Source organism: Epinephelus fuscoguttatus, linkage group LG10 (genome assembly GCF_011397635.1).
Source record: "Epinephelus fuscoguttatus linkage group LG10, E.fuscoguttatus.final_Chr_v1".
Taxonomy (NCBI): domain Eukaryota; kingdom Metazoa; phylum Chordata; class Actinopteri; order Perciformes; family Serranidae; genus Epinephelus; species Epinephelus fuscoguttatus.
In genome coordinates, this window is record NC_064761.1 from 39,785,413 (window position 1) to 39,928,432 (window position 143,020).

The 143,020-nt window shown below is 41.7% G+C and overlaps 8 protein-coding genes across 16 annotated transcripts in view; 5 read left to right on the top strand and 3 right to left on the bottom strand.

Annotated features, from left to right (window-relative positions):
• ndnf (neuron-derived neurotrophic factor) overlaps window positions 1–5,578 on the bottom strand; it is a 13,674-nt gene extending 8,096 nt beyond the window's left edge. Inside the window, exon 1 of the mRNA XM_049588802.1 lies at window positions 5,146–5,578. The gene's annotated coding sequence lies outside the window, so the exon portion shown is untranslated. The remainder of the gene's footprint in view (window positions 1–5,145) is intronic.
• Window positions 5,579–31,708: 26,130 nt separating this feature from the next.
• On the top strand, window positions 31,709–52,018 carry cpeb2 (cytoplasmic polyadenylation element binding protein 2). Of its 3 annotated transcripts, XM_049587482.1 has the most exons (11): window positions 31,709–33,087; window positions 35,644–35,913; window positions 42,208–42,298; window positions 45,094–45,144; window positions 47,558–47,581; window positions 48,798–48,971; window positions 49,068–49,157; window positions 50,301–50,419; window positions 50,530–50,644; window positions 50,829–51,010; window positions 51,299–52,018. In XM_049587482.1, the coding sequence occupies exons 1-11, from the start codon at window positions 32,155–32,157 to the stop codon at window positions 51,524–51,526; spliced, it is 2,277 nt and encodes a 758-aa protein (XP_049443439.1). In that variant the 5' UTR covers window positions 31,709–32,154; the 3' UTR covers window positions 51,527–52,018. The 3 variants fall into 3 exon arrangements, with proteins under 3 accessions (XP_049443439.1, XP_049443440.1, XP_049443441.1); XM_049587483.1 differs by lacking the exon at window positions 45,094–45,144; XM_049587484.1 differs by lacking the exons at window positions 45,094–45,144; window positions 47,558–47,581.
• An 8,992-nt stretch (window positions 52,019–61,010) lies between these two features.
• On the top strand, window positions 61,011–66,237 carry LOC125895654 (complement C1q tumor necrosis factor-related protein 7). Its single transcript, XM_049587681.1, has 3 exons — window positions 61,011–61,239; window positions 63,248–63,484; window positions 65,385–66,237. The coding sequence occupies exons 1-3, from the start codon at window positions 61,218–61,220 to the stop codon at window positions 66,011–66,013; spliced, it is 888 nt and encodes a 295-aa protein (XP_049443638.1). The 5' UTR covers window positions 61,011–61,217; the 3' UTR covers window positions 66,014–66,237.
• A 3,103-nt stretch (window positions 66,238–69,340) lies between these two features.
• On the top strand, window positions 69,341–77,465 carry si:dkey-75a21.2 (uncharacterized protein LOC794385 homolog). 4 transcript variants are annotated; one of them, XM_049587771.1, is made up of 9 exons: window positions 69,341–69,637; window positions 69,851–69,888; window positions 70,551–70,641; window positions 73,201–73,401; window positions 74,592–74,728; window positions 74,835–75,101; window positions 75,193–75,401; window positions 75,518–76,018; window positions 77,329–77,465. In XM_049587771.1, exons 1-8 carry the CDS (start codon window positions 69,362–69,364, stop codon window positions 76,000–76,002), a joined length of 1,704 nt encoding a protein of 567 aa, XP_049443728.1. In that variant the 5' UTR covers window positions 69,341–69,361; the 3' UTR covers window positions 76,003–76,018; window positions 77,329–77,465. The 4 variants fall into 4 exon arrangements, with proteins under 4 accessions (XP_049443728.1, XP_049443727.1, XP_049443729.1 ...); XM_049587770.1 differs by having other exon boundaries at window positions 75,518–77,461; XM_049587772.1 differs by lacking the exon at window positions 75,518–76,018 and having other exon boundaries at window positions 77,329–77,456.
• Window positions 77,466–78,519: 1,054 nt separating this feature from the next.
• On the bottom strand, window positions 78,520–80,362 carry LOC125895709 (uncharacterized). The gene is made up of 3 exons (XM_049587774.1): window positions 79,735–80,362; window positions 79,422–79,560; window positions 78,520–79,280 (listed from the first exon to the last, which is right to left on the bottom strand). The coding sequence occupies exons 1-3, from the start codon at window positions 80,349–80,351 to the stop codon at window positions 78,525–78,527; spliced, it is 1,512 nt and encodes a 503-aa protein (XP_049443731.1). The 5' UTR covers window positions 80,352–80,362; the 3' UTR covers window positions 78,520–78,524.
• A 593-nt stretch (window positions 80,363–80,955) lies between these two features.
• Window positions 80,956–102,415, top strand: cc2d2a (coiled-coil and C2 domain containing 2A; the record flags this gene model as incomplete). The annotated part of the gene is made up of 38 exons (XM_049587120.1): window positions 80,956–80,996; window positions 81,129–81,210; window positions 81,434–81,487; window positions 81,690–81,770; window positions 81,876–82,023; window positions 82,339–82,430; window positions 82,590–82,691; window positions 82,782–82,862; window positions 82,945–83,154; window positions 83,283–83,439; window positions 83,541–83,677; window positions 83,774–83,905; window positions 87,378–87,587; window positions 87,727–87,833; window positions 87,944–88,084; window positions 88,313–88,469; window positions 90,668–90,939; window positions 91,205–91,382; window positions 91,530–91,683; window positions 91,854–92,001; window positions 92,667–92,805; window positions 93,234–93,437; window positions 93,532–93,624; window positions 93,724–93,815; window positions 94,910–95,077; window positions 95,206–95,263; window positions 95,368–95,477; window positions 96,403–96,499; window positions 96,580–96,678; window positions 96,774–96,950; window positions 97,841–98,044; window positions 98,151–98,240; window positions 98,324–98,437; window positions 100,873–101,007; window positions 101,096–101,218; window positions 101,302–101,360; window positions 101,444–101,621; window positions 101,811–102,415. Coding segments are annotated over 38 exons (5,010 nt in total), but the record flags the coding sequence as incomplete, so codon positions are not given.
• A 1,203-nt stretch (window positions 102,416–103,618) lies between these two features.
• On the bottom strand, window positions 103,619–111,871 carry fbxl5 (F-box and leucine-rich repeat protein 5). Its single transcript, XM_049588007.1, has 11 exons — window positions 111,715–111,871; window positions 110,102–110,317; window positions 109,200–109,295; window positions 108,788–108,983; window positions 108,065–108,250; window positions 107,797–107,922; window positions 107,134–107,288; window positions 106,964–107,046; window positions 106,123–106,854; window positions 105,380–105,528; window positions 103,619–104,713 (listed from the first exon to the last, which is right to left on the bottom strand). Exons 1-11 carry the CDS (start codon window positions 111,796–111,798, stop codon window positions 104,637–104,639), a joined length of 2,100 nt encoding a protein of 699 aa, XP_049443964.1. The 5' UTR covers window positions 111,799–111,871; the 3' UTR covers window positions 103,619–104,636.
• A 2,536-nt stretch (window positions 111,872–114,407) lies between these two features.
• On the top strand, window positions 114,408–142,090 carry nek1 (NIMA-related kinase 1). Of its 4 annotated transcripts, none has more exons than XM_049588347.1 (36): window positions 114,408–114,464; window positions 114,866–115,023; window positions 115,129–115,225; window positions 115,349–115,446; window positions 115,836–115,919; window positions 116,020–116,087; window positions 116,178–116,264; window positions 116,706–116,760; window positions 117,065–117,265; window positions 117,367–117,439; window positions 119,206–119,357; window positions 119,618–119,683; window positions 119,995–120,054; window positions 120,137–120,184; window positions 120,324–120,404; window positions 122,155–122,333; window positions 122,417–122,536; window positions 122,622–122,724; window positions 125,345–125,431; window positions 126,012–126,095; window positions 126,206–126,283; window positions 128,429–128,524; window positions 128,625–128,840; window positions 128,929–128,982; window positions 130,070–130,310; window positions 131,579–131,704; window positions 132,273–132,449; window positions 132,612–132,815; window positions 132,917–133,022; window positions 133,576–133,652; window positions 133,745–133,962; window positions 134,516–134,673; window positions 135,354–135,751; window positions 138,108–138,241; window positions 138,347–138,479; window positions 141,204–142,090. In XM_049588347.1, exons 2-36 carry the CDS (start codon window positions 114,907–114,909, stop codon window positions 141,215–141,217), a joined length of 4,290 nt encoding a protein of 1,429 aa, XP_049444304.1. In that variant the 5' UTR covers window positions 114,408–114,464; window positions 114,866–114,906; the 3' UTR covers window positions 141,218–142,090. The 4 variants fall into 4 exon arrangements, with proteins under 4 accessions (XP_049444304.1, XP_049444305.1, XP_049444303.1 ...); XM_049588348.1 differs by having other exon boundaries at window positions 114,875–115,023; XM_049588346.1 differs by lacking the exon at window positions 114,408–114,464 and adding an exon at window positions 114,525–114,613.
• The last annotated feature ends 930 nt before the right edge of the window (window positions 142,091–143,020 follow it).

A 143,020-nucleotide genomic window follows, 5' to 3' on the forward strand; every position in this document is an offset into this window, starting at 1 on the left:
CACAGAGAGGAAGAGGGATTAGATTTAAATACAGACGTGTGAGGGAAAAGACATGGCTACAAACTCCAGGGAACCGCACTATTTCATAAAACGCTTAATATAAAAATCCCCAAATCCATGTCATTTAACTTTTATTGACGCTAATATAAAAATGTTTAGTGGTGCAGTCCACAGATGGAGCTGTGGTTCAGGACGAGGTGCAGCTTGACCGTGGCTGAGAGCCTCTCACGTATCCCCTGTCTATTGATTTTGCCCCATTGATTGCAGCTGATGGGAACGCCAAATCCCTGGTGATTTAATCAGCGTAATGATGGCAGATTAGCCAGATACTTTACTGCCATTTACTGCAAGCGAGATGGTGTCCTTTTAATGACCCCTCTCCCTCCCCCTTTCTCCACTCACCCTCCCTTGTCTATCTCTTCTCCTTGATCACAGTTTTTTCATCAACAAATAATCTCTTTCTCTTTCACACTTGTACACACAGTCGTTTAACTTTACTCTCTGTCTTCTCTCCTCGCCCGTTTCCTCCCTATGCAGAGGCAGATAAGTAAAACCAGAGGGCTCAGGCCTGGACGACTACAAACTTCATTTCTGCATTATCGTCCTCTAAAAACACGAGCAGGGGAAAAAGCCCTTGACAGCTCCTGTCAGTGTCTCCGTCTCTGCTGTTGTCTGAGCCCAGCCTCCCGTCGGCTCGCCAAACTTCAGAGAGCAAAAGCAAAGCCGCCTAAGTGGTACTTTGAGGTTTGACTCACACAGAGAGAGGAGATCCTTATCGCCTCAGCTTGTCTCATTCCACTTCAGAAGTGTGTCACTTGGAACAAAGACATGTCTATTAATACTCAAGACAGCGCTGAGGTGGTATGTACAGAGCTGCTCAGAGCTGTCTTTCATTCCAACATCCCCAAACACCACACAGACACAGCGAGGGCCTCATCCCTGGCCGGCTCTGTCCACCACACTGATGTCATTACACATAATGTCTGCTATCACTCATACAGTAAGGGTTTTATCACCACTGTCATTAGCACATTTGATGTGTGCTTTCAATGTGCTCCTCACATGTGACACTACTGATTTAAACCCTATGACTGAACCTTTTACTTGTGCCACATGCGCCGAACCACTCAGTCTGTACTCACAATATATACTGCAGAGAGATGACATCTGAATATTAGAGCAGCAGTGTTGGGGTCACTGCGGTTACATGGACCAGCGCAGAGTCAACATGGTCACACAAGCTGCGCTGGATCTACTTTTACATGCGGGCCTGCACCATTCTCATGCCACAGAGTTTCCCTACCAAAATAACACATAAAAAAAGCTGCATCTGGAACAAATAAAGTCTAATGTTTAATTAGAACGGGGAAGAATGTATGATCGCAATTTGAGGAGCGGATAATTTTAAGGCAAAGTCACCCGCAATCGTGTCAACTTTGTTTTGCTGTTGCTTTTTATCTGTTTATTTATACATTTATAGTTTTTTGTTTCACTTTTAGTGGAATTTGCTAAGCATTGCGGGTGGAAAACATCCTGCATATCCTAATTGGCAAGCTGTGGAATCTGTGTAATAGGATTAAAGGACAAATGCAGCTTGCAATGGTTTCACCAACAGAGGAAGTAGTGATGATCTTCATTCCCATGGCTGTCTTTGACACATCTACAGTCGGCCCAGTTGCCAGAAGAAAATGTTGGCACTGTGTGTTTCTGTACACCATGAATATGTTTCATTTCATTTCATTTCATGCTTCATATCAGTGTAAAGTGATGGAGAGTATGAGCTGACTTTGACATTGGGAGGTAGAGAGGAAGATGGATGGCTTAACACCTTGGTGAGATGCCTGCCAAGCTGCAAACCACTGCAGAACACAGCTCAAGACCAGCAAAACCAGTTGTGTTTTAGCGAGTGTTTCCAGCAGCTCTTTAGTCACCAAATGTGGGTGTTTTGTAGCCACTCGTCACTGTTTTTCCACCAGGGATAGTGCCATGAAAAGCATATGTTTTTAACTGAGACATTGCTGCATTTCCTGCCAGGATAGCGCCACGAAAGCATACATTTTCAACCACGATATCACTGCATTTCGTGCTGGGTAGTGCCACAAATAGTGGTTGTTTTTACCCAGATATTGCTCAGTTCCTGCCAGGACAGTGCCCTGACGAGATAGTGCCACAAAAAAACAGATTTTATTACAGAGACATTGCTCCTTTTCCTGCTGGGATTGTGCCCCCGCAACTGAATATATTAAGCTAAATCATGATGTTTTCCTAACTATAACCAAGTGTTTTTTATGCCCAAACCTAACCACACATTGTTGTTGAAATGTGAAGTTTCAGCATATCAACAGCACAAAAATGTACAAATGTTCCAGCATTTTCTCTGCCGATTAGGCTGCTACAATCTTATGAAGCAAGAACACAAAAATGGCCCCACACCCTGTCTTCATTCCTGTGTGATGTGAGGAATGGCATCCCTTCATTTGAATTACTTCTATAACAGCTTTGACCCCTGCTCTAATTTGGGGTCATTACAAGCAAATCGTGTACAAAGCCAAAACAAAATGTTCACACTTAGTCTTTACATCTCCCAGATGGACGCAATATTTTCTGGGACATCAATCAAAGGCGAAATCATGCACAATCTACTCATGATTAAAGCGGAAAAAAATAACAACTTTCATCCACCTGATCAAGTCTGTGTGTGAGTGTATTTCCACACTGAATATAGGCACACTGTTTCCATGTATGGCGGTGGAGCAGAACACATGCGTGCATCCCAGCATCATATGTGTGCATGCACGTATGTGCTCGTGCATGTGTGCACCAAACTGCTCCTGACCTCCCCTTTCTCCCCTCACTTTGTTTAACCGGTCCCTCTCCCTCTCTCCTCCCCTCCAGCTCCTTGTCAAGACGGATAAGCCTCCTGCCTGCTGCCACATGGAGCTCATTAACAGAACGGGAGGGAATAAAAGACAGTTTAATTTCAACACAAATAAAGAGACATTTCGGATTCCACCCAACAAGACGCCTGGCAGCGGCTCGCAGGACCCGAAGCCTCTGTGTGTTTTCGTTAAGGAAGTCTGAAGGCAGATTTATGGTGGGTCCTCAGCAGCGAGCTCCATCACTGCTGTCACTTCAGGGCCAATGTGGGGATGGGAGTGAGTGGAGTATATGGGGGGCTAGAAGCCAAGGATGGAACCACACAGGACCTGGACCTGTTCTATAGGCAGGCCAAACCAAAGCAGGTCTGGTACTCTTGGACAGCTAAACAGCTCATTAATGAATTGGTAGAGACTGTGGTGAGGGCTCCGATCCAAGAATGGAGATTTTTATCTGGTGTGTGTATGTCCATACGTGTGTGTCCAAACCATTGCATTCCTCCACTCTCTGTGTATAAGTCTAAATCATCGCTCGGGACCTGTCTCCTCGCCATCCACAACATCACTCACAGTTTGAGTTTCTGAACTATCCACATCATCAGAACCACGAAAGCTGGCACAATAGCATAATGGAAAGGAGAGCCCAGTTTCCCTTTTCCTCGTCGCCCTCCCCTCCTCCACCCCTCTCTTTATAGTCCATCTCTGGAGCTTGCATTTAGCACTGCATCCTGGAATGTGTCTACGAGGAGGGTCAGGTCGCAGGGCCGCTTTCTGCCTTTAAAAAAACCATTCAGATAGAATTGAGGAGTGGAAGGGGGGAGTGGTGGTGGTGGTGGTGGCTCTGACTGATGTGCTGGCATTGTGGCTGCAGAGGGTGATTAAAGATTACAAGAGAAAATGCCCCCATGGGAAAGTCATCCACCCACTGCCCATCATCCCAAGGCATGCACACATACATGCACGGGGGCCTGGCTGCGTCGTGGGAAATGAGTCAATCATGATCCGTTATGTTGTGCTTCACAGAAAGCCCTGTTCAGCAGCGACGTGTGAGCCGCCCTGCCTCCTGCTTGTGTCCATCTGAGGGAGCATAATGAGGGGCTTTGCAAAGTGAATGTGCCCGGGGACTGGGAGCAGAGTGTGTGTGTGAGAGAGAGTGTGTGTGTGTGTGTGGATATGATGAATAATTTAACAAGGAAATAAAAAACTTTGCGTCCTTAATCTTCCACCAGTGACTCTGGATGTGTGACAGCGCGGAGGAGACTGTATATATACACACACACACACCGCAGCCTGTCACTTCTCTGGACGCGAACGGCTATAGCAACACTGGCGGAATTCTTTCAGCCGGAGAGTTTTCATATGCAAATCACGGTTTAGTTACGGTATGCGACGCAGACCTTCCCATTTTAAGACTTTTTTTGTTCATGATTCATTCTCCTGAGAAAGTAGAAGGGAGGCAGTGTGGCTTCACCCTGCTACTAAATACAGTTATTCAAATCCCCGCTCCGGGTATGTCTCTCATTAAACACCGACTGAGAGGAAAAACACGGCTCTCACATGCACCGGATGGGAAGAGGAAAACTCCCAACACGAGCTAAAGTGCCATTAATCTGCCTTCGTTCATTTTTATCAAAACAACTGATAATATATTTCAGTTGGATGAAAAATGATCCTGAATAAGCGCGCCTCTCACATGGGCTCTTACAGGTGCGTAAAAGCACAAATATGTATCCAAATTGCACTTTGCAACTCAAAGCGTGGATGGAGAGCACCACGCACATTGCGCACAGGCCGTTAGAAATACTGCTTGTATTAATAAATCGCCGTATTGGGTGCCGTGTCACCCCTGGGAGCATGGGAACCGATCGGGAGGCACAAAAGCAAGCCTCTAAAGTTCATCACGCTCCTCATCAGCACCGTGCATTTCCGTGCGCTGTCACATCTACAGCCCAAACCAGAAATTTAACTCAGATTAAAAAAGCATGCGAGTTCGGGCTTGATTGAAATGTGTTTGAAACTTTTTAACTTCCCGGAGTTGTAAACCGCAAAAACCTCTTCCCCTCTCTTTCTCTCTCTGGCAGCCGTTTCAAAGGCACCACTTTACTCGGGGAGTCCGGGCTCTGAATTTATATGCAGCTTTTCTGCGCGTTAGAAAATAAGAGCTGTAGGAAAGTTTAAGATAAAGGAAGAGGAAGTTAATTTCCTAGAAGCTCAGGATCAGACGCACCGCTAAAATCATGCGTAAAAATACAATCTTTACATGTCTTACCTTTCAGAATATGAAACGGCGAAGTTATCTGACGGATGGCGCTTCTTGCTCTCTCTCTCTCTCTGATATCACCAAGATTTAAAAAAGAAAAAAGTGCCTTAAAACTAAAGCGAATTAAAAGAAAAATCAAAACACAAGTTGTCCTCTACAGTGTCCAGTAGTTCCCTCAGTTTTCACTTCTATTGTTGGTGCCTATCAATCGGATTAGGCGACTGCTCTGGTGCGTGTTTGCAGTTTTCTTGCGGATTTAACTGGTCTCTAGTGGGCAGGAGTGTGTGTGAGAGTGTGTGTGAGTGGGTATCCTGAGTGCTGGCAGTGCGTCCCTCCCCTGCCGCGCTGCTGCTATTGAAACCTCCACTGGATTGGAGGCAAAACTGGTGCGAACTTCTTCCCTGCGCTCCCTGTAGGAAGACTCCAAGACACAGAACCAGCCCACTCACAAAAAAAATAAAGCAAACAGGGACCAGACAGCTTCACTGGCCCTCAGACTCTAACCACTGACTGTAGAAGGAGGAATCTGGCAGACACAGCACCTGGATTCTTCACAGTTTGTATTCACAAAGTCAAATAACTTTACTTTAAATCGCATTAGGAGCACACTGAGCTCGGTGCTGCTGATAAAAACAGACAGTCAGATGTCACCAGAGCATAAATCTGAAGACAGGGGGTTTCCCCCCTCTTACTTTTTATTTCCTAACTGTTTACTCTGATGCTCCCTGGAAATTATTACTTTGGGCAGTAGCGCCTTGTAGAAGTCACGCAACCCTCGGGGCTGCAGTGTGTAGGCAAGTTTTATCATGGGCCTGATACCTGGGCGTGCACGGCATGAGCATGATACACTTCCTCTGCAGAGCAACTTTGATGATGGCGACAAAACCTTTCAGTGAAGTGGCACACAGGCATTCACCAGTGCTGATCACCTGTGGAAATTCCCTGTGAGACACAAGCGTTGTTGTGTGCTCCCGGCTTAAAGCCCAGGAAAGCAAATATTTGTCCAAGATAAGCGCCACTGACTGTCTCCGAACTGAATGGCCCCAAATTTATGGCTTGATGGGGGTCCATGTCTGATGAGCAGGCAATCTAGATTTAGAGGATGCTGCCGTTTCCTGCTGCTTCCTCCCCACGAGGACCGTCTTTCATGTCATGCTGATGCAGATTTTCACGCATGAACGGCTGCAGGTTGCAGCTTCCTGCAGGACCTGGATACATGACATCTTAATCTGCGAGTTTAACCTGTCTCGTCATCAATTTACCTCAAAAATGATGCATTCACGACGACACAGAAAAATTAGAGATATTAAACATCTGAATATAAACATCTGAATAATGTGACACCACTTACAAAATGATTCATGGTGTTTGTAAGAGCAGAAAAATTAGACCTAGGAAAAAAGACAAACATAAAGTTCTATATTTCAGGGTCTGTTTTTCTACGGAAAAATATTTGAACATAAAACATCTGTAAATGTATAAACCTGAGATTGGCCATTCATTATCAGTAATAGATCTGTTGGCTGCAGCTGCTGGGAGAGAGGGGCTGGACAAAGTGTTGGTACAACAGCGTCATCTAGCGGCGGCAGCAGCAAGGCCTCAGAGAACACAGTTTGCAGTGTTCAATGTTTTCTTTATTTTATTTTTCATACAGCCAGGCAGTAATTATAATATTTTGGGAGGGATACATCCACTCCAATATTAAGATATGTTTAAAATGCCCCCAGTATACTGATTAACATTTAAAGGAAAAAATGCCATGCTTCAACAGGCAAACATGCACCACCATCTGAAATAATCATTAGCAAATCTATCATGATTCATATCATTCTAATATTAGTGTGTGCCACAGTTTTGCATCAATGTCAAACACTCAACAGTCTCTTTTTATGGGCGTTTTATGGGGTATTTATCCAAAGACAGTGTATTACATACAGTAGATTTCAGTTGGGACGCCACCAGCAGAGGTGTAAACATAGACAGTGCAGGCATTGCGATTCCATTGGTGCAGAGGCCCGTGGAGAGGGCCTATACACCTCACGTACCCTCCAGCAATGTGTTGAGCGGAGAATGGGCCATTATGAAAGACCTGTGTTCAAAGATGAACTCTCATTAAACTAAAAATGTATACATGTATATATATGCCCTTGAAAAAGCCAAAACCATCGTCCTTTTTTTTTGTAAAATAGTCAGTTGCATCTCTTACAAAATTATATGCTCATTCTACATAATAAACTATTCCATCCATCCATCAGTTTTCATAACCACTTATCCTCTTGAGGGTCGCGGGGGGCTGGAGCCTATCCCAGCTGACGTTGGGTGAGAGGCAGGGTACACCCTGGACAGGTCACCAGACTATCACAGGGCTGACACATAGAGACAGACAACCATTCACACTCACATTCACACCTACGGACAATTTAGAGTCACCAATTAACCTGCATGTCTTTGGACTGTGGGAGGAAGCTGGAGCACCTGGAGGAAACCCACGCTGACACAGGGAGAACATGCAGACTCCGCACAGAGGGGCTGCCTCCTAGGATCGAACCAGGAACCCTCTGTGCTAACCACCACACCACCGTGCCACCCTAAAAATACACTATTAAAATAATTAAATTGAATGATCATTAATTCTTATTTTCTTTGGTATTTTTTCATATATCGATATGAGATGATAATTGCTTTAAAATGTATGTTGATGTGGTCCAGTATCTTGTCTCTATTTGACCATGTGACATGATGATATGCGCTGTTAGCATACACCAGGACCCATCGTAACTACATTACGCCACTGGCCACCAGTTTGGAGAATCAGCACAGAGACATGGACGCTAAGCAATTGACTGCTGTAGAAAGGTCAGCAACAATACGTATTTTAGCCACCTAAACAAAATCAAAGTCAGTTTAAATGTATGCTATATTTAGAATATTTTCACTGCCTTACCTTAATGTCAGACAGTGATTTCCAACTGGAAAATTAAGCCGTTAGATCGCTCTTTTCAAAGCCAGACTCCATTGAGAAAAACAGTGATTTAACATTGCTGAACAAAGGAGCTGCTGGTCTACTGCTGCCTCAATCAGTTAGTTTATTTGTGTTATTGTGTGACTTTGGCATTTAAAAGAGTTAGTTTGGATTCACCAAAGTCACACAATAACACAAACTAACTCACTGATTGAAGGCAGCAGTAGACCAGCAGCTCCCATATTCAGTGATGTTAAATCACTGTTTATCTCAATGGAGTCTGGCGACTTTGACAAGAGCATAGATGGTGAACTGAAGCTGATAACCACTTTCCCGTTGGAACGAGCTGTTTGATGCAGTCGCAGCAGTAAAAATACACTCAATGTAGTATACATTTGAACTGATATTGATTGTTTTAGGCGGGATTTTTTTAGGTGTCTTATATATACGTTTAGTCGCAGACTCCTATCCACTGCAATACATTGCTGAGCTCCCATGGTGCTACTCCTGCCTGCTTCTTCAAAATGTGGGCATACTGACTGATATCTGCTGTATGAAATATACTGTCTTGGATTCAACCCCACTTCAAAACATCCAAACTGTCCAAAAAATGGAAAACGAGAATGTAATATGAATATTATGTGAGGTATATCACTGTGGATTTTTATAGTTTGTGTAAACTGTTAGCATGTCATAAAAATGTCATGACATGATGTCATAAAAAAGTCTAACAGCTGGGTCACAGAAGGTGTTGACTGAAGATGGTCCCCCAGTGTTAAACAGGTGGTTAGAGCCCTGACATACAGGTTTGAGTCAGAAAAGAGATCAACTAGACTTTAAATGAGGCACAAAATACATTTTGCCGTCAGTATCAGTTAGATTGCACATCAACTTTTAATTTTATATCATTTTTTTCTATCATATAGAGACAGGAAGTATATGTATTTGTGACATGTAACCTACACACAGGTGCATGTGTGTATGTGTGTGTGTTGGGTTTGGGGTTATTGATGCCTGGGCTCATGATTAGTGCCGCTGTGACTTCCACATCCTTGGGATTAAAATAGATGCCAAATTGAATCTTCTATTAGCCACACCACCAAGCTGTGAAAACGAATCCACTCTGGGGACATGTATACTCACAATAACCCAGACACACACACACACACACACACACATGCACTGACCTAGCTATATGCCAGGATCTTGAAAATGTATCCACACCAGGGACAGTTTAGTACAGATGGAGGGAGGAGGGGGATAAGGAGGTGGGAAACGCTCCTGTAACGTTAATCCCTCTGCACTATTTCAGCTTCTCTGCAGAGACGAGAAAAATGCAATTTTAACAGATTTACTGGAGGAATTTCACACAAAACGCACATTTTTGACCTTTATTCTTTTTGAGAGCGCCAACAGAGCCGCCTCTTTGCGAGCGACGCCCTGTTTCACACTTACACAGTTACATACTGCTGGTTCACATCTGGTGGTTTCTACTGAGCAGAGTCACTGGAGCATTCCTGGAGTTACCTGCCTTGCTCAGTGGCATCCTGATATTCAAACCTTTGGCTCAAAAGCTAATTTGCATGTTTTTACTGGAACTACTTTCTTCTTAAAGGGACAGTTCACCACAAAATCAAAAGCACATCTTTTTAATCTTACCTGCAGTGCTATTTATCAGTGTTGATTATTTTGGTGTGAGCAGCCGAGTGTTGGAGATATCGACTGTAGAGATGTCTGCCTTCTCTCTAATATAATGGAACTAGATGGCACTTGTCTTGTGGTGCTCAAAGCGCCAACAATTACATTTGCAAAACTCAAAATCAATGTCTCTTTTCAGAAGTCATGACCCGGTTACTCAAGATAATCCACAGACCTTGCTGTGAGCAGTTTCATGTAGGAACTATTTTCTTTCTACTGAACTACACCTTCCAACTGTATTACTGTGCAGAAGGAAGCGTGCATCTACGCATGGACGTGAGGCTCATGCTTGTGACAGCATGAGATATAGATATTAATGATGTCCTTCCCAGCTGAGCTGTAATGTTAGCTAGCTCAGTGGTGCTAGGCGAGCTAGCAGATGCATGCGTCTGTCTGTGTGGTGATACAGTTGGCGGGTGTAGTTCGGTAGAAAGAAAATAGTTCCTACATGAAACTGCTCACAACAAGGTCTGTGGATTATCTTGAGTGACTGGGTCATGATTTCTGGAAAGAGACATTGTTGATGAGTTTTTAAATGTATTTTTTTTGGCACTTTGAGCACCACAAGCTGAATGCCATCTAAGATAAGATAAGATAAGATACACCTTTATTGATCCCACAATTAAGAAATTCCAGTGTTACAGCAGTCAAGGGGAAAGAGTCAGATTAAAGATTTCAATATTTAAAAACTTAAAAAAAACTAGGCATGCAAAAAAAAGTACAAAAAATACAAGAAACAACAATAAATAATAATAATAATAATGAGCAGTGGATAAAAAGTGAGCAATGGATTAAAGTGAAAGTGAATATTGTATGTGCAAATAAACAACAACAACATTGTTAGTTCCATTGTATTCGAGAGATATCTACGGCCGATATCTCCAACACTCAGCAACTCACACCAAAACACTTTAGATTGATAAATAGCGCTACAGATAAGAGGAAAAATATGTATTTTCATTTTGGGGTGAACTGTCCCTTTAAGTGGCGCTGCTAAGTGGCAAGTTTACATCTGACAACAGGTTTTTTTTAATGCTTTGTATTTTTAGAATAAGTCCTGTTATGCTTTCAGAGAGCCTGTTAAAATGCATGGTACTGAAATGTCCTTTTTTTCATTGTAACTATTTATTTAACATAAACTCATTAGAAATAGTAGTCTTGATCATTTGTAAATTTAATTCATAATTCATTAAATAATCATGCACCATGCATTAGTTAAAGGAACACTTCACCCAGAACATGATCATAACTACATGTCTGTGCCTGAGCCTGCAGAAGTGTTTTAAATAGTAAGGTTTGAGCAAAAAAACATGTATTTGATCAGCGCTGAACATACGGCTGTATAAATGAGGCCTGGATTATCCTGCACCAGTTGTGTGAGAGTTTGTAAACGGCTGCTTTGATATAGTTTAGCTGTTGTTAAATGCAGTTCCCTTTTACTTAAGCTCATCAGGAATGTTTGCCCTTTTGTATTGGTTATTCACAATTGAGGCATGTGAGAAAAACAACATTTTCTTCATGAATTCAAGGTAACACGGGTGAGTAAGTATCAAATGAGTATTCCTACATTATATCTGGTTTGTACCTTTACTATAAAGTGTTACCATGATTTTATATGCTGAGAACACCACGATTGTATATGGGTGGCTGCACATTTGTAAAAGACAGAAACTTCAAAACCTGACCAAATAAAACCAAAAATATCCTCATTGCTCCAGATAAGAGAAACATTTTTCTCTTTCTCAGCTCCAGCCGTAAGTAAGAAAAATGCTTTTAGTAATTTGGGTGAACCAACATTTTATCTAAGTTAGTTTATGTGGATTTAACCCAGTGAACTCTCCAGCTGTGATTAATGATTCATTATCAGTGTGAAACGTGGAGATTGTGGCTCTGACTTGTTTGCTTTTCGGATATCAAGTCACCCATTTCACTGGCTTTGTTTTCTATTCTGATTGTATGCATGTAACATTGTCTCTAATCAAAGTGTCAGCAGCTGCACTTCCAGCTAAATCAGATCAGCCATTTGTTATCAAAAATGATTAATTATCTTCACGAATTTATGAGAAAATCTGTAATATTTTGTGGCTTCGAGATGTTTGTGGGTCAGACTGAGAGTCATTATGCTGCAGCCTCAGTCTGTTTGCTTTGGGGGATAACTCTGTCACTGACTGTGGCCTCATCTAACCAATCTCTTTACACTTCCCCACCAGCTCAGGTAATCCATTAACGCAGGGAGGACAGAAAGTAATATGTTATTGGACTGAAATGCGTTCATATGACGTTAAGTGGAGCCTGGGAGGTGTAATCTGCATCACTCACCTCACATCCATTTAACGTTGTCTGAGAGGCTTTCCGTCACAGCTGCAGAGAGGAGGATGAGGTCTGCCTTTTAGCGCTCTAATACTGAGTTCATCATTAACTCGGCAGAACTAAGAGTGTACTCAAGGCAAACATTAGCCCTGTGAACATTTCTCCTCTTCATTTTGTACCCTGTTGTCTCTTCTTGGAGGGAAAACTATGTGTGACCTCTGACCTATACAGATGTTACACTTCTGCCATGTTTTCTAACGCATAAAGTCAAAATGTGCACACTGGGTGACGCTGAAGGCATCATCCTACAGCAGAGTGGGAGGAGAGACTGAAGGTTACAGTTCAAGGGAAAGAATGAGGGAGGGAAGGATGGTGACGGGAAGCCAGGCTGTGTTAAGGACATCCTGTGTGAGTTTTACCCCGTCGTGTACCCACCTGGCCTTCAACAGATGCCTCTGTCAGCTAATACAAAATAAACCTGTGAGTGCAGATAAGGCCTGCCTGAAGGGTTTGTTACATGAAACCATTTCGAAGGCTTTTGTTGAGTTTGTGTGGCAGAGAGATCCATTATGCTGCAGAGATAAACACAGATGAACATACAGAGCATTTGGGTGATACGAGTGGTTTGGCATTTCTAAAATTAGTCCATAGGCCTCACTCATTCACTCGTCCTCTCCTTTTCTTCAAAAGCTCTTTTGGCTCTCGATAGAAGAAGAAAAAAAGACTAAAAGCCACAATTGAAACCAGATGAAAGAGGACACAAGTGAAGAGCACATGTCGTGTCAGCGTCTAACTTCCTCTCATTATCCAATAAGAGAGCAGCAGTGTCAGCGTCCAACTTCATCCTATTATCCAGTGAGGGGAGCGGCATGTCAGCGGTGCCCCGAAATACTCAGGGGACGGGGAGACGTAAACAAAGAGCAAAGTTTAGATTCACAATCGCACTCACAGAGGCAGATTCAAACAGGAGTCCGTCCCGAGCCTTTTTAGTGAAACTCTAGAGCGCAGCAGCTCCAGGCGTGGTATGCCGATTGTAAACACAGCCGTGAGGAGGCAGACACAAGTGGAGGAGGATCTGCTCTCCCCACTCTGCTTTCTGTCTATAGGACAAACGAGCAGCGGCATTACATCATCTGCAACACATTACATTTCACACGTGTGTTATCAAACAGACATTTAATGTGATAATCTTTAAGATTTTCATTGAATAAAAGCCCAAATGTGATGCTGTTTATGGCTGTCATTTTTTCTGCATTAGCCACTCAATGTATTTACATTCTGTCATTACTTTTCTATAAAGTAGTCTTCAGCGTTAGTGGCGGAGTCCGCCATTCCCGCCCTGGATTCAAATCACCTATATATGCGTACATGTGAGTTTGTTTCAACCTGGTCACACTCCCAGTTCGTCAAAAACAGACGCTTGGTCAATGACCTTTGGCATCAGCAGTATGAGACATACAGGGCAGCGGCATTTTCTGATGCTGTCCACAACTGCTGTAGTATAAGGAGCAAGAACGTTCCCATAGGGTGGGTGAGAGGGGAGGTTGAAGGGTCAAACAAACTCCGGACTTTCATTCTGTAGACGGCTGTTTGTGTCCTGTGTGACACCAAGAGTCCATCAAATTATTTCAGTAACAATGTAGTGTGCTAGTGACGAAAGTCATGTGATGTATGTTACATGTGACATCATCATCATCAAACCATTGGGCTAGAAGGAAACAAATACATACTAGCAGTTGCAATGAAGTGATGAACTCATGAAGCGTCTGCATGAAACAAGTTCGTAGTGAGAATATGTTGTTTGTTTGGTTGCATACAACAACATAAACATCATTTGCTCCTCTGTTGTATTTCTCACAGTGTAGCTGCTTCAGGAGCATCGGGTGTAGTGTTAAACTGCACTTGCTGTCACCATGGTAACTACAGGTGTTGCTTAATTAACCAAGACTGAAATCTTTAGAATGAGAACGCTAAACATAATAAATAAGCCACAAACATATAACAATATCACCTCCTATTGCAGTGACACTCGCAGCTTTATCTCAGAGGTTTGTCCTGTAGTGAGACAAAGAGGTGAGCTCCAGGGTACAACAGCTGCACCCATGAAGCATGCACGGTTCATTCTGCACATGACAGTGTAACAAATGGCCCCACTACGTGCTCATCCACCTTGGACACTAAGAACATGTTTATTCTTTGGCAGAGGCAACACAGCTATGTCTTAATCCACGAGCTGTGCTAAAAACAAAACACATGTTTGACACATGCATGCTTTGTAATCTCAGATTTGAATGTGGATTTCAGTTTGTTTCCTGGACAAAATACATTGAGGAAATCATTTCGAAAGAGACATGATCGACACTAATAAAATCTTCGAGGTTTGGTGTCGAATATTGATGAAAAGCTTTGGTGCTGTGTAAACTACACATCTGGAGGACTGCTGTACTTTACATGCAAACAAATAAATATATAAAATAATCGCACAAAAAACTATTTTGTGTTTACATTTGAGGTGCAGAGACAGTCATATAATATTTCCACATTTAAGAAGGGGCGTAGTACGGAAGCCCTGAGAGACAAGTGAGAAATAAAATTCTGGTGATAAATTTTCTAAGACTTTTTAAAGATGTTTTTTTTTCTCGTGTGACTTAACAGGTGAAAAAAGGTTTTGCCAAGATAGTCTTTCTCATAGACTGTATTAAAAAGACAGACAACATGTCAGCCCCCAAAAGTGAAGTCAGAACATCTCAATCGCCCCCTGGTGGCTGTTTGCAGCATACGTCATGGAGCCTGCCCCCTTTATGTTAGCAAATGGGACACGAGACGAGCTAAAAACTCGAAGTACACATCACGTAATTTTTTCCCAAAGCTGGTTACTACCTGGTTAGGTAGTTCTTATCACGCTGATGTGTGATCAAGTGTTTGTTTTTCTTATAAGTTCGGTTTTAATTCAGTATTTGATGCTATAAAAAGGAGGTTTGATGTCACGATAGACCAGTGTGTGTGTCACTTGGTGTGCTCGTGACTGTTCAAACAGGTGTATGGGTGGCAGCTCGATACAGCGGCGATTGCTAGTTCACAGGCTCTGGCTCCAATACAACGTCACCAGTGCAAGATTTTTGAACTGTAGGAGTAAGTGGAGATGAGTCGTCCATCATTATATAAAATTTATGGTCTTTCTACATTCCTTAAAAAATCTATGAAACAGGTCGGGGGGGGGGGGGAAGTTTTGCCATGATAATTTTTCTGAGCTAGTTTTTATTCACCTGTGAAAACAAGATCCTTCGAGTGTTTGTTGTTGTAATACTCATTTCAGCCACAAGAAGCTGAAGTGCAATCCATTGCTTCGTGTTTTAAATAGGACTAAAGCAGGATTTATACTTCTGTGTCGAAGCAACAGTGTAATTGGACCTAGAGCCTATGTTGTAGCCTACGCTGTAGCCTGCTGTGCACCTTCCCAGAAATGTAACTACACATCATGGCAATGCAGACCTGTCTGTTTTTGTAAGATGAAACCATTTCCCTCAGTGGAAACGAAGCTATAGCTATAGCCATAACGTCCATTACTGCACAGGATTCAGATACAAATGCAGGTGCGAAAATTAGGTTCATAGGGTTAGGGTTAGGGACATAGAGTAAATAGTTATGAATGCATGTTTTGCATTTCAAGTTTACTGAGATAATCAGTTAAACAAAAGATGACGTATTGATGCTATGAAGCCTGTGTTTCTCATTTTCCTGTCACAGTTTCAAAGACCGGATTTACTGTGATGCTTTATAGCCCTGCAAAAAACAGACTGGAAACTTGCATTAAATGTAAATCCTGAATCCCAAAAGGGGATACAAATATAGCATAAATGTTATATAATAAAATGCTGAGACGTCAGCTTGCACTTTTTAACACTCCATAATGTTAAGCAAATATTGACGATGCATAGGGTCTATAAATGGAAGAACAACAGTGTCTCACAGATTTAGAGTTTGTAATCACACAGGGAGAGAATGTTGCAATCATCACTGAGACTTGAGAAAGCCCAGCGAGGTGCTCAGACTTTATTAGATTTGTTCTGTGGTTGTCAGGGGGAATTTCTACAAAAATACTGAACTGTCTGTTGAGGAGGATTTTCAGTCGGTCCCAAAAGAGACTTTACAGGAAAAGACCATAAAATCCTTTCAGAGAACATTCCAGCAACAATATCACAGTCTACTGGAGCAAGCCAAGTTTATAGCTCTGATATGAAATGTTGGAGATGAGCGAATTTACCCAGCACACACACTCACCCACTCACTCACACACACACACACACACACACACACACACACACACACACACACACACAGTCCTGGAAAAATATTCATGGACGTGAAAACCTATTTCACTGCACTGAAAACATAGATATTAAATGCATTATAAAATAGATGTTTCATCGACTTTATTATGGGCACATGAGAGTCAGAGTGGTATCAGAGAGGTTCCAAGAATTCAGTCCCTCAATCCCAAGTGTCTGTTAATGCAATAGCTGTGACCTGTGAAGCATTAGGAATGGAAACACTGCCCCCTCCTGGCCAGAGATACACACTGCAGCCATTTCCTTAGGAGTATAAAAAAAAGCAGCATTCAGTCTTTCATATCCAAGTTAGCTTCGCAGCACATTGCTCTGGTAGAAGGTGTCAGTACTTTCTTACCTCACTGTTGGCAGTGTTTGATGTGTGTAACAATGGAGGGTCTTGCTTTGACAGCTTTGCTTCTTTTAGATATGTTCTCTATTGATTTTGCAAATATATATTGACTTCAGAAAAATTTGAGCAGCCTACATGTAAAGTCCAAATAGATAAAGGCCTAACATCATGGACATTAAATAAATATATGCACACAGCTTCTGATACATAAAGGTATAAAGATAATATACAAATATAAACTTTCAAATACATAAATTGATTTTAACTGCATGGCAACTTCATAAAACTCCATTTTAAATAACCTTTGCACCTTTTTAATTTTAATTATTATTTATTATTATTTTATTTTTCTATTTTGATTTTAAAATTTAATTATTTATTTTTTATTTTTAAATTGTAAATCATTTAGAATTAATTTGACCTTTTATGTCATTTTTCTTCTTTACTCTTTTAATGTAACTCTGGATCCCTTATTATATTATATATATATAATATATATATTTATGTGCTGCACAAATAAAGCTGCCTTGCCTAATATAACCCAACTAGTCCATACCCATTGAGTACAGCATACCATGACTTAGTCATACCAAAAATTAGAAAACAAACAAACATTGGTCCACAGGGGGAGCCACAGTGATCGGTCACATTTTATCCATTTTTAAGCATTTTTCTGTTGTTATAGCGCCACCCAGTTGCCAATTAGAGATAAATTTCTCCAGTCACCTTGAGGCGTCCTGTTCTACATATCTACCAAGTTTAGTAAAAATCCATATGGCGGTTAGGCCTAGATAAGAAATGAGCTCTCTAGCGCCCCCATTTTGTTTAATGGGGTCAATAATGGAGGGGTCCCCTCAGATTATGTGTGGTCATATGCCTACAAAGTTGCGTGGTGATGGGTGAAACCCTTGAGATGTTCTACACCTTTATGTGATGAGCCACGCCCTCCACAATATTCATTGCCTTATAGAAGCTCAGTTTTAGTAAGTTTTCCAACTTTTGCCAAGAGGGAACTTTAGATATTGGTCCCTAGATTATGTTCACCCAGTTTCATGCAGATCGCTCAAACTCCCTAGGAAGAGATCCATTTGAAGAGTTTTTCAAAAAATTCAAAATGGCGGAAAATCTATAAAAGCAGAAGTTGAGGCAAATGTGTTCCTCATGAGGAGAGGCATCTCTGTGCAAAGTTTCATGTCTCTACGACATACGGGGCATGAGATATGCCCATTCAAAGTTTGACATTTCAATCGGTTGCTATAGCGCCCCCCTTTGGCCAATTGATGTAATATTGCTTCATTGGCATCCTCCCATGACCCTCTACCACTGTGCCAAATTTCACATGGATTGACCAAGTCAGTGAGGAGAAAAACATGGAACACACATACACACACACACAGAGTTTTTGTTATTATATAGTAAGATACAACACACCCACCCAAAATAGTCTGTTTAAAGCAAAGTTTGAGAGTTTTGATTTATGTTATTTTTCTCCTCAGTCAATGGGCACAGGTTGCCTGAAAGTCACAGTGGAAACTTTCTTTAAAAGTTGGCAAACCAATACAGAACACTTTTACATAAAGCAGCAGCAGAGCCAAACATTATAAACATTCAGTGCTGAGCGCAACAAACTCCCGAGGGGGGATTTGTTTTCCCATTTACAGCAGCTATATGCAGTGTTTTTAAGCCATTTCAGATAATAGACTGACTACAAATCTGTGTATCATTTGGGAAAACATGATCGTTGCCATGGAACAAAATCATCCTGTAGAGCCTTCATCTTCGTTTGCATGTAATTGTTCTCCAACTGTCTTCATTTTGAAACCATATCACAAAAACAAGTTGAGCATGAATAACTTTCACTCCTGACAGCTACAAAAAGGCAAAAGTTGTCTGGTGTTAATGGAGTGACGCCTGCGAGCTGGTTCAGGCAGTCAGCTTGAGCTGCACTGATTCATACACAAATGTCATGCTGCTGCTGCTCACTCTGTGAGCCCCACCTCTACCCCAGCATCCACCTGCAGGCTCCAGCTAAGGAGGGAAAATATTTATCTGTCACTCTCCAGTATCTCATGTAAACATATCCGCAGGGAGCGATGAGGCCGGAGTCAAGACGCCAAACTCTAACTATGTTCTACTGTTGAAATAAACATTTAAAACATGAGTAGTCTGACTGAGTTCACAGAAAGGATGACTGTCTGGCACATCAGCTACATTTGAATCCACGGCATAATAATCTGGGCTGCTCTAATTGCAAATCAGGGATCCATAACAATGTCAAGTTAATATGGTCTTCAATACTCAGAGGAACATTTACATTTCTTTTGTGAACAGCATGTGGGGTTTTAGAGAAAACATTTGGGGCTGGAGTCCCCAGAGCCACCCCTCGTTTCCGCTCCTGATGTTCCAAGGAACTTGGATACCTCGGAAAGAGTCGACTTGACCCCTTCAAAATGTTCGGAAACATCTCACATAAACAATCCAGCATAATAATGTTTTGTGTTTTAAGTTGCTTATACTGTGTGTAATCCCAGTGTTATTAAACTAATGATTGTGACCATATGCTCCGTGAGTTTAATGTGAAAGGTATAATTACACACCGGAGACATTTGGTACGCACAATGTTTTTATTTCCCTTTGTTTTCTCAACAGAATAATTATGTTTATAGTGTTACGATGGCAACGTGCAGACGCATAATGTGATGATTTTTTAGTTGTAAAATTTCTTTGATGAGCTCAGTAAATTAAGAGATATTTACATGTTCTAAGCTCGTCCCAATACACAGCACTAATACTCCCATACTGACTAAAGGTTGTAAGTTGTTATTCCTCCTGTCCTGTTTGTACAGTCTGAACCCACAATAGAGTTATAGTAAAACAACAAGGGATTTTCATACTGAAGATACTGCAACTCTGAAAGATAGTGACTGATTCACACTGCTGAAGCCTCATGAACGATTACTGTGGGTTTATTCCCAATCACTTCCATTGGAATTGCGTTAAGAGAGGATCTGTTCACAGCCAGTATAGACATGAAAAATGATGACAGCAACCAAGAGTTACTTCAACGTGCATTTGAGAAGAAGAAGAAGAAGAAATGCATTATTAATCCCTGAGGGGAAATTCAATTTTTTCACTCTGTTGTCATTTACACACAGGCCCAAAACACACACACATGCACAAACAGGACCTATACATGCATTAAATGGAGGGATGTCAGAGTGAGGGGGCTGCCCGGAGCAGCTGGGGATTCAGTGACTTGGTCACTGTGACGACCCCTCCCTCTTTGGTGGTTGTTCCTGTGATGTCCTTTTATCTGCTCTCCTGCAGGAGGCACGCCGGCCTGCGCAGGTGTGGCTGGAGGATGAGTCACACCTGAATCCAGTTTCCTGATTAAGTCACTAGAGGGCTGGATTTATCAGTTCCAGTCTCTCTCTCTGCTCCTGGCTAACAGGGTTTTGGGGTTGTTTTGTTATGTTAGTTAGGGTCCGGGCAGCTAAGCTGCCAGGACACTATTGTAATCCTAGGTATTCTTCTTCTTTCTGCTTCTGAGGAAATCATACTTCCCATGGGTGAAAACTCACCAAACTTTGCACAAAGGTCCAGTCTCATGCCAGATATCCTCAGCTGTAAACTCAAGCCAATAGTCCTGATGGTGGCGCTACAGCAAGTGTCTAAAGTTCAAAACTTTGAAAATTCATAACAAATCAACCATACGTGCTACAACTTCACAACTTTCATCAAACTGTAGCCCCAATACTGAAGAAACTTTTGTACATTTAAACCTATTAAAAATTATAAAGTTCATCACTCTGTTATTTTCAAAAACTGTAAAACTTCTTAAACCTATCTCCTCCCACAATTTTTGCTCAATTGACACCAAACTTGCTACAGAGCATCTTCAGACTGTCCTACAAAAACTATGTTTCTCAGATTTTTGATTTATCAAAAATTGAGCCTACAGTCAAAATGTTCAATGTTCAATGTTCATGAAAAAATGAAAAAATTCTAGAGTCATGGTAGATGATGTGTGGCAAATTTCAGAATTTTATCTCAAAAACTGAATTTTTGACAGCATTTTGAATTTTGCTCTAATGTGAACAATTGGAGTCAATGTAAAAATGGCAATTTTAAACATCAGTTTTTCACTTATGGAGCAAATCAATCATTGTTACAAACAAATTACCAACATCTCCATGCTGTCTAGATGCAATATGTGTATTTTCAGATGTTTGTTTCGATAACTGAATTTTTTACAGTGGTTTGAAATCTGCTTTTCCATGCATGGACGGCTACTAAACCTGTACGTCTGACTTAGTCAGTCTGTGAAGCTACACATGAATTGTCACTGACTAATTAGCTCAGAGAGACAGAAATTGATTCTTAGTCTCAAAGGTTGCGAGTTCAAGCCTCAGCTGATGCAAAAGGCAGATTGTGTTGCTAAATGTCCTCCAATTCTTCTGCTTGTTGCTCAGAATTGCCTAAAAATGCCCAGACCCGACCCATCGCTGTGCAGCAGCTATAATTTGATTTGCTTTCCCTCACACTCACCTACACCACACATTCATTCCACCCAAGCACTCCCTACATCATCCCGTGGAGTCTTGGACGAGCCCCCATTTTGTCATGAACCGGCTCCAAGCTCAGACAAACAACGGAAACCACACAAGTAATTCTGTTTAAAGTAAAATAAATGTACTAAACCAATTTTAAACAATACAAAAAAAATAAGGTGAAAAGTGCAAATCAGTATTATCAGTGATGTCATTGGGTGGTCACAGTCAGGGGCACTTCGGCAGTGCCCAGGAGGTGACTTGGCACCTCTCCTGCTACCACTTCCAACACTCCATACTTGGTCCAGACAGGGCCTTAGCCAACAATCCTTCAGTCCCCAGCCAAAGTCAGTACTGCTTTGAAACACATTTGACAACGTGAGCCCATCCTTTAACTTCACATTTTACTACCACAGCAGTGGGTGCAATTGATGCAACTGTCTTATAATCTTTCAAATACAAGTTATAATGCAGCATTTAGCTTCAGCAGTCTGTAAACACCTTCTTCTTCAATTTGTCAGATCAATATATTGTTGAAACAAAACCACATAACAAGGAAAAAGTAAATGTAGTCGCAACATTTTTTTCTCCATAGACCTTTTTTTTTTAAACAAAATAGATAAGTTGCAGGTTACTAATTTTGATATGTAAATCCCTATTATGTTGCGATGGCAGCAGTTGTTTCAACAGGACAAAAAGTGCAGTTTGTGCCTATGAAAGAAAAACCTAAATCTAATCAGCCAAGACGTGCTCACCTGACAAGGCTTTCATTACTGCAACACTGAGGTCGTTTTCACTCGCTTTATCCAGGCATCTTAAACAAACCCCTCCATAAACCTGCTCAGGACGCCATCTGGACCAGCTGCCTGTCTCCATTCACCTTCCTCAACCTCCTCTGAGCCTTCAATGGATAAACTGTCAAGCTGAGCTGCAGACGAGTCAACAAAGCCAGAGGAGGGTCGGCCGGGGGAAGGGACTGTTTACTACACAGCAGATAAAGCCTGTTGGGTCTGTTTGTTCTTCTACTGTCACCTGGACGGAGGGTAGTCGAGGTCGATCAGGTCGATCTGAAAATTTTTAAATATGGAGTTTTAGTGAATTTGTTATTATGGAAGAAAATGTCATGTTTGCACAGAGCAGATTAAATCATGGTTGGAAAAGAGATCTCCTTTGTATAGATAAAAAATAAATTCGGTATAAGGTGTCCATAATGTGTGGGACAACAGAGAGCAGGCTGGTCAGTAGTGTGACATGTGTTACCGTTTACCTGAATGTAACAGCAAAGAAAACAGTCGATTCCAATTTAAACTCTCTTGTAAATTTGATTTACTCTAATAATAATAACCTCAAGTTGTATAAAACAACATCTGCTTCTTTTTCTGATAATTGAAATGGATTTCTTCAAAGCATGAATTTTAACGAATCCATCTGGTTTGATCCAGTGCTATTTTCAGTTGCATTGCTCTTTTGCAGGAAGTTGCTGCTCCTCAAAAAGTTGCGCAGCACAACCACTTTCTAACGTGTAACACTTTGATATAACTGGATATATAGGCTTTTGAGGAGTAGTCACAACACAGTGTGGCAGTTAGATTTGCTTAAAGAGAGAGTTCACCTTCAAATCAAAAGTACACATTTTTCCTCTTACCCATAGCACTATTTATCAGTCTAAATTGTTTTGGTGTGAGTTGCAGAGTGCTGGAGATATCAGCCGTAGAGATGTCTGCCTTCTCTCCAGTGTAATGGAACTAGACGGCACTCAGCTTGTGGTGCTCAAAGCGCCAAAAAAGTACATCTGAATAAACTCAACAGCAATGTCTCTTTCCAGAAATCATGACCTGGTTACTCAAGATAATCCACAGACCTTGTTGTGAGCAGATTCATGTAGGAACTATTTTCTTTCTACCCTACTACACCCACCAGTTTTATTATTGTGCAGAAGGAAGCATGCATCTACTCCTGGACGAGAGGCTTGTGCCTGTGACAGCGCAAGTCTTAAACATTAATGGTGTCCTCCTGTAACGTTAGCTAGCTCAATGAGTGCTAGGTGAGCTAGCAGTAGATTCACGCTTCCTTCTGCACGGTGATACAGTTGGTGCCTGTAGTTTGGCACAAAGAAAATAGCTCCTATAAAACTGCTCAAAACAAGGTCTGTGGATTATCTTGAGTAACCAGGTCATGATTTCTGGAAAGAGACATTACTGTTGAGTTTTTCAGATGTATATTTTTGGCCCTTCAAGCACATAAAGCCGAGTGCCATCTAGTTCCATTATATTAGAAAGAAGACAGACATCTCTACGGCTGATATCTCCAACACTCTGCAACTCACACCAAAACAATCTAGATTAATAATTAGTACTGCAGGTAATAGGAAAAATATGTATTTTTGATTTGCCGATGAACTGCCCGTTAAAGCTCAAATATAACGTGACTCTTTAAAACTCAAACTGTTGCTTGAAGCCTGTTTATGCCATCGCTGCATTCATCAAAGAACAGAGATGAGGGGACAAAATGCACCTTGTATTCTCAACATGTCAGCCAGGTGCCATTCTCACCACTGAGTGGCAGTGCTGTGCAGACTGTGCTAGATTAACCAGCACTGCAGCTCAGATGAGGAAGATGTAGTGTTGTCCTGTGGGTGGGAAAGAGGTGGAGTGAAGAGTACCACAGATGTCTGGCTTACACCTGTCCTCACATACTCTGTGCTGGTAGCATTTACAGTGAAAGGATGCTTAGAGGAATGCAGGTTTGTCTGTATCAACAAGGTACAACAATCCCACAAGATACACAGCCAATAAGAAAAAAACAAAAGAGGTTCTGAGAATATATTTTGGCCTCTGCGTTCTTCCTCTTTTGCTCAACACACAGACTGTTTACCTGCAGGCAACCAAAGCTCGCTCAAATGTCGTTGGTAAATACTGCTCAGACCACACGCACAACCCAGAATGCCTTTCTTACCAAAATGGTGTCCTGTTGCCTACATATTCTGCAAACATATGCAGATATCTGTTCATAGAGATTAGACTTATTAGGATGTATATCACTGTCAGTATAGACCTAAGACTACAGTTACACTAGCACAGCTGCGCTTTGACTTAAATGCTAACATCAGTATGCTAACATGCCCACAATTATAATGTAATGGGAGCACATTCAGACAAGAATGTTCCTGTAAAGAATAAAAATACCAGTGAAAACCTAAAAAAAAGCAGAAATCTGAGTTCATAAAGCTGCTGCCATTTTTGTCCTCTGTTTAAACACACAAACCATCTGTTAGAGGGACTGCCCATGAGACCACTTTATAAATACACAGTGCGCCGCTTGATTTTGTTAACAGCAAAAAAAATGTAATGGCATGTATTAATATTTGTTTTGTATATACGTAGGATTGAAGGTTATGAATTTGCACTACGTTTTATAGGCATATGAGCAGTGGGGAACAAGGGAGGGAGGGTGGAGGGAAGAGGCCACCCTGAAACAGTTTTTGGCCTCTCCATGGAAATAACTGGAGGTGGATGTTCCTGTCATTAAAAGGCTGTGGCACACTCATTTTTTAAGCTATTGCAAATATAGTGGTATCTTGTGTAACTAGACAACTTAAGGCATCCATTTGTACCAAGCATTTCAGCATAGCTTCTTTGTAAGGGTAATAAATAATGCTGCGAAGTTAGGCTTAATTTTGGCGAGGGAGTAGTTAGTATGGCCATTTTCACAGGGTTATATCTGATATCTGAATGAAAATGGGACCAATGGATAGCCACAAGTCTCCCCTAAACTTGCGTAGGCTTGTTGGCAGTAAATGTTTTGTTCCTTACAGTCAATGTGCTCCTTCAGACTTAAGCTGTATATCTGTCTTTTAATGGAAGGGGATAACCAGACTATTGGACACAGGGGCGTAAATATAGACAGTGAAGGCAGTGCGGTTGCACTGGGGCCCATGGGGTGGAGGGGCCCAACTGCCACCTGGAAATACGCCCGTGTTCAAAGAAGAACTCACATTAAAACAAAAATGGTGCTATTTTCCAAACATGCCCTGAATAAGGCAAACCCATCTCCATCATGGTTTTCTGGTTTTGTAAAACAGTGTCAATCTTTAACAAATTATAAACTTATTCTACATAAACTATTTAAAAAACTATAATTTACCAATAAAAAACTATCAAGTTCAACTAATAATTTCCTGTTTTCTTTTGTAGATTTGTCTTATACGGATATGTAATGATGATTGCTGTGTAATATGTATGTTAATGTGACCAATATGAAGTATGTGCAAGTGGATGTAACATAAAAGCGGCAGTAAGACACACTGTTGCTAAAATATATATATACACCTAAAACTGTGTGTGTGTGTGTGTGCTTCATAACTCGTAACTAGGGCATAATAGGGCCGCTCATAATAGCGTGCACTGCGGCCCATTGTCACTACCTTTCGCCACTGATTTGACGGGATGAGAGAGTACACCACTATTTGTGTCTGCGTCCGTATCTGTTGAATCAACTAAATCATCTGTATCTGTACTCGGCCTTTGAGAAAAGTATTTACAGAGCAGCCTCAGAATTGAGCTTCAAATTATTTGTTTGTTTTTTTTTATTTATCACAAGAATAATACATTAAACTTAGCTACCCAAGGGTAATCATAAGGGTTTTGGTGTTCCAACCCGAGATTTTCAGATGAAGAATTTCTGGGGGCATCACTGCTTGAGGTACAAGAAGAATCAAAGCGTAACACATAATAAGATTAAATGAGCTATTATTTAGTTATCAGTTTCAGTGAAGGAGGAATATAGACAGAGAAGATAGAGATCATCGGCCTGTTTTCATCATCATTCGTGTTTTTCCTACACCTGCTGGCTTCCCACGGGGCATCTGGATCGTTGACCTCTGACCCCCAGCTGCAGCTCTGTGCTGGGGACACTTGAGATGCCCTCTGGTGTATGTATGGAACACACATACAGATGCACACACACAAACAGAGGCAGACACCTAATCACATTACCTGCCATAATGCAATACACTGACGGACAGGTGCTCTCATAAACTGAATTAGGAAACGCCATGCGTCTGTGTGTGTGTGTGTGTGTGTGTGTGTGTGTGTGTGACTAGGCGGGCTTCCTCTTTGTTTCCCCTTTAAACAGTAATACAGGCATCCCCATATGTCTGGGACCCCTGTTGTTGCCCGACATTATGGTCTGTGTGTGTGTGTGCCACTCATGTATTTGTGTGTAAATAAACGGCCTATGGAGAGCAGAAGGCTGCAGGCTGTTATCTGTTCATGTGAATGTTTGCTGTTACAACAGAGCCCTGGCTTCTGTGCAACAACCAAAGGAAATTTACTCTGACATTAAGATAATGCCATCTCTCTCCCACACACACACACACACACACACACACACAGGCAGAAGCTAAGAGAGTAGACAGATGTGATGTGGACACAATCATTGGAGAGCACTCGTGGGAATATTGGGAATAGGATTAGAGCACTAGTCAGGAGAGCTCTGAGACAAAGAAAACGGGATAAGGTTGATCAGATATGATGACAGATATTGTAAATTGAGCAGAGGATTGATCTTTTGAGTTACCTATAGCACTGTAAGGTCATATACAGCCCAGTCTGATGAGGATAGTCACACCCTTCTGCACTTCTAATATGTGTAAAGCATGACAGATGTGCCCGCCTGGTCTCAGTCCTCCAGCCCTGGAGTAACCAACCACCTAATCAGTCCCGCAAGCCTTCTGCAGTGGGCCATAAAATGCAAATATGTGCCACTCGGATACTGACCTACTGCTCATTCAGTCTCACAGAATAATACCAATCATAGGTGGGAGGGCCCTTTCGATTGATTCTGAAGGAATAGTGGCTCAAAGTGGGAATAGCAGGTGTGACCAGTAAGGACAAGGCCCAGTTTAGATAATCTTATCCAGGCATCTACTGTCACACTGTATGTGGATCTGTCAGTTTGTGATCTAACTTAGATGTAACATCATTAGCGACACCTCTGGCTGCGTGGCTGTGTTTGTGTATGTGCGCATATGTGTGAGTGAGATGGCTGTTTGCAGAAGCTTTATCAGTCAGCAACACAAAGAGCTATTCAGTGCCCAGAGAGACAACAACAAAGGGACAATTTACTGCAACAAAGACACCTCCGTCCTGGAGGCCACGCCGGGTGCAAATCTGAACAAAAACCCTCCCATGAGCTGGCATTAAAACTGCAGCCTGCCATGCAGAATCATAACCTCAGGTGGAACAAGCCTTGTTGTCCTGAGTCTAGATGAATAGGGGAACAGTGACAAGTTAAAGGGCCAGTTCAACCAAACTATAAAAAAGTACATTTTTGCCAACCATGAAAATGTTAAATTCCCATGTTTCATATATATCAACATTTCTAAAGTGATGTAATATATAAGCTGGCTTTGTCATCTGGAGGTGGAGGGGATGGTGGATGGTGTGACACCTAGGCAAGACCCCTGCCAAGCTGCAGACCATTGTTCCAGACTGACAAACAGCAAAACCGATTGTGATTTATTGAGTCAGTGCTGTTTCCAGCTTTTTTTTAGGCACAATAAGCAGCTGTTTCTGAGCAAGACATGGCTGCTTTTCCTGCCTGGATAGTGGCACGAGAGGCGATTGTTTTTCACCAAGACATATCTGCTTTTTAGCGACCCATCACTGTCATTCTTGCAGCTTTTTTAATGATCCATCGCTGTTTTTCCAGCAGTTTTCAGGCACAATAAGCAGTTGTTTTTTACTAAAACATTGCTGCTTTTCATGATGAGATAGTGGTCCAAAAAGCAATTGTTTTTACCAAGACTTCGCTGTGTTTCCCCCAAACAGGGTATTTTAAGCCAAAAAATGATCTTTTCCCAAATATAACCAAGTGTTTTTGTGCCTAAACCTAACCTCCTGTTAACCACAGCATTGTATCTGCTACATAATAACATGCAAATGTTATGTATCTGCAGTTTGCAGAAACTTACAATGCCAACTTTACTTGCAACTTGATTATTTGGTTGTTGTAGTCAGCAAACCTGATCATTTAACTGCATTGTGAACAGTTTTCTTAAAGACTATTTCTACAGTGCAAAATAGTTCCACGAAGTAGGTTCTCTTCATTATCCAGAGTAATCTGGGCAAATAAATGTTGCTTTTTTATTTATTTTATCAATTTATAACTTCATTACATTGAGGTGGAGGCAGGCATCTCAGAGACAGATATCGGAAAACCTAAAGAACTTAAAACAAACTGGTCTGCAAAGGTAGGTGCCACTATGTAAATAAGGAAATATATTTTTTGTCATGTGGGTGAACTGAGCCTTTAATAATAAGGAAGCACAAGTGGATGGACTGTGCAAATCGGATTTAAATCTTGTGTTTTTTACCGAGAAAGTAAATCCACCTCTGCTCGATGACACCACTGAAATACAAAGCGTTGACTGGCACACTACAGGACACATACTTCCTGTACGCTGAGATAGGATTATAAGAGATGGAACACATCCCAACGATCCCAGAATAGAGTCATCACCGTTGATGGATAGGTCTGTCAAACAGGATGAGCTGATCAATGCTCTCCGCCCAGCCCTTCAAACATACAGAGTGACAGCCCTGAGTCAAACAGAGTAATCAGCCACACAAAAGGGAATGCAGATTACTTGTTGCTATGACGACTGCAGCTGCGGTGTGACAGCCATCCACACTGACAGAGACCTAAATAGAGCTAGCTTTACAAACACAGTGACATGTGATAGTGGGCCAGGTGCTTCCTAATAACCAACAGTAGCAACCAGTAACCTGGTTAAAGTGAAAGTGTTCGTGCTTTATTCTTCACACTTTATATGATGCATCCACATGCATGATCACATATGTTCATTTGTTCTGATATGTTTGTGTCTGCACGTTTATATTTGCATGCACAGACAACACAGCAAAATCTAAAGGTGACTACAAATGTGCAGAACTATACTTAAGTCAGACATTTGGATTGACACATTCTGTATGTGGCAGGGCAGCTGGGAGTCAGAGAATAGACCCCTTCCTCTCCCTTTAACACCACCCCCGCCTCCACCCCACCCACCCTGGTTCACCCCCTCCCCCAGCCCATCATCATCAGACACCAGCAGCTGGCAGCCTGCCCCATTTAGCTCCCTCCAGCACTTACTGGGCCTGGCTAATCACTGGTGCTCAGCACCATCCGTGGCCACCACACCTGCCCCCTCGCTGGTGGGACTGTCCCATCTGGGACCTTACGATGGGGAATATCTGCGGGGGTGTCTTCTTACTTCCCAGAACTGCACAAGGTGCTGAGAAAAGGGAGAAATCAAGACATCAGTGAGCGGAGTCAAACTGATGAGGCTAATGTGTTACAACGATGGGAATGTAACATTCTCATCTCTATAACTTTTGTACACGCAGGAAATGCTTTCAGGAATGTAACAATGTGTGTGCTCCAAACCCTTCCTGTGTACACACTTGGCAGACGCCCAGCAATCATAAAAACAAACTTTATAACGTTTAGTCTAAAAATATTCCCTGAGTTTTAGGAGAGGTTATGAATTGCTTTTGTGATCAGGTGCTTCTGACTGAAATAAAAGCATTGTATAGGTGACAATGCAGGGTGGAGAGCTGTGTGTAGTTTGTGCTTAGATAAGCTCTCATCATTAGCAGCCACCAGATGGTAAGTTGATCATGCACATTGCTTTGCTTCTCTGGTATCTGTCTTCCTCATTAGAACCACATTAACACACAGTGACTGCGATGATTTATTCAGCTCCAATCATGAGAAAGAGAAATGATCCTTGTCTGTTTATGTTATACAACAAATAATCCCTTCTGTTCACACCAAAGGCTCCGGGATAATACACCAAAATATGAATGCAGCTTTAACTCTTTTTGTACAAACAAACTGAAGTGTTACTCATCTGCATCTCCCCCAGCTGATACTTGTTTTGTACTTGAATAAAAGTCATCTGCTGTTCATCTGCTGACGGGAAGAGTGACCCTCTGTTGTTTCTCTCTTTAGTCCTCAAACAGAAATGAGCACAGTCAAACACACACATACACTCACTCTTTCCCATACACACGAAAATGTAATTTGCCAGTAGCCATATAGTGCTGCTGGTGGTGGGGGCCATTTATGAGGCAGATCATATGGTAGGGTTGCTTGTCAGCTTTGAGTTCAGAAACAGACGATGAAGATTCATCTCCCTTGACACGCGCTGACATAGAAAACTATATTTAGCTGTTGGCGTCCGTGCGTAAAGTGACGCTGGCGCAGACGCACGCACAATGGTTGTGGACTGAATACTGATGGGCACAAGACGCAGCAAGCTGTGCCACACCGTGTAGTCTAGTAAGTTTTAATGAAGACGTGTCAGCGGAGACTTTCTCATTCAAAAGCGAGCAGATGACGTGATTAACATAATGTGACATGGCACATTCTGGAGTTTCATTCATCCTGATCTTGTAGGACTTTAATTGGCTTTGAGTAGGAAGAAGTCCCTGATTAATACAGAGTCTGTTCGAGGTTGAATGGGAAATAAAATCAGTTGATTCCAAATAAATCAGACATTATTTATTTATGCCTTAGAGGGAAATTGAGACATTACAGTCGCTTTGTATTTAACAGTACAAAAATATATGTTTATAATGTTTATAATAAGTATGGAAAGTGTGTGAAAATATACAAAATATGTCCATTATGCTCCAGTGTATAAAACTTGTATGCGGTGTTTTTAGAAATATAAAAATATGTGTCTTATCCTCAGTATGTAAAGTATGTAAAAGTATATGAAGTATGTGCATTGTGCTGTAATGTTTAACACCAGTATGTAAAATATTTAACATTGCAAAAATTATGTGTATTATGCTATGGAAAGTATGTGAAAATGTATAAAACTAGTATGTAGGCTAGTCTTTAGAAAATATATCTGTTATGCTTCAATTTACATTTATAGAGAGAAATAAGAATAAGAAATGTACACAGTGTGTGTGTCATATATGATATACATTCAAGAGTAGTGTAAGCAAGACAAAATTAAATCCTTACCATATAAACATGACAAAACTATGACATCGTTTCAGCCCACATGATAGCCCAGCACTCACATTATATTATAGGGCAACCACGGTGTCATTATAAACTCATTAATGAGAAACAGACTCACTGTAACTCTCTTCAGGAATATTAATGACATATTTGTCTGTGATTAAGCCCACAGTGTCCCTCAGCCCACTGTAGGCTACTTCCCGGGGCTCGGTGAGGGTGTAGGCCTACTGCACTTTATGAATAATGAAAAAAATGACGTAAACAATGCGGTCCTCTTTGCAGCTCGGGCTCGAGGCTGGAGGCGGGCGCACCGAGGCGTGATGCGGTCGTGACGTAGTTTCAGTCGGGGATCTTTAATCCTCTGCCGCAGCAGCGCAGCCGGTAACCAGAGGAGGGGGGAGCACGGTCGGACGGGAATGGACCGCACAGGCTAGGCTAGCCTACAGTGAGGCCGACATATCTCGGTCTTTAGATACATGATAATATCACCGAGTCAAAACGAGAGTAGGACCAGAACGAGCCGAGTTTTAGCGAAGGCCAGACCCCCTCCTCTCTGTGTCTGCCTTCAGCCTACAGCCTATTCATAGATCCTATCAAACAGACCTCATTCACAAACGGGGGTTTAGGTATATTTTCATTTAAAAGCCGAATTCGGTGTCGTTTAGCCGGCTGCCGGATCCTGCGCCTCGTCCTGCCGGTTTCCTGCGCTCCGGTTCGCCCTTCAGCAGCGTCTCCGCGTCCCCGCTGTTCCTGTCAGCTGCTGCGCATCAGCAAAACATGCAGGATGAGCCTGTGGGGGTGACAACCACGCAACTACCCCCGTCAACCGAGGAAAAGGACAGCGAGAGAAGCACGGTCAGCAAATCCGGGCACCGAACCGACAACCAGGACAGCCAGCCGAGCTCCGTGACGCCGGATTATAACCATCTGAACCAGAAGAGAGCTTTCCCCGATTTCGATCGAGATCATTTTTGCCCTACGCAGTCTCTGTGTGACCTTCAGCACAGCCGAAAAATACATCAGCAGTTAAGTCAGCACACTGAGTTTAGCCCCACAGAGTCGCCCCCACCCCAGAGACATTTCAGTCACCTGCCGCAGAGGCAGCCCGGGCACAACGCTGCTGACCCCTGCGGCTCTCCAGTGGAAGAGGCTCAAGCCGATGCTGCGTCGCCATCGCCCACTTCTGTAAATCCACACAAGATCCAAATGGACTCCCCCATCGCCCACCATATAAATAACGGCAATGGCAGCAGCAGCAGCACCGGCAACATGTTGTCCGGAGGTCTCAGCGCCGCTTTCCCGAACCTCCCCACCCAGGAGATGCAGAGCGCCAGCGTAGGCTCGTCTTCACCCTCGATACCTGGGTTCGGCACCCCGTGGTCCGTGCAGACCAGCTCCTCGCCCCCTCCCGCACCCAACTCCATCAACCCCATCCACGCCAACGCCATTAACCAGATGCCCAACACGGACTCTGACAACAGCTTCTACCCAGGTATCCCCTCCTCCATCAACCCGGCCTTCTTCCAGAGTTTTTCGCCAGTGTCAGCTAATCCGTGCGCCGGGATTAATGTGCAGGGCTTCAGCGGTCCTTTCTCGCCCCAGATAAACGTCCCTCAGCAGGCGCAGAGTCGCAGGTCCCCGGTCAGTCCCCAGATGCATCCCCAGCAGGGCGCCTTCCTGCAGCAGAGGAACAACTACAACCAACATCAGGTGAGCTGGTACAGGACATCAATCACATGAAGGTGACACAGCATGGAGGCAGCTCTCCTGTCTTATTTCTCCCACTGCTGTTACATTTGATGAGCAAACATTAGGCCTCAGGCCCACAGCAGCTCCATTTTACTTAGCACATGTGAACATGATGTCAGGTTGGGCTCTGAGGGCCACCACCAGGGTCTCCTCAGGTTAGGGAGCATCTTGTGACACCGTAAAGCGTTGTGTGTGTACATTAGCAGTCTTTGAAGCACAAGTAGTCTTTTTGTTACTCATAAAGCATTTGTCATGTCCTCTGCAAGGGCTGAAGTCACTACTCTTGAGGCAAAGGAAGGGAGGGGTGATCAGGGGAACAAGGGAGCATCACTGAATCTAGCTGTTGTTCTCTGTGGAAGCTGGCAGTGGGATGCAGTCACATGGCAGCGGACCATCCCTGTCTTGTGGTTCCAGTCAGTGGGAATACAAAGGCTCGCAGGGTTTGGTGTCCTAAATGGAAGCTTATTTGGGTGAAATGAAGGCATCTAGTATCTTAGAGGTGTGTGTGTGTGTGTGTGTGTGTGTGTGTGTGTGTGTGTGTGTGCAGACAGTTAGGGGACCCCAAGGAAGGAGCAGGCTGAATGAAGGTTCGGATTGTGCAGTGGTCTTGAGGCCTACGTGTTTGTAGCCTTTGGCCTCAGGTTTCTCATGTGATTTGCACATTGTGTGTGTGTGTGTGTGTGTGTGTGTGTGTGTGTGTGTGTGTGCTCTGAAGTGCATCTATGGTGTTGTTTCTCTGTCCTTTAACCCCTTGCTTTGATTATGAGTGCTATGTAAATGTTGTAATAGAAAGACAAAGACAGCCAGCCCTGTTGGTTCCACCATCATACGCACATCAACATATTCAAAGCAGAAAAATTTAAAGGTCCAGTGTGTAAGATTTAGGGCAGTGTAGTGGCATCTAGTGATGATGATTGCAGATTCTTTGCTCAGGAGTTTTTTTCCAGAGGACAAATCACCCACAGATGTGTTTTCTTCCCCATTACAAACAGACCAGGTGATTAAAACCAGTTGAAACACTGAATAAAGCAGTTTCACGTTACAAATCAGCGTTTCTCCGATGCTATTTGACACATCACAGGCCCTTAGCTTAGCATCTGCTAACGTGTGCTCATGTGATTAAGACGGAGGTTTTTACCGGTAGCTGAATTATTTGCAGAGGTCTCTTCCTTTCCAAAATAATCAGACCCGGTGCAGTGTCATGGTAGAAAATCAGTGTTTCTCCTACGCAGTTCAGCATGTCAGAGACGGGCTAATCAGTGCTCACCTATTTTCTTTAATAACTTAAGATCCAGACCTTTGGGAGGTCTTTATCAGGAGCCGAATTATCCACAGAGGTGTGTTCCTCTCCAAAACAAACAGAACTGGTGATTTAAACAGGTAAAAACACGGAATAAAGCAGTTTCACATTAAAAAAAAAAAAAATCACCTTTTTTCCCCGACGCTACTCAGCTCGTTGCAGATGGGCTGCTAACTACGGTGGCCGACGGGAAACCTTAAATGGCGCTACTTAGAGCCAGTGTTTGGTTTGTCTTGGTTTGTTCTTGGCTACCGTAGAAACATGGCGGACTCTGTGTACGAGGACCCGCTCCCTGTGTAGATATAAACTGCTCATTCTAAGGTTATGAAAACATGACAGTTGTTATTTTGGGGTATTTTTGTTACGTTTGAGAGTTTTTCCTCATCCACTGTGAGGGTCGAAGAACAGAGGGTGTTGTAAGTTGAAAAGCCCAATTGGCAAAGGCAAATTATGATTTGTGTTATTGGGCTATATAAATAAAAAACTGAATTAAACTGAATTATTTTCAGGTGATTACTTATCATATTACATGTCTACCAATGTATCCCTCTAAATCCCACACTGGACATTTAGAAGGAGAAAAAATAATGAATGAGTTTGTTAATATTATTTTTTCTTTTGTACAAGAATGAAACAGCTACTTTAACATTATAAATGTCTCCTACGGTTCAAATCCAACCTCTCCAGGAGCGTCCATTTCCTTTAACAGCACTTGCAGTATCCTGTTTTTTTTATTCTCAAGGCACACCACTATCAGACATCCCATAGCTGTTTGCAGTTGACACAAAGAGAAAAGGAATTTAGATCACATCATGCACCAAGTGTGTGAGAAACAGAAAGTTGATTGTCCTCTGAGTAGGATTTTCACGTGAGAGCACGCGAGATTAAGCGCGATGCGATGCGATGTATGATATGCTTAAGAGTTGACACAAGGTCCAGGTAGAGAGAGAGAGAGAGAGAGAGAGAGAGAGAGAGAGAGAGTGTTACGCTGGTGGTGTCGCAGCGCACGGGATACTTAGTATTAGTCTTAAAGCCTTAAATCTTCTTATCTACCCACCCGTTACAGGAGCAGATCAAGCTGTGGCTGTCAGGGAGGAAAGAAAGGATAGAAAGACAGGATGAAATAAAGTGGAAATAATACAGACAGAGATGCACGTGCCCTTTTTAACCTTCCATCCCTCCACTCCCTCTGTGCCCTGTCCTGTGTGTGTGTGCAGCCCATGGTGAAGCAGTCTCCCTGGGGCAGTCACCAGGGGAACGGCTGGGGTTCGGGGGGGATGTCCTGGGGCCGAGACCACCGCAGAGGGAGTGGCATGGGCGTACCTGGCTCAGTCAGCCACGTCTCGCCTCTGAAGAAGCCCTTCTCGAGCAACATCATCGCTCCACCCAAGTTCCCACGCTCTGGAGGATCACTGGGGCCTAAATCCTGGATAGAGGAGAACATGTTTCGCACAGACAGCAACAGCAACACTCTGTTGCCCCTGCAGGTATGTGTTTGGGGTGATATGTTGATGGTTTTGGGGGAATAATGGGTCTGTGTGTGTTTGTTTGTGAATGGGTTTTGTTTTCATGTTACAGTGTGAGAATCAGTGGCTTTAAAGATGGGAAAGAACTGGTAACAGAGGCGTTCCTAATTATTTGAACTAGAGATCAGACAAAGGGAAGGATGACGTGTGTGTGCTGGTGTGTGTTTCAGTTGAGATCTCTCTGTGAAATAGAAACTAAAAGAGAATTATTGTAATCAGTAGAGAAACTGAAAGAAAGGGGTCCTTCAGACACGCATAGCAGTGTGTAGATGTAAATTACCATAAAAGACCAGCATTGTTAGCATTTCAATCAAATGGGAGGAGTTGGAACTGATTTGCTCTGCAGGTTTCACTGAAGGTGTAACAAAGTGGGGGCTGGGCTGAATTCATTTCAGGAAACCAACATCTTGTAGGTGAGGTCTATTTCAGGTGCAGAGACAGCTCACGCTCTTTCTGTGCTCACCTAAAAGAACCAGAAGTCAATCTTATTTCATGATATACTGAGTGGTTTCAAAGGAAATTGCTAGGAGTCTGTGAGAGGTCTATCAGTGGTCATCACACGCTGCTGGATTGTGTCCTGTATAATGAAATGCTTCTAATTTTCCTTTGTTAAGGTTGCATTGGAGTCTAGATGGTCACCATGTGGTCATGCTTTAATCAAATTTCAATAATTCTTTTGATTTCTACGACACTGCCAGCAGCAAAATCCCCATTACTTTTCAAAATAAGATTACATCACAATTATTTTTGACAGATATCTACGATTGCAACATGAGTCACAGGGATTAGTTTTGTGCATTTAATTTTCACTGAAAAAAATAAAATAAATAAAATGATGATGATGTGATATTTGCTGGATTCTGTACCAAACAAGCAAGTTCCCTTACGTCTGGAATAAAATTTGTAAGCCAGGGCGTCTCTGTAGCACCACAATCGTCTTTTATTGTAGTATGTTGTGACACATTTTACCTTAATCAAAAAATTGCAGCTCTCCTGATAAGGATGTGGCATTTGGTCATGTTGTGATCTGATAATATTTCAATTAATTGTGCAGCCCTACTTAAAATTTTATCTGATTATGCTGATAGCCATGCAGTGTCTCTGTGGGTTCTCTGGTATTTTTGCAAAGAATTAATAGGCATTCTTTAATTATAATATTGGGTCATAATTTCATCACTTTATTGTTGCAGCTGGTAAAGGTGGAGCTCATTTTAATTACTCTATGCACTACTGGGTGGCTTTACTTACATTATAAGCTGTTAGTACATTTATTTTTTGTATCAGTAATCTAAATTTGCAAATAACTTAAACTTTAACATAAATATAATGGAGTAAAGCGTACAATATTAGCCTCTGAGATGTAGTGGAGTAGAAGTAGCTTCGCATGGGAATACTAAAATAAAATACCTCAAAATTGTGCTTAAAGTGGAAATATACAAGTTTTTTTCTTAAATTATAATATCAGATTATAATTACTGATGTATTTATGCGTACATCACTTAAATGTGGAGCTCATTTTAATTTCTTCATACTGCGGGGTGGCTTATCGTACATTATAACCTATTAGTTTATTTATACGTGGTTATCAGAGCGCACATTAGCAGGTGCTAGGCTAACGGCCCATTTCTGACATGCCAAACAGTGTTGTAGAGACTCTGATTTGCAACATGAAACTGCTTTATTTTTTTGTTTTATAGTGGTTTAAATCACCTGGGGTCTCATTTATAAATACTGAGCACGCACAAAACAAGGCCTCAAAGAGGTGAACGCCACTCCCCACGCAAAAGCTGTGATCTATACAAAGAGATGAGATATCTTAAAGAGTTGCAGCTGGTGAAGGTGGAGCTCCCTCTAATTACTCTGCATACTGCTGGGTGGCTTAACGTACATTATAACCTATTAGATTATTTGTAAATAACTTGTAACTATTTAAATGAAGTACAAGTGTCTCAAAATTGTGCTGGAAATAGTGGACATAGTGTTTTGCTTTATCATTATGCGGTAAATGTTGATTTCACAAATGGCTTAAGAATAATGACACTATCAGCGTTTAGATTGGTTCCCTACAAGCGCCGCTCTCACTGTGTCATTCTGTCTGCCACCTGGTACCATCTACCTGGAAAATGAAGGCTCACTTTACAGCACAAAGGAAGTGCGTCAACCATTGTGCAACTAAAACTGGAAGAGGATAGCACCTTTCCCCCTGGTAGCTATCAGTAGTTATCCCAAGGAGTATCAGTGTAGGTTTTTTGCAGGTACTATTCCCAGTAACGGAAATGACGGACTGTGGAAAACCAAATGCATTGTGTCTTGTGTTGTTGGTAGTTGCTAGGCCCTGAGGAAAACAGAAAGCGTTCTGGTTATCTTTGTGACAGTGGCGCCAACACTAACACCACTTGGAAACACCATTTTATTGGATGTATTAAATGCAGTTAACCAGAGGTTAGCGAAAATAACATATCAGTAAATGATTGTAAATTGAATGTGCATGAGATGCAAACAGAATTGCACTGAGCGTAATGGACTTCTAATAGAAATAATGGTTATTTGGGCAAAGAACAGTATTCTACAAGTTTTATACTCATCACACTGGATTGCTGTCTTTAATTCTAATGCAACACTATTTCCTGAAAGCCCACAGTATCACTGTCTGTTAATAATTTGTCTGTAGTTCATGGTTTCTGATACTTTACAGTGTTGGTAGTTAAACTAAAATGATGTTTTAACTCTCAATCAGTCCCAGTCTGTTGAGGCTGTATGTAAAAGGAGTTCACTGTTAAGAGCTGATTGTCTATTGACGTACTGCATAAAAAGAGACTGACTCACATAAAACTGTTCATAAAGCAGTGTTTTACTTGAGGAAAGATCCTTAATACTCACTAAAAGCCATGAAACTTCAAGCTTGGCTCATAAATAAAATGTGTGCTGCCGCATTGTCAGCTTATGTTAAATACACATATTCATTGTAAGAGCAGTGGCTCATTTTAATGACTGCTAACAGAAAAGATATTCATTACCGTGACTCATTCAGACTAGAATAATGATATCACCTAAATAATGGTGTCACCGCATGGTATTACTGTTGCTAAGAGCTCAAATTATTAGTGATATCGATGCCAAGAATCACAGCGCTTCCTATTCCAGGAAACAGGCCTGACTCCATGGATTGTTAATTTCCATAAACAGTGCCGGACCCAGAATTTTTCAGATTCCAAGTCTTTTCCTTCCTTCCTTTCTGTTTAATGTTTGGCAGTCAGCGACACATCTCTGCTGTGTCACGTTTTAGACATCATTCGGAGGTAGACTGAGAAAGAGAGGAGAGTCTCAGTGAGTATTGTGCCTGCTGTACAGCTGGTTACTTGGTTACTGGTCATAATGCATACCATCACCCTGAAACAACATATTCTTAAAGTGAAAGAGAATACTGACCTAACGTCATGATTCCCACATCTGTATGGTTAATGGTTTCATACTTGCAGACAGTCTTTTTGAGGACACACATCCAGTCTGACCCCACCGATTTTACATATAAATGTCTGTTTACAGATGTTGGGAGGAATGCTGCGTATGTGGGAAATGTATGCAGCATCTTGTGGCTTCAGTCTGATAAATTGCCTCAAGTAATGTCACTTGAGTCAGCTGGGGCTGAAGACTTTGGCCCTATCTTACACCCAGCGCTATGCGACACACAGGGCAACTGTCACTGCTAGTTTCATACCAACCGTTATAGCTTTTACAGCCAGCGCCCCCCTGGTTAAGAAGCAAATGTACTTGCATCACTCTGCGCCCATGGGCGTGTAGGTTTTAAACTGAGGTGTGGTCAGATAAATTGTTGGCATATCACTATGTTGAGGCAGCAGAGAGCGATTAGTCTCAAAATTTGCATACTGGTATGTCACAAATCTTTAACAAGCTTTGCAAATCACCTGAAAACCGAAAATAACAGCTCAGCTGTCTTGTAAATTTTTCTTTTTCTAGCTATTATGGCTAACGTGCGACATGTGTGCTAACAAAGTGACTTATTGTCACATTATTTTAGGTGCATGAGAGACAGGAAGATCACTCCTCCTCTCATAAATTTACCCCCATAAGTCTAAAAACCAGACATAAATCTCGCATGTGGAGTTAGAAAGAAATTAGTTTATCCAGCTCCTGTGCTAGAGTCCTACACAGGACTCTTTTCCTAATCCCGCTCCAGCAGAGTGTGTGATCTATTCCTGCCCATTTCCATAGGGTGTGTGTCAGCTCCCACTCACACCCGCAAACATTCTGATCATACATGCCCGCATGATATATAGATAGATATAGACCAATAGACTGATGCTGTGTCTCAAATCACATACTTCCATTAGTAAACTTCCATGTAGTATACTATGTGCACTATGTACTCATTGGCGTAGTGCACGAATTTCTACGGGGCAGTGTTGTCTCAAACTAAACACGGCTGTTGTGCACTTACCGGAAATGACGACTGCAAATTAGCTAGTTAGCAAACTAGCATTAGCATTCGTTATCGTTCGCGGTACCAAATCATTACAAACTGCTAAATTAACCCAATAAACATACTGCTGGCTTAAACCCGACAACAGTATAGTGGTGCTCAGTGCAAAAAACACATGTATTTGTACAATGCAGTGACGTTCACGGTCGCACAGTCCTCGGCCACCATTTCCAGTTTGAAAAGTGGTCTCTCCCCTTCTGCTGCGTAGCCAAGATGGCGACCATTGAGGATGAGAAGTGTCCATAGTTCCACACTCAACTTCTTGACCGTTTTGAGTGCACCATGCGGGCACTCATAGTGCACTGCATTTTTCCATACTTCTCAGTGTGAATGCATTATTGCACTCAAAATATTAGTACAGAAGTACACGATTTGAGACACTTTGAGTCTTCTCCTGTCCTGCAGAAAAAAAAACGTTAAACATTATTAAAAAAATGTTGATTTATTGTGGTATTAAGAAAGATGTGCATACCTGTCTGTAATAAGTTGCAAAAGTAGGCTCCAGTGCATGATGGCATTCATAATTACAGTTATTCTGGGGTCTCTGGGATTCAGTTATTATTATTATTACTATGAGAAATTAATCCAAATGCCTGTCGCCTTGCTTTCCTTTTGTTTTGCCTTTATCTTTTCCTACTTCACCTGTTGACATCTCTATCCGTCATGATAATTCATTTCCAGGACCCACACATTTTTGTTTTGTTTGTTTGTTTTTTGACCACCCACTCCACCTGTGACAATAATAAAACCCCTCTACTCCGTAGCCCGCTCCTTCTGTCTGACGCTAGCGGCTCGTGGCTACATTAGCTGCTACAAGCATATAACTCCTGAATCAGTACAGTAAACTAAACTGACTCCAGTTGCATTGTGGGTAAAGTTGGAATAAAATAGAGCATATCTGTGCTCCTACTGCATCGATTTTGATCCTTTTTGAACTGTCTGTTGTGTGTCTGACTTTGTTCGAGGAGTGCAGCGCTAAATCTGTCGAGTTGTCTTTTATGTTCCTCTGGAAACACTGACCTGTCATAAAAATGACTTACTGACTATGAAACATGTTGAGAACTCAGCTCTTTTAGTTTTAAGATTGATTAACGATCCTGTTATTAAACTTTTTTATACAGGTAGTATAAGTATATGTAGTTCCTGGATTATATTTCCAGCCATCAAACTGTCCACTTTATCTGGAAATGGGAAAGCACAGAAATAGAATATTAAGCAACTTATGATCCGTCACTATCAAAGTATGAAGAAATGACCTTTACCCTGCGCTATGCTGGGTGTGGTAAAGGAGGATAGGCGCTCCACGGTACGCTAGTCACCAGAATATTACCATATGAGTTTGTCACAGTCGATCATGAAGAAGAACTATCTCACCGGCCCACTGATGAGCTCATAACCTCCATCTCAGCTCTGTGGCTAAATGCCACTCCTGGTTTTGGTTTCCATTCTCTCTCCATCTGTCTGTGGGAACAAGTCCAGAGATCGTGCTTGGGAATCTGTCCTATAGGCTGCTCACAAATATACCTTCAGACCCCTGAAGTGAATAAATACAGAAGGAATGTTAATCCAGGCGTGAGCTAATCACTCTCTTAAATCTCTTACATCTTAAGCCAAATACCCGCACTTCAGAGGCTTTATTGTTCATAAGCCAAATCACAAAAGTGTGTTAGAAACGTGAGGACACGCATCATGACGTGTGTATTGTCACCTCTGATATCTGGATGATATTAAACCCTCACATCTGTGTTTTTCAGGACCGCACCAGAATGTATGACAGTCTGAACATGCACTCCCTGGAGAGCTCTCTGATCGACATCATGCGGGCCGAGCAGGATCCGATGAAAGGTAAGATTGCCTTTCACTTTCTATCTACGTGTGGGGGGGTGGGGGGTCAAAGGGAGGTGATCGTGTTCGGTGAGGAGGCCTGACATCGCACGCAGTGACTCGGTGCAGAGAAGTGACAGGCCCATTGCTCCCAGAGCTGTGTTGTTTTTCCGCACACCAGCTTATTTTGTCCCCGCTGAGAGCTTAATACTTCTGCCACCAGCTGCACATTTACATGACCTTCCAGCTCTGATCCTGTCGCTACTTAACCTGACCTGCACACAGAGCTGAGTAAGGAGTGGAGGAGAGAAGTGATGGTGCTTTTCCTTTGCTGTGAATGTATCCAATTAGGCACAGATGTTTTCAGACCTGTGCATATCACACATGACTTGTCATTTTTAAACTAAAAGATATATATAGTCCTGGGTTTCTTTTGAATTTCTCCTCGTGGTTCGGCAGTAGCAAGCGGAGAATGTAGTGTAGTGTGACACTGCCCCGGCCTCCTGGGCTCAGCTGCTGGACATCAGAGGAGCAGTGTCAAATAACTGCACCGCTCTCACCCTCCTCTCCTGGAGACGGCTGCTTGTAGCTCATTTACAGCCTCACAGGCCAGCTACGCTTTCACTTCAAACTATGACCCAGAAATAACAACAAACCATGCATGCAGTTGTTATTTGTTGGCATATGTGTAGAGGCACACAATTCTTGAACAGGCTTGGTTATTTGTAGTCTCATGAAGACCCTGGTAAAATCAGGACTCAACCTGTGCCCTCCTTTCTCAGGCGAGTTTCTTGTTTTTCCTGCCGGAGCAGATGGAGAAGACATGGGCCAGTGTGCACAGTGGAGAGAGGGGGATCTGGACTAATTTTAGACGTGATCACACTTTCACACACTGCGTATGACAGCCAAGAGAGGAGACGGGAGGGAGGGGAGGCTTGCGAGGGTGGGCTCTGCCATTTATAGCATTGCCATAGCTAACACAACAGTGTACAGTATTCGGACCAGCAGCTCCAAAATACAGGACCTTATAAACCAAAAATAAAAGTGCTGCAAGTTATTATTTTAAATTAAGCTCATATTTTCTTTGGTTTTTCTTTTTTAATAGCACTTACTGGTGCTGTTTAACATTCAAAGCTGCTTTGGTGCCACACTGGCAAACTGGCAAACAGTAATAAACGTCCTCTCCCAGATAGAATAATTAAAGGGTAACTAACACTATATTCCTATGTTTTTGTGTCGAGGTGACTATTGGGAACAACAGTTTTTGAGATGGAGCAAGAGGGCTGCAGCTGACAGCAGCAAAACAGGCCGCAATTTAATCGGAAATTGTCCACTGTCAATATACGTCCAATAAAAGTGCTTGTTTTGTCACTGACAGGCTCATATTGTTATTCTTAGTGTCTGACAACATTAGGGAAAGATTGTTTTTTTATAAGCAGAAGCCACCTCAAAATCACTATCACACAACACACCAGAGTGCATTTAAATGAACAGTCATTTTATTATCTTAAAACACACTTTATTCAAAGTCGACAGAAACAACATAAGACTCAGAAACGTCATCTTGAGTCTTCTTTTCACTGTTGCAACAACCACCATCTTTGATTTGGCCAAAATAAATCCTTAATTTATCCAGTTAGATGTGAAAATATGCTGGTTCTATACTCTCTAAAATTACTGTTAATTTAAATGGAGTCTGGTGGGTTTGCCGAAGACGGTTTTAGGGCTGTTTCTGGTTAAACAAAAAGGATCTTACTCTTTAACAAAAAAGTCTATCGCTGTAGGGATCCTTTCCATAATGTTGTCAGACACTTAGAATATTGATCTGATCTTGTCAGTGGCAAAACAAGACCTTTCAGTGGACATAAACTGTGCACAAATGCCACAAGTTTAATGCTCAGTACTGGACCAATTTCAAAAACTATTGTTTCCATTAGTCACAAAAACATGAGAAAAAAGTCCAGGTTGAATATCACCAATGATCCCTTCAACTTGACGCAGAACAAAACATTCACCAGAGATTATAAAGGGATCAAAAACAAAACAGCCGGATGAATCACAGTCTAACTTAAGTATCACTGAAATTGGAGACACAAATAATGCTCATTTTCATTATTAACATGGCAATTATTTGTGTGTATGTAATCTTTTGGTCAATAAAATGTCCATCATAATTCCTCAGAGCCAAAATTGACACTTTTAAATTGCATTTTTGCTCATGAAAGACTTAACGTATCATTTTTGGTGCAGATCAATGTTTCATCCACCAAGTAATTTATTAAATAACAAGCTGATTCAGCCGTACAAATGTTTGAATAGAATATTGCATTTCAGGTTGATTTGATATTTCATTGAAAACCTTAAGTTAAGTTCAGTTATTGAAGCTGACAAGGAAATGATCTGTTTGGTCTAAAGACTTCCATGGAACTGTTTTACTGTTGATGAAACAAAGGAAGTGATTCATTCTGCCTCTGTTTCCTTGTATTAACAACTCAATGTAAATTTGGGGATAAGAAGAGCTTTGTTCCCTCTGCTGACTGTCGTGCTCGCTGTCGATGTGAGAAGGCTGTTGTAACACATTTACAGGCGGGCACTGTGGTTTTAGTGCGTGTGTGTGTGTGTGTGTGTGTGTGTGTGTGTGTGTGTGTGTTTGTGTGTGTGTGTGTGTTCTCGCTCCCATGTACACACATTGGCCTCGCCCTGTCCTCTCCATCTGCTCTGTGTCTCATCCCTATTTCTGTGTGTGTGTGTGTGTGTGTGTGTGTGTGTGTGTGTGTGCGCGCGCGACATGTGTGTGTTTCTATTTCTCATGTCAGGCCGTGTGGGATGCCCTAACCCCGGGGCTGACGGCCTACTCATGCTCAATGGTAATTATCTCTTAGCACCATCTCCCTCTGTCGCTGGTTTCTGTCCAAATGTAGAGAAAATCTGATTCAAATTTGCAGAAAATTAGCAAATGGAAATTAATGTGTCAGCTTCAGTAGACATTAAAATCACATGCTTCATGTACATCATGATTTATTCCCTGAATCTGTGTCCATTGCACTTTGTTGCATTTTACTGTTATGGTTTCTCCAACATTTCCACCTCATCCAAGAGTCGTGTTTTGAGTTGTTTTCAAATTTCCTCTTTTGATCCTGTTTTTTTTGGTGCACATTTTCAATTTTCATACAAAAAAGCTGGAAGGATACGCACCTTGTGTCTACATCTTTCATGATGCTTCCACTGTTACTCTTAAAGGAGCGGTGTGGGAGATTTAGGGGGATTTAGTGGCATCTAGTGGTGAGGACTGCAGATTGCAACCAGCTGAAACTCCAGGTTTGAATTCCTTAAGTGTTCAGAAGGTTTTTACCAGGAGCCAGATTATCCTCAGAGGTCTCTTCCTCTCCAGAACAAACGTACCCAGTAAAAACACTGAATAAAGTAGTGTAACGTCACAAATCAATGTTTTTCCAACGCTGTTCGGCACATTGCAGACAGGACGTTAGCCCAGCCCCTGCTAATGTGTGCTCACATTTTTTCTCTGATAACTTAATGTGTGCTCACATTTTTCTGATCCAGATGTTCAGGAGATTTTTTTTACCATGGGTCAAATTATCCACAGAGGTCTCTTCCTCTCAAAAACAAACAGACCCTGTGATTAAAACAAGTAAAAAAAAAACTGAATAAAGCAGTTTCACATTAAAAAATAAATCAGTGTTTCTCTGATGTTGTGACATGCCGCTAGCCCAGCACCTACTAATGTGTGCCCACCCTTTTTCTCTGGTAACATAAGATCCAGATGCTCAGGTGGTATTTATCGGGAGCTGAATTATCTGTGGCGATGTTTTCCTCTCCAAAACAAACAGACCTGGTGATTTAAGCTGATAAAAACACAGAATAAAGCAGTTTTATGTCGAAAAAAATTGGTGGCAAACTGTGGTTGCCGACGCGAAAAAGTCGAATAGCCCAGTCTAGAGTCAGTGTTTGCCCATTCTGGGCTATTGTAGAAACATTGCAGTGCAAAATGGTGATCTCTGTGGACGAGCACCTCATTCTAACATGATAAAAAACAGACAAATTCTTATTTTTAGGTGACTATACACTAAAGAAAACGCACTTTTTATATTATATTACATTTCTGCCAATATATCCCCTTATATCCTACACACTGGGCCTTTAAGCCTCATTAGATGCAGTCACCAGACTCACAGTGGAGTAATAGAGTCACACTAGGTGACATGTGGTTGGTCTGGTTTAGAAAAGAGAATATCTACTATTATCTTCACCTTCTTTTGTCACATAAAGTGCCATTTGTGATTAAAATGTCTGTGTAGTGACACTCTTGACTATGATATTGTATTTTATGTTTTGTAAAGTACCATCAGTGAAGCATTTTCAAACCTTTTAACTGCCACTGTTGATTTTGTGCTTTTTTTTATTTAAAATCGAGATCAACCACACTAATGCTTTGCAACGGTGCTCACATGATGAAGAGTGTTTTCATTGTTATACAGAGTACCTGAGGACTTTGTCTGCACCACAAACAGGACTTTGTTCCACCCTTTCATTAAGATGTAAATTTTCAGTGCCACTCAGAGTAATTGTAGCCCTGCAGACTCCTTTTTATTTTGTCCTCACATGTGGACACACGTCATGTTGGTGTCAAAAAAAAAAGTCTTGTTTTATAACTGTCTCAACAAGACACAAATCTGGGTCAGACAGCATTTGCAAATAATTGCGAGCGTGCTTTTTGTTGTCTCTGGTATTTGCTGTTTCCTCCTGAGACCTGGGAATGAGCGATTCATTTTCATCCTCTGGTGGAGTTTTTTTGGCTCATGTCTCTGAGGCCGAACATGTTGCTGAGATGAGCCTTGTCATCCCTGACAGAGGACGTCCAGGGCTTTTCAGTGATGTAACATATGTGGAGTTGGACATTGACAAGTTTATTTCTCTAGTTTTCCAAATGACTTCCATCAGATTTGGCACATTTTACGGAAACGGGAAAGTTGAGTGTCTAAGGAGTAGTTAAATGAGTTTTCACAACAGTAAAATTATTATTTTTTTTTAGCCAGAAAAATATAAATCTTGTTTAGTGTCTCAGGACAATGTAAGCTCAGCTGTTTAAAGTATTAACAAGTCAGTTGGAGCACTTTTCTGTGACTGACAGCTTATTTAACTGAAATGATATAGAGACGGTCATGAGGTCACTCTGTAGATTAAAGTCCAGAGAGGTTACATATACCTTTTTTTGGAATGTGTATGCAGCTGAAACTTGTACTCTGTACTTTTTACATGCAGCCAGGAGCTATGGGAGACGTCGAGGTAAACTGAGCTTTTTACAACATGTCTTTTCCTTGTGGCTTATTTTCTTGTGGCATGCTTTATTGCTCGAATGAATACCAAACTGAGGCCTTGAGTCTGGAGTCAGACTTCAAATTATCTTTCTGTTTTTGGGAAGACATTGGGTTTTCTTTGAAGCGTTGCTATACAATCTTTAAGCTTAAATTTTGCTCCTATTTTGACCATCACCAAGAACAACAAAAATATGATTCTATTGTTTTAGTATCCAGACATGCATGATGTCTGGGGTTTCAGGTTTGGTCACATTTCTCTGAAGCACTACAGCACTTGTGCCTCTGCTCTATGGAGACCCAAAGCCTTCAATATTATAATATATGATAAATAAAGAGATGATTTAAAAATAGATATTCATATAAATAAATTGTGTAAAAAAATACAAATGAGCCAGTAATTAGAAAATATTTATTATACTCCTTATTTTGAGATGTTATTTCATCACTTTTCAAGTATTATATGAAATAAAATGTGGCATTATTAAATAAGAAATTGCATGTATTGAAAGTGTCATTGGGAATGCCATTAAAAAAAATAAAAATCATTATGAATACAAAATTAGAAATACAAAGAAAAACCTCCTGAAGAACTTCTCTGAAACTGTTTAATTTATATATATTTATACAATTAATTAACAGGACTATTTATTTATATATTAAATATTTGGAACACTTTGGGGCTCCGTACTGCTCAGCGATGTTAACAGCTTTGTGCCACACAGCCTGCATTTCCACACCTGCTTCATCTGCCACCCTGCTCAGAGCGGAGCACACATGACAAACAAACTTGTACATAATCCTCACTTTAAACTTTAATAACAACAGCAGAAACACAATTCTACAGACAACCTCTCTGATTTGTCCCAGTCAAAACACGTCGCAGAGGGGCGTCGGTGGCTAAGCGGCTAAGAGCAGGCGGCCCATGTACATGGCTGTTGCCGCGGTGGCCAGGTTCAAGTCCAGCCTGTGGCAATTTGCTGCATGTCACCCCCTCTCTCTCTCCCCCTGTCCTGTCTATTAAAGGCAAAATGCCCTAAAAAATATCTTTAAAAAAAACACGTTGCAGAAATGAGAGGCAGATATGTTTAGGTACACGTTTGTGATTTGTGTTTCTGCTTGTGTGTGTTTGTGTGAATGCTGAACATTTGCTGCTGTAGCCTTGACTGCCTTTTCCTCTCAACCAGGCCGCTCCTCCCTCTTCCCTATTGATGACAATCTCCTCGATGACGGCCACGGCAACCAGGGCGTCCCAGGAGTCCTTGGCTCCCCCAACTGTTACCCCCACCAAAACGGGGAACGCATCGAGCGCTTCTCCCGCAAGGTGTTTGTGGGAGGTTTGCCCCCTGACATAGATGAAGGTGAGGATAACACAGCCTTTCAGCCTTCTTCTGTTCTATCAGCCATCTTTGTTTGTCTTCACCTGTCTGTTGTTTCTCTCTGCCTCTTTGCCTCAGATGAAATAACCTCAAGCTTCCGCCGCTTTGGTCACCTGGTGGTGGACTGGCCACACAAAGCAGAGAGCAAATCCTACTTTCCACCTAAAGGTACTGACAAAAACAGCATATTTAACCTTTTCCACTCCACAAGGACGACATTACTCCGACATTACTGTCCCTCAAAGACTGCAGCGGGCTCAGTGTTATAAAGCTAGAGTGACGACATTGGTATCATATGGAACTAGAAGAAAAACTGAACTAGGAAACTAAAGGAAGGAATTCAGCATCGGCCTCTAGTGTGACATATAACATATGAGTCGGCAGCACTTTATAAACAATGGCATAACATGGCAGCAACAATCACTTACCGTCCCTGTTATGTAGCAGCTTATCTCGTCCTCTGCTCAGAGGATAAGAAGCTCCTGGACCCAGGAGCTTGTGGACATATCCGGCTGCTGTTCTTCGTCTTTGAGTTAGCTGCTAACTGCTACGAGCTGCTTTTTAAAATCTCCTGTGGCGAGTCAAATACATAACATGTCGTCAAAACATCACGTACGACTGTACCTTTTATGCAGACTCTCAAGGCGGCATAAAAACCTCACTGTATAAAATTAACTATTGAGACCTCGAGGATAATAACAGCCTCATGAAACCTTACAATCACAAACAAGAGACCTCGGGCTCTCAGAGGATGTATGACCTTTATAGGTATATTGACAATACAGGGTTTCAGAACAAAAGTGCTCACCATCTAATTGCCAAAAAATGCATTCTTGCAGAAATCTCCAATTGCTGAAGGTTTTTTCTAAGGTGTTTCTTGCTGTCTTATATTTTGTGTGAATAAACAGTAGTATGTATCTTTTTGGACGCACTGAGCTATAATTACCATCACTTTCTGAGAGCCTCCTTGCCGGTTGGAGGTGGGTATCCATGGTAACCCGTGCCACCCTCAGCTCTACTGGCAATTTAAATACCTTTCTATAAACACATTATGTCTAGCATGTGAAACCTCACACTTCTTACATACGAAAACTTAAATCGAAGCGTAATTAGTGTTACAGATCTGTCCATTATGATCGTTGTTGTCTACTGCACTGCATTGTGGGATATTTATGCCAGTGTAGTGTCCAGCATTTATTCAGTACATCTCACATACTGTTTCAGCTTACTAAATAGCATGTTAGTACTGAATTTTGAGCACAGCCTGTTTACTGCACGCACTGAGGCTGTGAATGTGTGTGTGTTTCCTAGGATATGCATTCCTGCTGTTCCAGGAAGAGAGCTCGGTGCAGGCTCTGATTGAAGCCTGCATGGAGGAGGACGGGAAGCTCTACCTGTGTGTCTCCAGCCCCACCATCAAGGACAAACCTGTGAGTCAGACATCACCTGCTCACACTAAACAGACACAGAGCTGCCATTTCAGTTTTATTCCTGAATAAAGAGAGAGTGGAATTAAAGTTAGATGTGACTGTGACCTCAGGTGCAAATTCGACCTTGGAACTTGAGCGACAGTGACTTTGTGATGGACGGATCTCAGCCCCTTGATCCCCGCAAAACCATCTTTGTGGGAGGCGTCCCTCGCCCCCTGAGAGCAAGTAATTACACATTTTTCTTATAATTTCATATCAGTTATTTGTTCAGAAAAGTAGAAAAGTACTTCAGATTTGCAGCCTTGATAGACATGTGCATGTAGCAATCGACGATTAACTGTGATGGGTGTCACATGAGTATAAATTCCATCTCCAACAAGAGTCTAACAGCTTCTCACCCTCTGACTAGTTGAGCTGGCCATGATTATGGATCGTCTCTATGGTGGAGTGTGCTACGCCGGCATTGACACCGATCCGGAGCTCAAGTACCCTAAGGGGGCGGGGCGAGTGGCCTTCTCCAATCAGCAGAGTTACATCGCTGCCATCAGTGCGAGATTCGTCCAGCTGCAGCACGGAGACATTGACAAGCGGGTACAGCCTCCCCTTCATTAACAGTTCTCATATTCTGCTGTTTTTCATAAAGTGCATATGACTCAGTCGTCACCAGGATGTGTCATTCACACAGTTTATGAATGCGAGCATGTGTGCGATAAGCAGCAGCTTGTTGCTATGGTGAGCCAAAGCTTATTAGAGCTGATTGAATTAGCTTCCTCCCCAGTCTCTGCTGCTGTAAGCCCTGTCCTTTCATGAACCCTCACATATTGTTTTACTGTATGTATTAATGCACTTTCCATGTCTCCTTTAAATGTGTGCATGCAGGTGGAGGTGAAGCCGTACGTCCTGGATGATCAGCTCTGTGATGAGTGTCAGGGTGCACGCTGCGGGGGGAAATTTGCTCCCTTTTTCTGTGCTAATGTCACCTGCCTGCAGTACTACTGCGAATTCTGCTGGGCCAACATCCACTCCCGCGCAGGACGAGAGTTTCACAAGCCGCTGGTCAAAGAGGGAGCCGACCGCCCGCGCCAGATTCACTTCCGCTGGAACTAGAGATGCAACCGCGGCCATGGCGACACAGTCAGAGGGAAGGGGAACGAAACACTGGCTAACAGGAAAAAGAGTATCACTCTGCCTCTCCTGCTTTCCTAAGCTATCAGTATAATCGAGTACGTAACACTATACAGTATATACTATATATATCTATATATCTTTTGTAGCAGCCAAACACCACAAGCCTCAGTTTTTCACCAAAACCCCCCTCACATCTCAGGCTGACAACTCTACAACTCTTTTGTGGTACTTTCATCTTTTCTAAGAGGAGATTTAAAAAAGAGATTGATTTTTGTAGGTTTTTTTATTATTATTATTTTTGTATGTGAGATTTAAAGTAGATATGGGAATGTTTTTTGCATGGGGGCAGCTTGTCTGTCTGTCTGCTGCTAGCCACCCCAACAGTGCGTGTAGTGCACACTTGTTTCTGGGAAAACCTTGATTCTCCAATGTTGACACCGGCCCCAGGTCATTAACCAAAGGTAGCAAAAAGATAGGAAGCATAGAAATTGACACATTTTGACGCAAAACAAACGGTTGTTTTTAACGTTGCCATGGGCTCTTACTTCCTGTGAGTGAGTTTATTAAAAACAAAAAGACAATAGGGTTATTTCTGCGCTCACACTGACCCATAGAGTGATACCTCAAAATACTAAATCTGGTTTCTGCTAACCGTATTCAACATTTATACTTAAACAAGCTATTTTAGAAGCTTCGCTGCTATATATACATATATATGAATAGATGTGTAGGTATTATATTTAATGCCATTTATAAACCAGAATCATGTAAAATGAAATGCAGTATGCACTCAACCACTATTGGCCCCCATTGCCATGGAAAGTGCATGTTATGACAATAGGCTTAGCTACACAACTAGCATGCAGGAAAAACACTGAGAAAAAAAACAAAAAACAAACCACTGAAATCATAATTAAAGAAAATAAATTCTATAGCGAGTAGCATGAACATCTATTACAGATGCTTACGAGGGAAAAAAAATCAGACAAAGCTAAATAACTGAAAAAAAAAACATATTTAAACTTGCATGCATTGATGTTTATCTGTTGTTTGATCCGTTTACATACTTAACAATACAAAAAGTGATATTGGTTCTACTGTAGACTTAGTGGACGCCATCATTTTGTGACACGGTGGCTTGTATGGCAAAAAAAAAACTCCTGTTGAGAAGCAGAGTGGTGTTCAGTGGTTTGTGTTTGTGTCGTCCCTGTGCGTGCTGTGTGACTGTTTTTAGTCTAGACTGAGGCTCTAGTTTAGTTACCAACAGATTCTGTAGAGGAGAATTTAACCATTGAAATGACTCTGCCTTCACCCTTCCTATCCCGCATCTCTGTGTGGCTCCAAAGGTCAATCCGAGACAGCGTCGCCCCGGCAGACCAAACAAAAGACTTGATCAGTTTGGAAGACTTAAAGCTACAGTTGGTGACTTTTACAAAAAATAACTTTTTGTCATAGTTGCTGAAAGTGTCACTTTATCCTAACAGTAGTACATGAGACAGATAATCTGTAAATGGCACTGCAATGCATGAATCCACCGCATCTGAACAAAAACAACCAATAGGAGCTCGGAGGATTCTCTGAAGCCCCTTTCCCACTGCACAAAACACCCACAAACATCCACTAACATCTGGCTCACAATCTGCATTCACTCCCGGGTCAAATGACTCTGCAGTAGTCACAGGTTTTTATTGGCTCCGGCTCTGATCAGCAGTGATGGAAATACGACATCCAGGTGGACGCGCTAATTTTTGTTCCTTTGCTATCGCGATGCAGTGACAGGCCTCTGCAAAGATCATCCATCTCCGCCCAAGTGCACTCAAACATTGATACAAATTTAGTTGGCTCTGAGTTTGATTTCAGTTGCTTTCACTTTAAAAACAAAAGACGGACGGTGGACTTCTTCCATTTACTCGCCTTTGCCTTGTGCGTATTTGTTGGTAAAGGAGTTTTTTCATTGCTGCGTGACAGCATACATGAGGAGGCGACATTAGATTTCCTAGGATAGCATCCATTGGTTTGTGGCGTCCCATTTTGAAGCCTAAAGTTCAGCATTTCAGCTGTCACCATCTTGGTTATTTGGGCAAAAGGTTGACCCTGTGGAGCGAGGGGTGGATCTGACTGGGAGAGCGGCCCCACCCTTAACTATGTGTACCTTTTAGCCTTAATAACATTTAAACCAATGAGTCGTATAGAAATTCAAATGATTCTGTGCGCCCCATTCCTCTGTCTTATCGTGGGTGTGTCCTGCCGCCACATTTTCTTCACTGATGCTCGGTCAAACGTCTCTAAAGGCTCTGACAGATGCAAAATGCAGAAAAGCAAACCTGTTCTGAAAATTTTAATGATGGAGGAAAGTTTCGGACTCAGATTGCAAACATGATTGACACCACATGAAGTTGTATTTATTTTTAGACGTGTAACCATTTCAGTCAAAAAAAAACAACGGACTAAATGTGCATGTCGGGCCGGTCGTGCCTTCGTTATCCAAGGAAATGCTTATTCGTACGGGGGAGGGGGCCAAGCAGTGATTGATATGTGTTGGAGACTCCTCCTGGCTCTGATTGGTTGTTTTCAGTCGGGCATGGTGGAATCTTGCCAGTGCGTTAGGATCACTATGAGGACCTTTAGGAACATGATTTTATCACAAATGATCTGTCTCATGCACTCCTGTCAGGATATAGTCAACGTTTCGGCAACTAAAACAAATCTTTAAGAAGTGACCTACTGTAGCTTTAACTGGGAAAATGGACTCTCTTAATGAGTCGTTGAATCAGTCAGGCTTTCATGCTGTTTGGCTGCAGCTCTGTGAAAAAGACAAAAGTATCTCTGCATCTCCTCGTCGAGCTTCTACGACAAGGATGATGACACTTGGTCTCTTGGCGTGCTTAAGATGAAACTCTCCTCTCCTTGTTTGTGTCGTTTGATTTCCACCGTGAACCCTTGAATTACTCTAAAAAAAAATATTTAGGGACAATCTTTTCGTGAGGATGGTGGCCCAGCCATCCATTTGGTACTGTACAAGTATGTCGCTCTCGTGTCGTTGTGGTTTTTGTGTTCCACGCCCCGGTGTGTGCTCCTCAGTATCGGTGTTCAGGCGTCAAGTGTGTACTGTTACAAATCCGTAATGGAACTCTACGTTTATTTACTTATAGTTGAGTCAGATCATTTAATTTGTTTGTGTCAACTACTTACCCATCACTGGCCCTTCAACATGTTTTTATAATATATATATTATGCACTACTTTTCTATATCCCCGCTTGTTTTATTTCTTATCCACCCCCTTACGTGATTTCAGTGCTGATTCTCTGAAACCTCCACCTATTTATAATTCTACAGATGATTTATTAAATTTTTATTTTTTCATGATTACTTATTTAAGATGTAGCGTGAAGCAGTGGTCTTAAGTTATCTATGTTCTGTATGAGTAGAGCAGGAATCCAATATTTTCTAATATATTCTAATGTAGTCTGGGTGTCGTGAGGACGGGGAGTCAGACCGGCGTTTGATGGAGGTGAAAGTCTAAAGAGCGAGCTCCCGTCGTCCCACCGTGGCTTTAGTTCTCATGATGCGAACATGTTTGAATATCGTCACCTGTAACACTTGACTCGTGCTGTTTTTGTGAGGTTCTATTTTCTATGTTGAACACTGTTACTTTGTTCTGTATGTGTCTTTGTTTTTGTAAAAATCATATTTATTTCACTATTTTTGTAGACAAAAAAAACTATTTCATTTTGATTGTATTTTTCTATTTAAATAGGACTATTATACAATTTATTTCTCCCCCTGTGCTAATTACGTCCAAAAGTTCTGTTCAAAGACAAAGAATCATGTCATTAGTAACAACATGAAAGTTTTTTGATATACAGTTGATTCTTATTTTGATACACATGACACATTTCATTTGAAGGAAGGAAACATGAAGGTTTTATTATATTCTTGGAAGACACTTGAGATTCTCCCCTGTTGCATCGAGGCCCCAGCTGCCTGTCCTCGTAGATGCTCTGAAACTTGAATATAACACATTTTGAAAGGCTGACTAACCTCGAATCTGTGTTGTGATGTGCAATACTGTTTCTAATGTTTGTATAAAAAGTAAGAACTACAGTGTAAACCTTTTTAATGCAGATTTATTTTTTTCATTGCATATTTTGCAGATTTCTGATCCACAGTGTCATTTTTTACTGTCAGAAAAAAAATAAACCCCGTTTTTTCATTGCAACTATTTTTAAATCCAGATATCTTTGTACTGATGTAAATGATTGTAGTTATTTTGGATAGTGTTTTGCTAACAAAAGGAGAGACTTTTTCATGCATATTTCTATTTCATTTCATCTTGTTTTATCCCACGTTTTTATTTCGTTTAATAGTAGCAGAGTTCTTGGAATAATTTTTCATATTTAAATGTCATTGGTATTATTTTGTATTTTTATGTGGAAATACACTATATATAAATTTAAGATGCTAATTGCTAAGATATTATTTTGAGTTTAATTATTTTTAAAGCTAAATATTTGTAATTTTATTGTTAAAGTGACTAATTTCTAAATCAGAGTTTGTGTATAGATTCACAAAAGTGGTTTATGGGGTGTTTGGATTGTAATTATTACTGAATGGTTCTTTGATATGCAAAATGAATATCATGTTTATTTTTATTTTTGTTGGTTTTGTATTTAAATGGGGTGTTGATTACAATCTTTTTTTTCTTTCACTTCCTGAATAAAGACCCATTCTGTTTGGACACAACATGGCTGCTGCTGCTGTGTGAGTTTTAACGAAGTCGTAGGGCTGCTGTGAAACTGCGCCGACTTAGGGTAACAAAAATTTTTTATGTTGGGTGTGTGGGTACAAAGGACAACCCAGAAAGGATGGCAGAGGAGATACAACTGGATTGGACAGCCACAATTAAATAATTTGCTCAAGTGCTGTACTGAAGTATGATTTCGAGGTACTTACACTCAGTAAGTAAGTACATTTTATTTATAAAGCCCAGTTTGAAACAAGAATTACAAGGTGCTGGACAATAAAGACGTTGAGGTAAAATAATTACAACATTTAGAAACATGAAAGACATTCAAACTGTGCAAAGTAATAATAAAAAGAGCTTGAAACTGCACAGGGGGCAAGTATACATAAAACAAAGTGCTTACATAACAAATTAGTTTTTAACAGCTTCCTACAAATATCCACTGACTCAACATTTTTAATAGCTGAGGGAAAACGATTCCAAAAAGTGGGAGCTCCAACTGCAGACGCATGTTCACCCTCAGTGTTTAGTCGAGATTTTGGGACAGCCAGAAGATTTTGATCAGGAGAATCATTATTTCCATTTTCTGCTGCTTTTACTAACTTCAGAGGGAAATATATTTTTTAGTGCACTACATAAATCCGGCAGCTGTAGTTAGCAATTACTTTGCAGTGTAAGAATTCACATAAAAAGGATAATTAGATCATAAACTTATTAAATACTGTGCACTGCTGAGTATTAAACCAGTGGTTTCCAACCTGTCTGACTTTTGACCCCGCAAAAAACACCTGTCTATTTGTGGCCGCTTGTAATTTCACTAGAGACGCATTTCCATCCGAAACTTCTCATGTAGTTTCTGTTAAATAACAGTCTGAGGCCCACAGAGGTGAAATGATGTCATTTTAAAAAAAAAAGGTGTATATAAGTGTGTGAAGCAGAACTTTGTTTTTCCTTTATTCCAGCCTTCAGTGAGTACGTTTACATGCACACTAATAAACCGATCATTATCTGATTTCTGGAGTTACCTGATTATTCAAGTGGTCATGTAAACAGCATAATCCGATAGGCTTTATCAGACAAAAGCCATTATCTGGTTATGAGAAATCAGATAAACTCATCTAGCTTTTTCCCCAGTAGTCAGATTATTCGGTGCATGTATACCCTTTAATCTGGTTTCTTTCGGGTTTTGCTATTTTATACTCCCACTCCACTACATTTTAGAGGGAAATATTGTACTTTCTACTCCACTATGTTAATCTGACAGCTTTTGTTTCCTTTCAGATAAAGATTTAACACAAAATAATATATTTTTATATTCTCAGTGTTTAAATTGTCACTTTTATTTTATCTTACTTATATGTTATGCACTTTGTGTGACAAGTTTATGTACAATACACTTGTATTTTGCAGTTTGCAGTACTTTTACTCCGAATCTACCCAAAGTATGTAAAATTGGCTTCACATTGATAAACTACACATTAGAATGCTCTCACATGTATTTGTTAATGATAAAAACAAACAGTACTGTAAGAATATAAGCTGTCAGCATGATGAGTGCTTTATTTTGCAAATATATGACTTGCGTAATTTTCGAGGTTTTTCAAGGATATGAGTACCTACTGTAACAAGAAGTTTGAGTTTTATGTCATGTACTTGAGGAGAAATCCAACTGAAGGACTGAATCATGTAAACCAGGTTTTTCTGATTACCAGATTACTGAAGTGCACGTAAACGCGTCAAATCGGATTATTACTATTACCTGATTATTCACAATTATCTGATTATTGTGCGCATGTAACCGTGCTCAATGTCCAGATTTATCTTGTGACCCTTTGGAGGGGGCATGGACCTGATCCACTGGACTTAACTTGCTTACTGTATAAAAGAATCATTACAACCAGCTCCATCTGGAGCTATATGTGCATCATGCATTGATGAATCAGCATCAATACATCTTTCATTATTATTTCATTATTTCTCTCTGGTGGGATTTTCTGCAGAATGAGAACATTTAATACTTTCCTTCTCCACCTAAGCTTCTGAACGCAGTACTTTTACTTGTAGTGAAGTAAATTTACACTGTGGTATGTCTACTAGATGGCACAGTGGTGCCATGGGTCGGGGGGCTTCTGTGGGTGTGAATATGCGTATGAATGGCTGTCTGTCTCTATGTGTCGGCCTTGTGATAGTCTGGTGTCCAGGGTGAACCCTGCCTCTCACCCAGTGTCAGCAGGGAAAGGTTTCAGCCCCCCTGCGACCTTAAACAGGATAAGTGATAAAATGAATGAATGGCATTGCTACTTTTACTTAATTAAAGGCTCTAAATATTTCTTTGCCCAATGCACTTCACTACATTTATCTGACAGCTATAATTACAAGTTACTTTGCAGATTAAGAATGAACAAAAACTAATGACTGACCTATTAAACTGCATAGTCAAAGATTAAATCAGTGGTTCCCAACCAGCTTGAATTTCAACCCTTCACTAAACAGCAGTGTCTATTTGAGTCTTGTCATGTTTCAGCTGTCTATAAATTGTTGGCAGTTCTACCAAAGACACATTTCTGCTCTAAATCTCTCATATGGTTTGTGTTAAGTAACTGTCTGATGCCCGGAGAGATAAATGATCTAATTTTTTACCAAACACTACAGAAAAGCCCAAAAGAATTTATATAAATGTGTGAAGCAGAACTTTCTTTTTCCTGCTTTCCAACTCTGTCACAGCCCAACTCTTAGACTGGACAGAGAGTGGGAGACACAGTTAAATTAACAAATGAAGTGATTTATTAACTAAAAAGTAATCAAAACAAGTCACCAAATAGATAGGGGAAACCTGCGGTGTCAGCTGTGTGCAGCATGAATGAGTGAAAATGTGCTGTTTGAGTGTTGCGGTGTAAAAAAAAAAACAATGAAAAGTAGGAATGAAAGACACAAATTAAAGAGGTATGATGAGCATGTATAACAACACCAGACTGACTGCTCTGTCCTCTACGTACATGGAGGCTGCACTGAGCCCAGGTGTGTCACATGATGCTGATTGCACTCAATCAAGGTCTGCAGCCCTGAAATTAGAAAGCACAGACACACCAAAGGAACCAAGAAAGGCACATTTGCTGCAAAATGATATCTATTGATACTTTAGGTGTCTATGTAAGCTTTTGAATGCAGGTTTTTTATTTACAGTGGAGTATTTTTACACTGTGATATTGCTGCTTTTACTTAAAGGTTCTAAATACTTCTTCCACTGATGGACAATAATAATACACATGAGAATCTACACTGATCAGCCACAACATTAACACCACAGACAGGTGAAGTGATTAACACAATGCATTGTTCTGCTGGGAAAACTTTGGTCCTGATATTAATGTGGATGCCACCTAATGAGCACGACCGGCACAAACCCTGTTAGAGACCAAGCACACGCCCTCATGGCAGTGGCTGCCCAACAGGACAAAGCACACTGCAAAAACTGCTCAGGAATGGCCCAAGGAACGTGACAAAGAGGTCCATCTGACTTCCAGATTCTCCAGATCCAAATCTGATCAAGCATTCATGGACATGTTGGTACCCCGCCTCGCAACCCACAGGACTCAAAGGATCCACCACCACCAACGTCCTGGTGCCAGACACCACAAGATTCCCCAGAAGGTCCTGTCCTGAGGTCCTAGCAGGACAGTTCACACCATAAAAACTGCTCAGGCATGGCCCAAAGAATGTGACAAAGAGCGTCAGGTATCGATTGGGAGTATCCATGGGACATTGCGGTACCCCAGAGGTTCTGTGTCCATGCTTTTACAAGTCAGAGGTCCCACTGTGGATCAGACTTGGCTCTGACCTGTCAAGGCATGAACACAGGACCTCTGGGTTACCGCAACATCCCACAGACGCTCAATCAGACTGGAATTTGGGGGCCAGGTCTGCACCTTGAGCTTTGTGTCACCTTTCTCGGGCCATTCCTGAGCATTTTTATAGTGTAGCATGGCACACTGTCCCGCTGGGGGTGGCCACTACCATAAGGAAATGCTGTTGCCATGAGGGGGTGTAATTTGTTTCTAACAGTATTTGGATGAGTGATCCATGTCAGTGCTACCCACGTCAGATCCAGGACTCTGGGTTTCCAAGCGGTAACAAGATGATCAATTCACTTCACCTGTAAGTGGTTTTAATGTTCTGGCTGATCAGTGTTTATCCATCTACCTGTACATTTGCAACCACTGTACAAAATACCTCTCCTGTGTTATATGACGTAAGCAAGCATTAACACCTTTATTGGCTGCAATAAGAACTTAATTTTAAATATCTAGTCATGCTAATATACCATTATGATGTTGGATCTGTAAAGGTGGGCTCTGTTATGTGCCACTGAATCCCCCAACACTCCTCCTGACATCAGTTCTGGCCCCATCTAGGGGTGAGTGTCAGAAATACAAGTGAGATCAACACTGAGGTCAGTGAGGCGCAAATGACTTCTTCCATTTATTAATCTGACTTTCCATAGAACAACAGCCCTTATTGAGAATCCAAGCTGCTGGCTTCTACTCTGGGTGTCTCGTATTTAAGAAGTCTTCATCCATGACATAATGGAGTAGATTCTGTATGTACATGCTGTGCTGCTCTGGATGATAGTTGTTTGCCTTGGGACGTTTATGAGGCAGAGAGAAGGGAGTGGATAAGGGGGAAGGTGGTGAGGAGGGAGGGAGGGAGGGAGAGTTGGATGGAGTGAGTGCGGACTGCTGCTGCACTGCAAGACGCTGTCAGCAGTGAGAGAAGCAGCTGAGCTCTGCACGCAGACATCTGAGAGCACAGCAGGGGAAAGAAAAGACGAATAACATGTTAACCAAAGGGTCAGATCATCACAAAGAGCCGAATCTGAGCAGATAGGACGGAGATACTCACTGAGAAACTTGATTTCAGCTTCGGAGATGAACAGCTGCCAACTGTGGGGTAAGAACACTGATTACATATCTCTGTGCTGTACTGTTTGCTGACTTTCACAGAACATCTTTCATTCAGGATATTAAAACATCATAGAAAAACTACTGTCTGTAAGATCTGCAGCTGAACTTGCAGAGCGAATACCTTGAATAACTTTGCAAATACCTGTCTGTGTGTGTCAGTGTTTGTGTACAGTTGCACTCACATGTATGTGTGCATGGCTTCAAAGTGTGTGTAATTGCATTTATACAAATATATGTGGTGAAATATCTCCCTGATGTCTGATTTGTTCTTTTGAAACCTTTTCCAACATGATGTCCTGGTATTATAAATCAACTTCCGCCTCAGGAATCTTTGCTAAACTGGGGTCTGACATCAATTACAAACACCCAGAGGCCATCATAGAGGCTGCCACTGCTTAAAGTGGACACAGACATTTTCAGTGAGGGATGGCCAGACAGTCTTTTCATTTTATCTGTAGGATCCGCCTTGCTCCACCTGTTCACTGGGAAGAGAAGATGATCAGAGGCCAGATATTTCACTGTTTTAGAGGAACTCCTGATAGAAGACAAACTTATTATCAACACAAAGAACAATAATGGCTTTATTTTGAAATTATTGTGAACGTATTTCCCTTTTTAAAGATGTAACTTATGATTTAATGAGTAGCGTACATGTGAGAGTGTTTTTCCACATGCATTTATGTCCTCATGGACGCACCTGCGTGTGTACAGAGACGACCATTTCTTTAATAATAGCAGTTCTACTAATGCTGACATCATTGCTGCAGAGCAGAATTGGCGGGCGGGGTTTCTCTCTCACAGGACCTCACACTGGCTCCGTGGCCAGGTCATTACCCTCAAAATCAAAAACATGCTCAGTATGGAGGGGGCTTTGTGTGTTTCACAGAGCAGCCTCAGCTTCTTCGTGTCCACGCGCTTGTGTGTCTTTCCTGTTTATCTCATTGTGTTTACTGTCCCGCCAGGACACACACCATTTGTCTGATAATCCAGGCATCTTGTGCTGACAGACAGAGCGCGTGGTGCCAAGGACAACATGTTGCAATAAAAAAGACACACTTATTTTGAAAGACAAGAGAAGTGGATGATCCCTCTCTGTAAACCTGACACACATGTTCCGACGCTCCCACTGACAGGCAGCCAAAGAGCAGATGCAAAACTCACATTCTCACACCCACGTGGACAAAAATGCAAAGAACAAGCATCAAATCCATAAATCTTTTCTATGCATTTGGTCACACCCCCTAAACATTTTCTCCTAGCAGCAAACATCTTGTTGGAAAGCGTCCATAGATGGTATTAGTATGCAATTCTTGTGTGCAGTCCCTCAGTCACCACTACTGGATCTTCATCAGTGTTATAACTTTTGAGCTTCATGGTAATTTTCTGTTAGTGAAGCGCAGTTACACATGATTACACGTGATGAGATCTTGTCTTTCTCTTCCTGTAACATACATGTGTAATGTTTCTGTCTGCGCAAGTGCCATTGCTTCATGATTAGGTTCCCTTGACAGAAATTGTGCTGGGTGTTATGTCATAACTTGGGAATGTTTAGGCCAAAAAAAAGTTGGAACAGAGACAAAGGTTTCGTTTGAGGTCTCTCACATGCAACTCTGTGGTGGATGAGAACATCAGTGTGTGAGACAGAGTCAAATGGCAATTGCCTCTCATTACAAGGCTCACATCTGGCCTCATGCTGCACACTTGATCACAAATTAGATTCACGGATACGCTTTTGTTCTGTCTGCGGCCATGACAACACCATTGTAAGTGTTTTATGGTTGTATTGTTAAAACTGATAACTGGTTTCCATCTCTGGACAGAACCTGTTTAAGAGTCTGGCACCACAACACACTGTTTCTGCCACATTGTCCACTTTTTATTTTCTATCTCACTGTGCAAACACATCAGAGATGTGCTAAAAGCATAGAGATGTGCTAAAAGCATAGAGATGTGCTAAAAGGATATTAAATGTTAGTATTTGTTTGCATTTGCAGATCTGAGGATGTGGACGTTGATGGGAGTAGTCTGTCTGTGCCACTGTGTCTTCGGACAGCTGTTTGAGACCAAACTGAAAGGAGCACCGCGTCTGATCTGCAGTGTCCCCGGGTCACCGGGCCCGCCTGGCAAACCCGGTCCCAGCGGGCCCCCGGGAGCAGATGGGAATGTGGGTATCCCGGGAAGAGATGGCAGAGATGGCAGGAAGGGTGAAAAGGGAGAAAAGGGAGACACAGGTATAAAACATAAACAGGTACAGCATCAGTTTATGTGTGCTGATAAATAAATACTACCGCTCTGTGCAAGAAAGAAGCTGGCACAGAGAAGTTTCCTTTACTTGACAGCTGGCATGAGCAGGAGCTGACGTAGAGAAGATGAAGTGATGAGTTCCATTGAAAAATGCTTTTCCATTAATAGCATGGTTATGAAATGAAGTATCAGACAAACTATGCAGGAGTTGTTTAGAATAGCACCCACTGCAGGCTTAAGGATTAATAATAAATCTATCAGGCCTCCAACTTCCCCAGAAGGACATGATCATCGCCGACAGTACAAAGCTAATGAGCATTGTATTTGAAAACTGCACCTCCTGTGCATTATAATAAGAAACAACAGGACACAACAGAAAACCATACTGAACTCAAGGCTCACTTACTAGCTCCAGAGCTTTCAACTGGATGTGGGGTGCCCCTGTGGCTAGGACACTGACCCTGAATCAGACTGGGATGTAATGGATGTAGCTATCATGATGTCACTCACTAGGTTGTGGACTGTGGTTTTGAAACCTCAAGTTAGCCATTGCTGTTTTGTTTTTGTTTTTGACAAGCCTGTCACTCAAAGTAGCCTTCCCTTAATTATGTGTAACTTTTAGCCTTAATAAAACAGGTAAACAGGTGAGCTATATAAAAACTCTAAACTGGCTCACTTCTGGAGCCAGCTTGCATTTGATGACTGCAGTTTTGCGGCACTTCATTTGGCTTCATTTTTCTTCTGGAGGTTGTCGATTGGTTATTCCCCATCTTTTTCCTACTTATTTCCATGGGCGGATTATGAGACAATGGGCCCCTGGGCACAGATATGCAAAGGGCCCCACCACCTCTTCTACATAGACACACAGACTTTATGATGGTTTTGTGTGTCTTTGTCGTTATTTTGTGTCTCCTTGTGGTTGTTTTGTGTCTTTTTGTAGTTGTTTAAGTCTCTTACATCATTGTGTGTCTTACTGAGGTCATTTTGTGTCTTTTTGGTCATTTGTGTCGCTTCACAGTCAGTTGGTGTCTCCTTGTGGTTATTTTGCCCATTTTTTGTAGTTATTTTGTGTCTCTGCAGGTATTGTTGTTGTTGTTGTTGGCCATTTTGAGTCTCTTCCAGTTAATTTGAATGACATTTTGCCCTGAAGCTCTGGGCTCCTGGGCCTGTGTCTGTCTGTCCTGTTTAGTAATCCATTCATGCTCATTTCCTGTCATCTCTCTACTACTTCAATCTAATAAAGGCTCCATAAATGCCCCAAAAATCATTTTCAAAGCTAGTAAGTGAAGGTTGAGTTCAAAATATGTTAGAATTTTAACACAGATGTCTGCTGACAAGGACAACATATTTTCTTTCTTTGAAAATAAAGTAAAATTTTCAAGCTGCTATAAAGCTGCAAAAACATTTGGAGGGACCAGCAGCACCACTGTAGTGATATCATCTATGCCATCTGAGCTGCAATGAATCTGTCAGTGATAGGCATCGTGCACCTGTGTTTTCCATTATGTGTGGAAACAGGAATTCAGACACATACCTCCATCTGAGCATGAAGCTACGCATTCAGAATACTCTGCTTGTGTTTCCACAAACATACAGTGATTTGAAGTGTTCCCTATCTGCAGGATATTTACCGTGTCGTCAACTGAATATAAGATAGTCTGGATGAATCAAGCTGAATTTGTGCTGTTCAAATGTCAAGGTGGCTTTATTCCAAGGGTGACTTAATACATAACATTGGGTGGGGCTTTGTGTTTCCATAGACTATTACTTTAATAGCCAGGTTCAACAAGTGCAGAACAGAGACAGACTCATATGGCAGAGATTTTTTTTTTATTCTATCACTGACTGTGCAGAAATAATGACCCCAACATGGTTTTTCTATTTCAGGGTTGAAGGGCAGAGTTGGCCTGACAGGTAAGATAGGAACCCGAGGTGATCGCGGCCCTGCGGGGAAACGAGGCCCCACAGGAGGGAACGGAGATGTGGGCCTTCCTGGTTCTCCAGGCCGCGACGGAGAAAAAGGAGAGAAGGGCGAAAGAGGGCCACGTGGAACTGCAGGAACCTGCAAGTGTGGCAGCCTTCTGCCTAAATCTGCCTTCTCGGTGGGGATCACCAGCAGCTACCCTGCAGAGAACACTCCCATCAAGTTCAACAAGGTGCTGTTTGATGAGGGCGGACACTACAACCCACAGACGGGCAAGTTCATCTGTGCATACCCAGGCATTTATTATTTCTCCTATGACATTACATTGGCCAATAAACATCTGGCCATCGGTCTGGTGCAGAATGGCCAGTACCGCATTAAAACCTATGATGCCAACACGGGAAACCATGACGTAGCATCTGGGGCCACTGTGATGTACCTGAACCCAGAAGATGAGGTGTGGCTGGAGATCTTCTTTCACGACCAGAATGGTTTATTTGCAGACCCGGGCTGGGCCGACAGCTTGTTCTCTGGCTTCCTTCTCTATGCAGACACAAACTATTTTGACGCACTGGCCGAGGACTATGCATAGAACCTGGGAAACACAAAACACAAACTGCTAGTTGTTTTGATAGTTTTATTACACATATGGTATGGCCAAACTATATTTTTATACTGTTAGTTATATTATTACTATAGAAACCTATCTACTGATTTGAAATTATAATATTTGATAAAGCTTGAACACATTTCTTTATTTGTTTTTTTGGCTGGGAGTTGGATCAATAATAACTTAAATAAACATTGTTGACTGTAGGGAGTTGTTTGGGGGTTTCCTTTACAAAAAAGCTAAACTGAAGCATGTGTGAGACAAATATACTGCAAAATATAATATAAAGAGTCAAAACAGGTCAGCCGTAGTGTTTTTATTGGCTATGGAGAATGTGAAGTTGATGTCACGCCTTGTTAATTTTTTTGGAAGGGGGCGCCATATTGTGAGGTTAAATTGGCAGACCAGAGCTGGATTACAGCCCCCAATGCACTACCTCCACTCACATGCCCAGACATTGTAAACGTAATTGTTGTTGGACTGAGGATACACGTTGGGAACAGAGTTAACCTTACAAGATTGTGCCCCCTGCCCCAAATGGTGTGATGGTGTTGTTGTGTTGTTGTGCCTGCTACAGAGGTCGAACAACAGTATTTGGACAAACTAATCACGATAAAAAACATTGATCCATATGAACCATATGGCAGCCAGGTGCCTGATTACAGACCCTGATGCACTACCTCCACTCTATCTCGTATGCACGTCGATCATTGAGATAACAGAGCCTGTACCTCACAATCTGGCGCCCCCGTCTCTCACTGTGCCAAACATTCTTTTTACTGCCAAAAACACAACAGCTTGACAGGAGAACACCAGGTTAGCATTACGCATTTACGGCTTCTTGGACCCTTTAGTGGGCCGATCTGTCAATTCACTAATTGTTTGATTGACAAGTGCTGAAAAAGGGGTTGGATAATGCATTTTTTCCCCACAGACTGTTCAAATATGGACATGAACACAGTGACATCACCCTTATGGTTTGTGAAGTTTTACTTTGAAGCCTTAAGGTCAGCATTTTGGCTTTTGGAGCCAAAAGTGACCATATTCAGACGAGAGGAGGAGCGAGGGGTGGCGATCAAAACGAACTGAAATATGCATTACCTTAAGCCTTAAAAAAGTTACATAAAAATTCATCCCCTGTACAGTTGTCATGGATGTTAAAATTCCCTACAGAGACCAAAACCATTTTTTGTGTTAGGCTGTAAACATATATAAGCGGATTGACTCAGTTTTGGAGCCAACCTCTGGTGGACATTCGATGAACTGCAGTTTCTGGCACTGGCTCTATTTTTCATTCCCAGAGGCTGCTGCTTGTTTTTTTTTTTTTAAATTTTCAATTACAAAACAATTAGTCCCGATAAATTCCATTATTTGTTAATATAATCTTAATGTCAAGAAAATGGCTAAACAACAACAACCTACCCAGTGGAAGTTGTCTGCTGTAGCTTTACAAGCCTCTCAACCAGGCGCCTCCTAAGGGACATAGGGTTCATGTCACCAAAGGTCAAGAAAGCACTTAAAGACCTCTCAGAAGAAGCGTCAAAAGGGAAGCTTTCGGCTATGGCTACAACGGAGATATAAGAACTGGGGGAGCCAAGAAGCCATGTAGTGGAACCACCTGGAATCTGAATCCAGCTGCAGAGAGCTGCAGGGAGACATCTCCGATGGTTGCCCCACCATTCTGAGATGTTCTGGTGATTAAAGGGGCTAAACATTATTGAAGGATGGCTCCCAGCTGTAGTCCCTGCAGCTGGTGCCCAGGCACTGGCAGAGGTGCAACAGGCTGGTCCCAACATCAACCTGTTATGAAATCATTTCTGTACGTCAGAAGACAAATGCTCTTTCTGTAATTTTGTGGAGGACATGCTAGTTCAGTTTAGGACTTGATGTTACAGTCCCTTAATGCACATACTGAGACGATGACTAGTGTTTAAGTTAGATGTATAGAAAAGGAGGAAAGAGCATAGGGAGATAGAAAAGTAAGGAGGAGCATAGTGAAGGCAGAGCCAAGGAGAGACGTCTGCGCAGACTGAACTCTCCCCTGCTGGTGCTGGCCGTACGCTCCACCTCCCCCTACTCACTCATTTTGGACAGAAAGGGGAGAAGAGAAAAGAAACTAACAGGAGAAAAACTTACCAAACTTTAATTTAGGTGGAGTTTAAATGGTCAATTATTGCTGCACATACTTGCGATGGTGAGTGAAAGTTGGAGCCATACTGAGGGAGGGGATGGGGGTTTAGGGAGGGTAAACGCTTCATTGGGGTCATCAGGTGGGTACCCTCCTTCACTGGTGTTTCAATGATGGGCCCACGACACCTCCACAGGGCTCATCGGCAACACCTGGCGTCCCATGTGTGCCCTCTCTGCTTTTACTCCCTCAAACCCTGCTGTTGTGAGTGGTATTTCAGGACCCAAGTGGCATCTCTCCTCTTAATCTATAGCCACCGACTTGCCTGTTCAGCTGCGCCAGAGAGGGCTTTGATGGCCTGATGTTGGGCTTGGCCTCCAGTTCCCATTTCTTTAAGCAGCCTGGTAGGTGACTTTCCCGAGAAGCCTCTGCAGGCCACGTCAACTGGGTAAACCTTTGCTTTTCAGCTGCATTGCCAGCTCGGCGTACTTAAGGTTCTCATGCTCGTAGGCCTCCTCCACAGTACCCTCTTAGGGCGCAATGAGCTCAGTGGTGGAGAGGAGGCACAGTGAGGAGGACCAAAGCACAAAGTGGTCTACGATCTCAGATAGGAAGCACAGACGCTAAATCAGATATACCAGTAACCTCCAGTCATGTACGGCTCCCTGTTGGCTGGTGTCTGATCTGTAACATTTCTTTTTTTCAGTGTTTGCATATGACAGTGATTTGGGGCTGATTTACAGTTGGATTAAGCAGGAAATTCTACTTAAAGAACAGGATTTATATTAACATTTGTTTTCTTTTCCAGAAATGAACAACATATCACATATATTTGCATAAATTTTACATTTGTAAAATTAAACTATTGAAGAATTTAACATCCTGTATTGCATTTAAACAAACAGATCTCAACATATATTCAAATCAACTCACCCAAAAGCTTGTAATAAAAAAAACTATTAACAAACTCTTTCAGTATATGTTAGTTTTGCTTTTCTTTTTCTCTGTCTCTCATATGGAACAAAACATTTTTCCTTGAAGAGTTAAAGTTGTGTTATGATTACAAAATGTATTAATGTGGAACTCCAACGCAAATCTGACCAATCATCCTCGTTTCCCACGAGTGTCACCAATCACAGCAGCCCAGTGCGTGACGTCACCACACTCACTTCCTTGTTTCTGTCTGTGAGGAGGACGCAGACATGGGCGACGGGAACGTTTCACATATAGCAACAAAGATTACAGCCAAAGACCGAGCGAGGCAGTTTCCTGATTTAATGTATGAAAGCGGAGGTAAACTGTTTTGCACCGCGTGCGACGTTCTGTTGGAACACAGACGGAAGTCATCGATTAACAAACACTTTACTACCGCAAAACACATCCGGAGAGTAGCTGAAAATCTTGGACATCAGACAAGACAAGTCATGGCAGCAGAGGCTGTTGTATCCAGAGCTGTTACAAGTGCTGAAAGAATCAAAGTAAGTTTGATTAAATATGCATGTGTAATTAATTTAGCATAAATCGTGTTTGTCTGTTTGAAAATAGTTTAGACATAAAAGTCTCAAACGTTTTATTCAGAAGATCAAATTGGATGAAGATGAAATCAGAGATGGAAGCATGAATGTGTGGGATTTATTAACCAGTTGTGATTGTATGATTATCTTGATAACGTCATCTTTTTTTTCCCTCAGGGTGAAAACCCTGCTATGAGATTCCTGAGGAGAAAAAGGTATTCAACAAAGAACCCATGTGCACTTCTTCATTTACAAATTAAGCACATTTGGTTACAGAATTTTTATAATCTTGAGCGTTTTTGGTAAGGTTACGCAGAGCATCTCAAGTGCTATATCGCAGTTTCTTGAAGATGTGTCACCTCTCATCCAAGAGGCTTCTTCTCTTCCAACAGACTGGTATGACGAGTTTTACATCAGTCTGTTAGAACTGAAGCCTCTTGGATGAGAGAGGTGACATGTCTTCAAGAAACTCAAGCAAGTCCAGTTGCCTATGATAGCACTTCAGATGACCAAATCCTGGATGACTGAGAATCTTCACCAACACGTTATGTAGAACACTCAGATTAATGGGGGTTTATTCTCACTGGAATAAGTTGCATTGGTTTTTAATGAATTCTGTATGAAAGAATTGCAATTATTTTTGCAATTTTCACTTCTCTTGTAGTTTCACTGCAAAAAAAGTCTAAAGACATTGTAACATGCATCATAATGTTTGAGAAAAACAGCCATGAAATCAGGTATTTAAGGCTAATCGACAAAAAAGCCTGCTAAATACTGAAAGGACAGGTTAGTAATATCGTAGTTTGGTGTTGAAGTAGCTGACAAGTGACCTAGCTACTCTTGACACAGCAACTAAAGCAATTGTTCATGTTGATAGGGGAGGAAATCTCAAACCTCGCATCAGCAACGCAAAGCGGTTTCCCTGCACAGCTCCTTCTGAGAACATAGACCAGTATTCTGAATTGATGGTAAGTGGTTTTGAAACACCCTGCGAAAATGTAGTGCTCAGTCCCACTGCATTATGTGTTTGTATAACCGTAGTGATTTTGAGGGGAAAATTTGCCACCTTTTATGTGGACGTCCAATCTGTGTTGATGGTAAATCTAGTTGACTGGTTCTGGAGGGTCCCTTTCCTCTCATGCAGCCACAGCCACTCTCCGCTGCGTTTCCAACCATCCATGTTCATCTGCTTACCCGGGGCCAGGTCACGGGGGCAGCAGGGTGAGCGAGATACTCCACACATCCCTCTCCCCTCAGTAACTTTTTCCATCACCTCCTGGAGGATCCCGAGGTGTTCCCCAGGCCTGATGACTTATATAATTTTCCAGCGTGTTCTGAATCTACCCTGGGGCCTCCTACCAGTTGGACGTGCCCGGAAATCGTCTAACGGGAATCACCCATGAGTCATCCTGATCAGATGCCTGAACCACCTCAACTGACCCCTTGTTAACAGAAGGAGCAGCAGCTCTACTCCAAGCTCCCTCTGGATGTCTGAGCTCCTTCCCCTAACTCTAAGGCTGAGCCCAGGGACCCTATGGTGGAAACTCATTTTGGCTGCTTGTATCCGTGGTCTTATTCTTTCTGTCACTACCCAAAGCTCATGACCATAGGTGAGGGTTTGGAAGTAGATGGATGCATTACTGCTGATGCTGCGCCAAACCGCCGATCCAACTCATGCTCTATTTTACCCTCACTGGTGAACAAGACCCTGAGACACTTGAACTCCTTCACTTGGGACAGGAGCTCTCCCCCAACCCAGAGGAGGGAATCCATCTCACATAAATACAGCTGAATGTCTGAGTCAGCTGAAACACAACATCCTCTGCACTCATATTTTGGGTTACTCTTTTCATTGTTAGAAGCATAGCGAGTTTACCCCTTCCAACTATCCAACTATGTCACTGTCATGTGAAATGATGGCGCTAGATGCAGGAAGAATAACAGATTTTGCAGCTCAGCTTTGTCAGTCAATATAGCACTCACTGAGGAATTTATTGCTTCAGTGGACTGGTGATGATGAGCAAAGAAGCACATGACACACAGGCAGGGCTAATTTTGCTTGGCTACATTACCTGTCAGGACGAGACCCACTTTGGTGACTGAAGATGACAAAGGTGACGTGAAGGTACATTTATTGAATAAACAATATTCTTAAAGGGAAATTTCGGTTTATTTCAACCTGTCTTCTATGGTCCTAAATTTGTTTCAAGTGATTAGTGACATAAAAATAATAGTTAGCATGTTAGCCATTAGCCTAGATACAGTCAGGGCGCATAGTAGCGTCAGACCTGTTAAAACGTAAGTGAACGGGCAACCTTCAAGTGCAAAGTTAGTCCACTAAACAAGCTTTTTTCCCACAAAGACCGCCTCATATCGTTAGGATAAATGTCAGAGAACATATAGAAAACGACATGTAAACGTGTTGTCTTACCTTACCGGTGTGCTGCCATGTTTGTTTACCATCTAGCTCTGCTTTCCAAAGCGCGGGCGAAATATATCTCGCCAGCTCTAGATAAAGCCCAGCTGGATACTACTCCAGGTGGAGGTGTCTCGTCCTCGGTCACATCCAGACCTTGAAAATAAGGCTGCAACCGGTCCCATTCCTTGCAACAGAGGCATTCCTCTTCTGTGGGCACTGGGGCACAGCATTCACAGGTACACCACCAATCTCCAGAGCTACGCAGCCTTGCAGCAGCCATTCCTCCTCTCTCGTCCTCTACCTGTTGTGCCTCTCTCTCTCTCCTCCTCCGTTCTTCAATTTCACGAAGCTCTTCGTCAGTGTGTTCTGGCTCAAATAAATAAGGGCGGCCATCAAACTCTGCAAAATCAAATTCCTCCTCCACAAAGTTGAAGTCTGGCAAAAAGTCAGCCATCATTCTATAAATCTTTCATAAAATAAATGAATGAACTTTTCAGGCTACTGTCCGGTTCTGCCTTCCAGCTGTTGCTGTGTGTTCTCGCGAGATTTGAGGCACGGTATGAGATCGCTGCTTGTTCTCGCGAGATGTATTTCGGCCGCGCTTTGGAAAGCAGAGCTAGATGGTAAACAAACATGGCAGCACACCGGTAAGACAACACGTTTACATGTCGTTTTCTATATGTTCTCTGACATTTATCCTAACGATATGAGGCAGTCTTTGTGGAGAAAAAGCTTGTTTAGTGGACTAACTTTGCACTTGAAGGTTGCCCGTTCACTTACGTTTTAACAGGTCTGACACTACTATGCGCCCTGGCTGTATCTAGGCTAACGGCTAACATGCTAACTATTATTTTTATGTCACTAGTCACTTGAAACAAATTTAGGACGATAGAAGACAGGTTGAAATAAACCGAAATTTCCCTTTAACTGTGTTGCAGAGAGGTGAAGTGGCTCCTACGCCAAGTTTTCTTTAACCTAAGGCTCATCTTTTAACAAAACCTGTCATCAGTGTTTATTGAGGTAAACAAACTTGAATGTTAGTTTTTTAGACGAACAGATGTCATACTTTAATTGTCCTCTTAGTAACTTCATGTTGTCTGTGTTGAAGGACTTCTTGCCAAAGGAGTATCAGTATCATATATGCAGTTACAAAGAAGTGAACGTGACCAGTGACCACACGGATTTTGAAGCCACCCTACGGATGTCCCTCAGATCAAAGGAGGAGATATTGGTGTGGCTGAAGTTAATGCCAGTTACGTGGAGAGTGGACTACACGAGGCCTACTAAGGGTTCAAAGGTCATCTTCAAAGTAGGTTTATCACTTCTTCACACAGTTGGTGTTGTGACAACATTTCTTGTCATTCATTAAATTTTCCTAATCTGCCACTTCTATCAATATGAACGTTTAAAAGTTTTATGATTCATGGGGCATCGGTGGCTTAGTGGTAGAGCAAGCGCCCCATGTACAAGGCTGTTGCCGCAGCGGCCCGGGTTCGAGTCCAGCCTATTGCCCTTTGCTGCATGTCTCTCTCTCTCTCTCTGCCCCTTCATGCTTCACTGTCCTGTCAATTGAAGGCAAAAAATATCTTTAAAAAAAAAAAAAAAAGTTTTATGATTCGTATCCATAGTGGACAGTTTTGGTGACTGTCATCCTGCATCATCACGACCCACGTGGAGAAATCAGATTCTCCTGAACATGCTTCACAATCAGCAGATGGATTTAGTTGTTAATCTTTTAAAATCATGCTATAATCACATCTCTGCTCTCTTAAAATCCTGTTTGCAGTTGGTTTGCTTTCACAAAACAAAAGAAATGCAACAGAGTCTGCTTGGAAGCAGACTGACACACACCTTCTTAAGCAGTCTCAATTAGGTTGTTTTGGTCTTTGGTCTGTCTCTCCCATTAGTGCTAGCTTCACAGCGGAGTGTTCAGGCCCAGTCTAAACAATGCAGCTTAGCTGGCTTATTCAGCGCCAGCTGCATGTGTAAGATATAACAGCTGTGGATGAGAATGAAGGTGACTGCTGGAAGTTAATGATGTCATATTTAAGTCAATATTCTGATTGTTCAAGTTGTTTGTTATATTTCTATCAAACACATTTTGAGAGGATCTAAATCACTGTTTTATTCTCAGTTCTTTTCAGTTTGGCGCTGGTGAATTTCCTTTGGCTCAAACCTTTCGGAAGGTGCCAAAAATTCCTCTATGCCTATCTATCCAACTTGACTGTGGACTGTCTGTACTTCCTCTTATCATTTTTATGCCTCAGCGCCAGTGATAGCCACAGTCGGAGGCATTATGTTTTGGGTTGTGCGTCCATCTGAACATCTGTACATACATATGTATGTCGCATTGTCATGAATGCGATATCTCAAGAACGTCTTCAGGGAATTTTCTTCAAATTTGGCAAAAAACATTTACTTGGATCACTGTGGCCTCATAAAACATGTTTTCTTCATCATGACTCAAAAATTCTAATTCAGTTTTCCGTAATAATTTAGACAGAATACCGGTGCCAGCATAACACCAGGCCCAGGGCGACACGAAAGAGTAACGGGACGTCCAAAAATACAGATTGCCCTGCAAAACTCAAAGTTGCCATTGCACGCACTGAGATCTCCTTGGGACGGCCGAGCAGGTTAAACTAACCCTACTTCATATTCTATGCAATGCTTGTGTTCATGTGATAATACATGTCTGTATAAATCAGTTTAACAGAATGATTGTTGCTCTTTTCCATCCAGAAGTACCGATCCCCACATTCCGACCTACCCCACACTAGTGGACATCGTGAATGTTCACAACCACAACATTCATGCGCCGGATGCTCTGCGTCACCGGGATGTGGGCAGCAAGGCTGTGGAGCAGCTGACAGAGTTGTTTAAAGCAGGGCGCTCACCATCCTCTGCACTGAATGTTCTTAAACATGATCTGCAAGTTCAGTTCGGGAATGATTACGTCAGTGCTTCAGCAGACCGCTCCATCTGTCCTGACCTGCAGTTCTGCTATAGGTATTTATCATGACTGGTTATTCATACTATGTTTATATCAAACAGTATTTCAGATCTGAGTTAATTATGCTGTTAATGTCATGTGTTTCAGACTTTACTATAAGATATTCCATAAGGAATACATATGCAGTGCACAGGATGATGTCCACGTCCATGAGGGCTTCCTGAAGCCTCTTCAGGATCAGGATTGTTCAATTAAAGTATCTGGTGGGTCACATCTCACTTCAGATCTTAGCAGTTGTGCTCCAGAAACACCCATGGAAGCTGTTGAGGAGCTTGAGGCTGATGAAACACTGGAAGGTTAGTTCAACTAAAATAGATTCACAATTATGCATGTGAGTATATGGCTTGCTGATTAAAACTAAGGGTTAATCCTTTGCCCTGTTGGACATTTAAGTTTTTTTTTTTGTTTCCAGCTAGAGTCAGCACACAGGAGTGGGACTCCATGAGCCAGGAATTTGCAGCAATGGTGCAGAGCAGCAAAGAATTTCAGGTGGCCGGATCAGCTTTCTTAAAGGCCTTCAACAGGCTGAAGCGAAATCCCTCCATGATGCAGGCGGCAATGCACATGTTCGGCCGCTGTGGTGCCAACAACCTGGCTTTGAAACAGTCACAAGCTCTACGGCGGGCCGCTGACCGTAACTCTGTGGCCAGCCAAAGGGTAAAGCTCAGGGGTAGACGTCAACTTGGTGCGGGGAAAAACAAGGGAGCAACCATGGACCATCGCTACAGCAACCCAAAAGGAGCGAAGTCTGGGACTCAAAGCTTATCAAGCTGTAGAGGTGTATCGCAGCAACCCAGAATATTGCATGCTCCGTCACAGTGCCCCTCACCTTCCTCTCCTCTCCTTAGAGGCTGGACACATGACCACTGCGCCCCTTATCAAGCCCCCTCCCCGTAAAGGCTGGACGCCCAAGGCACGTCTGGTACCTCAGGAATTTTGGTCTGAGTGGCGTGTGTGTGTGTGTTTGTACAACATAAAACATGTCTGTAGTTGATCATACTTCAACTCTTGTTTGTACCAACTGTGTGTATAAGCACCATGCCGGTGTCATTGCCTGCACTGTGATGGGTTGAAGGAATAATGTGACTGCAACCAGTGTTGTGCTGAATGTTGTGCTATGGTACTCTGTTGTACTGTTGTACAACAGTACATAGTGCTGTTTGGGTGCCTTGCTTTATCTGTATTTTATATATATATATATATATATATATATATATATATATAGTATATATTTAAACTCCAAAGCTAAGGTGTTCAGAGGCCACTGGCAAACCGTGGGGGAACTGGATTCAGAGTATCATCCAGAGCCGTGAGCCTACGCTGGCCTGGGTAGCTGAGAAAGGGCAAAAGAGCTGCACCTTTTACTACATTTATATATTAATTATGATTTTAATTTTTGTAAAAAAAAAATTAATTTGAACACTTTTGGATTAGTCCTGTCTCCTATGCATCAGTTGCTCTTCAGTTCCTGCCTGGATCATCTCTACTATAGTGTGGCCTAGTAGGTGGGCGGCTGTGGCACAGCGGGTTGTTCACTAATCGAAACATCAGTGGTTAACCTGCAGACCGCATGTTGTAGTATCCTTGAGCAAGATACTGAACCCCAAATTGCTCCTGGTGGCTGTTCCATCGGTGTGTGAGTGTGTTAAAAACTGAGTAGCAGGTGGCACCTTGTATAGTAGCCTCGGCCACAAGTGTATAAATGTGTGTGTGAATGGGAGAATGTGACTTGTGTAAAAAGCACTGAGTTTCAGAAGACTAGAACAAGTGACTTATACAAGTGCAGGTCCATCCGTTTACCATCTAGTATGTGCCCCCAGGATGTACGAGATGTCCCTCACCTCTGCTTTAATTTTCTAGTTGGTCTTTATTATGAAATAAGAAAGATCTGATTAGTCAATTAACTAAATTTGCACAAATACTTATGAGGGGCATATGTGAAGATAATAAGTATTTTTTTTTTCCCTAGATAAAATAAATGTTATTTTAACAGATGTGCTTTAAAATAACTTGACCTATTTTGTTATCGTACACAGTTATCTAACCTTTTGTTGTCCTTGATAGTAACATATGGTTCAAGATTGAATGTAAAATGTTCATTGAATAATGGTTAGGAATTCACAATTTGCAGAGAATCAAGTGTTATATGAAACAGGAGTTAAACTGTGTAGAGTTAAGTTAAGTTCAACCCATCCATCCATCCATCTTCATCCACTTATCCAGGGCCGGGTTGCAGTGGCAGCAGGCCAAGCAAAGCACACCAGACATCCCTCTCCCCAGCAACACTTTCCAGCTCCTCCTGGGGGAACGCAAGGTGTTCCCAGGCCAGATGACATATGTAATCCCTCCAAGGTGTCCTGGGTCTGCCACGGGGCCTCCTACCAGTGGGATGTTCCCGGAACACCTCCAGCAGGAGGCGCCCAGGAGGATCCTGATCAGATGCCCGAACCACCTCAACTGACCCCTTTTGACGCGAAGGAGCAGCGGCTCTACTCCGAGCTCCCTCCAGATGTCTGAGCCCCTCACCCTATCTCTAAGGCTGAGCCCAGACACCCCACAGAGGAATCTCATTCTTTCGGTCACTATCCAGAGCTCATCACCATAGGTGAGGGTTGGGACGTAGATGGACCAGTAAATTGAAAGCTTTGCTTTCTGGCTCAGCTCCCTCTTCACCACGACGGACTGGCGCAGCGCCCGCATCACTACAGAAGCAGCACCGACCCGCCGATCCATCTCACGCTCCATTCTACCCTCACCCGTGAACAAGACCCCAAGATACTTTTTTTAATATAAATTTAGATTTGTATATATAAAATTTTGCCATTGCTAGAATTGTAATAATCAGCAGATTTCTAGTTTCAGTTTCCACACCACACATTACATCTACATGTGATTGGAGTTTAACAGATCAATTATTTTTTTCTTAAACTAAACAATTCTTCCATTTGTTTACAATATCGTCAGGAATTGATTCCATCATTTTACATTGTTTTACAACAAATTCCTGAAATACTGCCCTTTATGTGTATTGAATCTATGAAATGAGTTTGCCTTTCTGAACTGAATTAATTAAATGATCTTTTCCATGATATTATAATTTATTGAGCTGCACCTGTAGAGCCTTCAGGCTGAAACGTTAAGACATTCATGAGTGAGAAACTGCAGAAAATGTGCACTTGTTTGTTCAGTTTACTTACAGAAATACATAGAATGTCAAGTACATTACTTGTGCAAAATTGCACAATCTCAAAACAAAATTTAGCCTTAAGAAGTGTAAAGTAAATAAAAGATGTGAGAGAGAATCAATCAATTGTACAAAAATAAGACTCGCTATGAAAAATGTAATTTACAACAGCTGAGGAATAAACATGTTCATGTTAAGTTCATCAGAAGGAGGATATGGTGATATGGCCACAATTTCAAACTTCATATCTCTGTTTCTTGACAAGAGGTCCATTTTGGTAGTTTGAGAGGAGACATGCGACTGTGAAGAGCTGGTTTATGCTCCCTGCGATGGAGAGAGGGATAGTGGTATCAAAGAGTTTATTTTCTTTAACTCTTCGGATCATCCTCTCGACGTGCACTCTCAAACGAGCAATGGACTGCGTTTTCGGAACATCCACCTCCGGCATTTGCGTCTTCTTGGAGAGGAAGGCAGGACAATGAACAGTCCCAGGTACAAGGTCATCCACCATGAAGCCCTTATCAACCATGATGGCCATGTCAGGTGTTAAGAGTGATGTAATCCCTGACTGACGAAACACCTCCTTGTCGCTCATGGAACCCTCAAAGAGTGCTGACACAAAAGTCAGGGCTCCGTGAGGGGACATTCCCACCATGGCCTTGAAGGTGCGGTGGGACTTGTAGTTGGAGAAGTCTTCACTCTGAGGGAGCAGGGATGAAGGAGTTTGACACCGTAGCTCTGTGCAGTCAAGGACTACTTGTGTGTCGCTGTAGCTGCCATGAAAGACACGCGGAAGACTGGCCTTCACAGCTGCTGGAGACATCCATGTACAGACCGAGCCCAGTAGGCTGTAGAGGAAGTTGGCCCAGGTCACGATGACTCGGCTGACTGTGGCTCGGTGGATGTTAAATCTATGGCCCAGCTCCCTCTGGGTACAGCCGGTGGATAGGTATGTCAGGAAGAGGAAGAGTTCATCTATCGGCAGCAGTTTCTGGGGGAGAAATGTTTAATGAGTGTTAGTTCAAAATCATCATTTTCAATTTTGTGTGTGTGTCTTTGTCTTTGTTTTTGTCTTTGTGTGTGTGTGTGTGTGTGTGTGTGTGTGTGTGTGGTTGGGGGGAGGGGTACCTACAGTCGGTCTGGTTAAGGGGCTTTCAGTTGTTGTGCTAGTGGCATAGGTTTTCCTTGCTCTGGTGGTGACCCTAACCAGTTTGGCTGTAGCTGCACTGATCAGGTTCCAAAACGCCATCAGATGCTCATATGAGGGGAATCTAAAATATAGATACAGTATTACAGCTGAATTAGTTATCATACAAGTTCGACATTACAATAAGAAGACAGAGAGAAAATAGTAAAACAGACAATAGATGCAACCACTTGGTAACGTCAAACGTTGATCTTCCAACTATTAACTTAGCTTGACAGATTTGTTGTAGATATCTTACCTGGTGTAAAATCTGATGTCCTCTGGTGACGAAGCAAACCGCTCGAGTCCAAATGATTTCTCCATGTGGAGTGTGTGGAGCTGCTGTCTCAGCGCCTCGATTTCCTCACGCATTTTTTCATACCGCTCCCGGTTGACACACACCACGCGACAGGCTCCGTAGTCGTGGTCCTCGAGCATTGGGACCATCTCCTCCTCGGTCTCCATTGGGCTTGGATCCGGACTTGATGTCGGTCGAGTCCCGGCCCCTGTCTTGCTGGTAGCGTAATTGTTCCATGCAAACAATGTTGGCACGGCGCTTGCAGCTAAAACCCGTCTACCATTAACAGTAACACGAATGTGGAATTTTTCGAAATGTCGGCCGCATACCTTCGTATGCGGAGTTACGGTAAATCCCGTCCTGCGAATCTGTTGCAGCCACTCCTCACGCAGTCCGTTTTGTTTCGGGAAGCGGTGGAAGCTGAGTTCGCTGTTATAGCGACTTGAAGCGGTACAAAGTGGCACACAGCAGTGCTCATTAGAGCCACCCGTCGTTCTCTGAAACTTAAAAGCATCCCTGACATTATATTTCTTCCTTTTTTGTACAGTTACAGCTCCCACGTCTTCATATTGACTCATTTTACCGCCGTAGTGACTGGAGTGGGAACTGAACCGGAAACTGCAGTGCCGCTCACTGGCGAAAATCGGAAGTACGTCATGGGGCTTGTTTTTTTTTTAATGAACTTTATTTGAAATGAATTAGTGGTTGATTCAAAATCAAATAAGTACTGTATTGTATTTTTATACAGTGGTGTTATGATATTGACTTGGTTTGGAAATAAGTCATTGGTCAACGTCACAGTCAGTAGTACCTAGCATCCAATTACAACCACGCGTTGAAGTAACATACTAGCCAATCACAGCACAGTAAGGCGGGACATCCTGCAAAAGGGATGGTTTGTGCTTTTTTTCCACGGTAGGTTGAAGAGTAGTTTATCTCGTTACTAGGCAGCGATAACGGCGCTGGTTTGCTAACTATTGACCACAGTCTTAGATATTTTATACAGTCTATGATATTGGGAGAGGAATAAGTCTCTCGGAAAATTACAGATTTAGGCACAAGCGACACGAGCGCAGAGATGCTTACACTGTAGGACGTTAACATTAGCCGGGTAATACAGACTTACGGTTAACGTTAGCTAAACAACAGTGCTCACAGCCCTGACCTGCCTTTCTGTACTTTATTGTACAGAAAACTATCCTCGCCACCCTGGCCTCCTCGAGGTAACCTAGTTTATCCCTTATTGTTTCCTACAATTAACCACTTCCCTGTAACCTTAGTTAGCTACACGTCTAAGCTAGCGTTAACAGTTACCTGTGTTTGTTTTAAAATGACCGCCTCTATTTCTGTTTTAGTGACATCCGAGAAAAGCTGCGCAAGAAGCGACGTGCTTTACAAGACACTTTGGTAAAAAACAAAAATGAGGACGACATTCAGGTAAAGTTACAAACGCTATCTCGTTAAATAGTGTTATTACAGAGGTGTTGTGTCTGTGGACTGGCAGAAGCCACACAGAGTTCATACAGCACAAAGTGAACAAGAACCCTCCTTGACAAGACTCAGCATGACCTGGAGGAATGTCTTACTTAGTCTATACACACTTAAAAGTCAGGAACACAGATAAAAGAGCTTCTTTAGTAAATCTAATTATACTTGATAGGCTCTGGTTCCGTCTACCAGTTTGAAAGAGGAGAAACTTCAAACTACAGTGAAGGTTGGTGTGTGTTTTGTAGCTTAGCCTGTAGGCTGTAGTTGCCCTCCTGTGTGTGCTTCTGGCTGCTTAACACCAATCTTATTCTCTCTTCCCTGTGCCAATGAACACTTTTCAAGTTGTGCTTAATAGCAGTGTGGATAGAAGTACAGTTTGCATTTGCAGTCTTGCTGTTGGTCTCAGTTGCATACCTGTGTTGCACCAGGAACCTCAAAGCAGCGAGGAAGACCCAGGGGAGACACTGAAACGCACGTTAAGGGCTCAGAGACAGAGGCGGAAGAAAAGGGTACTTATCATCCTCTTGCACCCTTTAATGCTATTTATTACTGTTTCATTGTACTCACTTAACAGTGTATGTATACATACTGTTCCATCTCTTGGCATATATTAGCTGCTTGACCAGTCTTCAGCTCAGGAGTCCCATGATGATGATGTGGAGGAGATCTCCACCGTTCAGCCCCACAGTGAAGATGAGGGATCGGCTGAAAAGGCAGCTGACCCAGCGGTTTTGTCAAGACCTCCAACTGGATCTCAGAGAAGTTAGTGTCCATGTTCTCTCTAAACTTGCCCCTCACCCTCTATGCTTTTTGGCTGATCAGAGCTGGATGTCATTTTGAAAAAGTCCAGTTGCAGTAACAAAACTGTGCTGCATGATCCTTTATTGTCAACATTTAAAGAACACTTCTTTTTCCATGTAACAAAATGACCTAACTTCTCAAAATAAAATGACTAAAAAAATTGGCAATATCCAAGCAGCCGGTGCCAGAATTTGATTTGGGATAGTCAGTGTCAGTAGCAATACAACACTAAATAATACATGTGATTATTGTTTCATGATGTGCTTTGTCTTCTAGGTGTCTCCTCAAGACTTCAGCATACTCCCAGCTCTCAGCATTTAGACAGCTTTGTGACACGGCGCTTGGAAGAGAAACTGAGAGCAGCCAGAGTAAACTGAGTTGTTGTTTTTACACACACACACACACACACACACTAGCCTGTATTTAGATAATATAATGAAAGATATCCAATTCCAAAACAAAGCACTCATAACTGCAAATCCCGGATGAAATATTTTGATGTATAAGTATGGTCTCTTGTGTTTCAGTCTAAAGGTGAGAGCCTTCAGCAGGAGGAGGCCTCTCTCGAGCCAGCCAGTCGCCTTCAGAGCCTCAGAGATAGAGACACTGTAACAAGGTTTGACCGAGAGGTTAGCATCTATTTCAATTTTGGTCACACAGCGTCCTTTCACCATGACTGTACCCATCACAGTGGAGGTTTAACCCACAGTGTTTTACAGGTTGATCCAGACAGAGCTGGAGGACACGATGACCCTCTTGCACTCAGCACCAGGGTGAAGTTCAGAGAAGCAGCAAGACAAGTAAGGCTGAAGACAACATTGCAGTCATTTTAAGAATAAAGTATTTCTTTTGTATTTATTTATTTGTTTTGTGCAAATACAGACAGGAAAAGGCCTACCGACTGCTGAGGAGGCATACAACTTCTTTACACTCAACTTTGAGCCAGATCCACCAGATGGGACTGAGAAGAAGAACAAGAAAAAAGAAAAACAGAAAAAAACAGCTGAGGAGGGCAGAGATGAAGAAGGAGAGGACGAAGCTGAGGAGCAGGAAGATGCTGAAGCAGATGATCAAGATGAAAATGAAGACCAGGTAAACACCAACAATGATATTGTAAGAAATCACCTGTGTGTATCCTGATTATTTCCACGTGTTCCGCAGCTGCAGTTGCATAAAACTGAGTAGATTCTAAACGCCTCATATTCTTTGTTCCACCTTAGAGTGAAGAAGTTCCTCTTGTACGAGATGAAGAGGATTTATTTGTCATTGAGCAGTCACCACAGGACTTCCTGGAAGTGAGGAAAGCAGTGTATGTTGGGTACCAAAAACGTGTTCTGCAAGAGAGTGAGCGCCTTTTTACACCAAGTTTTCGAACAGGTATTTTGTAATGTAGAAAACCACCTGATCCACACCCACACTGCTGAGAATGTGAACTATCTTTAAAATCTTTTAACTGACTTTATCTTTCATTGACACAGTCCCAACCTCAAGTAAACTGCCTGAGAACACGAAGCCCCGTTATCTGGAGGATGAGGGTCTGTATGTAGGGGAGAGGCCTCCTGTATCCCTGACCAATGAGAACATTCTGGAGAACCGCATTTTGAAAGCAGACGGGGTAATTTCAACCAACATGCCAGACAGTTCAACAGTGTCCATGCCCCTAAATCCATGAGTTCTTTAATTAATATATCTTTTTAAATTCTTCATTAAGGGAAAGAAGTGGTTTGGAGATGACGGCAGGATCATGGCTCTGCCTGACCCCATAAAGGAATCATCCACCAGACCGCCTCTCTTCCACATGGAGGAAGACCTGGACCCTGCACTGCAAACTGTGTACAGGAAGGTCAGACACACGCCCACTCTCACTTCGATCACTCCGTTCATTTGCCACATCTAACGCACCGTGCACATTCATACACTGAAAATGTGGTGGCACCCTCACACTTGAGAGTTCTCTAACCTTTTTGCCATTTTGAAAAAAAGCAAAAGGGCAGTATGGCATTTGGTACAAAGGAGCAGGGAGGGGGGAGGCGTTTGTCATCAGGGAATAGAGCAGAGGTGGAGGATGACACATCAGTGATATCATCTCAGCAGACAATATACAGCTGGATCAAAACTCCAGCTGGGCATTGTGGGCGTTAAAAGAAGCTGTGAAGTCACCTTTTGAAGAAGTGCTACAATGGAAATTGAATTTTAGATTTTATATGCTTTTCCCTTAAAAGAATACTTCACCCACAAGATGACCATTTGTATATCAGTTTTCACTGTGTGTTACCTTGAATTTGTGAAGAAAACTGTTTTTCTTGCATGCCCTCAAATGGAGAGTGTAAAAAAGGTGAACATATCAAAACATCCTTTTACAAACTCTTAACACAGCACCTGCAGTCCGAGGTCCCAATCCAAGTCTCATTTATCCGAAAGCTCAGTAATTCTCAAATGCTTGCATTTTTTTACTAACACATTAAAATATAAAACACTTCTGCCTACAAGTAGCGCGCCCCTAGTTTGCCTCAGCGCATGTGAGTATGAGCTCCACTCGAGCAGAGTTCGAATGCACACACATGCTCAAGCACACTACTCAGCTGAGCATGAGACTGTTTGCACAAACATCCTAAACACAGCAAAATAACAAAACAAATGTCAGATGGCAGGGTCTCTATGGATAAAAACACTGACACGCACTTCTAGTACAGTGGTTCCGGTCCAAAAGTGGGTCACGGGTCCATTCTGAATGGACCACAAGTGATTCGTGAACGTGTGAAGTTTGTAAAAAAACACATCATTTTGAAGTACAGTGAATTTCCAGCACAGAGTTTTCATTTTGATGTGCATTTCCTGTTGTAGAGTGAGTGACTAACGGACAGATACTTAACAGAGACAGCAAACTAGCTCGACAACGTGGCCACACAAAAGTATGATGCTTAGCATATTAAACTGTGTGGACCTTGCACCATTGAAGAGGAAATCTGGACCCCGTGGCTGGACCAATTGGAAATCACTGTTAATTAAATTTAAAAGGGTTTACTTTTGTATGAGTCTATACATAGTTTTTTAGGAAAATGCTGCATAGTATTCCTTTTATCGGCAGACATGAAGAAGTTTATTTCGTGCTGAATTCTGTGTAAATATTAATTTTCATGTCCAAACACTACAGAGTTATGGAAGAACCTCCACAGATGGTTATCTAATAATAATAACAATCTCTTCTTCTTGACGGGACTGATAAGAATGATATTGCATGTCTGATACTGTCAAGATAAATACTGAAATAACATTCAAGCAAAGATTTTAAGAAATGTTCTGCATCCTTAAAAATCTTATCAGAAACCGAAACCATCAAAACAATATCATGTTATCTCTTTTATGTACAGTAGACCTGTGTGCTTCTACATAACTCAGTTTAATTGCTTTAATAAAACTGTAATACTGTATATTTGATCATTTCTATTTGTTGGTGACTTTTACCTTGAGGGATGTGAGGGATGAAAGGACAGAGTGATTCGTATGCTGTGCACAATATTACTAGTACAACAAAATAAAATCTACCACAAATTACACATTTAAACAGCTCCCAAATACAAAAATGTCCCCTGGGATCTATATATATAAATCAACAGGTAATTTCCTCTTTTAGTAAAATCCTAAAAGATTGAGTTGTTTTTTTTCCCACCTGGACCTTTATGCTCTGCCATTTCTCCTCTAATCAGCTGTTATGATACCACAACTATCACACATTCACATATACGTAGTTTTTTGTTGAGCTGCGGGCGTCCCGTAGGTTTACATTACCAAAGGTTTATGACAAAATCACTTGACGACACATCGCTAAAGAGGAGAGGGAGAGATGCTGTGCTGCTGCCAGAGGAGCCGCTGAATGAGTTCCCTCTGAGCAGTAAGTCGCTAAAAGTGTCCGAGAAGTCCAGGGCTGTTCATAAAACATTCAGGACGCCACAGTTTATTCCACACTACTGAAGCTGCTCCTCTTTTTGCGGAGCACTGCGGAGTCTGTAATAATTTTGCTTTCAGCCATGCTTGTTGTTGCTGTGGGTAACAGTATGACGTCAATATGTCAACAAGCCGAAATACTGCAGGTATCACGATATGAATTTGAACGAGGTGATGCGGCACACCCCTGCTTAGTCTCTCACACAGACGCCGATGATGTCAGCACGCTGGCTGACTCTGTCGTCTGTGGACATTCCCGTGAAAGTTGTAGTAGAACTAGTGCTGGCTCCCAGCGGCAGTGATGTGATTGGATCCAAATACGTGTACTTCCGTACTTCCTCGACCAACGGCTGATTAGCTTTGCCTTACACCCGCCTACACTAGAATTGCTGTTCCCCGAATTGTTGTCCGTAGTACAACAGAAAAGGAAGTGTTCAGTGCAAGAAGAGATTAAAATGGATATGATTTCATTTGATTCAGCTATATTGCAGAGCTGCAATGTCTCTGTTACATGGAACACACGTGCTGCACCTATGGCAATGCCATCACGTGGTCTGGATATCCCCGCCCATTTCTATTACAAAACGAAAGACGAATGTCCCCAGACTCCCATTCCGAAGTAAGGGAGGCTGGTCACGCGAGATTAACCCCTACTGTGCAGATTGTGATGTCCCATGAGGCAAATTTGTGATTTGCAAAATTGGGTTGTATAAATAATATTGACTTGACTTGACCATATATTTTAATTGTATTGTATTCTTTTTTTATGAAAAGTGCTATATAAATAAAGTTTGATTGATTGATTGTTGGATAATTCGCGTGAACCCAATTATTGAATTACAAATGGTGGTTAGGTGTGTGTTACAGCTCAGTGACAAATTCTGAGCACTCAGACTGCATTGTCCATCTGTATCCTTATGTAAAGCAGCTTGTTCCGGACGTTATTCACACTTCTAAATGTCTGACCATATAGGCAAAATATGATAAATAAGGGAACCCTGAAAAAACTGTCAATGCAGGTTTCACTCAGATCTGGTTCACTGGTTGAGACTATCTGAGTTGGAAACCCCCAAAGAACCCTTGTCTTCACATGTTTTTTTTTTACTCTGGAGACAGGCACAGCTGCCACATTTGATCACTGTGAAAACAGAGCTTCCATTGTAGTTCAATTGAGTGTTTATTTTACATCGTTGTCATGCATGACTTTTCATTACAGCACTCCCTGATGGCCTGGCCAACTATTTCACGCTTCCTTTACACTTGCACTCGTACTTAGATACGCTCAAGCAAACGACAAGCACCGAGTATGTTTCATCGTGATTGTTATTTTCCAGACGTTGCATGATGGATGATGTTGTTGTCTCCTCCAGGCCCTGAAGTCCAAGTATGCAAATTTGTATATCTCTGGTGCAGCGGACCCTGAGGGGGACTACCAGCTTGATGTTGATGTCGCTGGGCTGATCTTCTCTCATCACCCACTTTTCAGTCGTGAACATGTACTGGGGGCCCGTCTGGCTCAGCTGTATGATCAGTACCTCACCAGGCAGCGCAATAATCTCACAGGACACCTGACTGACAAGGTAAACTTTACTGAATAGTGAAGCAGTTACAAAGACGCTGAAATGTCCTTGCAGTCCTGAATAGGTCCTGAAATTTCCCTTATTATTCAAATAAGCCACAGATAAAGTTTATATCATGTGTTTTCTGTGTGTGCTGTAGTTGAATGGACTAAGAAGTGCACTGCGAAATATGCTTGAGGTCCATGGTGGGGAGAACCTCACTCAAGCCATGCAGCAGAGGATAGCAGAGTACAGTCGGGAGGTTAGGTGAGTTTTCCAGATTGAGCTCCATTCAAGTCCTGTTCAAACCAATATTCTGTGGCACCACGACAGACAAGAAATATTCCTGCTGTGTGTTTTTCCCCTGGATATCACAGGAACACTCGGCAGCTACGAGACACTGAACAGGAGAAAGACAGGACTCTGCTGAAAAGCATAGTGAAAGTGTGGAAGGAGATGAAGGCCCTGAGAGACTTTCAGAAGTTCACCAACACACCCTATAAGCTCTACCTCAGGAGGTAAATCTCTCTACACAATTTTGCTGGTGCTGCTCCATCGAACTTAAATGAAATACTGTGTTCCTGTCTTGTTTAAAGGGAATTGGTTGGTAATAAAAATCTTACTACACATTCACACCTCCCTCTTGTTGAATAATGTATATCTTCACATTATAGTGTTCCACAGATGCTTGCACCCTTGTCATTAATATGCTGTGTGTGTGGTTTCTTTTCTCAACCTTGCTCCAGAGAGAATGTGGACCGGGTAACAGATGAGCGAGAGTATGAAGAGGATATCTGGGCAGAGATTGTGGAATTGGAGGCAGAGACTGATGAGGATTACCAGAGAAAGCTGGCCGAGTACAAGAAACAGCTGGAGGAGTGGAAACTCTGGAGAAGAAAGCAGGTACCTACTTGAGTTAAAATGAAAATTTATTGACCATGCTGACATCAGCCCATATTCATTCACTGCAGATTTATTGAAACCATGTTGCCTGATTAACTAACAATAAATTGTAGTGGAAAAAAAGGCTAAACTAGATTTAAAGTAATTTAGAGACATGTTTTGTTTTTGTTTTGTTTTTTTACCAGAAAGCACCAACAAGTTGATTTTTAAACTTTAAAATGTTCTGCTCATCATCTTTGTCATATTGGGGGGAAAAATCAAAAGACATCTAAAGCCTCCTACAGACTGTGAGAATTTAGCAATCTTATTAGTTTAGTGTAAGCTATAGTGTGCGACATGGATCTTATAAACTCGGGTACGACATCAAGTTTGATGTGACTGTCCGATGTCCAGTTCACAAGGATGCTGCGCGGATTATGACTTCTCCAACTGTGAAGCAAAACACAGAGGGTCACATTATTAAATAACCTAAAGTTTTGTGGACACTATATACTGCGGTGTGTCTGTGTGTGTGTTTGCTAGCTGCTAGGCTGCTCACCTGGCAGCTGCAACTCCGCCACTGTTTTCTTCCATGCTTTGTCCTTCTTTACGCGATCATGATAAGAACTGGAGGACGCAGCATACAGACAAGGCTTCTGATGCCACATCTCGACAAGGATTTCCTCTGTGCTGGTATCCCAGATTGCAAGACCGTGACAACAGCCATCCTTGAACTTCTCTGACGGTGTGATGTAGGACTTCCTTTTTAGAGACATGACCAAAGATATCGCCCGTGTTTCTTTCATGTTGGTCATCTTTCATGTGGGACAGGCCCAAATCTCACAGTGCCATATAAACTTACTGCTTATGCAAACTGAGCATTTTGTACTGCTGCACCTTCACATTAAAAGCATTAAACTGGTGAAACACAAACTGACTTTTATTATGGAGTAGTCACAGGGAATGCAGTGTGTTTTTCAGTGAGTCAATCAGCAGACACGAAGATGTTTATTACGTGCAGGAGTCTGCGTAAATATTATTTTTCATGTCCAAACACCACTAAGTTATGGCAGAGCCTCCACAGATGGTTATCAAATAATAAACTATCTCTTCTTCTTTATTGGGACTGATCAGAATAATATTGCATACCTGACACTGTCAAGATAAATATTGAAATAACATCATTCTATCAAAGATTTTGAGCAGTATGTTGCATCCTTAATCTTACTGGAAACAGAAACCATCAAAACAATGTCATTTTATGTACAGTAGACCTGTGTGCTTCCACAGCAGTCGCCTTTATTGCTTCATTAACTGTATCCTTCCTCTTATGTGATTGTGGGTGTGATACTGTATGCTTGATCATTTATATTTTTAGTGACTTTTTCCTCGTATGAAGTGAGGGTTGAAAGGACAGAGGGTTTTGTATGCTGTGCACAATATTAATAGTACAACAAAATAAAATGTCAATAGTGACAAATTTTGGACAAAGCATGTGTAATTTTCAAGGTAGAAAGGTCAACCTGGGCTCAAATTGAAGCTTATCAACTTGGAGGTTTTCTATGTGCAAGTGAAGCATTGATATCAAACACAAAGTGATGAGAATTTGGCAAATGGACAGTCATTTTTTGCGGGGATGTTGTGTGTGATATTTTGAAATAAAATGGCAACAAGCCCCAGAATCTTATTTTGCTACGTTCCCCTTTATGACAGGATACTCCTTGCCAAATTTCATACTTGTATAACTATTTCTGCCATCGTAGTGCCCTAATATTTGCATTTACGTCATTTTGCCAGAAATATGTCCCAAAAAAGGGGGTTGTGGGACCCCTGAGACCAAACAGCCCACAGTTGGGGGTGCTTGTTATCAATTTGTGATGGCCCAAGGTATATACAGGCTAACAGGAAATAATAATAAAAAAGGTAGCAGAAACATCATGGCTAGACCTGGCTCCCGGCCTGAGCTGCAGGTGACAAGCTGCACACCTCCAACTTAGTGATGTAACAAACTCCCTTCACTGTGCTCTGCTGTCTGCAGACTGATGCTGCGTGCACCATTATACAGAATAATAATTAAAAAGGGCCAATCAGTGCCTGACTTCTTTATTTAAAACAACAGTAGTTTGCTTTGTCTCTCAAAAAGAAAGACATCAAGATAGGCTTGTACAGTGTGTGAATATATGCATATATATTCATACATTCACATCCTGCGTTTTCAGAGAGCCAAAAAGAAGAAGCGAAAAAAGAAGAAGAAAGGCCAGCCACAGGATGACACCGAAGAAGAAGATGAAGACCAGGAGGTGAGTGAATCAGAGGGGCCCATTGAAGAAGGACCCCCGAAGCCGGAGCCTCCAGAGAAGCCAGACTTTGATTCTATAGAGCAGCGAGTCCGAGAGAAAGCCTCCAGGATACGCAGGAAACCAGGAGAATCCATCCTGATCCCTGAGCTGTCTGCATCTGGAAACATCACTGCCAGTGAACTCTGCCCCAGGTATGAAGAGAAACACAGAGGAAGGTCTGGGTTTCTTTACAAAAAGAAAAGAAGTAAGAAACAAGGGGCCGGGTCAGTGTTAACTAAGTAACTAGTTTTTAGTAAACACATTGATATCTAGAAAATAAATCTGCATATATCAGCCACTGGCAGATTTTTCACTGTTTTTTAGAAAACCAAGAAGTGTAACCCTGAGTTTAAAATGAAAGGACTTCACTGCACTGTGGAGGTTTTTTGTGGACTGTTTGTTTGCTCCTTGTCGTAGGCCTGAAATAGCTCGAAGAGAGGACGTTAAGAAGCGTTCTCATTTCATCAAGATCCTATACAATGGCAAAGAAGTCTCCCGAACAGACAGCAGACCCTTGACCTCTGATTTCACAGGGCACTTTGGCCAGATTTTCAATCTCAAGATAGTTAACTGTCCACAGAGCATCAACTTACAGGTACAGAAACATGTATCATGCCTCCACTTTGTGTAATCCACTTATCTGCTTGATAGATTACCACATGAACTGTATTCTTCTCTCATTTGTGTGTGTGTGTGTGTGTGTGTGTGTGTGTGTGTGTGTGTGTTTTCTGTGTCTCGGCAGGTGTTTGAGGAGATTGGCTCATCATGCTCCCTCCTGGCTCAAGTGTTTGTTCCAGTGCCAGAACCCTCAGTTTTGACGGGCAAGGTCCCTCTGGAGGAATTTGAGTTCAGCAGCAACCAGAGAGTGATGTTTGACCATGAGGGTGTTGGAAGTGGTAAATGCCTTCATTTGACTGTAGCTCGGACCTGAAACTCTCTCAACTGCAAATATATTCCCACTCCAAAGATAACATCTATATTTCAATGTGAATCACAGCCCTCACATTTGTTTGTTTGAGTGATCTCAGTCCCTCCTGTCTCTGGTTCTCTCTGTTTGCATCGTCAGACGTGCCCCTCTCCTTTGAGGCTGATGGCGGTAACAAACAGACCCTGCTGACCTCTGGGAAGCTGTCGTGCTGTGTTTCGTGGGGGATTGGGGAGGATGACGTACCGCTCGCCCCTCCTGTGTCTCAACAGCCTGGCGGTAAGAACAGGTAATGTCACTGAAAGGACAGCACTGGTGGGTTGTAACTTGTAAATGAATGTATTAGCCCATGAACGACATATCCTGTGTGATTTACAACACTGCTGATCATCTTCCAAAGAATGGTGTTTATATCCATGAATGCATTTTCCTAGCCTCCAGGCAGCCAGTGGTTTTAGTTTGTGTCAGCATGATATAAACTTGGCAACATGCTCAGACTTGAAGCTCAGCTAATACAGGTAATCAATCATGTTAAACTTGGATTTAATTTAGCATCAGAGGTTATGCTGCAGGCTACGTTTCTGAAAAGTCTGTTTATGATAGGGCAATGAACATATTCGAATTGAACATTTCCGTTTTTGCTTATTGTTTTTATTTTCTGACAACTTGGCTTATCAATGAATCACAAGGCTCATTCATTTTTGATGCAAATTCCTAAACATTGATGTCAGAGTTTCCTACATCTGCACCTGAACGCATTTGTCTGATGGTTCAAGTCTCTGCAAGTTTCGTAAAATATCACATTGAAATGAATCACAATAATAAGTCTAAAATCATACAGTATAGAACATGGCATCTTTGTAGTCCTTTAAATCTGTCCTTGAACATGTAACAAACAAGTCAATGGTTAATTTTACTCCTATTAATCACTCCCCTTCTTCTTATGTGTTTTAGTGGCTTGGGCCGTCTTGATGCGGTCACATATATCGGGGCATCTGGACTATATGACATGAAAAAAATTGGAGAGTGGGCCACGCAGTCTCGACTGGACCCCAACGATCCCAAAAATGCCTCCATCATGCAACTGCTGAAAGTGGGTATCGGAATCAGGGCATAAGAAAAAGGTCTCAACAACAGAGCTGCGACAATTAATCAGTTACTTGTAAACTATTCATTTAATCACCAATTAATCTGATAATAGATTAATCAGTTTGTTTTGGAAGAAAAGTTTGAATTCTCTGATTCCAGCTCCCTAAATGTAAATTTTTTTTGTTAATTTCTTACTGAATATATTTGGGTTCTGGACAAAGTAATTTGAGGGTTCATCTTGGGCTTTGGGAAACATTTTTTCACCATTTTCTGATATTTTGTCGATCAAACAACTCATCGATTAATTGAAAAAATATTCATCAGATCTATCGACTATGAAAATAATCATTAATTGCAGCCCTTCTCAATAGTCAAGGACCCCAATTTTTGCAATAAAAACGTTGCTTTGTTCTTTGTTCCTGTGGTTGCCAGGTGGCCAGTAGTGGAGAGGTAACAGCTCCAGAGTACTTCCGTCTGGAGCAGCTGCAGGAGGAGTTCAACTTTGTGACTGATGAAGAGTTGGACAGGTCCAAAAGATTTCGGCTGCTCAGGCTCAGGAACCAGGAAGTTGCAGAGTTTCGAAATTACAAGTGTGTTCCTGCCCTGGAGAGGGAGGTCACTGACAAGGTGTTCCAGGTCAGCCCTGCAGATAGTTACCAGCAGAATATTATGGACATGGCAAATGAGAATGCATTCATTATTTTCCTCTTTTGGGTAAAAATGATTTCAGGAATATGAGAAGAGACTGAAAGAGACAGAGAAAGTTGACACTAAACAACATCTGGATTCACACAGAGCCTTAGTGGCCAAATACCTCCAGAAGGTGAGCAGCCCATATGATGTAAACATGTTTTTGTTACCTCAGCCTTTAGCATGTAATAGCTCCAATCATCTGTTGTATAATCCTGGCATTTTTCCACAGATCCGAGAATCTGTCATCAACAGATTTCTTCTTGCCAAGCATCACTACCTTCTGTCTGACTTGGTGACAGAAGAGGAGATACCAAGCATCGGGTAAATACTCCACCAGGAATTAACTGACTCAATAGTCTGCCTCCCTTTTAACTCCCATCTTTCACAGCTGACATTCTTTCATGTTTGTGTTATGCCTGTTCCTGTAATTTTTTTTCTTTCTTGCCAATCACAAAATAGTGACTCAAGCATGTTTGCATGTGATCTATCATTTCTGTATATCTTACGCTTATTCCACTTGTCAAAAGAACTGAAAAATTACAAAGAGTGCCTGCTCAAGTTGTAAAGGAAAGGTTAAATAACTTGGAGTGCTTTGAAGTGTGGGATCCACAGCCAAATCAACCTATCACAGAGAGTGGCAGGACCGATATAAATCACAGGCTGATGTAAGTATGTTTCTTGGCCTGGCGCTGCTTCGGCGTATTTGATCTTGAACTCAACACGACATTCCACTGGCTGAGTAATACTGTCCTCTGGAACTGCTCAAGGCGGTGTTTTAAAGCAGGTTTCACAACATGTGGACATGATAACAGAAAATCTGAACTTAATTTCACTCTTTGATGGCATTTATACAGATATACATAATAATGTAAAACTGTCGACTCTAATCACACTGTTGGGTGTTGCTTTGCACATTTTATCATCATTGAGAGTGAATGTTATAATCTTCTCTGTTCAATTTTTCTGTTATTTTTCTGCTATGCGTTTTTAACAGTGGGGCAGGTCCAGGGTATGAGTCTCTTTCTTTTTCTCCCACCCTCTGTGTCTCTGTTTCTCCATTTCGTTTGAACCCTGAGTACCAGTACAGTAGTGTCCATAGACCCTGTGTAGTATTCAGTCCTTTCAGGATTTTGCAGCTTATTTCACTGAAACAGGTTGATTTTTTGGGGTGTTTTCTCAAAAATTAAGATGAACTTAAGTTTTTTTTCCTGCTGTATATCATCACCTCTTAATTAGTATTGTGATCATAAAATGGCAGATACCTGGAGGGACTGAGTACTGTTGGTGGTAACGATCCTGTCCCACACTTTGAAACATGTTTTTGAGCTCTCAGCGAACATTTGCATACAGTGTGATGTATGAGCACCCTGCTGGTTGTTGACTTAATGATGGCTGTTTGTGGGGAAAAAAATCAGGATTCTGGGAATGAACCTTTTCAAGCTGGCTGAACCCAAGCGGCCGCTGAAACCTCAGAGGAAAGAGAGAAAGAAGGTGACGGCTCAGAATCTGTCTGATGGAGACATTAAACTGTTGGTAAACATCATCCGGGCCTACGACATCCCCGTCCGCAGGCCCCAGAGCAGGTGAAGTGCATCCACTCAAATTCAGAATAGTGTAGTTGAAATCCTCCTTCCCCTCTTTTTATAAATAACACTTGTACAATTTAGAAGCCTGACAGACGTTGAACTTTGTCAGTGGGTTTTTATTTCAGCAAACCAGGACAGTCGTCTCAGAGCGTCATCCAGGGCAGCGATTGGCTTGTCAACCAGGTACAATACACCTTAGCTGTATTTTACAGCTGATTGGCAGCAACGTCTTAATTGGCATGTGATTTATATTGTATTTTTATGTGTTTGTTATTGGTGTGATGTAGATACAAGTGAGGCCTTTTGTGGAGGTTTCCTTCCAGCGCACAGTGCTACAGACAACCACAGCTGATGGACCAAACCCCTGCTGGAACGAGGAGCTGCAGCTACCGTTTAGGTGACAGCTGTGTACTTCATGGCTTGATCTTTGTGTTTTATGATAAATGTTTACATCTGTTTTGGCAGCTTGGTGCTATCAGCTTTATCCACTTAGATCAGGGGTAGCTTCAATATCAAAAGAGCCATTTTTGACCAAAAATGATTTACAAAAATTTATCCGGAGCTGCAAAACATATGAAGTAACACAGCCTGATAAATCTAAATTAGCCTGTCAACATTACAAATAGGTCTAACTGAGCGTTCATTAATATGTTTAGCCACCAGGGGGCACTGCAGTGAGCTATTTAGGATTATTTGGAACTTTAACTTTGCGGAGTCGGCAGTAAAAGTACACAGATCTCTTCACACACAATTAAATTCTGTTTTCTTCCAAAACTTTTCCTTTTTTGGATTTGGAATCCTTAGATAGCCAAGTTAGGGAGACTTGAGACTACTGTCGCCACCGCTACAGAGATTTGGCAAAATGTAGAGGAAAAGGCGCCAGGCTGAAGACGATGGACGCAAAAATGTTCAAACTTTTTTTGTGTGTGTGTGTGTGTGTATGGGCTACACATTTTTACAATTGAAGAATGTCAAAATCAAACCGTTATTAATTACTACATGATTTTTTTTTAGCCACTAGAGAGAGGCTAAAGAGCCGCATGTGGCTCTAGGGCCACAGGTTGCCTACACCAGACTTATATAAAGGTTGTCAAAAGTGTCGATACGTCAGTACTTTATTGATACCACTGAATAAAATAAAACAATGTCCTTGAATTATAGATTCGATTGTATTGAAAGCACTGAAGCTTTAAAAAAAGAAAGAAACATATGTACAATCAGAGTTTCAACCCAAGGCTGCACAGATTAAACAACAAGGAAGAAAATCACCTCATCCTCAAGTAAGTGTAGAAAAGTAAAACTCCTCTTCCTCTTCTCTACAGCGCCCCAAATGGTGACTACAGTGCTGCAGTCTTGCAGTCAGTCAGAGACGAAGTCTTCATCAACATATTTGATGAGGTGGTTTATGAAACTGGAGTGGTGAGTAAAACGTTCTCTCACATCTCACTCGCAGTAATTATATCAGAACATAACTGTAATATTTGTTCTTTGCTCCTCAGAGTGACAAAGACAGAGGGAAATCAATACACACCTGGGTAGAGAAGCATTGGCTGGGTTCTGTCAGGATTCCTTTCAGCACCATTTATTCTCAGTCCAAGGTGACAGTCTTTGTTGTTGTGGATTTATTAACAGGCCTGACTGTCTGAACTCCTGACTGATTTTATTTTTTTTTTTTTTTAATTCAATTGCACAGATTGATGGAACATTCAAGGTGAATACACCAGCAGTGTTACTGGGGTACAGTAAGGAGCGGAGCCATGGCACTAACACTGGTTATGACACTATGAGGAGCCTGAGCGAGGGAGCATTTATCACACTCTTCATCACCATTGAACCTCAGCTGGTGCCTGGAGAGTCCATCAGGGAAAAGGTAAGTCATGTTTAAGTGCCAGAGTACACAAGTCGAAAATAGCTGTGCTTGCTTTTTTTTTTTAAAAAAATTCCTGTATTGTGAGATCACGAGAATTTTTTAGCTCGAGATAAAAAGATAATTAATTAGCTAGCTTGACGACATGGCCAAATGCAAGTAGGACTCTGAATGTATTAAACTGTGTGGACCTTGAACTAATGACTAAGGAGAGAAAGTTCTAACACAGTTATGAATGACTTATGAATCCTCTCAATAGCTGTGACAGTGATCTTAAAGGCTGGAATCAGATGTAATCAGATGAACCAGACACTCATTTTCAAGATCTCCATAATTAATCCCTGATCTGTTCTTTTCTTGTTATAAATGATCTTGTTATTTCAAGAAATCTGCCTCTAGTTTTCCCAAGAGTTCCCATAAATCAACCTGTTATCACCACAAAACAAGTTCTGTTATTTCGAGATAAGGATGAAATGATATAATTAAGTGCAAGCACAGCTGTTCTCAGCTTCCATACCAAAGTAGAGGATTGCTCCTGTCTGCTTCGTAGTGCCCAGCCTGCATCATCATCATGTGGTAGTTTGTCTTACTTCATGTGTGTCTTCAAATACATCCGTTTCACTTCATTTGAGTGTCTATATCAGTATTCTATCATTTATGTTCACATGTTGTCCATGCTGTGCTAAGTTGGTGTAAATGCATTAATTTGTTCTTATGCTTGTCGTCCTTTTGTCATTACTTGCTTTTGCTCTGCTACATGTGCTAGATTAAGGAGTTGAAGGTAACTCATTCAGTCACCCATCCATGATCACATCATTTTTAAGTCATATTGATTCATTTCCATAGCGCCGGGCCAATATTCCTCTGCTGTAACCTTTGACCTTTCTGTGCAGTTTGACAGCCAAGAGGATGAAAATCTACTGCAGGCTTCAGAGAGGTTTGAGAAGGACGTGGCACAGCGCTACCCGGACCGACCCTGCGTTACCACCGTCATAGACCTCAACGGGAAGACGGTCTTCATCACACGTTATATTCGACCACTCAACCCCCCACGGGAGTTACTGGATGCATTCCCTGATAACCTCCAGGAAGCCTCGGTCAGTCGCTTGATTGAAGTGAATCTTGAAAGGAACTCCTCCTAACTTTTTATTCCTTATTTGATCAGATTTACTGTAGTGACACACCGACTTTATCCTCACACAGGCCCTGGTTGCCCGATTCGTCTCACTCATCCCGTCTCTGCCAGACAGCATTTCATTTTCTGGTGCCTGTGATCTGTGGAGCACCTGTGATGTGAGTGAACCCCCTCGGATGTGTTGTGATTGTAAGAGGAGAGAAATGCTCATCTTATAGTAACGTGTCTGCTTTCTTTTCAGCAATTCCTCAGCCTCCTGGCAGGAGATGAAGAAGAACACGCTGTCCTGTTGTGCAACTACTTCCTGTCAATGGGAAAGAAAGCCTGGCTTGTAATTGGCACTGCTATACCAGAGGTGTGTAACAGTTATATGTAAACCTGAGGAGATTTCAGGTGTATAATGATCTGTTTAGTACGTCACCCACACGTCTCCAAGACTATGAAATGAAGTCTAGGACACACTCTCTGACCTCATGGGAGCTGTGGGGTAGAACATGCAGGTGCTCTTTCGGTGTGCTCACCTTCACAGAAGTTTTTGGTATGCTCGAATGGATGGTGGTCGATATACAGTACAGGCCAAAAGTTTGGACACACCTTCTCATTCAATGCGTTTTCTTTATTTTCATGACTGTTTACATTGTAGATTCTCACTGAAGGCATCAAAACTATGAATGAACACATGTGGAGTTATGTACTTAACAAAAAAAGGTGAAATAACTGAAAACATGTTTTATATTCTAGTTTCTTCAAAATAGCCACCCTTTGCTCTGATTACTGCTTTGCACACTCTTGGCATTCTCTCCATGAGCTTCAAGAGGTAGTCACCTGAAATGGTTTTCCAACAGTCTTGAAGGAGTACCCAGAGGTGTTTAGCACTTGTTGGCCCCTTTGCCTTCACTCTGCGGTCCAGCTCACCCCAAACCATCTCCATTGGGTTCAGGTCCGGTGACTGTGGAGGCCAGGTCATCTGCCGCAGCACTCCATCACTCTCCTTCTTGGTCAAATAGCCCTTACACAGCCTGGAGGTGTGTTTGGGGTCATTGTCCTGTTGAAAAATAAATGATCGTCCAACTAAACGCAAACCGGATGGACCGGTTTGTGCAGAAGTCAGGTTAATACACAGCTGACAGCCCTATTGGACAACTGTTAAAATTCATATTATGGCAAGAACCAATCAGCTAACTAAAGAAAAACCAGTGGCCATCATTACTTTAAGAAATGAAGGTCAGTCAGTCGGGAAAATTGCAAAAACTTTAAATGTGTCCCCAAGTGGAGTCGCAAAAACCATCAAGCGCTACAACGAAACTGGCACACATGAGGACCGACCCAGGAAAGGAAGACCAAGAGTCACCTCTGCTTCTGAGGATAAGTTCATCCGAGTCACCGGCCTCAGAAATCGCAAGTTAACAGCAGCTCAGATCAGAGACCAGATGAATGCCACACAGAGTTCTAGCAGCAGACCCATCTCTAGAACAACTGTTAAGAGGAGACTGCGCGAATCAGGCCTTCATGGTCAAATAGCTGCTAGGAAACCACTGCTAAGGAGAGGCAACAAGCAGAAGAGATTTGTTTGGGCCAAGAAACACAAGGAATGGACATTAGACCAGTGGAAATCTGTGCTTTGGTCTGATGAGTCCAAATTTGAGATCTTTGGTTCCAACCGCCGTGTCTTTGTGAGACGAAAAGGTGAACGGATGGATTCCACATGCCTGGTTCCCACTGTGAAGCATGGAGGAGGAGGTGTGATGGTGTGGGGGTGTTTTGCTGGTGACACTGTTGGGGATTTATTCAAATTGAAGGCACACTGAACCAGCATGGCTACCACAGCATCCTGCAGCGACATGCCATCCCATCCGGTTTGCGTTTAGTTGGACGATCATTTATTTTTCAACAGGACAATGACCCCAAACACACCTCCAGGCTGTGTAAGGGCTATTTGACCAAGAAGGAGAGTGATGGAGTGCTGCGGCAGATGACCTGGCCTCCACAGTCACCGGACCTGAACCCAATCGAGATGGTTTGGGGTGAGCTGGACCGCAGAGTGAAGGCAAAGGGGCCAACAAGTGCTGAACACCTCTGGGAACTCCTTCAAGACTGTTGGAAACCATTTCAGGTGACTACCTCTTGAAGCTCATGGAGAGAATGCCAAGAGTGTGCAAAGCAGTAATCAGAGCAAAGGGTGGCTATTTTGAAGAAACTAGAATATAAAACATGTTTTCAGTTATTTCACCTTTTTTTGTTAAGTACATAACTCCACATGTGTTTCATTCATAGTTTTGATGCCTTCAGTGAGAATCTACAATGTAAATAGTCATGAAAATAAAGAAAACGCATTGAATGAGAAGGTGTGTCCAAACTTTTGGCCTCTACAGTACATGAGAACATTTTCATACAGAAAGCATTTGTCTTTTATAAAGGACCTTTTTAGTAATCGCAGAATTGTAGTTCTCATCCATATCTTTATTTTTCATATAAAAAAAATCCGACTAGCCGACTGCGGACTCCTCAATGGAACGAATCAATCATCTCCATGTTCTGTGATAGTGCGCCAGCTATTTGGCCTGACTTTACTGCACGTGTTGTACCCCAAGCATATGACGTGATATGACCTCTCCTTTTAACCTCCTTGCACATCTCATGAACAGATGTGCTTCCATTTTATTAACTGTATCAATCCACACTGACTCTGTGAGACACGTATCTCATGAAGACCCGCTGTGTTTTTAATCGCACAAATGCCCAGCTGTATATGCGTTTTGAACTTAGATTTTTGATGTCTTTATTTCGTAGGGGCCCACAGCATATGTCTTGACTTTAGAGCAGAACCGCTACCTGATCTGGAATCCCAGCAGTGGTCAGTACTACGGACAGTATGACACCTTCTGCCCGCTGCAAACAGTTGGCTGCCTGGTTAATGCTGAAAATGTGAGTGAAGAGAAAGCAACTGTATGACATCAGATCATTTCCTTTAGATTGCAGCAGATTATATAACTTTATCCAAATTTTTCTTTAGGTGTGGTTCAACATTCAAGAGTATACGTCACCGATGACGATGAGTTTTGACAGCAGTAAAGCCCATCTGTGGAAGCCGTTTTTCTCCCGATCCTTCTCCGACCCTGGGCTGTCCAGTGTACAAGTGAGTGTTCAACACAAATTTATAACCTTGATTTATGTTCAGTAGTAATTTTTACACATTTTGTTAAATCTGATTCTCTTTAGGTAGAGGAGCTGGCATATCGGCGCACAGACAGAGCAGCTGCAGCAGAGCTTCAGGACAGGCGAGTTAACACTGTGTCATATTGATTTGATGGGCTACAATTACACACTAGACAAAACTCATTTAACAGCTCCCTCTCTGTAGAATTGAGAAGATCCTGAAGGAGAAGATCATGGAGTGGCGACCTCGTCACCCAACCCGCTGGAATCGCTACTGCACCAACACCCTGAAACAGTTCCTGCCCAAACTGGAGCTGAGCAGGGGGCGGGACATGGCTGAGGGGCACCGCCACGAGCTGCAGAGCCTGCTGGGAGACAACAGGGTAAGTGTGACATGGGAACGCCTGGAAAGAACTTACTTGACTGAGTCACTGCATGATGTCATCAGTCATCAATCTGTTGTTTCAATTATAGAATATTCTCCGCTTTGAAAAAAAAAACTGGCTGAACACAGGGTGTCACATTAATAAAATCCTCTCATAAATAACCAATGGGCTTTATTTTGTTTTTAGATTTCAGGATTCCCCCTGAATCTGCCTTTCTCTGAGATCCGGCCCATCATAGAGGCGGTGTACAGCACTGGAGTTCACAACGTTCACGCATCCAATGTGGAGTTTGCCTTGGCAGTGTATGTGCACCCCTACCCTAATAATGTCCTGTCTGTGTGGGTGTACCTGGCCTCGCTGGTGCGTACATGATACAAGAGACACTCATCTCACTGTGGATCACTGTGCCTCACTGCTTTTGTATAGAAATGTGCTAAAGCTTTATTTAAGCTGACAACTTTATGTAATCACATTACTCACACACTGTTTTTACACTATTGTAAATGTAATGTATATAATGGATATCAAGTAAAGAAGTTATCAGTTTTATATCTGTACATCAAATCCAATACAATTTAATAACTTTGTATTAAATCACAATTTTTTGGACTTTATAGTACTCACTTGGTCCTTGACATTTATTAATTTATGTTGTATATATGAAAGAGCCAGACAGTAACAGGGTTCCTACAGGTTAAGGCACGTTGGATTTAAGACTTTTTTGATGCCACTGGGAATAAAACTTCAGACCAATTTAACGAAAACTGAAATTTAAAAAATAAAAAAATAAAATGGGGGTTATGGACAAATTTGCCCAAATGATTATTGTAACATAAAACATTGTTTTTGTTGGTTCCACTTACCTGATCTGCCTTATGTTTTTTGCATTTTGGAAATTAATTAAAAACAAAAAAAGATGTTAGCAATATAACATAAGAAAAAAGGATGCCTAGAATTCCACTTTCCGTGTCCCAAACATTTTAGGACCTCTAAAAGACTGATTTAAGACACTTTAACCATTTAAGGCCTTATTTTTAGATTAATGAATTTAATGTCTTGTAAGGCTTCTTGAGTATCCATAGTAACCGTGTAGTTAAAATATGCAGAAATGCCTTGTACTAAAATCTAACGCCATTGACAAAAACAGCCTAATATCTAACATACAGTAATAAATTCGCACCAACAAGAAGTCTAAAGTAATTAAGTGCTAGCTCAATATTCAGGGCTCACAAAATATGTTTCCTGATAATATTTTTTAAATGTGTTGCCAAGGTTATTATAGACTATATTATAAACTAAAAAAGCTGAAATTAGGTGTGAAGAAAACATTTTAGTTACAAACAGACAAACAATTCTCGTCATAATAAAATTAGATTTGCTCGTGCTTGTATGCCCCCGCAAACGTCCAGACTTCGTAAGTAGCCATGACGGTTGACACTGCTTCAAATACGAATGGTGCTGTTAAGAAGTTATGTATTCTAAAATCGTGGATGCTTCACACTCATCTCCCTCCAAGCAGCACAGAGGATCTATATGATCAGCAATTTCAAGATTCTTTTCTGACCAAATGTCTTCCCTTCTGTCCCTGAGTGCTGGTTTTGAATAGTGGCCTGAAAAGTGTTTGTGCCTAATTTTAAGAAATTACCTCAAGAGTTTGAGATACTAGTTCATGTGAATGGGACAAATGGATGGACAACCCAAACCCAAAAACATAATGCCTTTGGCCATGGCTGGTACCGGTGCAGAGACATTTAAAAAAAACAACAACAAACCTTCTACTGAAACAAATAAAAAACTAAACTAAAACTACATGTTTTAAAACACTCAAAAACTTGATCAACAGACTGAACCCACTCTGGAAATGAATTGAAACAAAAATAAAAACTAATGAAGAATACAAATCAACTCTGGCTGAGACACTGAAACACCACACTTGCAAACTTTGCGATTTCTAATTATCTTTACCGTGTTCATAAAGAAATTAAAACAACCAGTAACAGAGCTTTTAACCCCAAGATACTTTTATTGTTCTGTTTATGAATTGAACATTTTCAATAGAACTCCTCATGCAAGACTTTGAACAAGGAAATACATCCTGCTGCAGAACGATTAAAGATGAAGTACAATCTATTGGAAACTGACAGAGTAAGCTTCTCCCAATCTGAGGGTAATTATTCTTAATCTCCTTTTAGCTCCTCTAAAAGCCTCATCAATGCTGGGCGTATCCAGATCCCTCTTACATGAACATTGGTCCGTTTTTTCCCCACACTGGAGTGCGTGAAGAAAAACTAAAGCTTGTTTTGTTGACTATGAACATCTGGTATCACAAATTTGGACAAAATGATAAGACTACACTGTAACATGTGCCAATCCTTGTCTGTACATCCTTTACTGGTGACTCTGTAACTTAATGGTTGCTGTGTAAGCATCAAATGGACATCAAAGTGAGGGACGTTCTCCATGTACAGTGGGACTATATTTATTCTGACCTGTCACTGTCAGCAACGTGACAGCTTCAGTCTACAGGAGAACCAGCAATGAAATCACATTACCCTCTCAGATAGATGATAAAGCTTGTTTAATTGATGCTGATGATGTCAGTCTACACTATGCTGATTATAGATGGATGAACTAAACACAGCAGGGGGAAGAAGACTTATAAATCAGTATAGTTTTAGTGACAAAGGAAAACTGGTGTAACTACAGAAAACACAAAGTACTTGGTGTTTACTCTTCTCTAGCTTTTTTTTTCTTTTTTAATTTTTCAAACCAAAAAAAGGAACCAGAAAGTACATTTTCAGACACTTCAAATCCATCATCACTCCTTTACGTTTTCTTTTTCGAAAAGATTATTTCCATTTAATATAGATGGAAAAGGGAAGTAACGGGAGCAAATTTACAGTTTCATCCAGAAACTTTTTGAGTGACACAAAGTACAGCAACCGGTATTCCCAGGATAAAGTGCAATAAAAAGGGAGACGTGAAGTTTAAAGAGAGCGTTGCTTGGCAGGATCACTCTCCAGAGCGACAGCAGGCCCGGAAACCACACTGCAGGTTCTGGCAGCCGCTGGCCGTGTCTGCGTGAGGACCTGGACAGAAACACCACACAATGGTCACCTACTGAACTGCATGACATAGGACATATGAAATTGCTTGTGCATACCCTTACCCACACATTCCAAAGAGTGAATCATTACATTTACATTAAATAAATGAATAAGATGAAGTGAATTCTGATGGCATCGTACTGGCTACTGTAATGCCTACTTACCTTCCACCTTAGTAGGATCTGTAACACTAGGACCCATGCTATGCAGGTGGGGTTAGGAATGTTTGTTACAGTTGCCACAAACTGCATCATGACATATTCACATCCAGTTTAAAGAAACAGCTATCTCCAAAGCACCTTACTTCTGTAACAGAATTAGAAATAACCTGTACAATTCATGTCTATGCTTGTCTATGCTATGTAGCGTTGTAGAGCCACCTGGTGGCTTAATAGCACAACTGCATTGGTGGGGTTTCTCCTCATGCACCGTACATGCCTCAGCAAAGGAAAATACTTGGTGCACGTGAGCAATGATGCTGTCCATATTTCTACATTTAATGCTTTAAAATTATTTTTGCAACTATGGGTGGGTAACATGCACTTTGACTGCTAACACTACTGGCATGTAATCTGAAAGTTACTAGCATGTACAGTTTTGTGTTTCAGAGGAAAAATGACCCCTAACATTTTCGCTTTTGAGTGTTACCGTTGATGTTGTCGCAGTAATAAAAGTGCTCATCATTGAGGGAAGGACAGGCAGACACCAGCTCCTGCAGCCCCACCTCAGTGATGAAGAGGCAGCCAGACAGGTTGAGATGCTCCAGGAAAGGAAGCCCTCCACGCTGCGACAGAGCCCTGAAACACACACATGGTGCAACCTCATTACAGGTACAGCAACCTGCACACCAGCAGTGAGAATGTATAGATAGACACTGATGATCCAGTCTTAAGCTAATAATGGATGCTGACTACAGCAAATGTAAAGCCTTCATCTAATAATCAGCATTTACTTAATAACTGATGGAAACCTAATTTGATGAGTAAACCCGCATTTCTATTTTTATACTGCCATGTGAATAAACACATTCACATCTGTCTATCTCACCAAAACTGTGTACATGAGTAAGGCTGCAGGGATAAGAGGTTTGCCAAGATAAGTGGCAGAGTGCTTGCACAATTGACCGCACCCACACAAGCTATTATACCACTTGTTTTCAACTGGCACTGAAAATAACTACATGTGCCACTTAGCTCTAAACGTTGTTTTGAAACTGCAACCTGACAAAACGTTGGAATTTTTCAGCTGATCAAAGACGACATTCATTGTACTGCATCACATACATTTCTGAAGATACTAACCTCTCATATAAATCCATTTAAAGCCAGGTTTGTTAGGCCGTTTTAAGAGCAAAAGGAGTGTTTGGAAAAAGAGCAATGTATGATCTTTACCTCAAGCCCAAATCTGTCACTTGGTAACATCCAGAGAGACTGAGAAATTTCAGTGAGCGTTTTGCTGATTGGTCAGTCCTGTTTTCACGCTCCAGGCACTGCAGGCCCCCAAAGGAGGAGCATTTAGTCCGAAACTCTGCAGTGCTGCTTCTGGTGGTGCCTGACTCGCACTGAGGCCCAGTAAAAGTCCTGAGGGCCATGTCACTAGTGCAGCAGGTAGAGTGACCACAAAACATTTCCCCAGACATAGCATACTGCTGATGCAGATAGGAGGCATTTGAGCCAGTCCTGTGCCCACGCCTCCTGCTCCTCCTGCAGCAGCACGAGCCTCCCACGAGCTGTGTCTCTACAAAGCTTTCTGCTTCAGGGAGAGACATCACACCACGACGGCTCCACTCTGCAGCATCCTCAATATCTGCAGGGTCTGAGGGGTCCAGGACCCACACTGACGTGGGGGTGCAGGCAGCGCCCCAACGACCTGTCCCTGTCTTAAAAATGATGGCCTGCCGCTTCCGCACCACTGGATGTAGGCTTCTCTCGTCCATGAGCGTGATGGGTACTGGGGAACTTTTAAGAAGCTTGGCTCGCCGGTCTGAACGTTTGTCAACGCAGGTGGAGGATGTGAGGTCACCCAGCCCGATAGACAGTTTCTTCATGGTGTGATCAGTAATCTTCTCGCACCCTGACAAATCCAGGTGCTCCAGAGAGAGACACGCTCCGAGAGACGACCAACTGTAAGAGGATAGCAAGGACAATGAGATGAGTTTCCTGTAGTTAAAAAAAAGGGCTGGCCCTAGGCAAATTGTGTAATGATATTTTAGTAATGACTTAATATATTTACCTGTCAAATGCACAATCTGTAACATCAGTCTGAGTCAGGTCCAGGTGAGTAATATTGGGGCAGAAACTGAGCATCTGGCGCACCTGAGAAGAAGACATGACATTTCAGACTTGACTCAGTCTTCATAATCGGGTATCGTCAATTTTAGTGTCAAAGTGAGAACTTCATACCATTTTACTCGAGACTGTGGAACTGTAGGCCAGAACAATGGACTTGACAGACGGACCCACAGCTGGCAGGAGGTTCTGGATAATCCCATTCAGAAGCCTCTTTTCTCGCTTAGCAGTGCTTATGGCCAGGGAGCCCTGTGTTTGGCCCGACACATCTTAAAAAAGACAATGAACAAGAACATTCTCAGTCTGTACAGAAGTAAATTTTAATCATCACCTTTAACAAACGGACAGCGAGGCACAACCTATGGCTTGCTCTATTTATTTACCTTTTTGCCAGAGTGCAGCTGGAGAGAAGGTGAATTAAGGTGACTGAATTCACGATAACAGCATGTGAGCAAATTTGGAGTGGCCTGCCCGAGGGTGCTGGGCAAATACATTTGTTTTTTCTCACGCTTTACTTTAAATCCACGAGATAATCAAATATTAGAGATGTCAAAACCTCCCAGCCCATGCCTTTTGATACTAGTTTTAAATAAGATATATTTTAGTAGACTTTGAGGTGTCTAATCTGTTTATGACACAAACCTCTTTACATTTGACCAGTGTAAAAATCAGTGGACATTGTGTTTGTAAGGGCACACTGGTGATTTAATAGTTTTCCAACATGATCATCTTCAGTTAATAACATTGGCATGTACTTTGCTTACAACAAAACCTCACCAGACTCATCAACATCAGCATCCTCATCCCATTCCTGATAGGCCCGACCCTCATTCTGCCGACTCTTCACCCACTCCTCATCTGGCTCCTGGTCCAGATCCCCAGGGGGGCCGCTATAATAATCACCTACATTAGAGAGAAAAACATTTATTAGCAGAGGACCACCACTGCATAAATTAATGCATGTCAAGTATTTTTTGCAGGGTACATTTAGCCAAGTCAGCAATATTTTGTTCCTTGAGGTAATCAACAGCTGTCAGCAGCCTACCTCTGGCCCAGCGCACAGGGTAGAGGTGCCTCCACAGAGAGCCAGTCTTGGCCAGGTCTGACCAAGAGCTGCACACTTGACTGCAGCGACACAGATCTTCAGGGCCCAAATAGTGGAACAGCCTCAGCATGATTTCTGTGGGAAGCTGGGAGATGTGGGTTGAAGAATTCTTGTTCTTTTCCAGTTCTGTGGAAGAGGACAAAACAGCTTTATTTGTCACTGACTTAAAAACCGAAATTATCAAATGCATATTTTATAAATGCAATTCGCTTTCCAAGACTATTTATCCTTTAATGAAACTAATGACTTAAGTAGGTTAACATGGTGCAGCGTAGACATAGACCTTTTTGACATGTCACAATATAGAAGCACAGGTGTTAATGATAAAATTAAAGATGGCCGAAAGCCATTTACCTTGGTTTCCTTAGTTTAAAGGTCCTGCTTGTGTACATACTGTCTCACTGCCACAATGGCGTGGCTTACTGGGACACTTGACTAGGACAGAGCAATTGTTTATGCTATTATTAACACCTGAGCTTTTTTATGACAAGTTAAAATGTCATCTGTTGGAAAAAAGCTTATTTTACTGCAAGTGCTAGACAATGTTGGGGCTTCAAATATCTATTTCTTTATCCATCAACCTTTTCAATTAGTTGTTTACTAATGAGGTCTAGCTTGTTTGCATAAAAAATAGTTACAACACTGGGTAACATGTTCACTAACCATAATCTGTCTTCTCGTGGTCAGCATATTTAAAGGCTTTCTGCAGCTCCTCCGCCTGGCTCCACAAACTGAAGCCCTTCAGCACCTCAGCGGCACAATCCCATTGGTGTTGGTTGCAGTGTTGTGCTATCACCTGTTTCTTGATGTCCTTGAGCTCCTCGTAGGTGAAGTACTGCATAAGCATAGGCTGAAACACCTGCAACGACTCTCCTTGGTTATAAACAGCTTGCAACAGTGTCATTCACAGGGGTATGAGCATACATGTTTTTGAAAATGTTTCCTTAGGGATTATTGTTTATGTCTTTTCCCTTTGTTGTTATGGAACACAATTTAGTCTTACCCATGCTTTAGGGAATCAATTAATCAAAAGATATTTATATTAACAGTAAATAGGAATTTGAACATCTTGTACCTCTTCTTCTTCCTTCATGTGGGGCAGAAAGTCTTGTGTGAAAGCCTCTAGTCTCTCCTTCAGTTGCTGGGCATAGTTAAGCTGCTCATATTCACTCTAAAAACACACAGCAATTATTAATTCATGGGATCTCTTAAACATGTCAGCTGACACTTCTTCACAATCCTGTCTGCATCATCTAGCACATGTATTTTTTTTATACATGGCACATACAATTCATAGCCTTGTCAGAGTCTCTTTAGGAAATGAGGAAAATTCAAAAAAGGTCATCCAGCTGAACACAAATAACTCAGCACAACATTATTCATATCAGTAGAAACATCTTTCCTCTAGGACAGTTCTCAACCCAAAGATACAGAATGTTCCTTTCTGTTTTACAAACTGTCTGGAGCAGAGCGGAAGTTAAGATTTACACAATTGCATCATTCTGGAAAGCCCATTTTTGGTGGGCCAATGGCTTGAGAGAGAACAATAACTCTTCTATCTTGTTAAGCAGGTCACAAAAACACAACCCCACCTTTCTTATACAAACCAGCACAATTCTTTCTCAGCTGACCTTTTCCTTATAAATAAATACAATTTCAAGTGACAAAAACTTAGAAAAATGGATGCTAAAACTTGTAAAGGGCTTTAAAAAAAAGTTGTATTTCAAAAGATACAGATTTATTTCCAATCTGTACATTTAACGTACATATGAAAATAACAGCTCTTCTGTTGTTGGTACTGCAATCTGGCTATGTGATATTTATTCTAATGACAGAGTGTTACCCCACCATTGAGCAACAACTATCAGCTAAGCTCTGCAGAGCTTATATATGTGTTCATTTCAAGTAAAGCCTAGGTGCAATCTAGGGCCATGGCAGGACAATAAACTTTTCTATAATGCCTTGATGCATGTTTACCTTGACGTTGTGCAATCCTTTTTCAAAGAGGGACAACATCTCTGAGAGTTTGTTGTCAGAATGCACGTTGTACACAGTGCAGCAGCGCTGTTGCAACAGGCCGATGATGTACTCGTTCTCAATTTGTTCGTGCATCTTGAACTCCTTAAAGGTGGCACACAGTGACTGAAGAAATGAGCGGAAATCATTGTTGTTGGAGAAGTTGGTTTTTGACAACTGTGGAAATAAAACAAAGAAACAATCATTTATTATAAAATGTAATGTCACAAGTGTTTATAGTGATACCCATGTAATAAATAAAATAATTAGCACCTGCTGCAGTGTGACAGAGAATGTAATCTTAGACGGCTAATAACAATACTATACTGCACCATACTGTATTTTAACTTATACTAGATCAGTGGTTCCCAACTAGTCCAGCCCCGGGGCCCAGATTTGTCCCTAGTCATTAGTTCAAGGTCCACACAGTTTAACACCTCAGTATCATACTTGTGTTTGGACATGTTGTCGAGCTAGTTTGCTGTCTCTGTTAAGTAGCTGTCCATTTGTCACTCATGCTACAGCAGGAAACAGCACTTCAAAATAAAAGCTCTGTGCCAGAAAGTCACTGTAAATAAATGGACCTGCGATCCACTTTTGGACCAGCTGGGAACCACTGTACTAGATTATATTATATTTATATTACTACCATTACATTGAACCTTTGACTATGTCTTGTACCTCACATGTACTTTGGTACATCATACTATACTATGTACACATCGTACACTACATTTCTATTTTACTTTATTAATACAGACAACACTAAGTGATATTACTTAACCACAGCACACATTATTCTACTGTGTTGTTTACGTAACACTAGACCAGCTGTTATTAATCATACAGTATAACTTTATCTCATAATTTGCCACTTTAACTTGAATTGCCCTTGTATAATCCTTTTTTTCTACTCTTACACAAGTTGTACATGGCCTAGCTCTTATTTCATTTACTTATTTTGACTTCTCTGTGTATTTGTACTTCTGTATGTCTTAATGCTGCTGCAACACTTTGACTTTCCACTCAGGGCTTCTGTAACGCTACAGTGTCACGTAGCTCACGTTTGCACAACCGTCGTAATTACATGACGCTATCTACTGTCACTGAGTTTACCTGACTTGTCGAAATTTTAACATACAGCCTGAACGTCTCCAATGTTATAAAACAGTTGGTGGAAACATGACAGAGTGCTCTGAGATGCTTTAAGAATGTTGCATAACAAGGTATCTTGTAAATTGGTTAAGCTAGCTAAAGCAGTTAGCAAGCCTTAGCTGTGTATCGATAAACATGTTTTCTTAAAAGTGCAACCCGATACGTTTAAGTGCTTGGTAAGCAAACACCTCCATGTTTGGCTAACTTCACGTTTATAAGTCTAACCTCGAAGCTACCAAACGGTCCCAATGTAGTCGCTAGGCGTGATAGTCCATCTGCTTCGACTGACTCAATCGTTACAGAAACAAGCTAACGCTAGCTGGCGTGCTAACTGGCGTTCACTCGTCCGCTGGCCACACGCACTTCATATATTCCTTTATAAAACACCAAATTGACAACCGACATTCATTTATACAGACCTTTTCGCAGTACAGGCCCACCAGCTGCTTCATTCGCCAGTGTGGGCCAGTAAAAACATCCACCTCGTCCGGAAAAGGGGCCATCTTTACACACTGAAGCTCAGTGCGTCATCTGCACAGTCGCAGATACAATCGAACTGGGAGGCTGCGCGTGCGAGCAGCTCATGTGACCGCAGGTTATGAATATGGACGTGTTAGATTTCCTCCGCCTCCACCTGTTTATTTACTGCTGCACTGGGCAGGGATTCAAACATGCGAGCATGCATATATCACATATATCTCTTCCTTACCAATCGCCCCATGTTGGTTTACATCTAAGTGTCTGCCTAGGGCCTACAATCCTACTTGAGGCAGCTGCGTCAATATAGATAGTGTAGGGGCCCATGGGACAAGGGGCCCTTACAGAGAGCAGGCCCTCCAACAGCATGATGGCCAGAGAACAGGCTCCTGTAACTCATTCAGACTGCCACCTCATTAATATACCCATTTCCCAGAAGAACTAATGTTTACTGCAAATTTATTATGTTGATCTGTTCTGTACACACGACATCTATTGCACGTCTGTCCGTCCTGGAAGAAGGATCCCTCCTTAGTTGCTCTTCCTGAAGTTTCTTAAAGGGTTTTTTATGGGGAGTTTGTTCTTATCTGCTGTGAGGGTCCATGCTGTCGTATTCTGTAAAGCTCTCTGAGGCAACTTGTGATTTGTGATACTGGGAATTAAAATCTAATTGAATTCTAATTGAACTGTTATAGATGTGGGCGTAAATGCAAAACCATCTCCATCATAGTTTATTTCTTTTGTGTGAAAGAGTCAGTAGCAATCTACTACTCTCACTCAATTTATTTAATTAATCCATTTTATCTAGTACAATAAAGGACTATGTGTTTCTTAGAAATTAATATTATGTAGGCTATTTATTTTTTTGTCTAAGACTTACTGTGAAAGTAGTTGGTTGGCTTGTGAATTAAATTTCAAGAACATTTTAACACAATGTTGTTTTCAAAAGATCATATTTGCCTACCATTAGCTATTGGCAGTGGTGACATTTAACTAAGTACATTTGTTAAGTGTACTTAAAGGTTAGAATTACGCCCATTTTCAAAATGCATACATACATACATGTTATTCTAAAACAGCCCCAGGTGAATGTTCAGAGCATATGGGTACATTTTCCATTTCAGAACTGCAAACACTTCAATGAAATAAAATAAAATCAGACTCCTATTCATTGTCTATGGAGCAGCTGGAGGATCCAAACAAGGGGCATAAATATAGATAGTGCAGGCAATGTGATTGCACTGGGGCCCCTGGGGTGGAGGGGCCTGTAGAGAGAGCGGGCCCTTGCAAGTGATTGAGATTGCCACCTTTGAAATATACCTGTGTACAAAGATAAATGATAAAAAAAAATATTATAATATAATGCCATTTGCTATATACGTCCTCAAAAAGGTAAACCTACCTGTGTCATGGTTTTCTTTTTTTAAATATTCAGTAGTGAGTTAAAACAAAACTATGTGCTTTTTTCTATATAAGCAATAAAATCTATGAATATACTATAAAAACTATTCACTTAAATTATTAATTTCTTACTTTCTTTTATGTTTTTGTCAGATATGCAATGATGATTTCTGGGTAGAACATATGTTGATCTTTATTTGTGTCAAGACATTACATGCACAATAGTGTGCACTAGGGCCCATCATAATAATGTGCACAGGGGCCTGTAGTAACTTCCTTACGCCACTGTTTACACCCTATGACATCAGGAGTTTGAAACTTACTTCTCTGGTTTCTGACTTTGAGAGAGAGTAGCTCAAATTCACAAATACTGATTGAACTTCCCTGAGCCATGAGAATTATATACTGGAATTCTTTATTTAGGTATTGATCCTCTTTAGCCCTTTGAAACCTGGAGCGACATCACTGTCTTTGAACTTTGAACCCTGAGCAAATTGGTGTGATGTCTTTCAAAAACATGAGGAAAAAGGCAACGAGCAGCTTGATAAGAAATATCCCACAGATTGCAAAAAAAAAAAAAAAGATTTAGAAAATGATTACAAAAAATAGGAATAAATTTAAAAAGCTAGGGAAAATTATATTTATAATTATTATTATCACATATTTAAAATTATGGCACAGAGTTATTATCATTTGAAGCACTATTTCCAGGTCATTTCAGTGTTTGTTTCTTTCCTTTTTTTTTTTAAATTTAATTTTCTCTTTTTACTAATTTCCTGCAAGTTTTTGGGTAATTTCTTCTTTAATTGCTCTTTGCCTTCTTACTGTGCTTTTTGAAAACATTGACAGAAATCAAGCCACTTTGCTCAGGTTTAAAGGGTTAAGTAACTGATCTGAATACTTCAGCAACTGGGTAGTCCACCATTCGCCATTAATAATTATTTAAGTAAGGTAAAGTTCTATGTTTCTGGCAAATTAATACCAAAACGTGACCTAAATCACGGATAAAGTGTCTCTGGTTGTCCTAAAACACGGTGCTAAGGTGTCAGCTGTCGCTACACTTCCACCATTGGCTTGTGGTTGCTATGGAAAATGTCCACAGCAACAGTGCCTTTGGGGGTGGGGCCTATGACCGTGAAAGATGATGGACAACTTCATCAACCAATTGACGATCGTGAAATCTTCAGTCGACCAATGAAAATGCAGTAAACGATAGCTGTAGTTAGATAGAGAGCGCGAGGACAGCAGCAAGTCTCAGAACCTCTGTGAGACAGCAGAGAAAAGACTAATGGTAAGTATTAGCCTCCTGATAGCATTTACATAACGCTGCCTATGGCGAGCTACGTTAATTATATTACTCGGTGTTGCGTGCACTGACAGCGCATATATTTTATTTAGGGTGGTCTTGGTGTACTGTTTTCCCCAAGCTGCTATGTAACGGTAACGTTAGCTGTCTTGCTACTAGTTGTATTAGCATGTGTTGTCTGAGCATCACAGCCCGTCTGAGGCAAGAGATGCTTTTCTGTCTGACAACGCTCCATGACGGCGCTAACATTACTGTGTATTAACAAGACGACAAGCAATCAGGGTTACTGTAGTTATGCAATATTACAAAGCCAGCGACATTAAATATTTAATGTTATTATCAAAGCACCGGCTCGAGCTTTGTAATATGTTCCTCACTCTATCCAGTCTTTGCAGATCCAGCATGAGGAGCCAGTCATTTCATTAACATGGACAAGTACGAAAAGGTGAAGAAAATTGGGGAAGGTTCATTCGGAAAGGCCATCCTTGTCAAATCCAAAGAGGATGGACACCAGTATGTCATCAAGGAGATTGGCATATCTGCGGTAAGCCCCCATGCATAATGTTACACAAGCTTCACATGCAGCTGTTAATGTGCACCCCCCTGTGCTACCTTGCTTCATCCCTCTCTCTGCTCCTTATTTTGACAGATGTCAAGTAAAGAGAGGCAGGAATCTCGAAAAGAGGTTGCTGTTCTTGCCAACATGAGTCACCCCAACATTGTCCAGTATAAGGAGTCTTTTGAAGGTATTCACACAATCCACATATTTCAGCCATCAGTTGAGAGAACCACAGAGCTCATCTCTTACAATAATATCCAAAGCTAGGCCAAATATTACGACTCTGAAAGCCTTACGAAATTCTTTTTAGAGGGGGGCTGCCTGTATATTGTGATGGACTACTGTGAGGGCGGAGACCTCTTCAAGAAGATCAACTCTCAGAAAGGAGCACTGTTCTCAGAAGAGCAAGTAAGACACTAATTCTCTTTGATGTCCTTGAACAAGTGGATTGAACTGATTATATTTACTGGTGCTGTTTCATATACTATTTTAGCGTTTTATTTTCCTTGTGTTGTTCAGCCATTAGAATAACTAACTAGAATAACGTTACATTGGAATTACTGTCATGTTTTTTTTATTTTTACCAGTATTATATTTTGTTGTTTGTGCAATGCTATTTTGTGTTATGCTTTTATGAAGATACTGTACGCTGTTATTAATTTACTTGATAATGCCTCTGTTTTATTTAATCTCTTCATGCAGCACTTTGGTCAGGCTATGTTTTTTAAATATATATAAATAAATCTGACGAAGTTGATACTGTAAAATGTGGGTTGACCTTCTTCTTCCTCTCCTAGATCTTGGATTGGTTTGTGCAGATTTGCCTGGCACTTAAGCACGTGCATGATCGAAAAATCCTCCACAGGGACATTAAATCACAGGTATTGCGTCATGCACCACAATACCTTCCCTCAGTGATTTTAAGTTGTTTATTCATCACGTGTTGTCTTATTTACATGTCTTTTCATAATGTCTGCATAGAACATATTTTTGACAAAAGATGGGACTGTGCAGCTTGGAGACTTTGGAATTGCAAGGGTGCTGAACAGGTATGTAAAATGTCATCGAAATAGATCCGAGAATAGAGTCTGGGAATAATAAAGCATAATACACTTTCCATTTTCTTCTCTCATTTTTAGCACTGTAGAACTGGCAAGAACATGTATAGGCACACCGTATTACCTGTCACCAGAGATCTGCGAGAATAAACCGTACAACAACAAAAGGTACTAACTTGATGTTGTGTCTCTCTCGTTGGTGGTTTACATGAATATTTAATAGTAATCCAGGGGACAAGTTCTGTTCCGCCAAATTGTGCCGGATTAGGTGGCGGCTTGTGGGTGATGTAAAGGTATCGTGTCTCCTCTTTATTGAGTGAACCTGCTTGTCTGCAGCTACAGCAGGAAGCAAATATTGATTTCCTATTTAACTATTTTAAGTATACATGTAATCTAATCCACTAGTTACAAACAGTGAAGTAAATTTAGCAGTATTTTAATGTCTCGTGCTGTTTTCTCAGCAATGAAACCTTTTTCTCTATTGAATGATAAAGAAAGGAAAAACATTGCAAGTGAATGAATGATCGTAAAGCTACCCCTGAACTTATCCCTGCCTGTCCATTTGTATGCTCTCTCCTCTCACTTTCCCTACTTTCCCTCCCTCTGCAGTGATATTTGGGCCCTTGGGTGTGTCCTTTATGAAATGTGCACTCTTAAGCATGCAGTAAGTATCCTACATGTGAGCTGTTTATTTATTAATGTGGATGTAATGTATGTTAAGCAGCGTTGCAGTGCTCACTCACATGCTCTGATCTCTTCCCTGTATGTTTCATGGTTGACAAGCTAAGTCTCAGAGAATGAGTCATTCTTCCTGAGAGTCTCATAATCAGATCTGGAGCTCTTCCTAGTCTCGACCACTGCCTTAATAACCCCTGCTTTTTTCCATCATTGCTTATGATTGAGCATGATGGCTTTAAATCATTTCTGTGCAGTGGTTATTTGTGTGTTCTAATCATATTTCTCCTCAGTTTGAAGCTGGCAACATGAAAAACCTGGTTCTGAAGATCATCCGTGGCTCCTACCCTCCAGTGTCTGTTCACTACTCCCAAGAACTGCGCTCTCTCCTGGCACAGCTGTTTAAACGCAACCCTCGAGAGAGGCCCTCAGTTAGCAGCATACTGGACAAACCTTTCCTGTCCTGTAGGATAGAGAGGTTCCTCACACCACAGGTAGAGCACACTGTTATTTGTCTTTGATGCAGACTGAAGTTACATAAAACCTACCGTGTTCAGACAAAAAACAACAAACACGTATTCTCTTCTGATTCCAGATCATTGCTCAGGAATTCCGCCATACTTTTCTTCACAAGCAGCCTAAAGTGGGTGTGGTGCAGGGGTCACCAGGTAAGCGAAGTAGGGGTTTTCCATATTGGAAAGGGATGTTGACAGTATGTTGATCATAGAGAATTTCCATTATTGGAATAATCGTGTCATTACCTGGATATTGTGTCCAGCAGTATCCCAAGAGACCGCTGGGCAACCAACAATAAAAGAGACTCTGCAAAAAGAGACTGCATATGCACCAACCTCAAAAAGATTGTTTGGTTTCATTAAAAAAGATGTGTATGTTTCAGTGCCTTTTCAAAAGTTAAAAGCATATTTTGATGATTAACGGGATAATGTCATGAATTGCAATTATTTTGGCCAGGATAATTGTGGCATGAAATTTTCATATCATCCCATGGCTACGTGGGAAGGTAGTAGTGGTAGTAGCCATGCCGTGAATGGCCACAATCAGTCTAGTTGTTTTACCTTGATAGCCTTTTGAGATGTGTTAGTCACAAACCACAGTACTATTTTTCCTGCAGTATTTAAATACTGAAAACTACTATTAGATCTACTGACTACATGTTTGCAGAATATGTCCATATGTGGTTAATTAGAGACCTCTTTTTATTGTAGAATAGTACTACTAAAGAGGCTCCCCTAACTTGACAAACAAATTGCATGTCCTTTACAATCTTCAAAATAAAAGCATCCCGCCACTTCAATAGAGGAAAGTGTTAAATATGAAGCAGCAACAGCAGGAAAGGTTTGGTTTGCATCAGCAGTGGCTTAACAGCCCAAATTGAGCTGAAAGCGAGGTTCAGGTAGAAGCTAGAAATACTGACAGCAGAACACAGAAACTTTTAAAAGCAGAGCTCTCTCCCTGGTCTCTGGTACAGACACACACAAGTTTAGCCGCTGAGGACACAACTAGGGGAGAAGACTGTCACGGGTTGGCTGTGTTCAGCCCTGCTACCAAACAGGACCACAGCAGCATGGCTCGGCATTGCTTTCCCCAGCTGTGAGGCAGTAGTAGAAATGCATGCCATCACGGCTTGGAAGTGGGCCCATGGAAAAACTCTAAATGCTTTATTATTATGTGCAGCGTTGTCTGTCAGTTTCTTTTTAAATACTACCACCAGGAGCCACCAGATCTTTTTTTTTTAATCCTACACCTAACTCCTTCTATTCTTTGGAGAGGAGAATTACATCCATTATGTTACGGGTAGTTTCTGTACCCTTAAAAATACCCTTACAAACTAGACGAAGAATCAGTTCACATCATTAAGTCAGATTTTAAGAGCAGTTAGAGCATCTTAAGCTTTCATGATGTGATTTATTATTTTGTAAAATGAATTATATGGGTAGGGTATATTCATAAGAGGGATTTGTTGACTTGATTGGATCACGTATATTTATATCTCATAAGGAGTCATCAGGAGTTGGAGGATGAGGAATGAAATGAATAAACTAAACATACACAAACTGTGTCTTCTGATAGTACCTCTCTGATAAACATTGACAGTAGTGTTAGTTACTAAGGCATAAATATTGAGGGAGAGATAAATGCGACATGTGCTTCTGTTGGTGCTTGTTGGTGCAATGCAGACCAGAGGTAAAAATATGAGGTGCGTTTCAATTGTAGTGGGAATAACAAAACAGAATTTGCATTTAGATGATAAAATGTTCCTCTATTTATTATTCTGTGGAGCCCAGTGTGTAGACATGCTGGAAATCATACTGTAATTTTTATGTCTTCTTTATTTGTTTGCATAGCACGTTTGCATTTGCTGTTGAATACTGACCCAGATAAATGTTTTTACATTTCCTACTTGTGTGACTAGCCAAGCGTCCTGCCCCTGGCTCCATACCACTCAATCCAGCCCAGAAGATTACCAAACCAGCCACCAAATACGGAGTGCCTTTAACAGTGAGGAAGGTGTCGGATGCAGCCAAAAAGCCTGCAGAGAGGAAACCAGCTGTAAAACATAAACCGGTTAGTAGACTGATGACGTTAATGACAAGTTGCTGTGATTTTTGAGCTTCACTCATGACTTTTTCTCTTTTTTTTTTTGCTCAGGAAATTTAAAAAAGAAAAAAGCTCTATTTGTTGTCGAGCTTCTAGTCTGTCATGCCGGAGGCCTCTTCCATCTGTATGTGTGTGTGTGTGTGTGTGTGTGTGTGTGTGTGTGTGTGTGTGTTTTAACATCATAGTGTGTGGGCAACCTCTGAACCCCAGTGTCATATGTTGCTTAGGCCCCTCTCCCAGCAGCCCCCCAGAGAAGAGTGAGTCAAGTGGAGGAAGAGAGGAAAAAGCATGAGGTACAGCTGAGAGCCCCTCATAACTTGAATTTACTATTAGATTTCCCTTCCTTTTCTCTCCCCATTTACTCACACATGAAGGCCCTTCCTTCCAGCATTTATAGTTTTCCCTCCTTCTCATCACGCTTGATCCCTATATTCACCCGCTTTCTGCTCCTGGCCCATTCTGAGTGTTCTTCCTCTGTTAACCAACCTTTCCCTCCTCACTTGTGTGCCCGGTGACAGAGCAGTCCTGCTGCCTCTTGCCTCAAAGTGGGTTTCTTTATTAAGATGTCATTTTCTGATTGTGATGCTTTTGCCTCCTGCTGCAGGATGGCATCAGAAAGAAAAGGATGGAGCTGATTGAGAAAGAACGGAAACAGCGAGAGCAGGTGGGTGCTTTGTTAAATCCTTCTGTGAAGTTTCTGATTGATCAGGAAACCACTGAAAGTAAAACAACTGTGTTGCCCTCAGGTGTTCCTGTTGAAAGCGGAGCAAATGAAGAGATACGAAAAGGAAAAGGTAGGTGTTAAATGTGTTAGTCAGGGGTAAAGTTATTTCTCTTCTTTACTGTAGTAGGGTGGGGGCATTGGACAGGGTAAATGTCCTGTATGTCTCCATCTAAAACTGAAAAAAATGATGAATCTGTGATCTACAACAGATCAATCGTATAAATCAAGCCCGAGAACAAGGCTGGAAACATGTCCTGAGTTCCAGTGGAGGTAGTAGCCCAGAGAGAAAGGTACTGGAAACTCATTTCCTTTTTTATGATATAAAGTGTCACTCATGCCATCTGTTACCTAAAGTATTTCCATACTTGTGATTTTATTGCATAGACTGTTAAAAGAAGTGGACATAGCCATCTTGACGTCGCTAAGGATAGACCGATACATCGGCCGGCCGATATATCGGGCAGATATTTGAGTTTTTTACTTGTATCGGCATCGGCCGATACGCATGTGGGTTCGCGGATTTATTTTTCCCTGGCATGATTTACAGACAGGCATCCACAGGCAGCTCTGTGTTGCCGGGAGACCCTGCAGCGCACATGCAGCGAATCCTACTGTGTACAGTAGTTGTTGTTTTATTTATGCTTCAGCTTAAATATTTGTTTATTTTATAAAGACATTAATGGAAGATTTAAGAGCACTGAACTCTTTTTTTTATTTGAATGTATAATAATAATAATAATAATATTCTACCTGTTCTACCTCAACTTTCCATCTTGTTTTAGTATTTTTTACTGTTAATAAATGTTTCTTATTTTAAACTTGAGACCTGTAATATTTGTTATCATTGTGTCTTTTTTTTTTTTTTTATGTAAATTGAGGGAGCAAAAGCAGTATCGGCCCCAAATATCGGCTCAAAAAAATCGGCAGTCCATAATCGGTCATGGGCTAAGGGTGATGGAAAAAAATCGGCATCGGCATCGGCCCTAAAAAAATCCATATCGGTCTATCCCTAGACGTCGCCCATTGGTTTGTGGACTGCTTTTTCTGAAGCCTCGAGTTTGGCATTTTGGCCGATGCCATCTTTGTTTTTCGGGGCCAGAATTGACCATATTTGGATGAGAGCGTGGTGCTGTGGAGGAGTGAGGGATGGATCTGGCTGAACCCCAGGACACTATGCACTTAGTTACCAGCTAACACTAGCTAGCTTGGTTAGCAAGTTGCATCTGTAATTTATGTTCACTGGGATATTAAATAGGATGCTAATTTTGATAAATGCAAAATGAACAGCCAACTCCTTAGAGAGTCTCTTAGTAGTAACAGATGGCTGAACTAATGTTTTTATGTGATCAGAATTTTACAACTAAAACAAACAATGCATAGTGAAAGGGTCAAAGTTTTAAGGCACAAACACGGACAACACCCAAAAACAAGTTGACGGCTACTTAAAGGGATACTGCAGGTGAGCATTGTTAAGGCCCCGCTTGGGTTGGCAGCATTTAAAAATCCCCACCAGTGTGTTGAGCAAAAATTTGCCGGATGAAGCACGTCATTTCACATCATGCGGCGAATTTTGGCTGATGGTTTTAGGGGCACCTTAACCCTTTTCACCTGCACACACAATCCTCACATCACGGTGACAGTGACCTGGTTGAAAATCTGCGAAGTAACCCTTTCGATGTACACAGTGCCATGGATACATGTTGCTAAGCCTTTATCCTGATTGACAAGTCACAGTTGTAGTGACTTTAAAATCACAAGGTAACCACGCCCTAAATTATACCCTGCTTTATCCTCTATTTTATAATTTACAAAATGAACATCATGCCATTTTGGAGAAGACTTGAAGCTAGTGATTAAGACCATAAACTTTTTAGAAAAGGCACTTCCCTATTGGCTTCACTTTTCAGATCTAGAGGCTGTGTCCACTTCTCTTGTACAGTTTATGTTGTATCGTTATAACATAACAAATCAGTTCTACACTGTGTCATAGAGCTCCTCCATCAGTTTCAAAATAAATAACCTTTTGTCCCTTGAACTCAGTGTTTTGTAGGTGGTGGAAAGAGGACCGGCCCAAGTTCTGTTCAGGGTCCTGCTCCAGCCTATTTCCCAAGTAAACCCCCATATGAGCACTACTACACTGCTCTAGACCAAATGGCTAAACCACAGCCTAAAGTCGTCAGCAGAGAGGGATCCTCAGCAGGACCAGGCAGTCCCATTCGGTAAGTTCAGATGTCTCTTTATTATAGTTGATTTAAGTGGGTTGAGTAACTGTTTTAATGGCATCACCTCTTTGTGTAACAAGTGTACCGGCTACTGCTGGCCCAGTTCTGCCCAACGGCCCTGCCCGACTCCTAAACCCTGATGCAATCAAACGAGAACTACAGAGGCTGCAGCAAGTTTCTAAACCAGCTCATATCAGTAGGTCAGTCAAGTATCAGAAATGATAATACACATAGACAAGGACTGAACATCCACATCCTTGTATTATAACCATATTCTGTTTTCAGGCCACGTGGTCAGGTGGCTGGTGGACGGGCCTATCAGGTGGAGGAGTTTTTACAGCGGAAGAGAGAAGCCATGCTCAACAAAGTGCGTGCTGAAGGACAGCTGGTACGTAGTGTGACTTGTACTGTCATTTAAAGGGTAACCTGTTGAGTATTTAGTCATGTTACTGAAATATAAAACCTTTTCTATCATAGTGATTATGACCCATCGCATACTGGGTATGATTTTCTATGCACAGAGATGAAAAATGGCACTGATGTATTTCTTGCAATCAGTATGAATCTTAAAGCTCCATTAAGCTTTTTTTATGTAAACACTGAATCAAATCAAGCAGGTTACAGCTCATTGTTTTGTAGGGCTGCCCCCTAATAGTCGACCAAATATTGGTCAACCAGAAAGGTCATTAGTTGGAAAGATTTCACGATAATTTCCAGGGCTGGTACCTGCGCTTATTCCACAAGCTAGTTAATAACATGTCGGGCAGGAAATCCAAAGTGTGGGATCATTTTGAGAAGGTGAAGGACGAACCCAAGGTGATATGTAAACTCATCTTCATTGGTCGACTACAAACATGACGTATCATCTGAAACATGGAAGTAGCTACATGCCCATTAGCCCACAGCGTCATTAACAGGCGGCTCGCTCAGTGTGTGACGTGCACTTGGAGATAAAATATAGGCCTATATTAATGAAGGTTCATTAGTACGGTTTTGTTGACCTGCCCAAAACATATAATTTAATAATTAAATTAATATCATAAACATGCAGGCGACTAGTCAACTAATGGCCCTAAATGACGACTATTGGTTGACTAGGAAATTCATTGATGGGGGCAGCCCTGTGGTTCTGGTTTGCTGGTTTGTAAGGTTGAGACTGAACAGCTCTCACCGCTGGCCCCAAACCATGAACAACCAGTGGGTTTAGTATAAGCTCTGAGATTGGTAATTCTGACAAGAGGGAAACTCTGAGTTTTTAGCTTCAGTAAAAGAGGTAACTGAAACTCTGGCTTAGTTATCAGGTGAACCTAACCTGTTTGCTGGCAGGGTTTCTTCAATAAACCCTGAGTTTCTGTCTGTCTCCTCCCTCTGACAGAACCGGACACACTGTTTCATTTCCTCATTGATTCAGTCCGTATCAAAGCACATTAAATAGCGGGGTTTTACTGTATGTCAGAATCTAATTCCAGGTCTGTCACTCAGGACCATCTTAAGTTACGGCTTTTATGCGCTGTCATTAATTTCTCTGAACAGCAGTCTTTGCCCTCTCATTCAAATATTAGACAACATCGCCCTCAGCTCAGAATGAAACCTCTGAGTGTCGTTATTTTTTTATAACAGTGTGACTGTGCACGCAAGACAGTTGTGAGTTTGTTAGAGCAGTTACACTAAAATGTTTAAGATAAGATAAAACTTTTTATTTATTGATCCCACGCTGCGGAAATTCACGTTGCAACAGCTCAAATATCACAGATAGAAAAGCAAGTTGATTGGCTTTAGAATACGTATAGAATAAAGATCAAATGCAAAAAAGATAAATATCAGAATTAGAAAAAGATAAGATATAAAGTACTAAATTTAGACACAACTATACATTAGATACCACCTTTCACTCATGCACATATTTATGGCACATAATGTGTAATCTCAGATTAAGTTGTAAAGATCGTTACGGAGCTTCAGACACGTAGGATCAGTGAATAATTACCTCTGTTGCTCATTATGTGATGGTCAAACTGATGAAACAGGCCTTAGAGATTATATGTTAATATTTCTGAGTCAATTTACTACATTTGTTGAAGTAGCTGAAATAAACCCACTGAATGCTGTTGAGTAAAGATCCAGATAGATGTGTAAAAAAAAGGCACATTATTAGTGGATCAGATAATGAGCTTACATCGATGTCTATGTCTTTGATCTATATATTTCAGCTTCAGCTATATACAGGTCCCTGCTCTCTCCTTGAGGACATACAAGCCTATTGTAGGATACCTACTTACCACAAATAGCATTGAGCCGATGTAATAGAGCGGCTGATGAAGAAAGGTGAACATATAAGAAGCAGAAAATAAATCCATCAGATTAATCAGATAAGGTTAGAGTATATCAAGGCCTGTTTGTTTGTTTCTGGAGCTTGTCTGAATGTTTTGCTGTAATAGATTTTCAGCCACTGGGGGGAAGAAGAACCTCAGAAAAAGCTCACTGACAAACATCTGTGACATGTTCTCACCATATTAAGTTGTTGTAGCTGATGTGTATGTCAACAGTTGGTCCCTGAGACATCCAGTAGACAAAGAGCAACACAATACTGACCTGATATTGTCTTTACCGACCCCTGAGAAACATTTCACTTGGTGGTTAACCTTCTTCTCCAGCTAGCTGCTGACTTAATCTTTCCCTTGTATGGTGCTGAGCAGATTTATTGCTTGAAACCAGCTGCCATATGCTGCAGGAAAGGGGTTTGATGAGAGTAGGGAATCAAAGAGTTAATCTGCACACTGTAAAGCACAACAGTGGGCTAAAAGAGGCTAAAATACTATGCAGAGCTGCACATTTAAGCATTTATTATGAGTGTCCCCTTTTGACATGTAGTGATTTGATTCAGTGTTGACATAAAAAAGACTGATCAATCCAACGTTGCTTCCTGGCCCCAGCTCCTGACTGTTGTGGCAGTTAGATGCAAGGGGCTGCGTCCTTTTTAAAATGTGGTTAAATTGAACGGTAAACAGGGCACTCGGCAAAACCTGGCAGCAATCTATGGAAGCCGGGCTGGTTCGATTCGGTGCAGGAGACCCAAAGCCAACAAAGAGGAGGAGGTAGGAGCCCAGGCCTGAACGCCCAGCCTCACACTCCACCTCACTCATAGCACGTCTGGCTTGGCTCGTCGTCCTTCATATGTCTGCACAAAACTCCCTTTGACACACCCATAATCCAACCCAGCAGCTCAAACCCATGCCCCACCCCTTGCACAGCCTGTGGTGTTCCACTGTCCAGTGTGAGCTGTTGTACTACTTTTTTTATTTTGCCTCCCGATAATGGCTGTTCACAATAATAAATACCATTGTTTTCCTTTTTTTATTATGTATAATGTCCCATGTCGAATAACCTCACCACCAGTTTTGAGTTATGCCTTTTTTGCTTTGATTGGAGAACATAAATATATTCATCTTTTTGTGTTAACTGCAGAATGTGATATTTTTTTTCTGGCTGAATGTTTGATGTGTAAATGTACAGACGCTGACATCATACTGTGCTGTTGGTAAAACTGTCTTTTATAAGCTACCTGTGTATTTTGTTTTTGTATGATTGTGACCACAGGTATCAGTGCCTTGTCTGTGTGTGTCTGTGCCGGTGCGTCTCACATACAGTATGTAACGTTTCTGTTTTTGTTCTCAGGAGTACTTGTCAAGACTGAGGCAGATCCGATTGCAGAACTTCAATGAGCGTCAGCAGATCAAAGCCCGACTCAGAGGAGAGAAGGTACAGTCCTCCGCTCTCAGACTCTGAGAGCACCTTATAATGAGCGCGTTGAGCTTTCTCTGACATTTCACTTCCTGGTTGTTGTTGGTGTGTGTGTGTGTGTGTTTCAGTATGACAGTGATGGTTCTGACAGCCAAGAGTCCAGTGAGGAAGCTGAGCTCAGGAGAAAGAAGACTGAAGCTTTGAAAGTGAGTCTGTCAGGAAAATAATTCATTTTACAACATGTAACATTTAGATGATGGCAAGAACAACAAAGACAAACTGGTGACACAATGACTAAATTGGACAGATAATAAAATGACAGCAAAAGACAAAGATAATGTCAGTCAGCGTGAGCTAACATTTTGAAAAGACCAACAGCTTCCCTCCAGACAACCTCAGCCTGTGACTTGTTCTCTTTATTGTTTAATCACAGAGTTCCTGCACAGTATGGAAAAGCATGAAGTAGTTTCCACACTACTGTCAGGGTGTCTGCAGGTCCTTAAAAAGTTTTAAAATGTCTTAAATTCAATTATATAAACATTAAAAAAGTCATTAAGTAGTTCTAAATTTAAATTATGAGGTCTTAATTGCTACAAACATCTTATTTAATTTGATTTATCCATCTTTTCATTTATTTTTGTCAAAATGAGTCAAGCTCTTCTGTGTGAAAAGCCACATTTGTGATGGTACAAATCTTTAAACCTACCACTGAATTAAATACTGTCTTTTTACTTTATGCTTGTACTTAAGGTTTGGCAAAATGTAGATTAACCTCACTCACTTTAATAACCATATTCCTACGTAAAAGCTACCACTGCACAGGACCACATATACACTTAAACGTTCTACTTGCAGTGCTTTAATAAGAAAATGATGAACAATTTAAATTTTGTTAAAATTTACTTTGAAAAGGTGTTAAACAGAATTAATTTTAAGTGGCTGATAGCTGTAGACACCCTATTTGCCCCTATTCTGCTTTCTTAAGTATAATTCAGAATTTCTAAAAATAAATTGATCATACAAGCATATAATTCTGTCCAAACAGAGAGGCAGCACAGCCAAATGTTTCCCACTGTGTGAGAGAGTGCAGGCAATAACTGGCTTGATGTTGTTGGAAGCCAGGCAAGAAGTATGGCGTGCAACTGAGCGCACTCTCCTTCTCAGAGCTGCCTCTGTGCCTAGATGTCATAACCTGAGCACAGCTCTGCCCAAAGTGCCCTTTAAGTGTAAGTCCAGACATCAGTGACCAAATTAGTTTGAAAGAAAATGTAGCAGTAACTTTGAATCATATAATGAATCACAGCTTGAATAATATGGTGTGCATCAAACTTAAAGTGGGTTTGCTGATTTGTATAAGCAACAGTGCCTTATTATACAGGGTCCCCACTGTCATAGGAAACCTGGGAACATCATAGAATTTCACAATCACATTTCCCAGGCCTGGAAAGTCATGGAATTCTGTTTTGTGTAATGAAATTGTTACAGTAATCTTCCATGGATAATCTTCGATGTAAAGTAATATAACTGCAAATTTATTTTCTCTGAACTGTTGACCTAACATTTCTCTAGCATGCGTCAATGTGTGACAACATTTTGTTTATCATCATGTACATTTCTTCAGTTTCTCCCTGCGTTGCCTCTCTCTCTCTCTTCGTGTATGCCAGCTAGCTGAAATTATGTTTGAGTAGAGTTTAAATCTGAAAAACGCTCGGCGAGTAAGTCAACAAAAACATTGTTTCATTTTTCTTGAAAAGTCTTGGAAATGTTTTGAAATGTCCATGAATATGTTTGGGAACATAATAGCATACAGTCAGAATGTAACACACATATTAACAGTTTGATTTTAAAACTATACATTTTTTAATAAACATCTAGCTATTTGTGCTTAGATGTCAAATATGGTCTGAAAAATCCATAGAGAAGTCTGGAAATTTGAGTCTGGAAAAGTGTGGAGTTTTGAAATAATGCGTAGGAATAGTGTAATCAGGATCAGAAGATGTAACTAGATGCTTGACCAGCATGAGCCCTGCAGGCAGCACAATCCTATAAATCAATATTCTACAATTGCCTGGCGACCAGTGTGGAGAAAACAAAACAAGACTACTATTGTTAGTCCTCACTTCAAAGCCTCGCTGCTGCATTCTGCTCTAGCTGCAGACAGTGAGACAAGAATGAAAACCGTTAACGAGATGACACAGTTTCATGAAGACAACAGAGACGCTATCTGATATCCTTTATTTTACAGTTTAGAGGATAAAAGAGACTGCTGTCAGATGGAATTCTTTTTATTGCTTAAAAAATGTTTGGCTATAGCCTCATTCTTCCTCCTTTGTTATATATATCCCTGCCAGGCCCAAGCAAATGCCCGTGCTGCTGTACTGAAAGAGCAACTAGAGAAGAAGAGGCGAGAAGCGTACGAGAGAGAGAAAAAAGCTTGGGAGGACCATGTAAGCTCTATCATCTCTTTGTCCTACCATTACTTGGCCTTACAAGTGCATCACAGTAGTTTAAGTGTAGTCTAATCTTGGATATTGTGTATTGTGGAAGCTTGCAGCTCGGGGGATGAAGGTTGGCGTCATGGCAGCAGGAAACGTAGCGCTGGCGGCGGTAGCAGCAGTAGCAGTATCATCTACCTCTGACAGTCCTCTTCCACAGCCCAGTCCCTCTCAGCCTGACCCAGCTGCCAAAACTCCAGCCCTGCCTGTATCTAAACCCTCCACCCCTGCTATATCCATGACCGCTGCCCTAAAGAATGTTGGAGCAGTCAGTATATATTTACAAAGTCTGTCACATCCTACGTCACAGTGTTGTTTGTATTCCTAAACTGAATATTGCTTTTTGTGTTTTGCAGATGACTCCACTAAAAGAAAAGATGCCTGAGCCAGAGACTGCTACAGTCACCCAGGTGAGTATATGAGATAGTAATTGAAGTAATAATAATAATAATAATAATAATAATACATTTTATTTCTTAGGCGCCTTTCTGTCACTCAACGACACCTTACAATGGATCAAAGACAGTGCACAGTACACAATAAAATCAATTAAAATAAGATTACAAAAGAAAATCACAAAAAGTACACACGAGTAAAAACAGTTAGATGTGGACAGGAAATGGGGTTAGTGAAGGGAAAAGGCGATCTTAAACAGGTGTGTTTTGAGTCGGGACTTGAATTGTGATAGTGTACTGATGTTCCTTATTTCGGGTGGAAGAGAGTTCCAGAGCCGGGGTGCAGAGCGGGTGAAAGCTCTGCTCCCCATGGTGGTGAGACGGGCGGAGGGGACAGTCAACAGAATGGAGGAGGATGATCGGAGGGTGCGAGAGGGAGTGGCGATGTGGAGAAGACTGGAAAGATATGGGGGGGCAAGATTATGGATGTCCTTGAATGCAAGCAGAAGGATTTTGAAGTCAATGCGGGACTTGACCTGGAGCCAGTGGAGCTGCTGTAGGACGGGAGTGATATGGTGGATGGTGGGGGTTCTGGTGATGACACGGCAGCTGAATTCTGGACCAGTTGAAGTTTGTGCGGGGATTTGTGGGTGAGACCGGAGAGGAGGGAGTTGCAGTAATCCAGGCGGGAAGTGATGAGACTATGGACAAGGATAGCAGTGGCATGGGGAGTAAGGGAGGGGCGGAGGCGGTTGATGTTGCGTAGGTGGAAGTAAGCAGACCGGGTGATGTTGTTGATGTGAGATCAGAAGGAAAGTGTGCTGTCGAGGATGACACCCAGACTCTTAACCTGTGGGGAGGGGGAGACGGAGCAGTTGTCAATGGTGAGGGGGAAACTGTCACTTTTGGAAAGTGTTGACTGTGTGCCAATGAGAAGAATCTCAGTTTTATCAGAGTTGAGTTTCAGAAGATTTGAGGTGAACCAGGATTTTATTTCAGTTAAGCAGTAACAGTAACAGTATGTTAAAATGGCAAGAATTCTGTATCTTCCCAGATTCAATGTTTAGAAAGATAAAACTACTTGATGCTTTCTGTGTAACAGAGTGAGAAAAAGCAGATTCTGCGCAGACTTAACCAGAACCTAAAAGGCCAGGATCCCTTGGAGGAGGTGGAGGAGTCCCTTCCATCGCCTGCAGAACCAAGTCCTGCTCCCCAACAGAACCAGCCTGACACAGAGGAACGTCCCTCTTCGAACGGAGACCGGAAGAAGTGGGAAGCAGCAGAACTGCCTGTACTTCCTGTGGCTCAGCAAACCTTAGAGGAAACCTGTGCCACAACAGCCAGTAAGTCCAGCCAACTCTCAGCCCCATGTATTAACAAAAGATAAATTTACAAGATCATATTGTTAGAATTTTGTGACAAAGTTTAAATACTGGCACACTAATAGTTCTTAAAAGGGCTGCAACTGATTATTTTTCATTGTCAATTATTTTCTCAATTAATTGATTCATTTTTTGGTCTATAACATGTAAGGAAGAAAAATGTTTCAGTGTTTCTCAAAGCCCAAGGTGATGTCATCAAATGTCGTGTTTTGTCCACAACCCAAAGATATTCTATTTACTGTCACAGAGGAGTAAAGAAACCAGAAAATATTCACATTTAGGACACTGGAATCAGAGAATTTAAACTTTTTTTCCCTTAAAAAATGTCTTAAACTGATAATCAGATAGTTGAAAACTAATCAATTAATTGTTGCAGCTCTATGATACAGTCTTCTGCAGCACTCGTTGATTTTTCAAATGATGTAGCTTGGTTGATTTATTATTATTATTATTATTGTTATTGTCAATTATTAACTAGTCCATACCTGGGGATGTGTTATGTATAGAGGAATAAGAAATCAAAAACAGTATATTAGAGGAGATGCAAAATCAGAGCACTGTAAATGCACTGTGTAATAAATATTAATGTAAGACAAACAATGCACATTGTATTTAGAAATATGCTTTATGGCAAAATACATGGAGTAGTAGTTTTGGCTGGGGCCGTGCGTGGGCACACAGGTACACACATACAGGTTTCGATCCGCAAGTGTTGGAGATAAAGGCTTCCCAGCCAAACTGTGGTCCCAGCGCAGGTGTTTTCGAAGTGGTCTCCGCGCATGCGCAGCTCGCGCTGCTAATGGTGCTCACAGTATGAATGGGTAGTGGACAAAAACGCAAATATAAACAGTAGAAATGTGGGGAAAAAAGCAAAAACAGCATCGTGGCTGTCTGCACATGACCAAGATGAAAGCCTATGTGCAAGTTCAGAGAAGTAGGTCAAAGCAGTGAGGAGGAAAACAGATGATGACGGACAGACGGGACAGATGGATGGACGGAGGGACAGAGGTTTTCCCATTTAATAGTAGGATAGTAGGATAATAGTAGGATGATGGTAGGATATAGTAGAGATAATCATGATGATAGTACCACATACCAGCAGTTGTGCTGTAGAAATTTTGTGATCACCTTAAATTTGCTCTGAAAAGAAGTTATATATGTTAATGATGCCATTTTAAGGTTTTTGACAAAATTTTGCTCAACTTTTTCTCCCAACATTTTCTTACCAGCCACCTCAGTGTCTCCAGAAGATAGGCCATCCTCTGGTGGAGACAGGAAGAAGTGGGAGGCAGGAGTTCCACTTGTTCTCCCTGTAGCCCAACAAACTCTAGAGGAGACGTGCATCAGGACCATTGGTGAGTTAGCTTCTCCCAGAGCGAGAACCATATACTGTATGAAGAACTAATGTAGCCTCGAGGTCTGAAAAGTGAAGCCATTAAAACTTGTATTCTTTCTAACGGCCTGCAGGGGGCGACTCCACTTGCTGCAAAAAGAGGTCCGATTGTATTTAAGGAAGTATTTACAGATGTAAAGAGCGTCGTCACATACAACTAGGCCACCTATGTAGTAAAACATGCAAATATTTTTGAAATTGGTGCTACATGACCAGGAGAAACAGAAAAAGGACTGTGGCATTAGCTTTTCCTCATTAGGTAGAACCTGTCAATCAGGATAAAGGAGTAGCAATGTGTATCCTCCCCAACTCCACCCTTTTGTCCAAATATGATCACTTGTGGCTCCATAAAAACCAAGATGGCAACAGCCAAAATGCAGCCTAAGGCCTCATAATGGTAGCCCACAAACCAATGGGTGACATCACGGTGGCTAGGTCCACTTCTCTCTATGGCAAGAACACAATTAGCAACAATTAGCAGTGAGGACATAAAAAATGAGTCTCTCTTCTCTCTCATTGTCATGTCTCAGAGCAAACAGTGGGTGAAGTCATACGGATGGGTGGGCTGCAGGAAGAAGCTCCCAGGAAGGTGTGGGGAGTGAGTCCAGACTCTCAGGTGCTGAGAGTACTTCAAGAGGCAGAGCTTCAGCCTCTCACCCAGCAGCTGGAGAATGTCACTATCTGTGAGGAAGAGTTTTCAAGCCTTGGTTAGTCTTCACTGAAATGTTCGTCATTTATGTTATTATGTGGACTTGAAGGACTCTCTTTAAGTTGTTTCAGTTTTACTTATTTTATTTTCAGATACTGTATGAACAGTTATGGTGTGCTAGGAGTATATTCACTTGCTGATGATGCTATATTCTCCACAGTTAAGCCTGGCCAGACAGTAGCAGCTGAGATTGTGAAGACACCTACTGAAGTGTTGCCCTCTAAGCCAACGCCGTCTGCTGTGATTCAGAGCCCAGAGGTTCAGAAGGAGCGTGCAGACTTCACAGAGGCCTCACATCAGGATATGTCTGTAGCCGGTGCAGGAGAAAGAGTATCACTGCCACCCAACCTCACTGAGATTCAGGGTTAGTGTGACACTCAACCTGACATTGATTGGATATCTCAGCTCCTCATTTTAAACTACGTTTTCAGCAAATGCAATCCTATCCTGTCTGAATTCTTTTAGATCCAGCAGACATGGAGTCAGTGGTTTTGGAAGAAACACCTAAACAGGCTTTGCATCCCCCAGCTGGTGTGCAGCAGGCGTGGGAGCAGGACGCCCAACAACCAATGTAACAATTCATTTTTTTTCTATTAATGTTAAAGGGATAGTTTGGATTTTTGGAAGGGGGATTGTATGAGGTACTTATACATAAGTGTATTACCTACTGTAGATGGTTGTCGGCACACTCCCAGTTTGACCGGAGTACCGACACGAAAGCTAAGCAATGTACTGCTGTGGACGGGGGCTAAATATATCATACACTTAAAATGATATTGATTTATTTAGGTGGGTAAAATACATTTTGCCGCTGCCCCCATCCACACCTGTGGCGCTACCCCTGCCTGCTTCTCCAAACATGGGGCTTGCTGACAACCATCTAAAGTAAATAACAGACTGACTTTAGAGTACCTCATACAACACCACTTAGAAAAAATCCAAACTATCCCTTTAAGAAAGTAGTTGACCATTTCAAACCAAAATGAAAAAGCAGCCACTTTTTACTCACTGTTTTTTTTTAAGTTAGAAGTGGGTGTACCCACATTTTTGGAGTGAACTGCTTCTTTAATACATAAAAAGACATCACATCATATTTGTGGAGCTAAAGTGTGTTTGTCTTATAGGCCACCAGAGGGTATTATAAGACCAGCAGGCACCAAAGAGGTTGAGAAGAGTGCAGAGAAACCAACTGAATCTTCCGGTGGGGTTTATGTTTAGTGAGTCGAAGCCGCTTTTTTTTCTCCAGCATGATTATAATCTTAATTAAATCTGCCCGTCACCTCCCTCTCCCAGGTTTAGCACAATTCGAAGAGCCCCTATTTATGAAGTTGTGTTCTCCGGCCCACCGACGCACTGCAGCCCTTGCACTCCTCTCAGCCCAGTCCTCCATGGATGAATCATCCTCCTCTCTGGCCTCTCGCTCACGCTCTGTCTCACCTCTGCGCTCCAAACACCATGACGCCCTCCTCATTGGTCTCTCAACAGGCATGTTTGATGCCAACAACCCCAAGGTGATTACTGGCTGAGTTAAATTTTTAAAAAAAAATGTTTTACTTACTTTTTCGTGCGTCTTATGCTGAAAATAATATAGCATTATGAGGGAAGGTCTAATGGTACTACATGACACATGATCAGGTGAACGGCTGTTTCAGGGGTTGAGGAAATTGTTCTTGTACTTGGTGTAATGTCGAGACTTGTGTGGTATTTTTAGGGAGGAATTCAGTCTTCTTTATTAATGAGGGGGTCTGGAATAGAGCCAGAGACATTAATCACATAGTCTGAAGCTGCAGTGGGTCTGATAGGACAGAAAGAGCATCCATCAACCTATATCTTTCATAACCTTCATCAGGGACATGGGGATCTGCAGAACCTTGCCCAACATTTTTCACCCACAAAGAGTCACACAGAATATGAATGTTGTAGGTTTTGTCGTGTGCTCTTTTAGGGTTTAGTTGTTGCGTACTATAAATAATGTTGTTGTGTAATTGACCTTTTTTTTGTAAGCGATTCAGTCAAGTCTGAGCCCCATCAAAGTACTGAGCATGTCGTTCTGTTTGTTGTCAGATGCTGCGAACCTGCTCACTACCAGACCTCAGTCGTCTCTTCAGCTCTCAGCAGGACTCTGCAGTGGCGAGTGATGCGAACGTTGCCCCAGACAACAACCTGGAAATCGAGGACCTGGAGGAGGCAGCTAAAGATGACGACCAGTCAGAGACTGAAGAGTAAGACAGATTAAATCCTCAAAAGCAAAGACACGCTTGGGCCACACTGTATGCATTTGGCATCATTAACTGCTGCAGTTTAAAGATGGCTGGTAGTTTTAATAGTGACCAATTTCTTTCTTTACCCCAATTTTGTCAGTCATTTTGTAGGCATGAGAGACAACATAAGAAAACGGCACAGGCATTAGAGTTGGCAGATGATTTGAGCTGGGGGGTGCTGCCACCCAATATGCAGAAGTGTTACATCACTGTATTCAATAACCCTGACTGCCATTCTCCAGCGTTTATTTAGCTAATAGCACTCTCGACACCTACAACTTAGTAACCTACAAATTAACAACAGCTTAACTGTCATTTCAACATACATGAACATCATTTTTTGTCAGAGCATGGTTTGTGCAGGTATCTATCTCTTTGGACTTCAAAGTGTTTGCTGGCAATTTATCAACCAGCCCAGATGGCAACAACTCAAACCCAAAACAATGTTGTAATCGTACACTTTTTAAAAAAAAAAAAATCTACAATACTCATATCGTCTGCAGTTCAGCAGAGGGCACTGCAGCACCCACAACAGCCCACTACCAATACATATGGATGCAGGTTTTTGTTTTACTAAGAAACTATGAATGCAGCCAGTTGATGGCACACAGTGTGTAATATCCGTATTTCTCGCTCCCTAGTGCATATGAGGATGAAGATCTGCGGGACATCCGGGCCTCCATGGAGAGACTGCTGCAAGAAGAGGACGACTTAATGACGAGCCCTCCAGAGGTTGGTGCAGGAGACTTTAACGGGAACCCTCCAGAGGGCAAAGACCAGGCACTCTTCAACAGGATAGCAGCTGAGATTGATCAGGACAACAATCAGATGGCTGTTGATGATGAGGATGAGGATGATGAAGAGGAGGACGAAGAGGAGGAGGAGGAGGAGGTCGAAGAGGAAGAGGATGAGGAGGAAGAAGATGAGGAATGCTCTAATGGGAGTCCTGGTGATGAAGAAGTAGGGGAGCTGCTTACTAATGGTGTGGAAGAGGGGAATCAGAGTGATAACAGCCAGCTCAATGAGGAGTGGCATTCAGGTAAGAGCATCGTCATTGCAACAGAGACTTAAAACACTCCAGCCTTTTCTTTTTGTTCTGAAAATGTCAGTGTGCAACCTTGTTCAGTGGATCAACAGGAGCTGGACAGAGCACTGATGCAGCTATTACCAGGTGGTAACAACCCCACCTACATTTAAGAGTACTGCTTGCGGTGGAAATGCAGAACAGATCAAGGGTTTAGGTATGTGTCCATAATGACTACACACAGGTTCTAAGGGTACCATACCAAAAGTGTTTGCTGGAAACGTGGCTAAAGACAATCAGTACATTTACATGGACAGTTTAATTCGACTTTCATTCAGAATGAAAGGCCATTCCAATTAAAAGTGGTAATGTAAATGGTCATTCCGATTGAAAATTAAATCCGATTAAAGGGGGTGGTTTGTTCCGTTTGTCATTCCGAATGAAAGAATTTTGTGTGCATGTATACACTCATTCCTCTTTAAGTTTATTCCAGTCTTTCTGCGCATGCTCGTTTCCTTGCCCTTCTGGCGCGATGACGTATATAGTGCTCGTAGCAACGGGCTGAGATAGAGCAGTTGGACTCGTTGCACTCACCAGTTTCCATACACCAAAGCACGATCTTCTGCCTCCCTTCTTCGACCTTCTACCCCCCTTCTCGAAGCATTAGCAGAACAAGGTTGTTGTCGTACTGCTGCTTCAAGAATATAAGCAAAACAAGCCCGAAAAAGGCACTAAGAACGGCGTCGTCAAGCATCTTGTTATCCGGAGCGAGGACCACAGTGTTTTCTTCCAGTAAATGTAAACATGTAACATCCGCCCCGCCCCCTATCCAATCAGAAACCTTCCCTGCCCCAAACCTTGCGCAGACCCGAATAAAGGCGATTAAACTGATCTTCCGTGTAAACTCTCATTCGGAATGGATATTTCCCATGTAAACTACCTGGAAAGACTTTAATTCCGAATAATTTCATTCAGATTTATTTCATTCTGAATGAGAAGCCATCATGTAACCGTAGCCAATGGATCGCTTTCCATTTTCCTCTGAAATAAAAAACAACAATTGGCCAGCTCACTCACTGTAAAAGTCCATGGTACAGGCAGTCCAAAAATGCATCCAAGGCACTCTAAAAATGCGTCCAAGGTACTCTGACTGTAGTTAAAAATCCTTAGTTAATATATGGATAAACCAACGCGTTTTGACTCGAGAGCTTCGATTAGAGAGTCTTCATTGGGTGTCAACCTCTGGAGGATCTAGACTGCTCAGTCTCCTTGCAGTCCAGATTTTTCAACAGCTGCATGGACTTCCAGCCATGATGATCTGCTTGAGCGTGGGTTTAAGGAAGGACAACATGGTGAGCTGCCTGTTGCAGGAGCCCTGATCCCCTCCAGAGCTGGCTGAACGTTCATCTTCTCCTTGTTGTCCTGTCTCAGACACACCGTACACTGTGAAGGCGGCGTATCAGAAGTCTTTATGGTTTGCTCGGATGTCCTTGTTCCTGAGTGAATGAAGAACAGTTCATCAGGGTGTCACCCTAATACATAGATAAACCAACACATTTCAACCAGAGAGTCACCCTGATGAAGACTCTCTAGTCAAGACGCGTTGGTTTATCCATGTATTAATGAAGGATTTTTGAGTCTGATGCATTTTTGGGCTGCCTACCTGTACTATGGACTTTTACACTGACTGAGCTGGCTAGTTGTTTTTTATCTGTATGTGACTATTTGTCTCATCCTTGAAAAGCTCCTGATTTTTTTATAACCACGTAGTGCCTTAACCCAGTGCAGCACTCTATTTTTTCCTCAACAACACAGAACACTACTTTGGTTGTTCCTCTGTCCGCCATTTCCTCTACTGAGAGTAGTAAGTGCAAAGAACTTAAACCGGGGAAAACAAAAGCATCATCTTCTTCCTGTTATGGTTGCGCAGTGGTTGACGTACCTCCTTTATGCCATAAATTGCGCCTTCTTTTTCCCGGTAGATCGTACCTGGTGGCAAACAAAATTGCACAGTGAAAGTGAGGCGTATAGGGAGCCTGGTGTCAGTATTTTATAGCCATTACATTGTGCACATAACACACTATTATATATTAAGATTCACTTCACTTCAATTCACACTTATGTTAGTCACACTATTGTTAGTTCTTTCAGTGTAAGAACAAACATTACCACTTTTGCTGACATGGTTGAAAGCTTGCAAACTACTTTAGCTCATTAAAAAAATTAATCTTGAATTAATATTTTATGACAGAGGATTCATGCCTTTAATAAGTGACTGTGTAATAAATAGGTTATTTTTGCAAACGAAGCACCCACAGAATAATCAAGTCTAACAGTTTAATGGCAACTAATAAATTCTGCTGCACCGTAGATGGCAGTGGAGAGGACCAGGGCGGAGAGACTGTGCATCACGACAGCATTTTCAGTCGTCTGGAGGAGCTTCGCTTCAATCTGGAGCAGCAGATGGGCTTTGAGAAGTTCATTGAGGCCTACAACAAGATTAAGGTGTGAAATATTCTCATCGCTTTAAATGTTGACACCGTTAACTGCTGTAACATAACACTGACTGAACAGATTGATTAAACAGATGTTTTGTTTTTTGCATGTAAGGCTATACATGAAGATGAAGATGAGAATATTGACCTGGGCTCCAGTTTGGTCTTACGCATTTTGGGAACAGAGCACCAGCATCTGTATCCCAACATCCTTCATCTAGTGATGGCAGATGGCGCATACCAAGAAGGTTAGTGACAGTAGATACTTGTTAGTTGACTGTGGATATTTTTATCTTTTCTTCATTTCCTCTGAGTCTCTGAAAAACATGGCGGGTTTCTTTGTAATTTGAGTGACACCTCCTCACTTTATTTTATGAATCTCCATTTTCCACGACACTCTTTCCTCCTGAATTTTTAGGTCACCTGTGTAAACTGCAGACAGACATGTGTATCTCTTTTTAACCCACTTGTGCCCAACTATATTTAGTATAATAAGAAAAATAATGCCACAACATTTGCTTTGATTGGTCTAAACTCTTGAAATCTACTGACACAGCTTGGACAAGTATGTAACAGTACATCTGTGCACACTTATTTTTTGTGCAGAGTAAGAACATTTCTACACATGTCAGTGATTGAGGCTCATTGTGTCTATTTAATACTAACATATTCATTTTTTTCCATCTTTGATATTCAACATGTTTGGAGTTCATATATACCAAATACTTTTTGTGCTCCTTGTATTATCTGAGATACAGCCAGTTCCTTGAACTATATTTAGTATTTGGGCACATGTGACTCCTGTCTTTTCCTCAAATATTTAAAAGAAGTCCCATGTGACCAAAGACTAAATATAGTATAATAAGAAAAGGCACTTTGCAGCCAAACAGTTTGACCAGTTTTGACAATTTTCCTCAGCCCTGGGCATAAATGGGTTAATAGTTCTGGTCAGCAGCAACAGTGTTGAATTGTACTCAGTGGTTTTCCCACAACACAGAGCCGTGTCAGAGCAGAGTCAGTGTTTCATCTAATCTCTCAAATCCTATCCTCTTTCCTCACATTGCTACAGAGTCGGGGAGGGACTAAGAAGTTGTGAAACACACCCTTTAATACTGTCTGTCTGCTTTTTCTTGCCGTGTGTCGAGTCAGTTGTCAGACTGGGGCCACAGCAGATACAAAAAGATATGAGGGAGGGGGGGAATATTTCTTTTGAGTTTGACAGGTTTCCCTCAGGACGGGAGCAGTCTTCAGATAAATTTTCTCGCTGAACATCTCTATTTGACAATTCTTTTGTTTTCTATTTTTACTGTCGTCAGTAGAAGAAATGGAGGATGCATGATAAATGTCAGATATCTCCCCTGAGGACCGATCTCAAGATCTGTGAAAGATGTTTCTCATGGCTCCCATCCGTGCAGCAATAACACTGGGTTTATTTTGAAATATTTTTTGAGGCAGCGAACAGAGAGCAAACCCATGTACTGTTGTAATGCAGTATAATCTACCCGCTACAGTCACAGACAAAAAATCCATTACATCCAAGCACCAAGTTTCAGAAGACTTTACTGTCAATTTGAGGTCAATTCTGACGCCTGTTGTTCCCATTAAAGGGATAGCTTGGATGTTTTGACGTGGGGTTGTATAAGGTACTTAGTTCTAGTGGGAGTATTACCTGCAGTAGATGGTGGGCAAGTGACCAGTTTGTAGAAGCAGACAGAAGAACCGGCACAGACGCTAACCAGGGTTTATGCTGGACTTTTTTTTGACGGCCAATATGGCCATTAATGTTCCAGAATTCCAGCCATATAGAACATTTTAAATATGTTTAAAATAGCCAAATGACAGCCTATATTTGAACAGCAATAAAACACTTCAAATTAAATAATAACGGCGTATCACCAAGCCCCCTATCACCATCTGGCTCACTGTGGTGAAGTGTTTCTCCAGTCTGTTCTATGAGAAGACCCATGGTGTGCTGGAGAGCTTGATGTGGAGAGCGTGATCTATGATGCCGTCACCTAAGACCGTGACTGCTGTGGATGTGGCATATGCTCTGAAGAGGCAGGGACGCACTCTGTATGGCTCCAGTTGATAAATAGATCGGCTGGTAATTAATATCCCAAAATCTGCTCTGCATAATAAATGTTTATGTTAAAGTTGTCTTGGCAGCATATTATAGACCAGTGGTTCCCAACTTGTCTAGCCAGAGGGTCCAGATTTCTCCATAGTCATTAGGTCAAGGTCCACACCATTTGATAAGTTCAGTGTCATACTTACATTTGGCCATGTTGTTGAGCTAGTTTGTTGTCTCTGTTAAATAGCTGAATGTTAGTCACTCACTCTACAGCATTAAACAGCACTTCACAATAAAACCTTTGTATCAGAAATTCACTGTACTTCAAAATAAAATGCGTTTTGACACATTTGCTACGTGTAAAATGTAAAAAAAAATCAGTTTGGGTGCACACTGAATTTAGAATATTTTCAGCACTTTACCTTGCCGTCAGACAGCCCTTTCTAACAGGGAACTGAAGCCATTATCTATTGTCTTTTCAAAGCCACCAGACTCCTGACAAAAAAAAAAAGTAATTTTACCTTGCCAAACATGTAAGCTACCTGTCTACTGCCCCCTCGATCCGTTTGTTTGATTCCGTTCTGTGGCAGTACTCCTGCCTGTTTCTCCAAACTGGGTGAGTGCCAGCCGCCATCTACTGTAGGTAATACACTGACTATGGATAAGTACCTCATACGACCCCACTTTAAGAAATCCAAACTATCCCTTTGAAAAGGATCATCAAAGTCATGAGGATATGTCATCTGGGAACCGTGAAAGTCTGTACCAGTTTTGTGCCAATTTAGTCAACTGCTTCCCTTTTGTCATTTCCCATTAAGAGACATGATCTAACCAATGACCTCTGCCTTTCTAATTAATTATCTGTCCCAACACGATTCTCTCTCTCCTCTCTCTCTTGTAGATAATGATGAATAATGACTCGAGCAGTAGTGCTGCTGGCAGCTAGGACAATCTGCTGGCTATCTGATGTCTTCCCATGTCGCACATCATTGGCAGAAGGATCTATGCATGAAGTGTTTGCAGCCACGCATCTAACAGTGTTTCAGGCACACTTGCATGATGAGTAACTAGTTCACTCGAGGCTGTATTTCATACCTTTGACTATCAGCACCTGAAACTATTTTCTAACAAGTGTTCATTCAGAAGTGCATTATCAAATACACGTTCTTATTAACCAAAGTTAACTCCAAGGTTCTGTCAAATGTTTATGAAAGTCTGTATCTGTAAATGAATGAAACACATGTATTGTCACATTGATTAAGAGCATAAACTGTTGTGTTTTTCAGTTTGTTGTCGGTTCAGTCGGAATCGGCTGAGGCGTTTTATTTTGGCGGGCAAAGATCTGATCCTCTCAGGTGCTCTCTTTCTAATTGTCACACACTCGACCATAGCTTCAAAACATAAATCAGGTCACCCTCAAAGCGGGTGCACCATGATTTACTCAGAACCAGTTGAACCTCCTTTTTCTTACAACTCTTTTCACCGGACACAAAGTGAGATATAATCTAATACATTTTTTCCACATTTCTTACTGTTTCCCTTAACCCAAATTAAATCAAAGGATTTCTGTGAGACTGCTGTGTGTTGCCAAGTACTGTAGCAAGACTGTGGCATCGGAGTGTTGGTGTGATTTAGTGGGCCAGGTCAGGCTGATGTTCAGTGCAGGGAGTTGTACTGATGGTGTAAGCAATGGTACAGATGATAATAATAATAATATTAATAATTAATATTTGATTATAAATTAAATGTTGTGAATCTTTATATGAAATAAACACTTTTTTTTAAGAATCTGAGGACTATTATCTTTTTTTTCTTCTACCATGTACGCTGTAAGGTATGGCTAAGTGTAGACATATCTGTGCTTACAAATCAGCTGTTTTTATTAACCCTTTCACACCCCCCTCCATCCCAATACATAACTTTTCTATAATGTCGAGCTGTGCATTCCAATACCCATAATACCATACTAGCCCATAATACCATACTATATAGCAGTGGTTTTGTTTTTTGGCCATGTCATTGATCTAGGTTGCTGTCTCTGTCTCTCTACAACCGCGAACGACACATAAAGTGCCTCTTTTACAAACTTGACATGTTTGTGGATGACATGAGGTCCATTCAGACCCACCAGGTTGACCATGACCCACCAGTTGGGAACCACTAATGTATAGTATACCAGAAAAAGATTTAGTATGTCCCAGTCCATAATATGTCGAATACAGTATGCCAAAAATACCAGGATGTTCTACTACATTCGGTCCGATTTTGCAGTGTGCAAGCCAGCATGCTTTTCTGGCTGTTCTGACCCACAATCCTCTGCACAGCGGACAATCCATCACATCGACTGAGCTGCAAACAGATGACGGCTTGACAGCTCATTGACAGCTGACTGACAGCTGACTGACAGCTGGCAGAAGTCACAATGATGAATGACCAGCCGAAACAGTTAAAAAAGGAATAATAACTGATTAAGTCAACAAAATAACATAACTATAAAAATAACAATGAAAGAAAAATGTATTTCTAATTTCACTGTTGCAAATATGTTAGAATCTACAATCTAAGCAGTTCTAACTTTAAATACAAACGACGTACATTGCCAAGTAACACCAGCAGAGCACTCCAGGTCGTTCATCTGGCAAATTCAGTGAGTGGCATTTTTCTATCTCCGAGAAATAAAGACAAGACGGTTGAAGTACATACTGAAGTACATACTGA

Coding starts and splice junctions, on each gene's coding strand:
- cpeb2 (XM_049587482.1), top strand. CDS start 32,155: ATGCAGGATGAGCCTGTGGGGGTGACAACCACGCAACTACCCCCGTCA. Junction 35,914..42,207: donor ACACTCTGTTGCCCCTGCAG/GTATGTGTTTGG, acceptor TGTGTTTTTCAG/GACCGCACCAGAATGTATGA. Junction 50,645..50,828: donor CCCTCGCCCCCTGAGAGCAA/GTAATTACACAT, acceptor CCCTCTGACTAG/TTGAGCTGGCCATGATTATG.
- LOC125895654 (XM_049587681.1), top strand. CDS start 61,218: ATGAACAGCTGCCAACTGTGGG. Junction 61,240..63,247: donor GAACAGCTGCCAACTGTGGG/GTAAGAACACTG, acceptor TTGCATTTGCAG/ATCTGAGGATGTGGACGTTG. Junction 63,485..65,384: donor GGGAGAAAAGGGAGACACAG/GTATAAAACATA, acceptor TTTCTATTTCAG/GGTTGAAGGGCAGAGTTGGC.
- si:dkey-75a21.2 (XM_049587771.1), top strand. CDS start 69,362: ATGGGCGACGGGAACGTTTCACATATAGCAACAAAGATTACAGCCAAA. Junction 70,642..73,200: donor ACCAGTATTCTGAATTGATG/GTAAGTGGTTTT, acceptor TCTGTGTTGAAG/GACTTCTTGCCAAAGGAGTA. Junction 73,402..74,591: donor GTTCAAAGGTCATCTTCAAA/GTAGGTTTATCA, acceptor GTAATAATTTAG/ACAGAATACCGGTGCCAGCA.
- LOC125895709 (XM_049587774.1), bottom strand. CDS start 80,351: ATGAGTCAATATGAAGACGTGGGAGCTGTAACTGTACAAAAAAGGAAG. Junction 79,561..79,734: donor GACATCAGATTTTACACCAG/GTAAGATATCTA, acceptor TCTATATTTTAG/ATTCCCCTCATATGAGCATC. Junction 79,281..79,421: donor GCCCCTTAACCAGACCGACT/GTAGGTACCCCT, acceptor TTTCTCCCCCAG/AAACTGCTGCCGATAGATGA.
- fbxl5 (XM_049588007.1), bottom strand. CDS start 111,798: ATGGCCCCTTTTCCGGACGAGGTGGATGTTTTTACTGGCCCACACTGG. Junction 110,318..111,714: donor TGGGCCTGTACTGCGAAAAG/GTCTGTATAAAT, acceptor TTATTTCCACAG/TTGTCAAAAACCAACTTCTC. Junction 108,984..109,199: donor ACATGAAGGAAGAAGAAGAG/GTACAAGATGTT, acceptor GAGTCGTTGCAG/GTGTTTCAGCCTATGCTTAT.
- nek1 (XM_049588347.1), top strand. CDS start 114,907: ATGGACAAGTACGAAAAGGTGAAGAAAATTGGGGAAGGTTCATTCGGA. Junction 116,088..116,177: donor ATTGCAAGGGTGCTGAACAG/GTATGTAAAATG, acceptor TCTCATTTTTAG/CACTGTAGAACTGGCAAGAA. Junction 132,816..132,916: donor CAACCTCACTGAGATTCAGG/GTTAGTGTGACA, acceptor GAATTCTTTTAG/ATCCAGCAGACATGGAGTCA.